At 39.4% G+C, this 144,179-nt stretch overlaps 4 protein-coding genes across 6 annotated transcripts; 1 reads left to right on the top strand and 3 right to left on the bottom strand.

The window, feature by feature from the left end:
* Positions 1-23,648: 23,648 nt before the first annotated feature.
* On the bottom strand, positions 23,649-38,193 carry prrx1b (paired related homeobox 1b). Of its 2 annotated transcripts, XM_039600651.1 has the most exons (5): positions 37,476-38,193; positions 31,906-32,081; positions 27,907-28,088; positions 25,742-25,776; positions 23,649-24,518 (listed from the first exon to the last, which is right to left on the bottom strand). In XM_039600651.1, the coding sequence occupies exons 1-5, from the start codon at positions 37,720-37,722 to the stop codon at positions 24,463-24,465; spliced, it is 696 nt and encodes a 231-aa protein (XP_039456585.1). In that variant the 5' UTR covers positions 37,723-38,193; the 3' UTR covers positions 23,649-24,462. The 2 variants fall into 2 exon arrangements, with proteins under 2 accessions (XP_039456585.1, XP_031596407.1); XM_031740547.2 differs by lacking the exon at positions 25,742-25,776 and having other exon boundaries at positions 37,476-38,190.
* Positions 38,194-46,516: 8,323 nt separating this feature from the next.
* gorab (golgin, rab6-interacting) lies at positions 46,517-53,784 on the bottom strand. Its single transcript, XM_031740579.2, has 5 exons — positions 53,590-53,784; positions 53,151-53,475; positions 51,248-51,349; positions 50,965-51,105; positions 46,517-48,438 (listed from the first exon to the last, which is right to left on the bottom strand). Exons 1-5 carry the CDS (start codon positions 53,642-53,644, stop codon positions 48,036-48,038), a joined length of 1,026 nt encoding a protein of 341 aa, XP_031596439.1. The 5' UTR covers positions 53,645-53,784; the 3' UTR covers positions 46,517-48,035.
* Positions 53,785-56,952: 3,168 nt separating this feature from the next.
* mettl11b (methyltransferase like 11B) lies at positions 56,953-115,833 on the bottom strand. Of its 2 annotated transcripts, XR_005608786.1 has the most exons (6): positions 115,463-115,833; positions 109,633-109,805; positions 104,631-104,883; positions 101,577-102,650; positions 57,874-57,957; positions 56,953-57,045 (listed from the first exon to the last, which is right to left on the bottom strand). XR_005608786.1 is itself a non-coding variant. In XM_031740562.2 (4 exons), exons 1-4 carry the CDS (start codon positions 115,656-115,658, stop codon positions 102,394-102,396), a joined length of 879 nt encoding a protein of 292 aa, XP_031596422.1. In that variant the 5' UTR covers positions 115,659-115,833; the 3' UTR covers positions 100,294-102,393. The 2 variants fall into 2 exon arrangements, 1 of the variants encoding a protein (XP_031596422.1); XM_031740562.2 differs by lacking the exons at positions 56,953-57,045; positions 57,874-57,957 and having other exon boundaries at positions 100,294-102,650.
* A 1,637-nt stretch (positions 115,834-117,470) lies between these two features.
* Positions 117,471-139,072, top strand: kifap3a (kinesin-associated protein 3a). Its single transcript, XM_039601357.1, is given in 11 exon segments — positions 117,471-117,483; positions 119,669-119,768; positions 120,677-120,798; positions 120,881-120,988; positions 126,821-127,000; positions 128,159-128,172; positions 128,493-128,659; positions 129,820-129,822; positions 132,168-132,252; positions 135,536-135,849; positions 136,475-139,072. Coding segments are annotated over 10 exon segments (948 nt in total). The 3' UTR covers positions 135,692-135,849; positions 136,475-139,072.
* Positions 139,073-144,179: the final 5,107 nt, after the last annotated feature.

The raw sequence follows: 144,179 nt of genomic DNA, 5'->3' as shown, positions 1-144,179 counted from the left end.
AGCTTTTTATTAGCTTTAACCCAGTACTACAGTAAATATACAGCTTGAGTTTATCTTCATCTCACACACAAAAGTGGTCCTTAAAGTAATGAATGTTATGCCTGAGTCACTGAATGACAATATGAGTAGATGTAAGTGTGAAGTCTGTTAATATATGTCCGGTGTAAAATAGGATGAAGTACAAGACCATTGAGTTACTTGTGTTCAGCAAATAGAGCTGAACTTGTTTTTGTATGTAAACAAACAGCACTAACCCTGGTGCTGCTTCTTTATAGCAGCTAAGTTGTATTTCAGGTACTACAGCACACCACATGTTATAGAAAGTACAGACATTTGTTTAATATGTAGGTAGTAAAAGTAAAAAGTAAAAATAAATACTAAAGTAGAGTACAGATACCTGAGACAGAGACAACTTTTTTCTAATTTTGGTTCTGTATATTACCACAATTTTAAATGAAACAACTCAGCTCAGCCTTTCAGCTTTAATTCAGTGGGTTGAACAGAAAAACTGCATAAAAATGTGGGGAATTAAAGCATTTCATCATTTTAGGGGCTGTTGCCATGATTTTGCTCAAAATAAATAAAATGTAATTAATTGAATTTTAAATGTGTTATATTTAAAGTAATGATCCTGCAAAAATCTGGTCACCTAATCCAAACCTAACTATAAGCCCTGTCTTAAGAGTAGACATGATGTCTGTCTCCAAAACCTAGACTGGGAGCTAGTTCCACAGGAGAGGGCCTGATATCTTGTTCGTGTGCCTGGAATCGTACTTTTAGAAACTCTGGCCTGCAATTGGAGAGCAAAGGATTCTATTGGGATAATATGATAGCGTTTGATCTTTAAGATATCACAGGGCCTGATCAAAAAGGACTTTGTCATGTGATTGGAAAGAATGTAGCATATTCAGCCGAACCAGAATGACCAACATTCTATTTATAATGAGATCTGCATACATGTACAATTGCAATCTAACTTTCAAACTATTGTCTAAATATTTTGATGTAAATGTAAAATATTGCATAAATTACATCAGCACTGTCAGTCAGAACAGTCATTAAAATTAATTCTCTGTCTTCTATCTAAAAACACTTGAGAAAGCCTAGAAACTTGTTCGAGAGGTAATTCATTCAAGAGAAGGAAAGATCACAAGTACCGCCCTTTAGATGGAAAGCTACAGTAGAGGAAGAGGTCTATGCTGAGACTGCTAATGAAAATCATATAGCTCAGAAATCAATAAATCACTAAGGAACAGGAAACAGTTATTGACTAATAACAGTCCCAGACCTCCTGCGGACCAATCAGATGCTTATCACCGCCTGACAGCATCAACACTGGATTTTGGTTTACAACACAACATAACATGCCTGCTGGGCGGGTAAATAACAACACATTGCGTTCTTATGCACTGCATTTCCTTTAAATTTGTTTTCAATTACACGAGAATAAGTGTCTCCATCTCTATTGCTGTTATTCAGCCAAAAAGGTTCTACATTACAGGACAAATAGAAATAGACGATGCGTGACTACCTCGTGTGTAAGTCGTATGTTGCGGTGACAGCGGCATCTCTCTTTAGCCATCTTCTTCTTCACCTCCACGAGCACATCATCACCGGTATCCGTTTATTACCCCTTCATCATCCGGTTATGGTTGCAGGAGTCACCTCAATCTGGAGTCAGAGATGCTGCTGCTCTGACGCCACCACTAATGCTCCCGTTGCAGCTCATTGGTCGGTTAAGCGACCCCCCACCCCCCGGCCCCCTCCATTATAGGGTATTCTGGATTTTCATTTTTATGCACACAGATTGTGTCCCCTCTTCCTTCAGACGTCCAAGGAAACCATGTAATTCGTCAATGCGGGGAGTTGGGGGTGAGGGGTAAAACGTGTGCTAAAAAATCAATGCTTTGCTTGGAGAGATGACACATTTTTAGACAGACTGGCAGCATGTCAAGAGGCACGCTATTACCATAAGAGACAGAGTTTGGCTGTGTGTTGGAAATTGAATAAGGATAAAAAAAAAAAAAAAAAAAATGCATATTACAACTGAATACTATTAAACCATGTGAGATATCGATAAGTGAGACAGCTGTCAAATTAAATGTTACAAAACCTCCAAAAGTCTACTAAAATGAAATTTCACCGTAAAAGGTAAAACTAAATGTATATGATTCCCTTCCTCAAGAACAGACGGAGTATGAACCGAGCTTTAGCTGAATTATAGTTAAAAGACATAGTTAATTGTTTTGAGTTAGCAAACTGAATGCTGGAGATATTACGCCGTCAGCCCTGTCCCCATTTCCACAATAACATAATAACGTCATTACATGTGTTTCCCTCTGTGTGTTTATATGAGTGATTTTCCCTTTTTTTCATTTCAAATTTCCTTTAAATCGGTCCTGGTTTTTGCTTCAAACTAGACTGTGCCAGGCATTGCTGTTATGTCACCTAGTGGCCAAATAATGCACTACATTCCACAGTTAATGTGCAGTCATGTAAAATCGTGTATTTCCGTTGTGTGGCGTTTATGTGCACATACATTCTTTCAATTACTCTTAGACACATGTGGGTTCAATGTGGTTTTATTTCATGACATGTGCTCATATGAAAAAAGGGATGTATTCCATACATTCCACATGTGCCACATGTATTCAAGCTACAGACACCATTTTTCCTTTGTATTTTTTGTTTTATTGTTAAATATGACTATATATATTATTCAGAAATTGTCACAAAAGTTATATTTTGGAATGTGAAGGGTTTTATTTATTTTTTAAATTAGGGTGTGCTCAAATATGGAGCTTTACAGGAATGCGGGAATTTTATTTTATTTTTATTTTCATATTTTAATTAGCCAATACTCAAGACCATAAAGGTTTTAAGGTATTTGATTTCACTTGAGATGAAGTGACTCACCCATTTCTCTTTATTTAATTCAATGTTATTTGTGTAACACCAAATCACAACAACAATTCAAGGTGCTTTATATTGTAATGTGAAGGTGAAGACCCCACAATATTATAAAGTGAATAGAGCAAACCACAACAATCATGACTGCCAATGAGCAAGTGCTTTTGCAAAAGTTGGAAGGAAGGAAGGAAGGAAGGAAGGAAGGAAGGAAGGAAGGAAGAATGGAAAACTCCTTTTTAACAGGAAGAAGCATCCATCAGAATAAGGCTCATGGAGAGGCGGCATCAGGTGTGACCGGTTGGATGTGAGTAGATGAAGACAGGACAAAGACATACTGTGGAAGAGAGACAAAGATTAATAACAACAAATAATTAAATACATGCATTAAATTTGTATATTAACAATAAATAAATAAATAAACATATAAAATTGAACTGAATGAAACTATAGCTAAACAAAACTATAGTTCAAAACGCGTGTGATAAAACATGAATGGACAGATGAATGAAAACAATATTAAAGCTAGACTTAAAAAAAAATACCCCAAACTGGATGCTCTTGTGAACTTATAAATCTAAAATGAAAACACAGACAAAATAACATTTGTTGTATATATTGTCTTAATAATAGCAAATAATTAAATGCAGAGAGGTGTGTAAACAAATAGTGAGTGAAAAAAGTGACAGAAGAAGAAATACTCGATGTGTCATGAGAATCCCCCAGCAGTCTACACCTATTGCAGCATAACTAAGGGAGGATTCAGGGTCACCTGGTCCAGCCCTAATTATATGCTTTATCAAAAAGGAAAGTTTTAAGCCTAATCGTAAAAGTAGAGATAGTATCTGTCTCCCGAAGAGACAAACACCCTCAAATGAAAGAAAGCAGTCTTACATACTTGTTTATTATCCACACTGAAGGACATATCGTGGTTAAAAATGACTCCAAGATTCCTCACAGTGTTACTGGAGGCCAAGAGTAAGAATCTGGTTAGAGACCATATTTCTAAGATTTTCAGGGCCGTATTACAATAACCTCCGTTTTTTTAATTTAGAAGCAGAAAGTTTGAGGCCATCCAGGTCTTTTTGTCTTTAAGGCATTCCTGCATTTTAACCTATTGGTGTATCATGGTTCATGGATAGATAAAACTGGGTGTCATCTACATAGCAATGAAAATGTATGCTATGCCTTTTAATGCTGCCAAAGGGAAGCATGTATAATGTAAACAGAATTGGTCCTAGCACAGAACCCTATGAAACTCCATAATTAACCTTAATGTGTGAAGAGGACTCGCCATTTACATGCACAAATTGGAGTCTATTAGATAGATATGACACAAACCGCTGCAGCAAAGTACCTGTAATACCTACAGCATGTTCCAATCGCTCTAATAGAATATTATGATCAACAGTATCGAACGCAGCACTGAGGTCTAGCAGGACCAGCACAGAGATGAGTCCACTGTCAGAATCCATAAGAAGATCATTTGTAACCTTCACTAAAGCTGTTTCTGTAATGAGCTCTGAAACCTGACTGCAACTCTTCAAATAAGCCATTCCTCTGCAGATGATCTGTTAGCTGTTTGACAACTACTCTTTCAAGGATTTTTGAAATGAAAGTCAGGTTGGAGATTGGCCTATAATTAGCTAAGACTGCTGGGTCAAGAGATGGTTTAAGTAATGGTTTAACTACGGCCAGCTTGAAGGCCTGTGATACATAGACGATTATTAGAGATAGGTTGATCATATTTAAGATTGAAGGATTAAGTAATGGTAGGACTTTTTTGAGCAGTCTTTAAAGAATAGGGTCTAAAACACACGTTGATTGTTTGAAGGAAGAATTAGTTTACTCAGATAGATCAACTGGAGAAAAAGACTCAATGGTACTGAAAGTAACTTTACATAATGTTATCTCTGGAAGATGGTTACAAGTATTTTTTTTTCCTCTAATGGTTAAAATTTTATTTGTGAAGAAGTTCATGAAGTCATTACTAGTTAACATTAAAGGGATGCTTGGCTAAAACAGCGCTCTGACCTTCTGTCAGCCTGGCTACAGTGCTGAAGAGAAACCTGGGGTTGTTCTTATTTTCTTCAATCATTGATAAATAATAAGATGTTCCAGATTTACAGAGGGCTTTTTGTAGAGCCGCAAACTGGCGTTTTGGGCTAAATGATCCTTTTTTAATTTAGTAAGATACTATTTACTCTCCAGCTTACCAGTTTTCCACTTTAAAGTGTGTTTGAGAGTTATACCAGGGAGTCAAGTACGTCTGGTTTAAGGCTCTATTTTTTAGAGGAACTACAGTATCTAGAGTTGTACACAGTGAAGAAGTGTGGCACAAAATAATCAACCTCTGTGGGAGTAGCGTAGCTCTGCACTGTGTTGGCACAAAGCAATGAAGAAGATAGCTGTGGATAAATTATTTCCTTAAGCTTAGTTACAGCACTTTGAGAAAGACATCTACTGTGATGAAATCTACTCCCCACTGCTGTGTAATCCAATATTGTAAATGTAAATGTTATCAGGAAATAATCAGGCCAAAGACAGTTTTAGGAAATATTGTTAAAAGTTCAGTTTCTATGCGATAATTTAGAACAAGACCCAGAGTGTGATTAAAGAGGTAGGTGGGCTCTTTTATATTTTGAAAAAAGCCAGTTGAGTCTAATAACAGATTAAATGGTGTGTTGAGGCTGTCATTTTTAGCATCTACATGGATGTTAAAATCACCCACAATCATTATTTTATCCGAGCTGAGCACTAAATCAGATTAAAAAGTCTGAGAATTAAGACAAAAACTCTTCTTCAGTTGATTTACAAGCTGAGGTGGGAGATTGCTGCCAAAAAAATTGTTGATAAGTGTTTAAAACATGTACTAACGGGGACTTGGAAGAGAGAGAACTGATCTTTAAAAATGCACATTTCACTGTTTTACTCTTTGGTGCAGATGTGGATGCTGTGTTGTTCTTTCTTTGATTTTTTCATATTGAAGTTGTTTTTTGCTGGTTTTTAGTTTGTTTGACTGTGTCTGTTTGGGGGCTGACACAGTCTAAGGGGATGGGGGTTTTAAGTGGGATAACCAGAAGAGAGAAGCTGCAGAGAGGCGTGTAAGACTGCAACTCCTGGTTTAATACATTTGTTCAGATTTCTAGAAATGAGAGCTGCTCCATCCAAAGTGGGTTGGATGCCATCTAATATTGATTTTAGTGACTCTCGACTGGAATAACCGGGTGTCATTACTGCCGACGTAAACTATAATTTTACTGAATTTACATTTACCCTGAGGCATTTTCTTCAGTGTCACCTGTTCTGGCCCCTGTTGACTACAGTTGCTGGTGTCTCTAGCTTCACATGTCTCAGAACTGAATGAGTTGGTGGTGTACTGGGCGCTTCTGTTTAGGGATACGTGTCCTCCTCACCATCATCCAGCCAGCTTAGGACTGCTTGAGACAATCTGCTGAGGGACAGCTAATGGGTTTCACTAATGAATATATTAAAATATCCTACTGCACTGCTGTGAGGCTGGACAGTCAAGTGGGGAGAATCATATCTGTGTACCAATCCCATTCAGTCAGTATCATATAAACAATTTATCATACGTTTCAAATCTTTTTTTGATCATTTTTTTTCGAGAGTAGGAAGAAGGCTGATGTTTGTTTAGTCTATGTCAGGGCAGTAGCTGTAGCTGTGCACCGACTGGCTGGAAGTTAAAGGCTCTCAGAGTGATGGTCTATAATTCTCTGTGCATAAAAAATGAATTAGCTTCCTGTGATGAACCTAAGGATTTTAAGTCTAGACTACGATGACCTGGATGACTGAGAACCTTCACAGACCTAAGGATTTTGAGGTCTTAGTGGCCATGTTGCCTCCAGGAACAAGGCAGGGGAAGGAATTACAAGTGCCATCAAAAACCAGGATCTCTGCCTTCTTCCACTGCTAGTTCTTCAAGCTCTACATCTGACACCTCAGGGGAGCTGATACAGCTCGTTTGGGCCAAGTTAAAACTAGAGAAATGGTGGAGGAGAATGAACTTTGAATGTACTGTGAACACTTGGGACATTTGGTTGCCACCTGCCCTGTGCGTCCAAAACCCAATTCCTGCCTAAGCCATGAGGATACTGGTGTGCGTGTGAGACTGTTCCTGAAGACGAACAACCCCACATGCAACTGTCAGCGACTATCTGCTACAGTCACCATAAATTCTTCTTGTAGACTTCTTCCACTGCACAAAATATTCTTGGATATCCTCGGTTTGAGACTCACATTAACTGGAAAAATAAAAACAATGAAAGCTAAAGCTCTTACTGTTCTTTCCTCTGCTTACAGTCAGCAATTCTGCCCATAGGCAAACGATCAAAAGGAACATGATCATTTGCCATCTGATTATTGTCTTGGTCCTGAGGTTTCAGCAAGGAAAAAGCTTTAGCCTTACTCAGACATTGGACATATGACTGTGCCACTGACTTCCTTCCTGGGCACTGATTCCCTCCGGTCATTTTATACAACCTCTCAGGACCTGAACATCTAACCATGTATCAAGGACTCACTTGATGCTGGAGTCATCCGACCCTCATCCTCCCCAGCAGGTTCTGTCTTTTTTATATTATGTCAATGTATAGATTTGAGGACTAAACCAGATCACAGATCGAGTATCCTTTGCCACTGATAACATCATATGAACCCGTGCATGGAGCACTCATTTTGACTTACGTAATGCTTATCTATTGGCGTGGATCACAGAGGGAGACTAGTGAAAGATGGCTTTTAATACCCCAACTAGGAAACACTTCTGCTGTCTTACAGGTCATGGTCCATGACCTTCTCAGAGATGTCCTGAATATATTTGTCTACCTGGATACTAATCTTCTTAAAAGAAGGGGAACACTATACTCACATCATAGAGGTACTTCAAAAGCTCCTGGAAAATAACATTTTTATCAAAGCAGAGAATAATGCCCTTCATGCCAAGCAGCTAACTTACTTATATTCTGGAGAGATGTCTTGTGAGGGCAGAGACAGAGACAGTTAAAGAAGTAACCAATCAATCTGTGCCTCCTCCTGTCAGTTATCAGTTGTTAGAATCTGCTTTCTGAGTCCAGCTGTTACAAAAACTATGACAGTAGCATAGCAAAAGCATGGTATGATCACAGCAGACCTGCCAGAAATAAATGGTATCATCACTGTACATTTGATCAAATTTCTATGCAGTACCCAAATTTCAGTTATATACAGTTCTGTGAATTTCATGCTTTTCTTCATTTATTATTTTTTACCACACATGTTTCAGATCATCAAACAAATTTTGATATTAGACACTGATAACTAGAGTAAACACAAAATGCAGATTTTAAATGATTTTATTTATTAAGGGAGTAAATGTATCCAAATCTAAATTATGAATTAACTGTAATTAATAAAACTTTCTGAAAAGCTGAGTTCAGTGTCACTAGCCACACCCAGGCCTGCTTGCTGCCACACCGGTCGAATCAAGAAATCATTCGAACACAACCAGGAACCTGAAGTAGACTAAAAGATCTCAAAAAGCAACACATTATCCCGCGACCTAAAGAAAATGGAGAACAGATGAGAAACAAATTCATTGACATCTGGCTAAAAAAACATTTCTTAATTCCCCCAAAAAACCACAGTGAGAGCCAGTATCCACAAATTGAGAAAACTTGTATGTAACAGGGTGAACTTTCCCACTAGTGGCCGGCCTATCAAAGTTAAAATAAGACGGCATGAACAACTCATCCAGGGGGTCACACCAAAATACCCAGAATAGCCTCAGTTAAGGTCAGTGTTCAGGTTTCAACAACAAGAAAGAGAATGGGCAAAAACAGTATCCATGGATTGCATAATTTTAAACGTTAAACCACTATCACCCAAAAAAACGAACACAGACTTGCCTCACATTTGCCAAAAGCATCTAGATCATGACAAAGACTTTTGGGAAAATATTCTGTTGACAGATGAGACAAAAGTTGAGATTTCTGGTTTGTGTCCTGTTCCACCTGGTGTGACACTAACACAGCTTTTCATGATAAGAAAATCCTGCCAACAATCAAACGTGGTGGTGGTGTGAAGTCATCCAGGACCTGGACGACTTCTAAAGAATGGATAAATTTTGCTCTCTACTAGAAAATCTTGAAGGAGAATTTCTGACCATCAGTTTGTGGTCTGATGTGCAAATGGAGATGGGTTATGTAGATGGATAACACACCAAAAAGTCTACCTCTGAATGGCTAAATATATTAATAAAATAAATGAATAAAAAAAATAAATAAATCTGGATTTAAATCAGAGTGAGATTCTTTGGCATGACCTTAAGTAGGTCATTCATGCCCAAAACCTCCAGTATGACTGAATTAAAACAATTCTGCGAGGAAGGACAGCCAAAAATTCCTCAGCAGTGATCTTAAAGACTCATTGCCAGCTATCACAAATACTTGATTGCAGTACTTGCTGCCAAGCAGCAATAACTGGAGGCACAACCAGTCATTAGGTTTAAAACTGCAGTTTTCATTCTTTTGTATCTTTGTCAAAATTTGTTTGATGATCTGAACCATGTATGTGACAAATACGCAACAAAAAAAGGAAGGGGGGCAAATACTTGGATACCTTAAACAATAAACATGACTAATCCTTGTGAAATGCCTGTTTTACATGTTCTTGGTGATTACATCCATGAGGTCAACAGACAGCTACAGGATATATGAATTGTTAAGGTTCAAAAATATAGGGAAGGAAACACAGGAGGAATGCAAGTAACCACACTGGTCCAAAGGGTAAAGACGATGATTTTAATGAAATGACACGCGTGGGAGAATGAGCGGACTCTGTAAGCAGACAGCCCCACAATCTCATCCTCCTAACATCAAAATACAGTTTTATATGCATCAGAGTATATTTAGTGACGCCCCCTCATTGCGTCATCACATACATCAGCTTCAAAACCACAAATGTTCTATTTGACAGCTTAAGGCACAATTAAAAGTACACTGGCTTCCATCTTCTCCCGGTGGTTTCCGTAAGCCAGCTCAGCTCTCGCATCGTGCATCTACTGCTTCATCAGTCAACTCTCACCTACACCCCAACAGTGTGTGTGTATGTCTCTCTGCGTGCACAGAGTGTGCATCTGCTTTCTGAACCTTAGTTGACCTCACGTAGGCAACCAGGCTAAGGCCATCCTGTGTTGTGATGATCTTAACTTCTATGTAAAATGTATAAAACAAATATTTCAATCTACTACAACTACTTAAAACTTAATCAAAGCTTAATCAGACGTATAAATGCATAAAAGATGATAATAGCATCATCAAAACTCTGGTTTTGGTTTCACTTTTGCAAAAGCACACCGTTTCCTGTCAGCCTGCAATCAGCTTCTCCCCACTGAAGACTATGTGTAAGAATATAAAACATTCAGAAACCTTTAAATTATAGATTCAACTGATTATAACTGAACCTGTAATAAAGACTAATATAATACCAATATATTTTGAACATCTGAGTGCATCTGAATGCAACATCCCTATTAACATGAAATGTTAATGATGATTATAAAATAGCAGCAACTAATAGCAGGACAATATTTCTATTCCTGACACTCCCTCTCTTGACCTCTTGACCACAAGAGGTCACCATACTGTGTGTTGGGTCACTCCTTGGCCCATTCAACTGCTTCCCTGTCCACCCCTGACGTCATGGACATTTAGGATCACTGTTCTTAGCTCTGACTCTCTCTTGGCATCCTGTGACTTAACAAATCAGACAACCTCATGTCATCTAGGTGGTCTTAGTTATAAAATGCCCGCTCCCACTTGAGAACACTTCATGCTTAAGTGGTCTCTGCTCCTCTTCTGGGTCCCACTCTCTTCTGGGCCTCCTGCAAAGGAAACAAAACACTTTCTCCCTACTATGCTCTAAGTTACTCTGTTCCTCGATTGTTCTCAAAACATGAACCTAATTTCGTATTTGGTTTTTGACTTTTATTCCTATATAATCTTAAACATCACTCATCTCAATCTACAGCTTTCTAACAGTCTTACAGCACTGCTGTCATACGTTTCCTGTTTTTCCTTATCTGATCATCAACATCCCTGTACACAAAACTGCCACTGCTGCAAGGGCCTCTCATCTAAAGTCACCTTTCACAAGCAAAATCATCATAAAATCATTATAAGGGCTTATTCTACTAAAAGGATCAAAGAAAACAACCATTTTAATCAACTAAGTTTAAGCATATAATCAATTACTCCTAAATAACTTTCATCATAGCTAAAAGCTGAACTCTAACAGTATTTTGAACTCCCATTTCCTGGGTGATAACCTGTTTGAATATATCATTTTATTTCATTTTGCTGCTTTTAATGTAATGGTACATTCTAATTATATTTTATCAGTCATTATATTTTATCAGTTTTAACCAAAATACATAAGCTTTTCCCCTTTGGACCTGGTTTAAAGCAAAAACTTGATCCCTTCAACAAGTATTTGTTATTCTGTAACTGCATTTTATATAAGAGGACTAATTTAGAACTGCATGTGTTATCTCCATATTTTACATGTCACCCAATTTAGTTACAAACGAAACTCCTATTCAGTTAAATGCTAAATGGATTTCAGGCCTTTTGCCTGGAATCAATACTGTCAGGTCTTAATGAACTCTATATGTCTGTAAGCGTGTGCAATCCTTCAATAACTCAGGTCATTCTCACAGTAGATTGGCTAATCATAACGTTAACCAAAAGTTTGTGACCCTCAAGAGACGACTCTCTGAGCCACAAAAATGCACAAAAATGCAATGTGTATGAAAAATCATTTCTACATATATAATCTCCAATATTATTCATTTGAGTCAGCGAGACTTTTAACATCCTCATAAAAAGCTCTCCTCTACCCTAAAAATAAATCTATTTACTATCTGTTCAAAAAGAAATCCCACATTTTCTACTCATAAAATCTTCACTATTTTCCCCCAAAGCATATCCTTTATTCCCACAGTTTCCCCTTTAAGTTTGGTGTACAACTTCTTATTAACCCCAGCAATTTATCTTCTAAACAGAATTCAGTTCATTTTAATCCTTTCTTTTAACAAGTCCTCAGTTTTACTATATCTAGATTATCAAACAACCCCAATCATTATAAAATCCTAGTAAAACCCCTTTCAAATTAAACAAATTAAATCTTAAATCCTCTCTTTTTTTTTGACACATCTCATGTGGCAAAAAACTCAACATGCTCCACCCAAGCTTAACAAATCAAAAGGAAAAAAGGTTAGTCATTTCATTTCTCAGAACAGCTCAGCAATTGTCCTCTCCGGTGTTTTGCTCCAGCCCTGAAAACCTGTGTTTAAGGAACAAAATCAATTTAATCATCATGTCAAATCTCCTCAAAATCGTTGCTCCATGCAAAGTCTGGATCCTTGGAATTTCCTGAAAACAAAACCTTTACTCAACTCTCCCCCTATATGATCCAATCTGTGTCATGACACAAAATAAACTTAAACAGAACAGTTATTAATCATGTGTTACCTCAGTTAATGGTAACTTAAGTTACATCAATGTTTCCCTTTTAGCATTTTATAATGTATTAATATGGTCTAACCCAAATCAACAAAGCAGAAATTCACTCAAAGGAACATCAGCATCCCCAGATTTAAGTCTTCCACTTCTCCTGTTTGTCAACCTTTTATTTATTTCCCCCCTTGGTCCAACCACTCACATTCACTCACATGCATTCACACATGATATTTTTGCTGATCTGCAGCCTCCCGCGCACGTCATCAGATGCTCCACATCAGCAAAATGAGCTCAATCATTTGCATTTGTTTCGTTTCGTTTTCCTTTTTAGGAAAATAGTTCTCTATACTTTTGACTGGATTGAATCGATACAACCCATTTTTAGACAGAGACTCGCCGCCAATCAGTCTCTGATTGTAATCAATTATAATTCCGTAATGCCCACCTGATTTTCGTACTTGGTAATTTTGTCAGCGCCGTCCATTCACTCTCTTCCAGGCCTGCTTAGAACAAAAATGAAAAAGAGAGCTGATTATTAGCTCATCAAAGTACAAAACAAAATCACCTGACAGGTTTTTTCCTGAGTGCACTACTTCAAGAAATTTTTGGGGCCCCTCTCAGACATATCCATGTCTTAATTAAACACCCTCTCTGGAAATAAAACAACGGCCTCAAAAATCTGAAACAATCTTAAATTTCACCCGTTCAACACACGAAAACCTCGTCAAAAGATCAAAGACCGTTTTCATTCAGCACAAGATAAAAACCAATTTCAACAACGTATCATCCTTAAATTATAAATTTCCTGTCCAAATCTGCCCCTCTGAACAGACCTGACCACCGTAATCAAATATCCTGATACTTTACCATTATATATTTCTCCCCATACTCTTCATCAGCCCCGATCTCTCTTGAACTGAAAGCCTCCGACACACACACACAGGAAGTGTCTTTGTCACTCACTCACTCCAGCTAATTTGCATAAACCCACAGCTCAACAGCCAACTTAACAAGAGGAATACATGTTTAAACCTTATCACATTATTGAATTATTTTCATTTTCTTTCTATACTAATCACTTACTTTGATCAATCAGTGCAAGAGCACTCCTGAGTCACTCTTATAGAGACTTTTCTTTTGTTTTTCCATCTTTTTAAATCTTTCCATCAATTGTATTAACCATTCACACCATTTTAACCCTCATGAAATTAGCAGGCTGATTTAATTACGTATGTTTGTGTTCTTAGCCAGGTTTTAAGTCATTATCTGTTCATTAATCTTCATGAGCTTGTCTCTGTAAGGTTAGTGCATTTTCTGTTTGTATGTGTGGTTTTATAAATGTTTCTTTTGCAGTGTTTCAAACTCCTTTTGACAGGGTGTATTTTCTCTCTCTGGTTCATCACTGGTCATTGTTAATGACATTTCCCTCCGCCTGTGCCCAGTGGCCTTACCTGTTAAATCCGTCTCCTCCAGTGACTCCAAGGTCACTCCGGGACTTAGGTTCGAGCAATCGTGACTGCGCCTTGCCTTAGGTTGTCCCAGGGTTTCGAGGTGGGATCTTACCCGTCATGGGCTGTCCAGCCTTCCATGCCCGCCTACTACAGGAGCCAACTGGGCAAGGGTGTTATCAGACCTAGGGGACACACTGGTTCTGGAAATTAAAGGAGTGTAAACTGCTTTCTTTATTAAACTTTCCAACAATAATTTCACATGTAACAGTTTGTGTACGTGCATTTTCAATTCCTTAATGTAATTGTTAGTTCCTGTATTTATTTCTCTCAGTCTGTCTCTTTTCTAAAACCTGTAATTAATATAATTTTATTACTTTATTACTTTTTCTTAAAACATGCATTCGCTTCATCTTCTTAGAATTTAACTCTGTCTATTTCTCTGGGTGCTCCCCTGACATCATCAGTCACACACACCTTCCTCTCACACACACTTTTAAATAGAGCTCTTCCAAACATCAGGACAACTAACACTTCTCCACGCACAGGACCATTCTTTAGGTCAGTTTTATAGCATCAGTCACCCAATAATCTCTTAACTGGGCTTCCCAAGTGTATATACTTATGTGTTTTTCAATCAGAAAAAATAAACTCAACCTGTCAAACTTTAAAACATCCTACTTTTCATCACAAAAGAAATATATTTCATACCCCTTTCTTTCATACACACTTTTAAAGGTTCTAACCTCTTTCAGACGCCATGACTCGTCTCACACACCCTGCCTTCTCTCTCTCAAACTTCCATTTTCCACTCACTCAGACAAATCATGCAGAGTCACTCAAATCAAATACTGACAGCATTCACACAGTTAAAATCACGCAAAATACGCTTTCATACGAGTATTTTGGACATGCCTTCCATGATCAGAAAGAGCAAGTCAAAAGAAAAAAGAAAAAGAAAACTGAAACCTCTCATCGTCTCACCGCTTCTCCCCACACACACATAACTGAAAATAAAACACACCAACCTTTATGGCTCACGAAATATACATCTATCAAAATTCAGTCATTTACTATACATCCACACTAATATATTCACACTGTATTTACACTCTCATAATAATCAAAACCAACCTCTTATATACAGGCATTTAGCAAAAAGCTCTCAGTCCTCTCGAAAACTGAAACCACCCTCTCTGCGCGTCACTGCTGCTCATTTGCATTTACACACACAATCAGTGCACATCCGGCTGTGCATGACTGACAGAGACTGATCCTACTCATAGATCTCATATTTTATATTACAGACGTCTTAAATTACAACTGCACAGATTTTTTTTAGGCCTTGTCGCTCCTACAAATTTCGAAAATTTACCATAACCGACTCGAACGGGCAAACCTCAGGTTTTTTGCAATCAATTCACCAGACCAGACTCGAACTGCTCTGTCCAGATTTCTAGCCCTAACTTAATTTACCGGTAGCCAAAAAAGCGCAAGAATAGGGGACTTGAACCCCTAGCTTATCTCAGGATGCCCTGTACCCCACGGTCAAGCCAAACCGAGCTAACCCTACTCGCCGGTAGGTCAACAATGCGCGTCCGCATCGAGGAGGGATCGCAACGTCCGGGCTATGCGCTTCTTAACAGACGCCGCTGTCGTCCTAGACAAATTTAGAATAATTTGAAACAACAATCTACACCCAACACAGGATTAAGATTGAGGACAACCTCAACAGTTTTAGAGATTCCCCAGTCCTCTTCGGATGTTGCCCGAAACTATCCCTAGTCATCGCTAGGTGAAGGATAGATTTCTCTATCCAGCAGGGAGCGTCACCTCCGAGAAAGTTCTTAAGGGTTGCATAACCAATGGGACTTGAACCCACACGATAACCAAATTCCCTATCATTCTAAAAGTTCACTTCGCAGTCCAACTGCTTTAATTCTCTTTTCATTCCTTTATTCTCATTACTCAGTACTGTCACTTATACTTCCTTATCATTATCATTACTTCAACCTTCAACTTTTCACCAAAATCAAAGCAGACATCTACCAGTAGTTTCAGTGAGTAGACTTTCAATTTACACAGCCCAATTTGACACACTTTGGTTCATAAGATCAACAGGTGGTGCCTACCTTTTGTTATATGCCGGCTTGTCACTCACTTTGACCACTGACCAATGCCTGAGCGCCTGACGCCTCGGACCTTTCTCCGTCCTGTCTCACTTCCCCCCTCGGACGAAGCCCCCAAATGTTAAGGTTCAAAAATATAGGGAAGGAAACACAGGAGGAATGCAAGTAACCACACTGGTCCAAAGGGTAAAGACGATGATTTTAATGAAATGACACGCGTGGGAGAATGAGCGGACTCTGTAAGCAGACAGCCCCACAATCTCATCCTCCTAACATCAAAATACAGTTTTATATGCATCAGAGTATATTTAGTGACGCCCCTCATTGCGTCATCACATACATCAGCTTCAAAACCACAAATGTTCTATTTGACAGCTTAAGGCACAATTAAAAGTACACTGGCTTCCATCTTCTCCCGGTGGTTTCCCGTAAGCCAGCTCAGCTCTCGCATCGTGCATCTACTGCTTCATCAGTCAACTCTCACCTACACCCTAACAGTGTGTGTGTATGTCTCTGCGCGTGCACAGAGTGTGCATCTGCTTTCTGAACCTTAGTTGACCTCACGTAGGCAACCAGGCTAAGGCCATCCTGTGTTGTGATGATCTTAACTTCTATGTAAAATGTATAAAACAAATATTTCAATCTACTACAACTACTTAAAACTTAATCAAAGCTTAATCAGACGTATAAATGCATAAAAGATGATAATAGCATCATCAAAACTCTGGTTTTGGTTTCACTTTTGCAAAAGCACACCGTTTCCTGTCAGCCTGCAATCAGCTTCTCCCCCACTGAAGACTATGTGTAAGAATATAAAACATTCAGAAACCTTTAAATTATAGATTCAACTGATTATAACTGAACCTGTAATAAAGACTAATATAATACCAATATATTTTGAACATCTGAGTGCATCTGAATGCAACATCCCTATTAACATGAAATGTTAATGATGATTATAAAATAGCAGCAACTAATAGCAGGACAATATTTCTATTCCTGACAGAATGTAATCTGCAAATTAGTCTTTTTTTATTTAAAGCTACTTATGAGGTTTATTTAAGGGAAAATCAAATGCTGTGTGTGGTAAATGGGTGTGTAGATGTGTTGATGAGTGACGTTACGTTTACGTCTGCTTGCTCTTTTGTAGAGAATACTTGGACCTTTCTGTAGTTTCCTGCTCTGTTTGTTTGAATTAGTCATAATTGCGTGTGACGCTCCTACTCAAGTTAGGACATTTCAGCTGACTGTTAATATTAGCTCATTCCTGCACCCAGAACTGATGGAGTGATCAAAAGCTTCATTGCTGAAGGAAATATGCTGCTTGTCCCAGCCTGGCACTGATATTCATCACCACCTCAACCCTGCCGGCCCACAGGTGGCTCCCTTATTACAAACACATGTTACATAGCTGCTCAGTCGCTCAAAAAACAGTTCAAGTAGAGATTCCATATATTTGCCTGTATTTGGTGTTTCACTGGAATGACTCCAACATTCTTCGTAAACACCATTTGAGTTACATAAACTCAAACACTATTTTCCAAACTAAAAAGAAAATCTCTACCTAATGATAAATACTTGAACTCAGTAATCAATTCAAAAGTTGCTCAAGAACAATTTCAGTCCTTTTTAAAAAATAAAAAATCTACTTGAGGAATGGAATGCCATTCTTCCATTCCCTCAATTGTTGTTCTAATGATGGTGCTGTCTAACATGTTAACCCACAGTCTCCAATTGGAGTTCATCTTGTGATTGTGTAGGTCATGGCATATGATTCACATCATTTTGATACTTTAAGCCCTTCTTGAGCCCTCTTGTGCTGTAACTGGGGGGATTGCGTAGCCTTCATAATCAAACAGGGCTTCAAAAGACGTTGCATCATGGCATTAAGGTGGTCTCTCCTAACAATTCTGGATTAAGTGGTGACAATTGGATACAAGACAGACCAGCAAAAGTCAAAGATTTGTGGTTTCAGTAGGAAAAATATCAATCAAGGACGGCACAGAGGAGTAGTGGCCATACTTTGGACCTCTCATGAATGACTGAGCCTCTCACCCTATCTTAAAGGGATAGCTTAGACATCCTACAGGGACAGCTCTTTCCTTTCGCTTGTATTGGCATTATTTTCTCATTCTTTCTGCTACTACACACCAGAAAATTGACAGCTTTACTTTTATGCTCAGCTCTCTCTTAAACACAACAGATTTGAACAGTGTCTGCATCACTGCTGAGACACACATATGTCAGAAAGAGAAAAAGTGTATACATTGTTTTGAAGAAATTCTGATTGGTGATTGCTATAAGTAAAAGAAATGAAACAGAGCAGTGTTAAAAATCTATTTCCCAATGGTGATTCACTCTTGCTAATCAGGTATTAGTTTAAACACCATTGTTAAATAAGGACAATACAAACATTTCCTCTCGGCGTGCAGCCCATCAGCCGAGTGCCACTTACACTAAATGGATAATTGAAAAAAAAATAAACTGTGGGGTCCACTTGCTGCAGGCCAACTGGATCTCCAAGTCATTGTGTGTGTGAGGGAAAAGAAAGCCTGGTCTTTGGTTTGTGAAGTCAGTGTATGTGTGTGAAAGTGGAAAAAAAGAGTCTGAGGGGCGACTGCGCACACCGCCACCACTGGGAAAATTGAAGGCAGATTTTCCATGGCAGGCGTAGGCTCCAAATTGTTCATTTTGGATGGAGAATTTGCTCTGGCATGAGATGTGACAATGATATTCATTTTGGAGCTTACTCCCATTTATATAGTGCTGATTGCACTTACACACCTACATACACACACAAGCTCCAGCTGAGCCAAACTATTACAGAAAACTAAAACTGCCTTCAAATGAGAAAAAGAAACCTTGCCTAAAGTTCAAGCACAGATCTAAAGACTTGTGCTTAAATTGCAGCCTCTCTTTATACTTTGATTTGCACACACACACACACACACACACACACACACACACACACACACACACACACACACACACACACACACACACACACACACACACACACACACACACGCACACACACATACACGCACACCTACATACACAAACACTCCAAAAACAGACATTTCTCTATCGCCTACTCCTACATCCTCATGCATGCCCGGACCCATATGATGTGCCAACATTTGGCTGATGTGATCCAGCTCCAGGATCATGTTTCTTCAAATCATCTCTAACTGGCCAGCATGAGGCCCATTAAAGAAAACTCTGCTACAGATAGCTGAGGTGGTTTACTGTTCTCTATTTCAGTCAGGAACACAGAGGAACATGGATTGGATGAGATGGGAAAAACAGAACGGGGTGCACGTCTCCTCACAGTTTTCTTAGTTTTAGCCCAGCTAAATCACCCCAAAAGACAATTGTATTGATTGCACTATACTGCACTGCTTCCAAATTTGTGCTCATTTTTCATGTTTTTTAGTTTTTGTTTTTTCACCCGAATTTTCTGATTTCTTGTGGAGATCTATGTCTGATTCAAGCTAGATTTGAATTTCTGAAGACCATTAAGAAAAATTAAATTAGCTTTACTTTAAATCAGTTTCTGCGATTAAATTTGATGGTTGAACAACTGTACATTTAAAATGTTCTAGTTTCATTATCCTTGATTTTGCGTTGCATTTTTTTTGAAAGAACCTTGTTGAGAATCCACAAAATGCACCATATTTATTTTAAGAAATTAACCTATTTTTTATTTTGAATTGTAGGTGGTTCTGATTTTAGATTTAATTTGATGTTTTGATTTGTGTGTTTATATCAGCATGAACACTTATTATTTATGGAGCAGCTGACGTTACTTTTTTTCCTGGCTGTGTCGCAGCTGTGCATTCTCTCAGTGTCCAGCAGAGGGAGTGAGACATTTGATAATCTGAGTTCCTGTATAGGTGCAACTATGGCAGCAGAAGCATTTTTTAAGTAAAAGTACTAAAACAAATCCAATCGTGAAATTGACAATATTTTTTTTATATATTAGAATTTGAAGGTTTTTTTGAGCATTGAACCACAACTTTTTTTATGCCATCATGCAAAGTGATCTGAAAATGCAATCAGTTTGGTGCATTTACACATATGGATACACATATACACACACACCCGCAGACATGCACATGTGATAGTGGGCACACAGCCCACTCCCTCTTTCTGCTTGTAATCTTACAATCTGATACAATCTGATAACGTCGTCTTTTAAAGTGCTTAGCTGCTTTACTTCTATCATGAAAGATGGTTTTAAAGGCAGCGAGAGGTAAAAACACAAATGTGTTGCAAGGCCTGTTCGATGAATAATGTAATATTCCCTGTGCTTAGTAAATGTTTGTGCTCTTGAGACTTCTGTCATATTTCCCAGGTCATACATTTGTTCAGCTGCGAGAGGCTGAACTTCCTGTAAGTAAATGACAAACTCCTTTAAATAGTTCATGTGCCATAAGGGAATATGAGCTCTGCCGATGATTATACAACGATGGCGTCTCAGAGCTCACATCATGTCACTCACCATAATTGTTGTTTTGGTTGTTTCCCTGCTGGACCTCAGAAGGGCTTAGAGAATTAAAATGCTAATTCATCCAGGACCAAAATAGTCCAAACAGCTATTTAAGTTGAGCCAGAAGCATTTATCACACCATAATTAAGTTAGATCCAGGAGGAGACAAAAACTATCTTTGTTACTATGTTAACTGCAGCATGGAAAAAAACCAGGATCTGTGCAGAAAGCCTTTCATTTGGAGTTTTGGATTTAAAGGTTAACTCTTATTTTTGGAGCATTGACCATCACCCCTGTATGTAACAATAACATTGCAATACCCAACTTCAAATCTGTGATCACTACAAGATGCAAGATGCATGAGCAAATGATTAGATAGGCCAGACACCAGAAGATAAGGACAACAATCTTAACTAAAACAAAGTAACATCCACCACCCTTTGTATCAGCTATGACTTATGCTCCTGTTTGTGCACAGTTTTCATGAGCAAACAGGAATTATTAGTAATGTTTCAGGCATGCTGACTCAGTTTGCCCTCCAGACATAAAAAGGTTTAGATGAGCTACAAAAACCTTTGACTTGTTTACTCATCATCAGATCAAACAAGCCAAAGGTTTTGCTCATGTTCTCTTTTTCTTCACCTAGAGAGTATAATATGCCACAAAAATGAGAACCACCATTAGTCCAGACAGTTTCACTTGGCTGAAATTCTTCTTGAAGTAAAAGAAACCCAAAACAAAACAGCATCCCATATTATGCTCGGTGACTTAAAAAGCTGATTGCCTGTACTCACATGAAAACTCCGAGATGGATAAGACTACAGAGAGATGCAGAAACCTATACTGAAAACTCAAAGCTCTGTTGTGTTTAAGAGAGAGCTGAGCATAAAAGCAAAGCTGTCAATTTTCCGGCATGTAGTAACAGAAAGTACAATTTGAATAAGGTACTTGAGTAAAATTTTGAAGTTACATTCCATCAACTCCATCCTGAAGTTATTGCAAATAATACAAATGATGGTCAAATGTGCAAAGGCGAGGGCTACCTCTTCGGGTTAAATGCCTTCTGGTGGAAACATGGGCTTCAGAAATAGCACATGTTAATCAGTAAAAGCAAGCATCGTTTTTATGGGAAAAAACAGACAGATTGTTAAGAAAAGGAAAACAACCACTCGTTGGCAATGCAAGAACAGTTCATATGCTCATCAATGTTAGCCTTGGGATGGCAGCTTGAAGTTAATTATGTTTCCTTTCCAATCCAACAGAGGGTGTAGTCGAGCTTGCATCTGTGTTTATGAAAAGTGTGTAATAATAGTGACTTAATCACACAAACAGTGCAACCTCTCAGTCAACTTGACTTGCGTGGAAACTCCACATCTCAGGACATTCTTTTGGTCGTTCACCCAAACCACACACTGTTAACAGCTGTGCAGTATTTCACTCAGACTGCTTGGAGATTTTCTATTTTTTGTGCTGAGCTCTTTTCCAAAACCACTCATTAATAAAGTATTTGTGATCATGTGGCACTGATGGCAGAACAAAGCTTACTCCAGGCAGAGAGTGAGGGGCAGGAAGCAAAGAAAAGAAGGTGAAATGCAAAAGTCAAGGAGAAAAAAGCAAAAGGAGAAAGGAACAAAGGAAGAAAAAAGATGGATGTTTCAAAGGAGCCGAGTTAAGTAACGCTCTCTTTCCCGCTCTCTTGCACATACACACTCTGCATGCAGACTCCTCACCCCTCCCTCGCTCTTACTGTCTCCTCTGTAATGAGCTCCAGATGTGCTGCTAAGATGGGGGGGGTGGGTGGGTGGGTGAGGGTGACGGGTGGAGGAGGAGCGGTGGTAATGGGGGAGCTGCCTTGTATGTCATGTGCTCATTCAAGTAGAGACGCTGTCTGAGGGGACGCTGTCAGCCCTGATGGAGTTGCAGTCCAGGGCCTGGAGGCGAAACTGGGGGAGGAGGATGAAGAAGGGAAGCTGAGGTGGGGGTGGGTTGGGAGGTCAAAAAGATCTCCACATCTGGAATTACTTCGGGGCAGCCAGGCCCTGGCTGTGAAAGGTGAGCCTGGGCGCCTGGCAGGGGAGAGGGTGACAGGGGTCTGACACTGGACATCCCAAAGTCAGGGATCAGTGATCAGGAAAACAACCCAGAGCGAGAAATGAAATGGGTGAAAAGGAAAAAGAAAAACCCCTCCTTAAAAGTGACATACAAGTCAGGAAAAACCCTAAAATCTCATCAGTGAACCGTTTCTCTCCTTATGACTAACATTTGCTCTGCTCTGTAACTGTTTGACAGTGCCAGCTTGCATTGAAGATACTTGAAATGTTAAAAACTACCCAAATTACTGAGTGTAAATGAAGATTTTCATTCTTATAAACAGTTTAAGGCCTACATACCACTCACCTCATTCTCTTTCGATTAAGTTATGTACAGATTTGTGCATAACAATAAGAATGAAGGAGATATTGCAAACACCGTTCGATACATATGTAATGTTACTGACGCCACTAATGTAAAGGTTTAGTCAAAGTGTAAACTTATGCAAATGACATTTTCTTGAGCCGTGTTTTCGATATTTTTTTTTTAAGTCCACCAAGTTAAAACACTTCCTCATCAGCTACGGTTTCATTCAACCTGGCTTTTACAGTCTGGGAAGACCATTCAAAGACCAGTATCAACTTATGTTTGTTGACAGTGAAGGTTATGAGGGGCAGGGAGAAGAAACACCTTGTTTAACAGTCATAGAGTTAAACAAGACCCGAGGGCCTCCATAGCAAGGACAAGATTTCCCCGCTCATAAATATCCTATTTTTAAGATGGAAATTTCAGGTTGTGGTAATCAGGAAAACACCCCTCCCCCAAGCCTATCCCCCACACAAAGCAGGAGGACCTTGGGGTTTCTCTGAAGGAGCATCTGTTCTCTGGTTGTAAATCTCTCGTTTTATGGGGTGTGCATGAGGTCCGTGATCAGTTTGCTTTCCAAATGGTCTCATCTATAAACACACTTATTCCTTATACTTCTTGAAGCATCATTCAAGGCTGACTGATCATAGGCAGTATATTTTTGTTATAATAATCTGCAAGCGTAAAGACTCAGTCAGAGACTGTTTAAAGAAAGTGTTGGAAACCTGGAAAATATTGGAAAACAACTGTTTTCGCCTTTCTGATACGTGTTGAAACTGCAATTTTATTGCTTGAAACGCATGTTTATTCATATACAAGTTTTTATTCTGTTACAAATAAAGGATATCATATGAAATTATCTACTGATTTTGGATTCAGAAATACATTAGCCTCTCCTTTATATTGGACTATTACATGAAATTCAAAATGTGTTGAAAATGTTTGTTTGTCAGTGGTATAAAATGGAAAGAAATGTGAAAAAAAATTAAATTGTATAAATGTCAGAGGAAGTCATTGTCATTTTGTTGAAGACATAAAAAGAAAGAAAGTAGATGATCCCAATTATGGTGTGTAATTTTATCCAACACCATAGAAAAAGTGGGATTCCGTGTAGTCCATATGAGTCTCCATTTAAGCAAGTTCTCTGACTGGAACTAACCCTCCATTTAAGTCACAATCACAAATGCAAAACTGTGCAGATATTTGGCTACAGCATCCACTCTAGATGTCTTTTTGTGTGAACAAGAATTCAGTGATGCTGAGGAGAAAAAGAAAACTTGGCTTGGGGAAAATCCTGCCATCACACGGTTTTGAAGTTTTGCACATTGGTACATTGATAGTATACCATCGTGGCTGCTCCAAAAAGGAGAGAATACTTCTTGATCCAGAGTATGTGGAATAATGTTCATCCCAGAGACAATGTCCTTCTCTGGGGGGTGTTGTAGGAGAGAGGGCTCCTTCCCTTCCTCTGGGATCCCCTAGCCTCTCAGTGTTTCAGTTGACTGTGGGCACCTGGTTCAAGCTGTACTCCTTGGCTTTGAGCCGCAGATTGGCAATGCTGTTGGCCATGTTCATTCCCTGGGATGTATTGGTGTTGGAGCAGGTGGGTGGGTAGGTAGCCATGGCACTGAGAGAGAGAAAGGAGGCAGAACGGGTGAAAGGTTACATCATCTATGGATTACAGTATCAGCTGCAGCTATGGAAATATGTATAGAAACAAAAAAAATCATAAACCTTTTAAACTAAATGTGACATTAACTGCTCAGAAACCTAAAATCCCTAGAGGAACATGACTAGTGTTTTTGCATGTTTGCTGTCTAGGCACCAAGCTGGTGGTTATATTGTCTGTTAACGGGGGCGATCGTGTCTCAAGAGTTGGGAGTTCGCCTTGTAATCGGAAGGTTGCCGGTTCGAGCCCCGGCTCAGACAGTCTCGGTCATTGTGTCCTTGGGCAAGACACTTCACCCGTTGCCTACTGGTGGTGGTCAGAGGGCCCGGTGGCACCAGTGTCCGGCAGCCTCGCCTCTGTCAGTGCGCCCCAGGGCAGCTGTGGCTACAATGTAGCTTGCCATCACCAGTGTGTGAATGGGTGGATGACTGGTTGTGTAAAGCGCTTTGGGGTCCTTAGGGACTAGTAAAGCGCTATACAAATACAGGCCATTTACCATTTAATAGCAGTATGTGAAACCTAAACAGCAGAAATCAGAAAGATAATCAATATGAGAGAAAGAGACTCTCTGTGGGCAATATTTTCTGTGGCACTCAAGCTGCCACCATTGGATACCAGCTTAGGGATAATGCACAGTGAACTCTTGGCACTACAAAGCATTTCTGCTACAAAGATTTCCCTGGCTGCAGCTGTAGGGTTTGACATTTTATACTCAGTTTCAGAACTGAGAATTACTGTAAATCATGACCAATGTAACCAGAGTCACAAAAATGTTGCCCAGGAGAGCGCTGTCATTCTGTGTGATGTTCATTATCTTGTGTAGTGTAGCACAGAGGGGTCACGGGGGTCAATAGTGGATTTAATATGGTTTGTTTTCACATTATCACCTCTTCAGGAGGGTCACAGGATCTATCCCCAGCCCTCAAGTGCTGACAGAGGGGTTAGATGAGAGACAGGGTGAGGAAAATGGTGTTTTGATTCAGCACAATTAGCTTAAATTCAGATGTGTGCAAGGGATTAAAGTTGCATATGAAGGGAAGAAGGCAAAGATTTAGAGAGTTTTCAAAGGCAGAATAAAAATGTAGGAATAGAGGTTGGTCTTTAACTCAGTATTACAGCATTTAAAGGTCACATTCACTCAACTTTCACTACAGTTGTTAAAATGGAAAGATTACATGTACCTATTTTAGGCATACATGCTTGCCAGTCGTTTCTCCTGAAAACAAATAGATCAAGCTGTCATTGTGAATAACATTTTTTTTATCATTTAAATATTTTCATTACATGCAAGATGTAGTACTTGACTACTTAAATATTTTTTAAGTATATATTTAACTCAAATATTTTTACTTGAGATTTCTTTATTTTCATAGTCTCTGGTTTAAGTTTTTTCTCTACAAAAGCAGTCTAGAGTCCATTACTTTAGTCAGGAACATCCAGTTTTAAACCAGTTTATACCATCACATATTAAACACTGCAGTCGAGAAATTTACATTCACCACATTCATTTCTTGCAAAATTTTCCACTTTTGAGACGTGTCAGTAAGACACCTACAAAACATTAGTCTGCACATACCTAGAACAATATATAACATTTTTGAGTATAATATGTTTTGAATATACAATTTGTTATTTGAAAAAACTTTATTATTTTTTTTAAGGTTTACACTAATGAATTTGAACATTTGGGTTTATAGTGTAATTGTTCACAGACAGTCTGCACTGCACTGTCAATACAATCTGGCTTTAGATTATTGTGAGATAATTTTTCATATTCAATACTATATAAATGAAGTGGAAAAACTTTCCACCTGATTTTTCATCTTACAGTTATGACTTTGCAGAAATGCAGCCGTGGTAATATAGAAAACTGCAAACTGTAAGATGAGCTTAAAACAAAAAAGACAAAAGTCAGTCAGTGGAAAATGATAAATAAACGGACAGGCCAGACATTTAGGGATGTATAGACTTCTAATAGTTTAAGAAGAAGAGACTTTATTTTAAGAAAATGAGTTTCAAGAAGAGCCTGTAGTTAATGTAAATTTGGAAGTAAAATGCAGGTAAATATTTATGTGTTTATGAAGATTAAATTTGGGTTGATGGTGATTTGTTTAATACATGTATATATTTTTAATCTGCTATTACTTTATTTTTTTAACAAATCCTTTAAAAAGAAGATTAAACTCATCAGTAGTTTAGTCTGTTTTTAATATTAAAGACTAAACTTTTCCTTTATCTCTTGATTGTTCCACGTTGGTTCACGTTTGCTAAGGATTTGTAACCTAAAGCTCAGTTTCAAACAAATGCACTGAGTGATTCAGTCCTTTTAATTAGAAATTAATTTTAGTGATTAATCAGCTTTTCAGACCTTGTGTATGTGTGATTTGGTCATGATAAAGTGTTCGTGTTCATTGTAATAGAGGAACATGTCACATTTGCAAAGCGGAGAGCTGTTTTCTTTGCTGTTTGTTTATCTGTCTGTTTGTTGTTTTGTCTGTCAGCAAGCTTACCCAAAAGCAATCAGACTGAATTAATTGAAACTTGGTGCAGATGTGCACCATTTTGTTTAAAGCTGCACAAGAGGACATGGGACGTTTAACTATTTTGTATTAAAGCTCTGTGGCACATAGGCATTAGATACATACGGCTTTGGATACACAGAATATGCTGCAGCAGTGAGCCTTGGTTTGTCTCCATGGGCAATTAGACAAAAAGAAAAATAACATTGTTTTACTATTCGAAATGCACAAGGCATCGCTACTGGTGTACAAATATAGTTTGTATGAGCAACGTTTGTGTAGGTGTGTGTGTGCGTGTGTGTGTGTGTGTGTGTGTGTGTGTGTGTGTGTGTGTGTGTGTGTGTGTGTGTGTGTAACCTGTCTGAGGTTTAAGTCAGTTTGAGTTCAGGATCACAGGAGATGAAAACTTTCAGCGGAACAATGAAAAGTATGTGCAGGTAGAAGAGGAGGAAATTAAACAATAACAGAGCACAGTGTGTGTGTGTGTGTGTAGGTGTGTGTGTGTAGGTGTGTGTGTGTGTGTGTGTGTGTGTGTGTGTGTGTGTGTGTGTGTGTGTGTGTGTGTGAGAGAGAGAGAGAGAGAGAGCGAGAGAACTGTTACAGTGATGTTACTGCTGGTGTTAGTGGTTATTCCTTCTGACTTTTTAGACTTTTCCCACCTTTCTTTCTTCCCTTTTTCTGGGAAAAAGTGAAAATTTCTTGGGAAATTGCTAATAAATGGAAGTCCTTCTCTAAGCTGAGAAAATGAATTCCATTTGTTTTCAAAGTAGGCTTTGTGCACAGAATGTGGCTGCAGGGTTATTATGTGATGTTCGAGGGGACTATACCTGTAGGGTGCAGCACTCCCCCAAGATAGGTAGTCATTGGGGCGGGGTGCAGGGCGAGGCACAATTGGCTGCTCCACTGCTGTCACGTCTCCTGAGTATGATTTAAGGAGCGAGGCATTTTTGCTGGCCAGCATAGCTCTCTCGTTCCTGCGGAACTTAGCTCTCCTGTTCTGAAACCACACCTGGAAAGACAAAGGACAGAACACATTGTTTGTCTTTTAGTCATTGCTTTTTAATCTTCATGACTATGAGAGCACTGCTCTTATAATCCACACATAACATGTATATATGTAAATCAAAAATGGATGTAGCCACTAGATATGAAGCCATTGCTGAAGAGTAATACAGCAGTCTCTTCCTGTTAAAGAACCAATGAGAAGAGAATTCTTCCTTTGCATTTGGTGTTATATAAATCAAATTAAACTCAACTGAATACAACTGAAAGTGCCCAGGTCCTGCCTCCAAAGAGACTCTCATTGAAAAAGCTTCGACTTCTCTCAGCAAAATTTCAACCATAGATAATAGATTTACTCAACAGGTTATTATGATTTCTTAGCTAAATTCACACCTACCAACCAGTATGCCAGTGGTCCTGCTTAAATAGTTCTAACATTGACTCAATATCAGGCTTTAAAGAAAGCCTTCCCTAATATACTTTTAGCTCCACTTTCTCATCCACATATAAAGTAAACTCTGACTCCAATAAAACAACATGGTGATGCCCAAAATGCCAATATTTCAATTTTTTCCAGACTATTATATTTATAGCTAGGGCATAGCACTGTGAAGTATGAGGAACTATGGTGAGTCTTTCCAGACTCATTGGTCATTTTTTTGTATTGACCATCATGTTGGTCAATTAAGCAAGGAAGTTTTTTTTAATACACTATAAGTTTGACCTTGAAAGCTGGTAATGTTGTGTCAGAAACCTCTATCTATATAGTCTTGCCACATTCATAGAATTTCATAAATCTCCATGTAATCGCCAACTTTGTGGCCCGCTCAACAAACCGCATTTTATCTCTAACCATGCAGTGAAATAGAAGCCCGGAATGTTTCTCCTGTTCCACTGCTCACTGTGTCCGAAGTAAGATGTTTTGTTTTTTTGTGGTATCCTACAACAGTTTGCAGTCAAATACGCTAAAATTTCTCAATTTCTCAGTCAGCACTGAATTAAGTCGTATGACATCAGTGAGAAAAAGAGGTTTTATATGGCGTTTCACACTCAGGTTACATGAGACAGTTTCACTCCTGAGGGAAAAGTTTGAGCTGTTGGTAAAGGCTCTAAAATAAAGAAAGTGAACCGTCATCCTCAGACCGTCTCATACCCAGATCAGGATATAATGGCAAATCAGTAACTATGCTTTTTGAATGGCCTAAAAAGTGCTTCATACATGCACTCCATGGACCATAATACATTTGACTATTATTTACAGGGATAATCAACTTTTTGATTTTGTCTGAAGATCTATAGAAATCCCTTGAAGCTGCGCTTGGTCAGTGTAACAGATATTTTCAGATATTTTTAAATATCGATCTATCATTATGGATTTTTATGTGTTGCGTCTCACTCTGCAACACATTTTAAACACAAGAAAGCTCCTTTTCTACATTCTGTACACAAACAGCAATTAATGTCCATTAAAAGATAAACACAGTATAACACTTCATGTCTACTAAATTGTGGTAAAAATCTTTAAAAAAGGAGCAGATCCATAAAAAACACCTAAACTCTTGTCTCCAATCCAAATATCTAGTCTAATGTGTTAAATGACCATCTCGCTCGTGTGTCCATGCTTCATCTATAGTTTACCTCTTTCCGTCCGTATCAACTCCACCCCCCGCCAGCACAACCACCTCATCACGTAGGTGATGATTGGGGTGGAGGATGCTGATGTTTTTCCTTACTCTGAAACTGAGTTCATTATTATAAGTTGTACGCACTCAGAGGGGCTTGCTGACGCACTGCCTCAGGAATTACCCAAAGTCTTTTATCAAAGCATTTCTGCATTGCTCTCTGCTACACATTAATCACAGATGTGCTGCTTGTCTCACTCCCAGATCACTATTTCCTCTTTCCCTCTCACTCTGGCCACAGAATAAATACTTTCATTGTTTTGTATAAAGATAGCACTGATTTGTTTATAGACACTGTATATATCAATACCTGCAAGAAATGCATGTGTTTAATTATTAGTCATAAGTCATGTGTTTATAGGGCATACCTGAGTGCATTTAAGAAAAAAGATGTTTTCTTGTTTATAAGTGAAGAGTGGCAGATTATCCAGTACAACCAAGAGAAAACCAACAAATACTGGTCAAAGAATGAACTGAGTGTGACTTTTGCATTTACATAAATGTCATCTCAGAGTCTGCTGTCTGAACTGGGGCTGCTGAACGTACTGCTAATTACCTTAAAGTTGATCGCCTGTGTGACAGCTATAAACTCAATGACATTTATATGTTTAGTAATAAATAAAAACATTTATAATTATGTTTTTTAATCCATCCATTTTCTTTACTACTTTTCCACCTAAGCGACATAGAGGAAGGAGACATAATGTGAGCGATAGGATACGCCTCGCCCATCTCCAGTCCATCGTAGATAGACAGTCAACCACCCGCTCTCGCTTTCACACCTATGCCCAAATGAGAACCATCTTATCATATTCAACATGCATGTTTAAGGCCTGTGGGAAGCAATCAATGCAAAACACCAGATGAAGACTCATAGTCTACACAGGAAGGCCCCAGCAGACCACAAAGTTCAAACCAAGAACCTTCTTGTTTGTGAGGTTACCTGCTAACCACTCCACCACAGTGCCATTTTTTAAATATGCGAATCATAATATCAATCAAGCCGCTGTAGGACAGAATCCATCACCAAAGGACTGATTAACAATAATTAAAATTGTAGTTCATCTTTGAACGCTTTTTCTTTTATTGCATTCATTCAAATTATTTTGTGGTGAATTATATAAAGAAAAAAATATAACGCAACATAATAAAACACATCATTTCTAATCTGGTATGTTAGACTTATATGACACGCTGGAATACAACACATGCTTCATGAACAGAAACGCAGAATATCAGCCGTTCGGTGCATGCAAGTGTGTCTGGATGAAAAATCCTTCATGAAACCAAAACTTGTACTAACAACTGGAAACATTAATTTTACGAGAGCCATTTCAGAACACTATACATCACAGTTTGTATCTGTTTTTGCGGTGTTCATATCAAAGTCACTGATTCATTCTCCCACTGACAGCATCGTACTTAGCAGCCCTTTTGTTGCAGCACTTGTGTGTTTTACACATTTTGTAAACAACTGAGGAAATTAAACATCATTACATCCACTTTTCTAATCACGGTCGGTTCACTGGGGAGTTTTTGCAAACTGCTAACAGACTCTACAATATCAGTAATTATTTAAAAGATCACTCTGGCATGATAAGAGATATTTGTCAGCTCTTATCAGTTTAGTTCAATGCAAAATCTAAAGCTTTTAATGACTTTCGCCTATTAGGAAGGATTAATAACTAAATATATTAAGTTAAAAGCTAACAGATGATTTGACGCTGTGAGGAGTCGTGCTGTTTCTGTGACCGCGTGTACTGCAGTTTCCTATTAAAACTTTTCAGATTAGTCAAATATTCAATTAATATGTTCTGTTTTAAGATTTGTATCAAATACGTTTATATCTGTATATTAAAATAAAGTTATTTATTTTATATCTGACTCATTCTGGTACAACACTAATTTCAAATCTTATAAGCGCATTTGTTGTTTCTCTCTTTATCTAAGTTAGAATCTAGCTAACAGTTCAATGCTGCTAGAGGAGAATCAAATGTCAAGGAATCAGTATTTGTCCAAATAAAAGTATCAGAACGTGAAATTATTACTCTCAGGAAAACATCGAAACTATTAGAGACAGGAATTTCTTTTTTGCCACGTAGCATTGAAGCCACCTTCCTGTGGCAATGCCTTTGTTCGTACCTGCACTCTAGCCTCGGTGAGGTTGACCCGGCGAGCCAGGTCTTCTCTGACGAAAGCATCGGGGTAGTGTGTCCTCTCAAACACTCTCTCCAGAGCTTGGAGCTGGCTGCTGTTGAAGGTGGTCCTGTTCCTGCGCTGCTTCCTCTTCTTCTTTTCCTCTGTGTTCATCTGTTCATCTGCAGAAAGAGAAAGAAGGAACTTTATGAGGCAAAGGAACAGCTTTGTTTTGCTCAAGCATTAGCAAAAAAATCAAACCACTATATAATTACAGTTATAATTGCAATTAACTATAAGTGTAATTGTAACTGTTATATAATTACAGCAGGAAGCATCGTCTGCATTGACACACAGCCGCTACTGCAGACTGTAACACAGTTTGAGTCACAAATTAAAATGAATAAAATCGATCAATAGATAGACAGATAGATACACTACCACTTAAAGACTGACGATTGAGGTCAACAAGTTGAGGTTTGTTTCTGCCCAGTAAGAGCTGAAGATCGTTTAATAAGTTTAATACGCAAAGAACGACACAACGTATCATAGCTCTACATTTTACTAGTGGAAGACTTGACTTATCAACGGTACCTTTTGTGGTTTTCTTGTAAACAAATAATATTTATTTATAAAACTATATATTTTATATGAATATTTACCCTCATAGAAAGTACGATTTCTTTTAAAAAGCCGTGAAATAATTTCTGGATCTGCAGAAACACGTCACTTGGCTCTTCACCTAACTAATTAGCACACAAGCCAAAAACAAAAGTAACAGAATCACTTTGGCAAAGGTGAATGTGTAATTCATTATGGAAGAGCTCCATGTGCTCAGTCTGATAGTTCCCGCTGGGTGAAATCAGTGTTGGTGAATTGTGGCTGCACAACAAGACCACAAAATAACACTTTCACACAGAAAAATAAGGCTGTGATCTAAAGTGTTCCTAATTACATCCACACACACACAGTCTGTAGTTATATGCACACACATGTGCAAAGGTAGGACGTTGCTCAATACACTCAAGTGTTTCATGCTACTTAGCAGTAATAAGATTTTGAGAGATTTCAATCAGTCGAGATAAAAAGAATCATTTGGGTTTTTGCTGCTACAGATTTTGTGACTCTGATTGTGATTTTGTATTCAGCACATTTGTTTTGTTGGGATAGCAGTTCTTTTTAATGTGTTATTCTTTATTTTGGGGTTACACGAAATCCATAAACTTTATCTAATGAACCAGAATGGCAAATATTGGCCGTGTTTCTAGAAACAGCTGTGTGTATTTTTTTAATGTAAAAATCATCAAGTGGAACTTTTATTGCAGTTCTTTTTACAGACCAGTTTTTCTCTGAGCTTTCAGTCACATGCTCTGGAAATTTTGTGGAATACATTCAAAATTAAAAGTTATTCACAAAATTCATCCATCGGGTAACATGTTACCTGATGGAGCTGGCTGCTGTTGAAGAAAAAACTTTACTTTTGAAAATTTCCACTTCTTTGAATCTTTATTTAAGTCTATACAAACTACTTCAACTTTCATGCTCATTTACAGTTTTATTCACTTTTTAAAAAAGATTTCTGGAGCATGTTTGTTAGTAGAAATATGAACTTTCAGCCAAACACGGGATATTGTTGTTGTATTAATTCGTTTTTCACACACACTCCTGGCAGTGTGTCAAACATTACTCGATCGTCAAGTAACCTGTTTGCTTAGCTGTCACCATTTCTTCTAAGAGTTGCTGTCAGTTAATAAGTCGATTGGCAAAAAGAAAACCAAATGTAAACTTGTTTACCTGCTGGAATCGAAAATGGAGCCCTTAAAATAAAAAGTGATATCTGTCTGTAACTCTTAAAGAATTTATTTCAGTCAAGCTGACCACAAAGTGTTTTCTTATGCTGCTCCATACAAAGGATTTTTACAGGCCTATCCATTAAAAATAGCCAGAGGAAAAAAGCAAAGACAGAAAAATAATTTGTTGTAAATAAAAAAAATGTTTTGTATTCTTGTGTGAATTTATGATTTTTTTTTATGTCCATATTTGTCACTTTATTTGCTTCAGATTTTGATCGTGTGCTGCCGTTGACCCGATTATTTGTTTTACTGATGCAACCAAATGTCTCATTTGTTTTGTTTGATTGAATCTTCACCTTTATTTCAGGATCGAGACTCAGAAGCTGAAACCATGAACAGTTATAAGTACAAATAATTATGATTTTTATGGTTGCAGTACACAGCGTTTAAACACAATTGCTACTGCAGGCTGTAAGACAGTTTGAGTCACAAATAGATGTGTGTGTGTGTGTGTGTGTGTGTGTGTGGGAGGGTGGGGTGCTGAAGGGCTGGAGTGACAATGTTCATTTTGGTTTCTTTGAACCCTTTAAATTGGTTCTACTTCACATTTGAGGTCAACCCATATACTGAGGAGGAGAGTGCAAAGATGCTTCATTAAATTGCTTAACTAAAAAAATCCATGAAGTGATATTTTATTCCTTAAGTGCTTGAAAGTAATAAAAGGCAGTAGCTACGTGTATTCATATTTTTGCCTATATTTTATGCGCTAAATACTTTAAAAAATACCTCAAACCTAAAACTACAACTACCCCCATCCTTCTCTCTTCTTCTTCATAATCCAGTTAATCAGACTGGCCTTGTGACCTTTTATGGGCATCCTGCCACCTTGGGGTTTAAACCAATAGATTTTGCTAATGACATCTTCATTTCATCTCTTTTGAAAATAAAAGATAAATCTTGGAAGGAAGGACTGAATCCGCAATGAGAGTAGTTTGTGTAAGTACAAGTAGTTTCCTGACTTCTCCAGGCCTGTGTTCTGTTTGCTTTTTTACATTTTAATCTCACAGAGAACAATGACCATGTTGCAGGACCACAGACAAAAACAAATAACCTAATTAATTTACATGAAAATGTGTGTGCATGTTTTCTTTCTTTCTGTCTTTCTTTTTTCAAAAAATATTTAACATAGCTACAGCACCAGAGTTTCTTAGAAGTGATTACAACAGCTCTGCAGACATCACCGTCCACAGTTTCGGGCTGAAACTCTGTTTATTAAATGGAAAAGAACAAATTGCAGTAAACTGGAGTTGTAAAGGCCACACATGGCAAACCAACGACCGCATACAGCTTTCTCACCAGAAACCAGCGTTTGCGCGTCTCCAGGCTGGGAGTTAAGGAGCGAATCGTGACGCCCTTCCCGCCGAACTCATGACTTTACAACCGGAGAAAAGCGCACAACAAATAAGATCCGTCAGAACCTGAAGGCGCGTCTAAACTTTCAGTTAAACATAAAGGAATAAAATGTTATTATATCTTTTGACTGCTAAATGACACTTTTAGGGCGATTTAGAAATTAAAAATAAATTCAAAAGATTTGCAGGCCTTTACAAAAAAGGTATTTATTTATAGTATTCTATCGGAATTCATTTTTAGATTTTAAATTAAAAAAATATGACAGGACAGAGGACAGTCCACACAAAACGGAATCCACGGAGGTATTTTTTAACAGTACTTGTATACAATTGTAAATAAAAAAAATTTAAAAAAAAAAAAAAAAAAAAAAAAAAAAAGGTATTTGAAAACTATGAATTCCACGCGAGTTTTCTTCATGGATTAAAATATTTGGAAACCTTCATGGGTCCAAATGCCGTCACGTAGAGGTTTATTCAGAACGCAGGCACAAATAGCTTTTTAAAAAAGTGAGCTTCCCGAAAAGACTCTTTCATTTAATAGATCGTGCAGCGCCCGGGCAGCGGTTTGGTGTCGCACAGCTTTTAATTAACCCTCCAGGGTGATGTTTAAAACAGCGAATCAAAGCCATCGCCATCATCAGTACCATCATCAGCACCATCATCATCCTTCTGGCAGCTTCAAGTGTGGTCAACACGTGGGACTATAGATTGATCTCATTAGCAGCGATCAGTGAAAGTCAATTAGTCCTGCTGCCAAGACAAATTCGTTAGAGGGGACCTGATTCCTAAATGAAAGTGTAGTTGGCAATTTTTTTATTTTATTTGGATTTTTACTAAATTTTGTGGAAGCCCAAGCAAATAATGGACATCTGTGCAAAGTTTTTTTTTAAAACGTGGACTAAAAATGTTTCAAATGTTTGAATTAGTTGTTGCCTATGATAATAATAATAATAATAATAATAATAATAATAATAATAATAATAATAAGAAGAAGAAGAAGAAGAAGAAGAAGAATAATGTACTTGCGTAATAATTCAGGTCATTATGTGAAACTTGCTCAAGTCTGATTTCTTGTTTAATACAATAAAAGCCGGAAAACTAGCTCTACAGTTTTAATTCATCAGTCTAAAACATTTGTTTTCTAAATCCGATCGATTCGTTCCTTCTGTGGTTTGTCAGAGTCACGTTTCCACAAAATAAGAGCTGATGAGATGCTGTTATTTGATTCTTTAATTGTCGGAACGAGGACACGCGCGGTAATTATGACAAATGACTAGGCTCCGATATTCTGAAAGTGTTTGACAGGCTGAAAATAACCGTAGATTAACGACGTGACCCGGCCACTTCCTCCTCCATATTTCTCACAGACGATTTTTTAGCCTTTAAAAATAACAATAACACTCATTAAAGGCTATAACGTTTGTGTCAACTTCTGAAAATGGCCCTCTGAGCAGAAAAAGAGGAGGGGGGAGGAAGAACGGAGCGTTTATTTACTCTCTCAGCGGTGAGGTGGAGAGGACGTGCAGTGGCATTTTTTATTTATTTATTTATTTGTATTTGTTTGTTTGCGCTGAATTTATCCAGGTTCTTGTCGGCTTCGTGACGTATCCCAAAAGAAAAGTTGGAAATGTTAACCTCGATTCTCACAGTGGAATTCCAACGGCAGGCCAGGGATTAGATCCCGCCTCTGTGGTGTCAAAGATATCGGCTTCATTTTTGCACACCCAGCGGGGATGAGGCCTTGTTTAAAATGTTTTCTAATAAAAATTGTGATAGGGTTATGCAAATATTCACAAAGCATAAGTCACACCTGCGCACGTCTACATGACTCAGTTTGTTTTCAAAATTCATTATTGGTGTTTTTTCTTAAATGTAGGGCAAAAAAAAAGTGCCCTGCTGAGGTCAACAGTCGTGGGGAAAAGATTTATTACTCCGAAGTTAGACTTGTAAGGTGACTTCACTGACCATGTCCACCATCAGCATCATACTTCACTGACATCAGAGTGTTAATGGTAAATTAATGGTCATTTTGAGGGGGAGACCGTCAGGGATGATGCATTGCCAAAACTCACTAGAAGATTCCTTCCATGCGCGCGGCTTTTCGCAGAGCTCCATTCGTGTGGTCTGCGCGCGGACACTCGCCAGCAAGTCGTGAAAGAAACAAGTTTAGTTTTCAGCCTGTCAGGAGAACTACTTTTGTCTGCGATTTGATTTGTTTCCTAGAAATGATGAATGATAACTTGGGATATCAACGGGGGCTAAAACAGTTCGCTGAGGATTATTTCAAATAAAAAGAAAATAACGTGTTATTTTGAGCTCCTCGGCTTCGTCCCATCCTTTTAAAACATCTTTTCATCAGCATTTCACTTACTTTCCTGCTGGGTCGTGTCGCTCCCGCTAGTCAGCCCCGGGGATTCCAGCATATTCCTCCCCGTCTCCCCGACGCTCTCGTCTGCCTGGGTACCGACCATTTCCCCGGCCTCTTCCAGATCCAACAGATGGCTGACTGAGAAGTTCTTTTTGGCTTGCAAGTTGTCCAGGTTAGACGTGATCGGGCTCTCCAGGCGGTTTGGTATCGTAGCTTGCCTGTCCATTACATGTGCATAGCTAGAAGTCATGACGCAAGTGGGAACCAGCGGAAAAAAAGAGAGCGGTAATAAGAAAGAGAAGCGCAAGTGAGCCAAGTAGATCCGTGCATGCAGAAAGCACTAGCAGCGCCTCTAGAAAAACACCGCCAGATAAAAACTCGGGACTTCCGAGCAGAGGGTGGATCTGTTCACATCCAAATCAGCAACGGAGTTCTCAAACGAACTTGTTCCTGCTTTCCCCACTAAATCTTTTTACAGCCAATACATCCAGCAGTACGAGTCAGAGAAGAAAATGACCGGCCCGTGTTCGTCCTGTCGCGTTTTTTGGTTTCAATCTTAAGAAATCATATAAGAAGAAGAAGAAGACGTTCTCTTCCTCCTCGGTTTGAGCCACATATGAGCAGGAAGAGTGGCCGCTGCTGCTGATGACGACCAGATGCGTAAAGTTCTGTGTGCGCACAAATCTGGCTCAGCTGCAGCTAGAGGCACGGAGGCAGGACGTTACCGCCTCACCTTCAGGCTAGCTTCTCTCTCTCTCTCTCTCTCTCTCTCTCTCTCTCTCTCACACACACACACACACACACACACACACACACACACACACACACACACACACACACACACAGCTGGAAAGAGAGACTTGCTGCACTACGAAAGTGGGCCGATTTTCAACCGCACTCTTAATAAGAAGTCCGTAATTGCGTGCTAACGCTTTTGCTGTGTCTGACGTTTTTCATGACCCCACCACCCTCTTCCCCCTTCAGCTGAAAACATCACATCAGCAGCATCGACAGCCCGCCTGGTGTTGGCCGTTTTTCTCTGATAAACCTCAGCTTGAGAGTCCTTACGGGGGATGCAGGAGGCAGCAGAGTGTGAAGGGAGGCACGCTGTTATCTTTGTGTGCTGATAAACCCACTCTGAATGTCCTGCGGTGTGCCACCAGTTAAATCAACCATAACCAGTGCCAGTCAGTCTATCCACAGGATTGTCCGCATGAGTGCTGGCTGAGCTGCCAGGGTAACGGAGAAACGATAGAAGCAAATTACAGGGCGACTATGGCACCAACCATCCATTCTTTTACATTTAGATTTGAAACTGAAAACCGTTCCTTAAACTACAAACTAATTACCAAGGCCCGCGAGAGGTCCCACAAACATCACTCAAAAGTGTATTTTTTATAATAGTGATAGTTGTTTGTATTTTATCGTGATTTTTAACAATGTTTTAATCTTCATTTTTTTAGATCGCGAAAAAGAAACGCACGAGTTTTACATTTCTTGACAGTGTATTTATTTGTATGTTACACGTGATGTTCCTGCCACTAAATACATTCCAAAAACAAAACAAACAAACAAACAAACAAACAAAAAACATTTTCTCACTTTGTTCACCTGTAGCATATTTCTTGAACTGGCACTGTTCAAGACACGCTTCAGTGGGCTCTGCCTTTTTTAAAAAAATTTGGGTCAACCCACACTTTGTTAGTGCATCTACAAATATGTTTAGTGGGCACCATGTCTAATCCTTGGTTATGTCTATACAGGCACTTGAATAGGCACTGAACTGTCTGGCCTTTAAAGAAATTGAAAAAAAAAAGGATTTTTTTCACATATTTTTGTTTTATTTTATAATTGCAAAATGTGCAAAAATCTACACGAGCTGCACTTAAAAGAAACGCAGATCCTATTCAATAAATTGATGAATTGTCTTACATGACATCCTGTTGACAAATATTGTCCAGGATCTAAAATATCAATTTACCAGCCAACCAGAGCCTGACAGCCATCCCCTGATAGCTTCATGATAGTTTTACTTCTGTCATCACACCATTAAAATATTACACAGGACTAGGATTTTCAGATACTTTTACAAATTCCCCTACCTGTCCATAGCTGAATGCTGAACTGATGGCCTTAAACAATTTCTGTTTCACTGGTGCCAGCAAAATCTTGATATGTAATAAAAGGCAAAAATTCTGATTATCAGCTGTAATCTTCAAATCATTATGACAATTAAAGGCAAAAATGCTGGATACAGACCAAAAGACATATCGAGGTGTGTTATATGAAAAGGTAAAGACCATACAAGTTTCAAAGCATGAGTCTAAATGATCCCCCGTGAGGAAGAACCTGGCAACGGTCAGAAGGAAAAACTCCCTTTTTTCAGGTTCAGAGAAGTGAGATGAAATAAGAGACAGAGAAAAAACAGGAGCATAGCTAGACCACAAACAAACACACAAACAAAAACGAAAGAAATACAATGTGAATTTATTGAATTTCCTCAAACTGGAGATCTGGGGGGATTTCCGTGTTTCAAATCAGCTAAGGATGAAACAGGCTGAGTATGAAAAAAATGCAGTAAGAATCATTTATCCTGGTACTAGAATCTTAGGGGATTACCAGCACATTTGCCAGTTTTTCCTTTCTTTCTTTCTTTCTTCCTTTTTTTGTTAGATAAAATGTAGTGGAGTAAAACCTAGAAAAGCTTAAAATGCTTTGATTATGTATTGACTCCTGTCTCATACACAATAGAGGTTAGCTGAGTGAGGGAGGTTGAGGGGATGAATATGAAGAAATGGAAGGAGCTGTATGATGGAGATAATGTTGTGGTAAATGGACTGGTACTTGAATTTTTCTACTAACTCAGCATTAAAAACACTTTTATATATACAAGTGCTTTTCTGTTTTTTAATCTAAGCACTTTGTCTAACATTTGCACACGCACTCACATGGATGCAACTCTTGTCCAAGGAAGCTTCAGACTGAAACAGTGGGGAATTCAACCGCTTACCTTCGGATTCGTAGATAACCTGCGCTACCTCACGAGCCACAGTCACCCAGTTATGGCAGTGGGGTCATGTATTCAGATGGCAAGAGTTGACTCTAGGCTCTGAGGTGCCATAGACGTCCTGTAGCTTCCAGCCCCTGATCTGGGAAAAGAACACTTGATGCCATCAAAGGGCCACCGATTGAATCCAGATGTGCCTCGCTCGCTCTTTCCATGTATTTAATGAAGGCACAGGGATAGAGTAGACTTTTTCATCATTAGCTTTCCCCCAGATTCGCTTTTCATGGCTACAAGTCGATTCTGGTGCCAGCTAAGGCAAAAAAAAAGAAGAAAAAAAAGAAAGAAAGAATGAAAAATGGGGGAAAAAGGCCTCCCCATGACTCAAGCTCAGTGTTCTCCTTCAGGGCCCCTATTCTTTGTTCTGAGCTCAATGTGAAAGTGACTTGTTTGCCCTGGCTGCTACAGTTTGTCTGTGGCAAATCGAAATGTGCAAACATCTCTGAGACGAATATGCCATCCTGCAGAAGTGATGTCACTTCTGTGCACGTGGCTGAAATGGTTTAAAAATCAGTATCACGGTTAACACAAAAGCACTTTGCAAATGATTTATTTGTGCACATTATTTTGCTGTTACAATATATGGGTTTAATTTATGAATGGAACATAATCTAAAAACACCAAGCCTCGAACACATTTAAAGCACTTCAGAGACAAATGATAACATGGTTCAAATCCAAAAACTTCAACTGAGTCCTGATCATCCAGTGTCCAGTCCATCTTGGATTTGCCATCCACCGTACACCACTGAAAATGCTCAAAGGTTAACCTTGATAAACATGAATAATTAAGAGCAACAGAGGAAACATTTCTCTGTTAGTATCAAGTGTTTCACAAAATCTTGTGTCCAGTTTGTCCAATAAAAAAATGAGTATTCCACTTATTTCAGCTTCATTCAATAGCTTGTACATAGTTAATGTTTCCAATAAATATCATTGTATCAGTCTGTGCATTCTGTCATAGCTGACAGACTGACAGAACAGCCCAAAACAGGAACATAGGCCATCACAGTCAGAAATATTTAGTCATAAATGAATTCCAAGATGTAGAAAAGCCCAAGTGTTGTGATCACGTCATACCAGTAACATAAGCACTGCTTTAATGAGACTGTTTAAAAAAAAAAAAAAAATGCCTAACCAAGTTTAACATTACCATATGAATACAAAAAAGTGTATGCTATCCATTTCAGTGTTGTTGTTGCAACACTTTTTTGTATTTATTCTACATTAATGTGACTTTCTTTATCCCCAAAATCACAACCAACAGTTGATTACAAGCTTCAAGTGGTTTTGTGTGTGTGTGTGTGCTTTTTTTACATGATGTGTTACATCATCTGTTTGAGTTTGACAGGCAACTTCTGGGCTCAGATTTAACTTCAATAAAGTGCATCTCACAAATCTTAGGGCTGTGCACAAGCCAAAAACAGGAATGGTCATAAATTAATGCAAAGTTTCACAAAACGGGTTTTGGTGATTTTGAGTGCAACCTGATCACAGACTCCTGAAACTTTACTCTCTATTTTATGTCAGGACTGAAAGTCTGTAGAGGGATAATTAGAGTGTGCACTGTTTTGCAGTTGGTGGAGCATGAGGGAAAGTGAAAAAGTCTTTATGAAGCATGTCTAAACATGTTATTTCCCTTGAACTGTTCTATTATATTTTTGTTTGACTTGTTAATTTTCAATCTAGCTTCAGCCTGCATCTGCACTCTATAAGGCTTTCATCCACACGCAAGAAAATACCAGACTGTAGAACAAATTTGACAGATTCTGATTGATGAACTTTTTAATATGTAATGTTAAAAACAACCACTTTCCGAATCCAAAATAAACGTCAAAAAGAAATTATACTTCTATAATAGATAGAATTGAGCCGCAAGCTGTACATTGATGGATTCCATTAAATTAATTTTCAGAATTCACAGATGACACGACCTAAATATTAGCAATTCATACGCACTGTAAATACATAGACATAGAAAAATACAGTGACTTATATGTTGATGTTAGTTTGGTTGTGTATTGGATTTATTTTTCAGGTTTTGTGATATTTTACATTTATATTTAAAGTCATATCTCCAAACTGAACTTTGCTGCTTTTGTTTATTTCATTAGATTGTTATTGAACTTGGAGAAAACAGTGCATCGTGTCACTTACAGTGTAGAATTGTTCTTAAAATAAGCAACCAAAAAAAGATCATCTGAATACTTTTGGATTACTCGAATATCAAACATGGAAAATATTGCACCTTATACAAAAACGGACAGTCTCATAAGTGTGTCATTCCACAAATGTTTTCTCTTTATTTGCACAGAAACAATTTAAATGCAAATGTAGCAGTTACAGCTAGTCAAATCAAATGACTCATGCACTGTGTGAATTCTGCAACATGTACTTAGAATGCGCAGTAATATTATTAATACTGTATTCTGTCATTGTGGGCCCATGCACTTCTTCCACTACTTGCCAATCAAAATATACACATTTAAACCAAAACCTCCCTCTTGGTCGTAATGTGTTTTCTTTGTCTGCTCATTGTGCATTAGCTCAGTCCCTCTGTGTAGCCTTGGCCCCGGGCTGAGGATGATGATGATGATGAGGGGCCCGGCCCGCCGCCGCCGCTGTCCAGTGACCCCTGGTGCTGATTGGAGTAGCGTTTTGGCCCCTGTCCTGTTTTATTTCCCTAATTGGGAGTAAATGGCCTCCTTGTTGACTCTTTACATCCTGTGCAGGGAACCATATGTTGCACACACGCTCACCCCTGCACGCCGCCTGATTGCAGCGGCTGCACCGGGATTTCTCCTCGTGTACCGACCGCTGCGGCTCTCTCACACAGATTCTAAACTTATTACAGTTTTCAGAGACAGCTATCGGGGTTCAAGTAGGAATGGCGATAGATCAATAACCAAAGGCCCCAGAACTGTGCAAAGCTTCTGACTTTGTTATCGTCTTAAGCGCACAGAAAATAAGGAAAATGTGTTATTTGCTCGAGTACTTCTGATATTGCATTCAAAACATAACATTTCCTAGGCTAACACGCATTCTATTCATTTATGCGTTTATATGTCGTAATGCTGATTTTCCTGTCACTAATGGATAATATTGCTTAAATAAGCAATGTGTTTAAATAAAAAAAAAACTATAAAAAATAAAGTGCCTAGTGAGGAACAGACTGCAAAAACCGCGAGATTTGTATAAAAATATTGAATATTCCAAACTTTGATGGCGATAAAAGACTTTCGCGCACAAACAGGCATATGCAATAACTTTATCTCCATTTGGAATGTGCAAAGTAACTCCAGCTGTCAGATAAACGCGGTGTAACAGTAATTGCGCGTAATTGCGAGTAAATGTACTTCATGTATGTGTCCCCTCTTTATATTTTATGACTGGTTTTGTTCCGCTGCTCTCTCCATTGTTGCAGGCGGCTCACATGCAGCACTGTTGTAACTGTAAACGGTCTGTGGTGTTCCGACATAAAAAAGCAAATCTGCTCCTGATTAAAACAACACGGAGAGTTTACAGAACAAGTGGCCGTGTGAGATTAATTCGGCCGCGCTGATTCTCATTATTACAAAGCCCCAGAAACCGCTCGGAACAGCCTGCAACCAGGGACTCTTTAGAACTCATCATCATAAGACATACTGTGTAAATAAATAACTACTTCTCCTCATAAAGTCTTGGGTCCGATATTTATGTGTTTAAGATTTAATTCGTCTTTGTTTAAAGTTAGGGTGACTAATTTCATTTGATATATAAATGTATATGACTATTTGTTTTAATAAATGAGTTTATTTTTATTTCTTTCTCCCCTGAAATAAATTTCTTTTCCTTTTAAAGTAAAACAGGCTTGTCGAAAGATTTCTTTGAAAGTGTAGCTGAAACAGGCACAGCATGATTTCACCTCTATAGTTCACATTTACAGAGATTGAATCTACCGGCGGGATCCTGAGCATTAATTCGGCTCAAGTAATTAAACTTCAATCAGAAACAGAAGTGACATTTGTTTCATTTTCTGGTTAGTTTCTTAATTTCCAGAGCAGACCGTTTACAGAAAAAGGAGGAGATCCCGTATAAAACACCGTTTCCGCTCAGAAACGTTGATGGCACATATGCTTATCTTGTGCCGTGGTACTGAGGTTGAGTTCAGAGTTCACTCTGCGTGGAGGTGAAGTCCGGCTCGTCCAGATGGCTGATATTTTTAAGAAAACTTGATTTTTTTCCCCCCATTTCTCTGTGGCTGCCGGACTTCTCGGGTTTCAGGGTCTTTCTCGACCTGTCGAGGGACGGCAGCGCCACATAAATCACACTTTACTTTATAAACCCTCTGCTCTCTGAAGTCCGACTCAGGACCCAACACACACACTCTCTCTCTCTCTCTCTCTCTCTCTCTCTCTCTCTCTCTCACACACACACACACACACACGCACATACATATATTTCCAATGTACAAGCGATTGCTGTAGATTGAAGCCCCGTTGGATGCCTTAATCTGCGCTGCCTGTATCTTCTCATTTTTCTTTGTCATAATTTAGAACACATTTCCTTTCACAGGGAGTCCCCTTCGGAGTTATCTGGAAGGACTGCAACAATTTTTAGACTAAAACTTCAGCAGTGATGAATCGAATGCAGAATAAACAATCAGAATGCAGAATGCAGAATAATTGTATAGTCTAACATTGTCAATAAAAATAGAAGAAACGTTAATAAAAGCAGGCGCAAAATAAAATAAAATAGCTGAAAACAGAAGTATTTTGCCGTGTTAACATACATGTTATTTTTCATTAAAAATAGTTGCTTTCTAGTGCAAAACGTATTGAATATTATTTGAAAGGTGGAAGGGCAGGAATTTAAAATAGTCATGAGATTCTCTAAGTGTTTGTGTCAGGTGTGCTCCCATATTTCTGTGTGTGACTAAACTAGGGTCATATTTGTGCTGTGATTCTTTCAGTACAGAGAACAAGTGGATATTATAAAGTCCTCTAAATCTGACTTATGCGTTGCATGTCAAATGGTTGCATTCATGCAGCTAAAGTTACTGTATATTCTGGTTATTTATGTCATTTTTACTTGGGTGAAATACCCACCCTGGAAACATCAAACCATCTGACTGAGTGACTACACAAACTACAAATCAGACCGGATGTTTTTTGCAAGCTGTTGGTATGTGACAGCGTTTCAGACTAACCAACCCTCTCATGTTGCCACAGCCACTCATATAGATGGAAGCAGCATTTAACGTTGCAGCCAGTCCAAGTGGAGCTACATTTCTAAAGTCTGTAAGAGTCAGTTCAGAATGTTTTACAGATAAAGAGCTGTGACTTAAGACATATTTGAAAATGGCATTTATTTTAGCGATTACCTTTGAAAACACGTTGGACTACTTTCTGGACTCTACTGCAGACCAAAGTGACATGACAGACATTTTTATGTGTATAGTGTGAAACAGGGTCGTCATTTATGTGGATTACAAATGACAATGTTTCCTTTTAAATACAGTATAAAGATAGGTATAGAAGTATGAAGCTGCATAACATTACAATACTCCTGAAATGCACAACTCAACATAGCCGAGTTATGTAGCCTATATGAGAGTATACAAGATTACATTTTATTTTTAAATGGATGCTCAAAAAATGACATAATAATCTGTTTTAGTTCATTTGGGTAATTGGGAACAGAATCCTAGAGGTTCTACAGGGACAGACGGACGGTGGTCACTCTCCTTCTGTGAACTTAAACCTTCCGACTAATTAAAAAGCTGCTTTTACGGTCTCCCCTTCAGACAGCCAGATGTGACCGGGGAGCTGTAAAATCTCAAAGCAGTATACAAAAACACTTACTGCACTTTGAAAAACTTCGAGAAAGCGATTGGAGACCCAAAGTGGTCACACAGTAAATTCCTTCCCACACAGCAAGCTTCAGTTCTGTAGATAACCTTCTGCCAAAAAAGGTGAATGCAAAGAAAATACAAATGGAAATTTTCAATTTAAAAAAAAGTTTATTTTAGTAAAATATTACCCTTTTGTATATCTCTAAAATATGATGTTTTAAAATAGTTTTTACCCCATTTAAATAGCCTTTCTGTATTTTTCTGAACACACAAATGAATCAGACTTTGGTCATTTTCACTTACATAGATTTACATTTACATTAGATTCTTATACATTTTCTGACACGCTGTCAAAAATGTACGCTAAGAGAAAAGATAAGCTCGGAGTATGCAGAAACACATGCAGCTGAGAGCATACATTAACAGATATCACCTTACCGTGCAAGCCCACTGCTCCTTAGCTGAACTGACAAGAGTTCTAGCTTTGTGAAATACAAGCCCAGCACCAGCAAATAGCGTCATCTACAACACATAAGTCACGACAGTTTGTATTCAGAACAGAAAGGGATTAATGATTAATGCCTCACTCCATATGCATGAAACGCTGGCTTTCTGCAAAGTAAACACAACCAGTCCTTCCACTTTTACCACAAAGACACAACAATCAAAAACACTCATCTTCTGAATTCAGCCCATGCTCAGAGATGTGATAGAAAACCATGTTTGGAGAAAGAGGACTTTGCTTTTTAAGCACACACAAACCTAAAAGTGCACACCTGAAGATAACGGCTACAAGATACCCTTCGATTTACCCAGCAACTGAACACGACTCTGGGCAGTCTATTGCTTTAAATATTTCACTCAGAGCCAGCGGGGATACAGTACTCATGTTTCTTATGCCCGACATATTAATGTTCTACAAACTCTTTATTTAACAAAAGGAGGTAAATTTCTCAATGTTTAAACAATTAAATAGAAGCAGCCTCACAAAAAAAAAAGGAAAAAAAAAAGTGTGAAACACATAACACCAGAAATCAGACCAGATGTTCTCTGCGAGCTTTCGCTACATGAGTTTTTCAGACTAACCAATCGTGTTAGTAACATACAGCTTTCTAAGAGCTGCAACTTTTAAAAGCAAAAATACAATCCAAAACATAACGATGCTTCTTCTGTATTAACCAAGGCTGTTAAGGATGCCAACATGGAAAACGTGGCAGCTGGAGAAACCTGTTGTAAGTGTTTTTCACTTTGTATTGCGTGTTTTTTTCCCCTTCCCCTTCATCTCTCTAGAAATGATGCTTTGCTACTGATCAGTCTTTGTCTTGTTAGTGTAAATTTGTAATTTAAATTTTTTTTTTTAAAGTATTGATTTTAAACAGGCATAATATGCTGTGGGGAATATTTTTCTGTCATACTTACAGTAAAGTTATTTGATGCAAATGTTTAACTAGACGATAACAACGATGTGACTCATGTGATCTGGCCTCAACAGTCATCAGATTTTAGACTAAGGTATTTGACAGTGATCGCAACAATCTCATCAGCTGTTCTGCCCACATGTGATGGTCAACACCTTGACACAGACACTTGATACAACATCTTTGTTCAATTTGTCACCCATCAGTAAATAACAGATATTTATAGAGACATAACAGATTAAGATTGCCTCACGACACAGCCACAGATTCAGTCTGAAGACAGTTTTCTAGTGTTTTACAGTCTTGCTCAGAATCTCCAGTCTCTTTCTTCACAGTCTCTTTCTCTTTAGGTCCACAATTTTTAGTTGATTCCACCTTTACCTCCTGACTCTCCACAGAGCCATTTTCCTTTTCCACGTCTTTTTGCATCTCTAAGTTTCTCCTCTCCTCTTCCTTTTGCCTCTCCAGCTCCTCTTCAGAAGCCTGAAGCTGTAGCTGCTGCATCAGTTCCTCCAGCTTGTGGGCTTTGCGCAGCTCATTTTGCTGGATGATGGCGTAGAGGTGCTCCGTCAGCTGTTCCTTCACCTCCGTTTTCTTGTGAAGGTCCAGCTTGGCTATCACGTACTCAGCTTCCGCCTTCTCATAACGCTTTCTGTGAAGAAATAAGAGAAGAAAATGACTAAGAAACATGAAGAGGATAAAAACAGCACACTCAGAAATGATATGCTGTTTTTGAGCTCAATTTCCTTGATGAATAAGTAACGGTTTTATTTTACTTAGAATATTCACTAAAAGAGATCCAAGTATGCCTGCTCGTTTATATTTCATAAGTACTATGACCAAATATGCTTGGTCATCTGATCAATGTGTTAGGAAGTGTGTTCTTTCTGCTTTTTGTCAAATTTTAACCACTTAGGAACACAAATGGAGTTTACAAAATTTTTCAAGAAAAATAATCCTGAGAATTTATATAAGAATAGAAAAAAATCCTCCAATCGGCAAGCTTAAATTAATAATAATTCAAGAACTAAATAAACACATTCTGGTTCCAGGAAGTCAAAGACTTGTATATGTATATAGTTGTAAAAGTAGTAATTTCTTAACAATTCATCTAAAACAGTTGCTATTGTTAAAAGTGACATTAAATAATGGACCAAAGTAAATAAAGTTAATGCAGTAACTAATAGCTTAAATTCCTACTGAAGTCTTCATTTAGCGAGTAAATCTCAAAAGCCTGCTTAATAAAAAGTTTCTCCATTTTGCTCCATTGTGGGAACAGAGCTTACGTTCTCTGCTCTCTGTGTCACAGCACACAGCATTAGTTATTTTCCTCTCCCACATTTCATGAAGACAGTCTTCCATTCTGCTTTACCCTAACCATCTAACTGTAGCAATACACGCTAGTCAGTCGGAGGCACAGTGAGGGCATGTCTTCACAGAATGCAATCATTGATACTGGGACTGACAAATACTGGAGACCAGAGTTCATGGACTGTGAAAAGATGGTGATTTGTTTGATGATGAAGTTTGTTAAAATTAATAATGTTTAGAAACTACACACACACACTTTACTTATTCAGCAACTAACAAAAAGGTCAATTCACCAGTGCTTGTATATACTTTTGTTTTTCTAAATTTTCTTTCATTTGGTGCTTATTATGTCTGGAACACCGTGCACTTCAATGAATACAAAACAATGACATGCAGAGTTGGTGACTGAACTAAAACCGACTGTACTGGCAGTGTCTCATAACCTGCTGAGAACAGATGCTTATTCTCTCACAATGTCTGAATGCAGAAATATTGTTTTAATTGCAAAGAACAGAAGACCACATGGTGTTTGGAAACACTGTGGTAACAAACCAGATGATGCCAAACATTTCCAAAAATCAAATTTCACCTCTAGCTATTATGTTGCATCTCAGCAACATCTCAACAACTGACTAAATCAGCATAATCATAACAGAATCCAGTGTACCGAGTGTGTGAAGGTCGGGTTTGTCTTTTCATTATACAAACACCTGTAATGATACAGGGCTAATGTCACTACATGACAGGCTGTAGCTTCATGAACTAGGTCAAATAGAGAGTTACCATATCACAGGACAGAAGACTGTTTACACTGGGAAAGTAAAACATCATAATACAAGATACAGGAAGTTAAACCTGTATTTTATGATAAATGAATCATGATTTCAGTTGTTCTGTTCTCTGTATGTTGAAGCATGGAGCATATATTGTTAAAGGTTACATGAGTACTGTAGGGGGCAGTGTTTCTATGATTTCAAAGCACATCCTGTACTAGGGACAATTTATACTTTTGAAAATAAAAGCAATATAAAGCAGCACACCCCTTAGGAGTTACTGTTCAACAAATTGAATGACAGCAGAAACAGTTTTCGGAGAGGCTCCAGGAAGAACATCAATGTGAAACTAATGGCTGTTTCACACAGCATTTTTCTCCACTCTCATCACTGTGTCATATATAGATCTGACTCGGGGCAAAGAATAAATAAAGTGTTGACATTAAAAACAACCTTTGATGGTCTACAACAATCTGAAATATAACCACAATCTATAATGGCACTGATATCCAGACTGTATCTAAAAGAAAAACAAAGTCACTGTAACATCGCCCACCGATTCAGACTCTTCATTTTGAATCATCCAACACTTGCATTATGGCTGTTGCCATGATGATTTTTCTGAAAGCCAGGACTGCCCGTATTTAGATCAGACGGTGGACTGTCAGGTGACAAAAGCACCAACAAGAGTGGAAAAGACAATTTAAGTGACCCTAGTTAGGGTCATTCAACATAAGCAGTTGAACAAAAAACAGCTCAATGGAGGAACTGCAGTTTTGGCACTTCCATGTTTATTTTCAGCCACTTGCATTGGGATCAAGGAAATTTTAGTCAATATTCATCCCTAGTGGAGAGTGACACTTCAACTGGTCAACTGACATGCATGTGTGGATGCATTCTAATGCCTAAGGTGTGACCTAACTAAGGTGACTGGATCACAGGTACCAGGTGTGAATGTGGGCTTAAGTGTACCGGTGGGCCATGAAGTCATCAAAAACCATCTGTGCTTTCAGTATTGTAACAAATTCATGTCAGCTGTGGAAAAAGGTTTACTGACACTTTTTTAAATATTTTTTTCCTGATGTTAAGTCTACCTTGCAGCTGTGTACTCCCAACTGGCTTGCTCTATCTTTCCTCTCAGGATGCCAATGTCATTAGACACCATGTCGTCGAGGGCTTGCAGCTCTTTCTGGATTCTCTTTAGCTTTACAGTCTCTTCCTGAGTCTGTTTGGATCTGTGGAAAATAATAAACCATTCATACATATTGGTTTTTTTTGTTGTTTTTACCTTGACCTTAATCTTTGCAGTTTTGAGGCCCATTTATATTCATCATGTTGACTTGGTATTCTAGGGAGCACCAAACTACATATACTTACTTCTCAGCGATAGTTTTTGCCAGCAGAGCTTTCTTGCGTTTGTTCCTCTCTTCGATGATTTTCTGCTCTTGCTGAAGTTGCTCCAGACGTGTCTTTTCCCGTCTGCCATCACACAAAATGAGAATTTAAACAAATACATTTGCAATTTCATCTCAGAAAGACCAAACAAAAAACATCAGCATTATGAAAGGAACAGTGTCTTTCAAAATAATTCAAATTTACAAACACAACAGCACCCTATGGTATGGGTTTGGCAAATTATTATTTGTAAGATTTAATCACTGTGTGTTGATATTCTGATTCCCTTTTTTCCCCCCAAGTATTTGGTGGAGATCAGAATCTGAATCAGAGAAACCTTATTCATCCCAGAGGGAAATTGAGTAAGATGTGGACAGTGCTGAGGTAGTATGCATAAATTTAACTGAAATGTGAGCCACATGTACAAGACTGACAGCACTGTCATTTATAAAGCACTCAAATCACATGGATCATATACTATGATTGCTTTGACAGCCAAAGATAACCAAAAGAATCATGCATCATTCTTGTGGATATCGCTTTGATCTACATCACCCACCAACCAACACTGCCAACCAAGGCCCACCCCCTCCGTGAGAACAACAATCCCTAGCAAAATCGTCCTGCTTCTGCAAGACAGTTCAACCCTTACAGTGTAAAGAAACTGCTCAGGAAGCGTTAAAGGAGCAGGACAAAGAACCCAGAGGTTTTTGCAGGTCTCCCAAACTACCCACATCTAAATCTGTTCCAAATCTGAAAGAAGTCTGTTCCATAGAGGCCATATTTTGGAAACCCACAGGAACCAAAGGATCCACAGCCACTGTTACAATGACAGGATACCCTGACAAGTCCTGTGTCCTGGAAATCAATAATTTCCAATGATTTGTCTATACAGAAGCAAAGGCGTTTATTTTCCACAACCATCACTTTTATGTTCCACTAGAACATTAACTAAACATTGATACAGCACTGATGAGTGCTATGCATCCAGCAGCAAAGTAGGGCAGAGAGGAGCCATCTACTGTGGTAAGTTAAAGTTTTGTTTCTCACCCAGATAGACTGCATTAACTAGACACATTAACTGATTTGATATGATCTCAAATCAATGTCACGACTGAATGTCAACATTCAAAAATGTCAACATTTCCTGGCCGGACGAGTCATGTGATAACCCATTCGGTACTACATTATAAAGGGGACATTGCATACCTCTAACAAAGTCAAGAACACTCCCGAGGAGGTGGGTATCATTAACAAACTCTAAAATCAAGAGGTACTTTTATGTGGGGAAATGCCAAGGTTTACAGCAAGTGCAAACTACTAGTTACATTCAAGAACAAGAAGACCAGAATAGACTTTACCAAAAAACCATCTGAAAGAGCCTGCCTAATGCTGAAAATTAATTCTTTGGCTAAATAAAATCAACATGAATTTGTATCAGAAAGACCAAAAGATAAAAATATGCAGGAAGACTGTTTCAAATTATAAAAAATTATCCTTATATTTAAAATTAAATTTCTCCAAATACTTTTGAGCCTTAGAATATGGGGGACTATGCATAAAAATGGGTACGGTTTCTAAACAGTTGATGATAATTAATCAAAGCTGAAGATCTGTCCTTCAATCACATCTTGGTTGTTTTAAAATCCTTTGTGGTAAAACTACAAAAAATGTGTTTTTGTCCAAGAAATGTTGGATCTATTTGTATATTTAGATTCACTCTGATACAGTCTCAAAGAAGAGCACAGAATGGCCCAGCGTGTGCATGAAAACACACAATGCATGTTTGTGCATGTTTCCTACCCTGGTATTACACCTACTATGTAAATATTGGTCAGTGTACCTGTCATCTTTACAGTGCACGTGAGAACAAAATCATACTAACAATTCAATCTCTTGCTTATCCAGCTCTTTAACCACTGGGGTTTCTTCTTCTGTAGTCGGTTGGTCGTTTTCATTGGGCTTCATTATATCGGGCTCCTGCTGCACCTCTTGTTTGACAGTGGGTGTTGTCGCCGGGGCTGTGGGTTTAGGCTCTTCCCTAGGGGACGGTTTGGTGAGTTGTTGTTCGGGTGAAAGAACAAGTGACTCGGCTCCTGTGCTTTTTTGGGCTGCTGACTGCAGGGCTCTTTCTCGCTGCAACTGCTGCCGACTCCGGTTACCTGAAGCCGGTTTTCGACCCCGGACTGGAGGTGCAGATACAGTAGAGTCTGAAAAAGGGCACGTGACCATGGTTACTACTACAGTAAAGAAGTAGGAATAAAATATCAGAGTGAAGTGCTGAGTGCTTCGTCTCTCACTAGCAGCAAGAAAGGTTAACTTACCTTTCTGCTGTATCCTGCGCAGCTCCTCGTCTGAAAAACCGGCCCAACCGCTCATTTTGCAACTCGACTAACGAGACACATGTAGGAAATACTCCAATTACTTAAGACTACAAAGTTTTTAATTCAGAGTAAAATTCAACGAAGGTGTAAACGCCACCGCCATCTTTGTTTATTAATGCCACGTCAAGGACCCCAAAAAGACCCACGAAATTGAAGTCCTGCATATCGCCTGAATTAAATCAGCGAAGAAGAACGAACTAACTTGAACTCTAATTGAGATAATCAACAATAATAATAGCAGTATATCCTCCAGATAATTATACGTTGATGAGCTTAAAATGTGCTTCTAGGTATTTTATTTATCTTCGCAACTGGTATAAAAAATATATAAAAGGCAAAGTTCTGAACACCCGATCAACAGACTGAAAATGTTCTTGTGCTCTGTGCTTGTGGCTTGATAGTCATTAAGTGTTGTTGACTAATTAATTGATTTTTACACACACACACACACACACACACACACACACACACACACACACACACACACACACACACACACACACACACACACGTCCTAGGATGCATTATTTATCACAAAACAAAACAAAAGGAAACTGAGAGCTAGTGGAAACTTTTAGGACTTTATACAACAATTTGATTAGTTCCTAAAATTAAAGAATGCACTTGCAAGTTCAATGAATGAGAATGCTATGGAAGGCAACTGAAGTGGATGATTACAGGTTCCTTTTCTCTTCTCTGGGGGAAAAAACACTCCTGAAAATATCTCACCAAATGAAGAACACTTTCATTGAAGTATCTACAGCCATGCAATGCATTTATTAATTCAGAGTTTACCTCAGTAAGATGTACAAGTCTACAGGGCTATACTCTCTTAATAACATTTTAAAATTCACTCAGCAGTGGGGAATACATTTCAGCACAGTAGGCATGTTACCCTCTTCAATACCATGTCCTGACACAGTACAGAACAACTACCCCAGAAGTCATTTATCTCATTAGTAGTGCTACATCCTCACTGCATACGACCCTTGATACTGTGGCTCCTCTGAAAAATAAAGCTTCAAATCAAAAGTACTTGACTCCCTCAAACGTGGACCTTAAAGCTGACAACCAGTAAGCTAGAGAGGAAATGGCATCTCACAAAATTAGAAGATCTTTATTTAGCCCAGAAAAAGAGTTTGTTGCTCCATAAACAAACAAACGAAAAACAACAACAACAACAAAGGCCTTCCTAAAGCTGGGATATCTTACTTGTATCACTGATTCAAGAAACGAAGAATAACCCCATGTTTCTCTTCAGAACTATAACCCGGGTGTCAAAGAGTTAGAGCTCTTTTGAACTTTCCTTTCACAGTAACTAGTTGTGACTTAATACATTTCTTCAAGAAAAACAAATTAACAATTAGAGAAAAAAACAATCATGTTCACACTCAAAGAAGTCCTACCATTAATTAACACTTTGATCTTAAATATCAGTCTTTCTATTAATGGCCTACATACCACATGTCTGTAAGGTGGCAGTAATTAAACCAGGTTCAGTCAGGACAAGCGTCAAATCTAAAAATAGTCATGAATGAAAACGTTCCGAAGTAAAGCGATCTCTCTCCTTTTATCTCAGACAGCGCTGCAATAAAGCTCATCCCCCTTCACTTAATATGTGCATCCATCGTTTACACGTCGCTGAAAGCTGTGCTTAATTCAATCTTATAGAAAAATGTAATTGTCTCTGTCACTGAGGATGTATCCAGGCACAGCTGACAATGACTGGGGGCTAGCGGAGAGGCCAGCAGCTTCTCTCTTGTAGTTTGCGCATGTGCGTTGTGGATAAACCGTAGGTCTTTGGCAGTAATCTGATGGGAAACCAGAGTGCGTGGCAAGCTGTGCAATATCCTTTTTTAGCAGAACTATATTTATGTATACTTATACTTTTATTTTTACTATCTTATTATATTTGCTATATTATTGTATTATCTAATTTCATGGATGAATGATGAGTGTAACCAAGTAAGAATGTATGTATGGTAGTCTGCTGAAACGTAAGCTGTCCTCCAATTTCACTACCCAAGTACAGCGACAATTAAGGAGTCTTTATCTTATGTTTATCTTTAGTTATAGGCCAATCTTGAACCTTCCTTTTAATCTCAAACATTCCCTAAGAGCACTTCGCTCTCACACTGTGGGCTTACTTAAAAGTAGAATGGGAGGCAGAGCCTCCAGCTTTCAGGCCCTCTTCTGTGGAACCAGATCCCAGTTTGGACTTGAGAGACAGACACGCTTTCTACTTTTTAAAATTAGGCTTAAAACTTTCCTTTGTTTCTAAAGCATATGGTTACGTCTAGATCAGTTGACCTTGAATCCCCCCTTAGTTACACTGCAATAGGTTTAGGCTGTTGCCTTGATGAGTATTTCTTCTTCACTCACCTTTTTCAGTCGCTGTGTTTTATACACCACTCTGAATTTAGTCATTAATTATTATTAATCCCTCTTCAACAGTGTGCCTCTTATTCTGTCTTTCCCCCATCGCTCCCAACCAGTCATGGCAGATGGCTGCCCCTCTCTGAGACTGGTTCAGCCAAAGGTTTCTTCTTGTTAAAAAGGAGTACGTATTTCCTTCTCACTGTCGCTAAAGTGCTTGCTCAGAGTGGGTCGTTTCTGTCTATCATTGCAGGGCCTTTGCCTTACAATTTGAAGCGCCTTGAGGCAACTGTTGTGATTTGGCACTACATAAATAAAATGAATTGAATCGAATTGAATTGAATATAATGAGTGAGTCATGGTGAAGGTGAATGCAGTGGCCTGTTGACTGCAGGCAGGGCAAGAAAAGAATTTCAGAACTGCCCTGAAAAGACCTGGATCCACATTTTTGGTTTTAATTGCTTTACTGTACTCATTATGATTTGAATTTTACATAGCACAGGGTTTTCCGTTTAGCCAGTGTAAAGGCAGTTTTTTCCTTGTCATTGGTGAGGAGAAGAATGGTGTAAAAACAATGACCCCTGCCTGGCAACTAATAAAAACTGGCATTCACATCATTTTTTTCACCTGGGGGCCAATTATGCGCAAGTTAAAAGGCGAAACACCTCAGGAGGGCATAAATCGCCGACAGAGTTAAGACAGAGCTGGGTATGGAGGCCAGATGGCAAGGAGAGAATAACTTTGGCCTCAAAGTGTGTTGGGCTGAGGATGAGACAGCCTTGGATAGCTGATTAGGAAGGAAGGACCAGATGGCTCATTACTGAGATGACCTGTAGAGGCAGTTTAAGGTTAGAGGTGGAGGAAGCATCTAAATACCTCGTATGAATGGATAGTAGTGATAAAAGAGAATGGCAATTGGAGGTTACCAGAATGACTTCACTCAGTTCAGAAGTTCACCATTTCAGTTCTGTTGTCCACGTGTGTCAAGGTTTTCCCAGAATCTGAGAAAGTTCTTCCAGTCTGACACAGCAAGAGGACATTAATCTGAAGTTAGTTTATACATGACTAATTAAAGACAATTTATTTTCTGAGTGGGAAACAAGGCAATGAATTCTGCAAAACCTTCAAACTTGGCTACTTGCTGTAGTTGTTCCTCTAATTAATCAAAACAACAACCCATGAAATACATTTTAACTTTTTTTCATTGTACATTTTTCAAAGAAAACTGCAACTCTGGCTGAAAAAAACATTTCTACAATCAAAACTTAAAAGTACATTTGTGTGTACACTGGAAGTAAAAGCCAATTTTAGTAAATTATAATTTCTTTCATGGCCAACACACAGTTATGTGTATTATGTGCAGTGCGTACATTTGGGGGAAGTGTAATTTACAGGTTACATTTAGAAGAAACCCTGAACTTATATGTAAATGAACCAGTTCTGAACAATACTCCAGCTTAGCCACCTGCTGTGTTCTTTATAATAAGTTTGGTACTGGACAATGACATTTCTTTATTATTTTATATCTCCAACACCATAACAATGGATTTTAAATCAAATAATTAATATGTGTGACTGATGTGCAAATCTACAGCTTTAATTCCCTGGGTTCAACAAAAGCTTTGATTAACTGGTTAGGAATTACAAGGAATTCTTTAATATAGTCTCCTTTTTTGAGATGTTTAAAAGTAGTTGAACAATTGAGTGACAAGCTGTTTCATGGCCAGGTGAGGCCTGTCTTCTCGTTATTTCATTACAAATTAGAGATCTGGAGTTGATTCCAGTTGCTGTCTAAATAAAAGCTTAAGGAGAGCTGGTCACTTCTTCAAGCACTCTCTGAATACTAACCTCAATCACTCACCCTTCTGCTCATCCTCTGACAGCTCCTTTCTCATTAGACACAGAGACCCGTGGACCTCCTCTCCCCCCTCTCTGGACAGGGGAGAAAATTGATGATGATTCTACAGGCCCGTGACTGGCAGGGGCCATAGAAAAAAGTAAAACAGTCAAATAGTCTTTTTTTTTTATATAAAAAGTATTGGCCTATCACCATAAAATAAAGTCTTCTTCACAAGGTACTTATGAACGCGTTTATTTCCTTGCATTAGCTTTATTTCATTCTTGGCAAAAAAAAAAAGGCAGGGGGAGGTAGGGTCAGTCTCTGATCCTGCCTCTCCCCTCTTTATTTCATAATATGGTTTGGTACAGTCTGTACCATACAGACTGAGGGGTGGCTGTGTTAAAAGTAAAGTCTATAGTTTAAAAAAAGAAGAAAAAAAAAAGAGAGACAGGTAAAACTTAAACTCAAACCAAAGTCCACATGAAAGAAACTTCTTGACTTTCCTACTATTAGTTCACTTACTTAATTTCTAACAGAAAATAATGTGTTTGTGTTACTTTAGTCATCATGTAATTGGTACAGGCAGACCCTTTGTACTTATCTATACTAAATCACTCATCTGACGACCTGGTGCCAGTCCAAACAGATCAAACCTGTCCTAGTCCCATCTTCCCACACCCACAGTGACACCATACTCCTGACAATGAACCAGCAACGCTAACATCTGATGAAGAAGATGAGTTTCTTTGTGTAAAAAAAGACATGTCTAATTGCAGGAGGCCCATTGTGAAATAGTTTTTTGTTTTTCTAGAAAATATTTTTCAATAATGCATTTTAACCCACATAAACAGAGCATAGTTTTTGGAGAAGTGTATATTGCTCTGCATATATTTTGCACATTGGCTATGACTGTTGCAGGTGGTGAGAGCTTTCTTTAAGCTAAATCAGATTAAAAACTATTTGAGTTCCACTAGATTTCAGAACAAAAACATATTTTATTTGGCTATACTTTGTTTGAAAATTGATATCCAAAGGATTATTCAAGTTATATTTGCCAATACTTAATATTATAAATAAAGATGAGACTTTAAATGTAATTCCATCCAGAAATTTAAGGTGTATTTATTTGTATTTGATGTAAGGTGATGTAACAAAAGAAAAATCTAATAATATTTTAATTAAAAATATTAAAATGCAAAAAATGTCTTGAATTCAAAAGCTCTGTGTGTAAGCAAAATATTCATCAGTGTCTCCAAAGTGTTATATTTTTAGGGTTGGCGTGTTTTGCAATATTAAGGTGGGCCCCAAAGTGATATTTTTTTCATGGGGCCCCAAATCCCTGGTGGCAGCCCTGTCTCTAGATCTCCCCCCTGGAAAATTACAAGTAAATTCTCCTGGCTAAATCGGCTCTCTCTGGACAATCTCCAAATGTTAATTGTTCAAAAGATCATCTAGGACTAACTCTTGTCTTCCCTGTAGCCCACACTTCCTCTAAAATCTGAGCGATTTCCAGCAACCCCTTCTGCTCCCTCATCATCTCATACAACCCTCTGAGCATGTAAATAAAGGACTTAAAGCAAAATCATTCTCCGTGGTCCTTGTTTGGGTTCCAGGCTTGAGTGCATTTTTTACCACTGGTTAAGCCAGTTTATGACATCTTTATGTCTGCAATTAAAGCAAACTCAAAGGGTTTACGCTCAAAAACAAGAATACCAGATTAGACTCTGTTAGAAGATAGCCTGTCCAGTTCTGGAAACAGAAAATCTTTGGATAGACAAAACCAAAATGACCTTGTACCAGAATATGTACAGGAAGAGAAAAATATGAAGACTGAGCGAAGCCGTGCGTGATCTGAAGCATACCACATAAGCTGTCAAATATGGTGATGGCTATGTTATAGAATAGTCACATACAGCTGGCAGTGGAACATGACCACTAGTGTTTATTGATGATGTGATTGCTGTTAGAAGCGGCAATATGGATTCTGAAGTCTACAGTGTTATACTCTGCTTGGATTCAACCAAATGTGAAACTGATGGGACAGAGCTTCACAGTGCAAATGAAATATGACCCGGAACATATTGAAAAAGCAAACCAAGAGTTTCTCAAGGGAAAGGAATAGGATATTTTTCAGTGGCCAAGTCAGTCACCTGATCTTACCTCAATAGAACATGCTTTTCAGTTATTGAGGAGAAAATTGAAGGCAGAGAGACCCAGAAACAAAAAACAATTGAGGACTGCTGCAATAAAGTCCTAGTAGAGCATCTCAAGTGAGGAACTGGATGATGTCCATTGATTCTAGACTTCAGGCAGTCATTGATCCCAAAGGATTTTTATCCCAGCATTAAAAACAATCCTTACATTTGAAATTAGTTTGTGCAATTGCTTTTGAGCCTTTGAATATGGAGGACTATGTATAAAAATTGGTGTAATTCCTAAACTGTTACTTTAATACTTTTGCTAAACCACTTAAATTAAAACCGAAAGTGAGAGAGCAGTTGTGTTAGAGAGTGAGCAGGCTGGTGAGTATTTCAGGTAAATCCTTCTCTTAGGTTTCAGGTATTGTCATAACTGCAGATTGAGGCAAGGCTTCTCAGAGAACCAGACAGAAACAGAGTTGGAATCGAGACTAAGGAAATCAGTAAGGCAGATGAAACAAGGCAGAAGCCCATAAGCGGAGCCACCACTCCACCTGAATTTCAACATCTCATTTGAAAAGAAAAGAAAAGGCAAAAAATAACCTGGCCTGCCCCAACCATGACATTGGGATGATTTCTTACAATGTGATATAATTCTGTTAAAAAAGACTATAATTGAAGGGGTGTCCAAATATTTTTGGCTTCACTCTATACATAGAAATGTAATTTGTTTTGATTGGAGGGCTGCCCATGGCAGATAGAGCACCACGGGACACATGCAGTAAGTAATCACCTTTGCTCTCTATGATGTCCTTAAAATCACACAAGCCACATTGCTCAGTCAACAGAACAGGAAGTGTGTGGAAAAATAAACAGCAGGTCTGAGTAGAATCAGAGCCTTGAAGAAACTGAGGATGATTAAAGTGTCAGGCTGTTACCATGGTTTTGAGCTGAAAGGTGATAGAACTTCTTCCTAATTGCTGTTTATAAAAATTACATGCAGTCCACATTGATCCCTCAGTCATCTTCGCCTTTAAAATGGCTCTTCTCTCCAGCTAGCTGCTGTTGAAAATATATTAACCTAATTTCGAATCGCTGAACTTGTGGCAACATCTGCTGCCAATTTGCTAACCAAACAGCCTGATGTCATGTAGACTGTTTCCCTTTATCACCTTTTTAGAAAGATTAAAACACAGAATCTAAAACTCACACAAAGACCATGACATCACCATCATTCCCATGTTTTCCAGACCTCACTCTCAAGCCATGTTTTACCAATGTCATGGCAAGAATCGTTGATTCAAATTGGTTTTTAAGGTTTCCATTAGATGGTAGTACCTGGTACTGGGTACTTTATTAGTATCTGTTTGGCCGCGTTGACCAACGTGAAGCCATCCGAAAATGTGACGTCAACAGATTGCAGCCAATGATTGGCCAGTCAATGGTGTCACTCAATGAGTCATGAGAATGACTCAAAATATATTAACATGAGAATGAGTCATTCACAAAAATCAAAACCGCCATTTTTGAAACCTGGCAAAGAGGTAAATGGGTGCACAAGAATCAACACCGTGGTCGATTAATGACTCTGACAAAAACCCATAGACCAAGCAGCAGGTATACCATCGCATTGATGTCCGCCATTGTTGTGTTGTTTTTGTATCGTAGAAAAATGACATCACTAGACTTTTCTATTGTGACACAGTACACATTGAAGTGGTACTCAATTGTAATGGAAAACGACCAAAACCGAATGGAGCTACGAGCCCAACACAGAACCCGACGTATTAGCCAGAGGTCCCTTTACTACAATTCAGAGCCGCGGACCTGTTTTATATACCGGCGGAATAGTTTTCTGTACGAGATCACTACAAAAATTGCAGCCTTACCTAATGTCCACCCTACTGTTACTCATTTTATATTAAGATTTAAATATCTAGTTGGTATTGGTATGGCGAGTATCCTTCAGTAATAGTACATTCATGTAACTGTAAAAAGCATGATAATATATCAAGTAATCCAAAGTATTCAGAATACGTTACTCTCATTGAGTAATGTAACTGAATACGTTACAAAATACATTTTGGGGCATGTATTCTGTAATCTGTAGTGGAATACATTTGAAAAGTAACCTTCCCAACACTGACTACCTATGCATAATGTCATTGCTGACAGTCTATAGCAGGGGTGGGCAACTCCAGGCCTCGAGGGCCAGTGTCCTGCAGGTTTTAGATGCCCTGCAGGACACCGGCCCTCTTGGCCTGGAATTGCCCATCCCTGGTCTATAGACTGCTTGTTGGGGGACTGCAGGACTGCAGACCTGTTCAGGATGCTACAAAGATGGTCCCAAAAAGGCCCATGTCTTTCTTGAGTTATGTGATTACTGAAACGTACAGGTACTCGAGACACCTGTGGACACAGGTACGTTATTGACTAAGCAGAAGTGTGTTTTGACTTTGTATTGACCCCGACTGAATCTAACTAAACAGAATCAGAAAGTTTAGGACATTTTAAACAGGCAATCAGATGTGATGACAACTGATTTATCAGACCTCAAGCTTTGCCCAGAAATCCCCATAAAAAGACCTCAATCGAAGTCTTGTAGAGACTCATTAGGAAGGAAAATGTGGTCCCGCACACCAGAGCTCAAATAAAGATACAGCTGTCTCCAGCATGGCTTAGAACAATTTGGCCGCCAATTCAGATTCTTAATCAAATTATTTTTAGCCATGGCACATTTAATCCACTGTTGTTTTATTCATTAGCCATTCCACAAATTTATTGTGGCTCTGGCGGCCTCGCTGTCTCTCATCTTAGCTATTTCCCAACACACACACATCTGGACCTAATCAAGCAAAGGGAAAAGGAGAGAATGTCTGTTAGCAGTTTCTGGCATAGGTATACTTCGTGAATAGTGGTGCCCCATCTCCACATGAGTTTCTGGTAGTCCTGCAGTGTATGTAAGCTCTTGCTCTGTTTCCATGCTCTTATTACCTGATTACATTATGATGGGAAGAAAATGAATGGGAGTCATGAGCTAGGTTTGGACTTTTCTGGCAGCGCTGGAGGTAAAGAAACCCTGGTGAGAACAGAGTATAGAGATTTATAGCACAAAAATGTCAAGGCTCGGCTGAGTTAATCACATTAAATCGAAGTATGTTTTGTGTTTGTGGATATGCAAAGCAATAATGACTCATTGTTCCAAACAAAAAAGCTGTGATAATTAGACTAATTTATGACCTCTCCTTGTTAACTCTTTTATGTTCTTCATAAACAGATTTGATTATTTCGAAAATGAAATTTTATTAGACTTACTGGTTCAGAGACATAAACAAAACAAATGTGGGTTGAAACAAGAGGTTACACGCTTTAAAATGAACACAAAAGAGATGGACTGAAAGCATTCCTGTATATAGACTTTCAGTAAAATATAAGTTCGTTTATGTTTTTGTCTCTCAGACATCTGTTATAATTTAAAATTATTTCAGCTTGTTTGGATTTTTTGTGTACTGAGAATCAACAGGCAGGCTGGAGTAAAAGATCAGGAGACAACAAGACCTAAATCCAAAGAATAAATATTTTAATGTTCATGAACTCTCAACCCCCAACACCAAACCACAACCATGTACTGTAATACACAACAATTCATTCCTAAACCCCCAATCTTAATCTAAAGCCAAGTTTAACCTTGGCTCTTTGGGCAAATGAACAATGGAAAAAAACACCTTAATTTCCTGGAAATGCCTCCATGTTGAATAACATCTAGAAACATTTGGCAATTTGGGCAATTTGGGCATCTGGCACCTGTTCAGCAGCGTGGGGTGGAGGATGGGTTGGCTGCCTGATTCTGCCAGTTCTTTCCGACTTGCCTCTGTGGCTCCCTCTCCTTTCTTTCTCTTCTCTTTTCCTTGATCTGCCCCCCCATGCATTGCGCTGGCCTGTATGGTGCGGTCCTGGGGTGCCTTGGGGGGTGGGCCGTGGGGCCTGGGTTCTGCTGACCGGTGCCCTGCTTAGGCTTCGGGTCTGTTTACTGTCCCTCAGCTTCAGCGCTGTTGTGGGCCGTTCTCTCTGGGTGCCCTTACTATGTCTGCGGGGCTTGGATGTGCTGGTTGATTTATACTAGATTTTGTGTGGACTTTCATGCATGTTTCTAACACCAGTGCTCTTGGCTTCTTGGTCTTTGCTATTGGTTGCCACTAATTCAGGCTTCTGGGCATTGTTATGATGTTTGCATTCTGTTGCTTTGGGTGAGCTTAACAGGGGTGGAGATGTTCTTACAGCACAACTTAGCACATTACCTGTTGTTATCTATGCTAGTATACTCACCTTTGCGTGAATGTTTGGTTTCAGGGTCTCATCAGGGTGCACTTTTAGAGGTGTGGTTACTATGAAGACACAACCTCACAAATGTGCAATGTAAATATAGTAATAAACATAGCTCACACACTCTAAAACCAACAGCATTTCACTTTGATTCCTTTTTTAAATTCTTCCTATATTGGTGTGACAAAAGTTAGAATAACACATTCTTTTCCATAAATATTTTTTAGTACGTTCAGTTTAGCCGTCTGTATGTTTTTTTTTCCTTTTTGGATATATTTAAATCATATTGGTATTTGTAGCTTCCATAAACATGTGTCTTCCACGAATTTGTCTATGTACAGAACAAAATCAGAGAAGGTTATCTAAGGAAATGATAAACTGAAGGCGTACATTGTAATAGAGGCACACTAATCAGGATATCCTCCCACAAACACAAAGTTAATCAGATCCAGGGCACAGAGCCATAGAGTTTTTTCCCTTCAGAAACCAACTCCATATTTTATGGGCCCCATTGTAAACATCATGATGAAGTTTGCTCATAGTGACAGTTTCCTGTGCTGCATCATCAAACCACAACAGACAAGTTGATACTGGGGAACAGGGAATGTGATGGTATTATACCATGGGAACCAATGCAGGCAAAGTACACACGCTCATTTAGAATGATGTAAACAATAAACCAAAGTTAAGCAGGTGCTTGGTTTGGTTATATTTTTATTGCTCATGTAAATATGCCCACAGAATAAAAGTCAAGTCAAATCCGGGATTTTTAATTTCTTTTTAGTGTTGCAATCATATTCAGCTACATTTTTGGTAGCTTAATAACTTTTGAATAAATAATAATAAACTGTGGAAATTAGTTTTTTAAATGTCAAAATTGTAGAATGACGGGAAAAACACATGAGGAAGGGTACAATAAGCACAAGAGTTCATCAGCCAAGAATGTAATTGCGAATCTACTTGATGTTATATTTAGAATGAATTATAGTGTGCACATTGATATGTGATTCTGGAAGATTGACTGAATCGGGTGCTTGTAGATGGGTCTGATAATGTGTAGCATGCTTGAGCTACAGCCTCAAAAAATAGTAATAGAAAAACAAATGCAATAAAGATGACAATAGCCATGATGAGACTAATTGACTGATTCACCTGTATTATGTTTTATCGTCTTATTGCCTTTTATGTAGGTCTGGGTCATGTTTGCATAAATCTAAGCAGAGATTTCCAAACCAACTCCGCTGGCCCCTTTCAGTCAGTGATGTTTACAAGTATCCCATGTGCCACTGCATATTAAATTAAAGGGCAAAATGCATAGTGTGAAGGCTGCAGATAAATTTAGGGCCTCTGTTCACTCTGGGCCTCTGGAAGACGCTGCACTGGTGCAGCCTCCTGCATCACCTAGATGCTCAGCTGAGCCGCCACAGCCTCCTGCATCAGCAGGATCTTGCTCCACCTGCATCTGAGGTTCAGCCCTTCCATCAAGACCAGTAGCCAGGCAGACAGCCCGAGAGGTCCCATAATCTTCGTTGACGTCTGTCACCTTTCAGACCACCCGATGGTCTCCGCCGCTGCCGCTGACCTCTAGTCCAGTTCCTCAAAAGCTCTGCAATAAAGCTGATTTTGAATTCAACCTCTGTGCTTTGGAGCCCTGCATTTGGGTTATAAACCTGCCTGCCACACATTCGGACTACAACACTATGATCATGAGCTTGGGGAGTGATTTAAATAACAAGATCACGGATACAAGCGGCAGCTGTTTGGTTTTTTGGTTTTTTAAATTTAGATGATCTTAACTGTACTTAGTTGTCTTTTAAGGCAACAAGTTTGCACAATTTTTTTAAGTTTTAGGAAGTAATAAGATTTTACAGTGCATATCCTGAGTCAACATAGGCAGTTTTTTTTACTTCTCCCTTCTCAATGACAAGAAAAAAACAGCACTCTAGGGAAAAAAAACATGGAATATATCAAGTCCACACATATGGGACAAGCCCAGGTTGGGATCCAGGATCCACTTGTTTAGGAACAACAGTTATAGCCAGTGAGCTACTGCCTGTGAAACAATCTCTATGCTGTTTTTTTGTTTTGCTTTTAGTTCTTATGTATGATAAGAGCTTATCTAGTTCTTATCCTGGCTGTAAATCATTTCAGAGAAAAATTCCTGCATATCCACTGCCAAGTAGAATGAAAGCCTGTTGTTTCTGTCCGTACATGTTTGAAAACAAAGCTAAAAACTGTAAATAAATAAAAAAGAAATCTGCATGCATCTCCATGTATGTTAACACAGCTTAGACCTTCTTCTCCACTACACCCCTGAATTCTCTCTCTTTTTTCTCACATCACACAGGTCCCATGGAGCCACATTAAGAAGCATCTGTTTCTAATTATCCCTGTAGCCACCAGTGACACAGAGGTGCCCTGGCACAGAATCACTGGCATCTAATACCCTACCTTAATTTCTGTGCCCCCTCCTAACCTACAGCACCCCACCATGCCAAGCCCTGAACCAAAAATAACTTAATGAGGAGCTTTTAATGCCTTTATTATGGCAGAACTTGGCACCATGTACCAAAACTAATGCCACATTGTCCTCATCCTTAACTTTCTAACAAACTGCCAGAGGTAATGCAGTATGGGCTGCATGCCCTCAAGAATGGGGAACAATTAAAGGCTGTGTTGCCATTGTGTTTTTAATATGCTAACTCATAACCACACACTCCTGCACGCACCCACTGTTGCAGGGATTTTGCTTGGACACAAAAAATGCATTCATGCACAAACACAGCTGTGCAATCAGGCATCCTCAGGGGCGGTGATTTAGTATCTGGGACTATTTTATTAATTTAATTACACATTTACAATCATTCTTCTCAGAGGAAAACAGGGAGAAAAGTGCTGCCTGTGTGTTTTTTTGCGGAGGCAGCCAATCTTGTTTTATTTTATGGCCAAGAGAGAAAGATGTTGTTTTATTTTATGAGTGGCCTCAAGGTTCCCTTAATGTGTTAGAAACACTAAGGGTGTGTCCTTTAAAGCAGAGAATTTTGTTTGTTTGGTTTCTTCTCTTTCCACTAGACCAATGGGGGAAACAATCACTCACTATAAAACAAACCGGGATTCATTCCCCCCTACCCCCACCCTACGTCTTCTTAATTTTAACTAATTTTAACTAAAACTGTAAGAAAATATTGTTGTGAAGGTCAAGAAAATAATACTTAATAATACTGGGCTGTATATTAGAGGTCTCGCTGCATGTCAAGAATAAAAATGAGTTTGGGCATAGAAGGCTGAGAGGTCAAATCTGTCAATTCCATCTGGAAAGGGGAAAAAACTGCTAAAAAGTAATACAAACAGTGATAAAATAAAGCAATCAAATGGGTTGTTTCTGAATGTAACCATGGCTAAACCAGGGGTGTCAAACTTAAGGCCCAGGGACCAGAAGCTGCCCAGCAATGACTCCAATCCAACCCACTGAACATCACTGGAAAATGTGACAGAGGGCATAAATTTTGAATTTGTAACTATATTTTCACAAATTTTACAGCTTATTCTAGTGATAAAAATCCACCAACAGCAATTCATATGACACTAAAGTAATTAAATAATAGATAAATAATTAAATGAAAAGAAAAGTTCCTGGTTTTCCACTAAGTAGTATTGAAATGTCTGTTTTTCACAATAGATCCCCAATAAAAATAAATAAATAAAATTATATATATATATAATTTTATATATATTATATATATATATATGACTAAGTTATATTGTTGAAATTGGTCTTCTTTTTTATATTGAGACATTGCAGAAATTAAATTTTAAGCTTCTTTTCACTACAGAGGATTTTCACTGGTCTTCACTGGTTTCACTTGAAAACAATATGAACTGTATGTGGCCCACAAAGTAAAATGAATTTGCTTCGCTGTTATAGAGGAAACCTTTGTAACATGAAGATTTTACAAAGTTTTTTATATGAAGCCCTGATTAATCAGCTTTTCACCAGAGAATATGCTTAAGGAAATAAAAATGCTGCAGGTACAGAAGATAATAATTTGTAGTCAGTAAAAGTCAGAGCACTTAAATTTAATTGAAAACATCTCGTGGTAAAAATTGTGTACAAGATTGTGTACGTCAAAGCCTCAAAGCCTCTCTTGTCAAATAATCAAAGAAAGAGACCAATTTTGCTTTACTTTAAAATTTCAGAAACATTGTACACCTTCAAAGCTTATAATTGCTCCCCCTAAATCCTCACTTCAAGCTACTCATATTAGCGTATACTGATATAACAACTGGATCTGACAAAAAAAATGTAATTGTTGAAGACACAAAAGTTTCCTGCATAAAAGAGTACAAGTGAACTTGTCGGGTATGCTTCTTATCGTCTATCCAGTTAGCTGAAATATTAACCAAAAGCTCAAAGTGCAAAATTTTATTACGTCACTTGGTCATTACCCTGAGCTGAGAATTTAGTGACCTCATCACCTCTCACTGCAGAACCTAGTCAGAGCACTATTTGCACGAATGGATCTGTCATTAGCATGTGGCCATCAGCTGTCAGGGAGATTCGTCAGTGGTGGAAAACATCAGTCAGCCTCAATGTCTGACAGAGCTCATTACTGACGTTATCAGCTGACGATGGCAAGGAGCCTCAAGTTTGACTCAAGGCATCCAGCACTGCTTGTTATTTGGGCCCTAATGTGAGGGCAGAACACACACACACAGGGCTAAACACAGCCAGCGTTGACACCAGGAATGTGTTTTGCCTTATTTCTGTTGATGCGTGAGAGCAGCAAAAGAGAAGCATCTGTCTTTATTTTCCTTGAAACTCTATATATGCAGAACAAGTCTTAATGCTGTCATTACACATACTGCCTTATTGCTGCAATCCATGGCCATGAAATCTGTAATAGATATGGCTGGCAATCACTGTGTATACGTCTGATGTTGAATTGATGTTTTACATCAATTCAGTACAATTTTGTTTTTTTGACATAGCTCCAATAACAGCTGCCTCAAGGTGCTTTACAGTAAGGTAAATAATATATAATGATATAACAGTAGAGAGAAAATCACCCATTGCCCTATGATGGATGGATGGATGGATGGATGGATGGATGGATGGATGGATGGATGGATGGATGATGGATGGATGGATAGATGGATGGATGGATGGATGGATGGATGGATGGATGGATGGACTCTTTTAAGCAATAATGATGTTCAGGGAGGATGTGCAAAGAGCAAGAGAGTTTGTTAATAAATGCCAGTGATAAATGGGAAGCTGCAGTTGCTCATTGCAGTGATGCTTCTTTCAGTCATTGTACAAATGTACTGTTTATAAGGTTGAGGAAACCTGCAGTCAGCTGAGACTGAAGAAGTCACTTGGATGAGTGACGAAACATTTCTCCCACTGAAAACGCTATGTCCAGATGAACAGAATCAACGTTTTGGGATTTCCATATCTAGATGATTGAGCATGCATCAAGACATTTCTGCCACAGGTAGTACAAGCCAATACATGGTCACGGAAATTTCTTTCTAGAGAAGGCCACCAAGATGAACATTTGAGCTAATTTTGAGGTGTCAAGTGAATTTTGCTGTATGGATCCAGTGAACAACCTAAGGGACCACTGAAAAAGAAACATACAGTTGGGCGGTGGTTTAATGAGCTTAGCAGATCAGATTTTTCAGTCCTCCAGGTAACAGCTCTGATGGGATGGATTTTGATTCAACTGGGTCTATGGCGAACTGACGAGATAGAGATCAAGTTTCACACCGCTAAGTAAGTAGGGGTGAAGCTAAAACATCAGCTAGAGTTGAGACTTTGGGCATTTTATATATATGACAAGTTATTATGATCATTCCACTCAATAAAGAGTAACTCAGCCACCTCCAGCCACTGTCTCCAAATATTCCAGAGCCAATTTATTGGCAAGCAGCTCTCGGTTACCTACATTGTAGTTATAACATTGTCAGTTGCTTTGATAGGTCAGGATGAACCAATACCAGTACTGAGCTGAACCTGTCCTTTAAGCTTTGGAACGATTGTTTGGACAACTGAAATCAACCAAACACCCTGGAAAAGGAGATGAGTTGGGTTAAAAGCAAAGCAGTCTGACAGTTATTTCTGATATTTTGCAATAGTAATTTACAAAACCATGAAACCATTGGAGCTGAGTCTGGGAAATGTCTTTCACAGCTTACACTTGCTCCATGTCTGTCTTCCTTTGCCCACTCTTTAGTATTTAGCCAGAAACGTCACACATTGAGCACAAAATTCATACTCTTTAGTTTTTATACACAACCTTTTGTCTAAAAGCCTGTGCAACACTTGCCCGACCTAGTCACAATGTTTGTGAAGGGTCTTGAAAAAGATCAGAATATCATCCAGGTAGACAAAAATTACAATGTTCAGGAAGTCTCATAGTACATCATTAACAAGGACCTGAAAAACTGTGGGGATGTTAGTGAAACCAAATGGCATAACAAGAGTGATATTACACAGTGACCTAGTGGAGTTTTAAAAGCAATCTTTCATTTGTCCCCTTCCTAAATCAGATAAGCATTGTGTAAATGTAGTTTAGTGAACACTGGTAGTGTACAGTGACCTTTATAGAAAGATAAGCAAAGATGAAATGTTCCCTATCAGTATTAAATGGATTACTGCAGTATATATATATATATATATATATATATATATACACATATAATGCTGAGCTCATTTTAAATACTTTTTATTCTGTTTGTTTGTAGTGGCTGACCTATGACGACCACGTATCTCTGAAAAAAGCAGTTGTTCTTGAGCTCAGGAACACAGGCCTCTTGATTTAAAAAAGAAAGTGATATTAATAAAAAATAAATCAACTGAATTAAAACACAATATCCCACAATATCGTCAGGGAACCTTTAAAAATAATTGGCAAAGAAATGGGTAAGCATATTAAATTCAGTCAGCCTCACCTATGGTCACTAGCTCTGGGTATCAACCAAAAGAAAACTATTAAGAATACAAGGGACAGAAATGAGCTCCCTCTGAGGGTTGGATGGGCACAGCTTTAGGGACAGGATGAGGAGGTCGCCCATTCAGAAGGGGCATGGAGTTGTTTTGGGGGAAACAGTGGTTCAAACAGCCACTGATGTTCTGTGTGTTGGACGTGATACTCCTCAGCCTCAACCGTTGCTGCCTGTCAGTGGATCACCTGCTTCCTGTCCTGTCAGGAAGCAGGTGATCCACTGATTGTGACAGGCACAGTGAACTGGGTGAGCTTACAATGGAGGATGTCTGGGATGACGGTCTTGAGAGCTGAGCTGAAGTCCATGAACAAGAACCTGGCATCCGTCCTTAGTTTTGGTTTGGACTTGGATGCATGTTGTGGTTCTGTCCCATATTGATTGCATCATTGGCCAACCCGTTTGCCCGGTAAGCAAACTGAAGGGGTCCAGCAAGGGCTCTGTGATGTGCTTGAGACATAAGGGCAACAGGCCTGTAGTCACATAATCCTAATTGAGACTGGGTTGATAGTGGAGCAGCTCCAGAGATCTGTTAAAGATTTGGGTGAAGATGGGGGTAAGTTAGTGAGGACAGATCTGCAGGAGGGTGACAGACGATCAGGTCTTGGAGCCATCCTGGAGCCTTCCTGGTGTTCTGTCTCTAAAAGAGCAGATACACATCCTTCTCACAGATGTTTAATGCAGGCAGTGGGTCAGAAAAGAGGGGGGTGTAGTGTTTATGTGTAGGTGTGAGTTGAGTGTGAGGAGATGGGAGGTGTAAATGGTGGTCTTTGTAATCTGCAGTAGAAGTTCTTACGGTTGTAAGCCAGTTGAGGATTCACCGCAGGATTGGAGGATTGACTCCTGTAGCTTGTGATGTGCTGTAAGCCTCTCCAAACTGGTGCAGGGTCGCTGGCTGAGAAGCTGTTTTCTAACTGCTCACTTTACCTCCTCTTAGCTACCCTGATCTCCTTTCTCAGCTTGTTTCTGGCCTGTTTGTACACGATCCAGTCCCGCTGCTCTAGGCCTCTTCCTTGGATTGGCACAGTTTACTTAGATTAGGCTTGAACCCTGGGTTGTTATTATTGTATGCACAAAAAGACATGGTCTGCAAATAAGTCCTTACAAAAACTGATGTATGATGTCACAGTGTGAGAGTTAATTTAGGCAAGTGGCTGCAGCTTCAAAAAAGCTCACATCAGTGCAGTGAAAGCAGGCTTGTAATTCCTGCTTTAACTCCGTAGAAAACAAAAGGCAATTTTTGTAACTGTGGTCTGGATAATGCCCCCTCTGATAATCACAAAAATATAAATACATAGGCACACACAAGGTTTTTTGTCACTGAAGTAATTACACCCAAGTACAAAACCTGCTAACATTCACATCGGTTAGTGTTCTTTTCCATGGCCCGAAATCTCATGAAAAGAAACCATTTCAATCCATTACCCCCTCTGCTGCTGAGGTTTGTACAAGTTGACTAACTTCTGGACTGCAGGAGGGAGATTATTACAAGAATTTACTTTAATGAAAGCAGACACATATTAAGCCATCACAGTAAGAATGACTTGCAATTGAGATTACAGCATCCTCCATGAGTCAAATGTGTGATATGCTTCGTGAGGATGAGGGAAAACAAAAACATATGGGTCCACTTTGATTTATAAATTGAGGACCTATTAGCTTAGCAGTGTTCTAGGTAATAACACATACACAAACACACACATATGCACATACTCTTGGCCTATTCATAGTTTTTTGTTTTGTCTTTTTTAATGTGCTGCAACGTCTTATCTTATTATAAGAATGGTGTGGATTACTCTGTGTGTGTGTGTGTGTGTGTGTGTGTGTGTGTGTGTGTGTGTGTGTGTGTGTGTGTGTGTGTGTGTGTGTGTGTGTGTGTGTGTGTGTGTGTGTGTGTGTGTGTGTTTTGGGAATAGAGGAGGGTTCCAAATTAGAGTGTAACTGAAAACAAATCCACAAAGCTTTTTGGAGCTGTAATGAGGTTAAGTCATTATTTGCCTCTCCACCCTGCCAGTCAGAGTGAGAAATCATGTGAGACAGAGACATGCGAGTCTTTGCCCGACATCTTGGCAGGCCCTCTGTCATGGGAGAATAAAGCTAACATCACACTTCATCCATACTTTTAACTTCTGAACAACTGCCACACATAAAAACACACACAAGCATCTACACATTTACCGACAACAGTGCACAGACCTGACCCAAGTCATAAGGAATATGTCCAACCACCCCAAAATTGCAATTGTGCAGAAACTGAAATGAAAGAGAAAATACTGTGATAGTTTTAGTCAGGTTGAAAGTTAACACAAAAACATTTAAGCAGTTAAACATATTACCCCTTATCTTGTTCATAAACACAAATAGAATATGGCATAGCACTCCTACATGTCACTATCTGAAGGAGCCTCCTGTCAAGTTTGTTACTTACAAAAATGTTATTGTTGCCCCAAAACATACTACAGCATCTATGTGCTTTCCAAAATGTAAATCGTTGGAATCTCCTAAATTTGTTGTACAAGAATTGTTACAGTGCTATAATCTCCAAATTTAATGAACAAAAATATTTTTAATTTCTTTGAGTGTCTTGGTGATCTAACAAGTTACGCTGTTCTCTTAGGACTCGTGCAACTTTTTCCGATACAGTGTTTCTGCTGTTTTATCAAAACTAACAAGCAAAGCATATGCTTCTGTTTGAAAGAATGACAAAGCCATATAATGACGCAGCATGAAGACTGTCAGACTGACAACCCGACAGCCAGAAATACAGTTTAGTTTCATTTTCAGTTGTTGTTTGCTTGGGTTCTCTCATACTTACTTAACAGTAAGGTATGTTGTAGATGCTCAAGCTTCCATATGTGACATGTTGGAGGTGTATTGTCTTAACGAGTAAACATAACTTGCAATGTATTGTGTGTGTGTGTGTGTGTGTGTGTGTGTGTGTGTGTGTGTGTGTGTGTGTGTGTGTGTGTGTGTGTGTGTGCGCGCATATGTATCCATGTGCATTGCATGTTAGCTGAAGTAAAACCACAGAAGAGTGGTGGGAGATTGTTCCTCACCAAATCTCCTTGGTGTTGGTAGATCCGCCACTCAGTGATATTAAACCCTGATGTGGTGCATCATCACGGAAAACCTAAAATGTCTGGCAACCATGCAAAGCACAGCAGTGCCTCCTTATTATAACAGAACAAAAGCTTTGCACTGTCAGAAAAGCACCCATCTGGAGCCAAAGAGAGAGGCTTCATTGTTCTGCCTCTCTCCATCTCTCCTCCAGGACCCCATCTTCCTGTTGTGCTGGCTTGGCAGCAAGAAGGGGATTTTTATTATGGTTTCTCTGCTGGAGGTCAAAGTTCCCTGGGATGTGGAATCAGAGGAGACATTGCCATGTTTCCCCTTGCTCATTCTTCAACCTTCCCAGCAGCCCCTCTGGGATCGAGAGCAACACATGTCATCTTCCATGAGAAACAGCAGCAGCCTGTGCAGATGAGGCGGCACTGATCTGTGTGATCACGCAATGTGCTAAAGTCTGTAAAAGTGCGCAGTCCGATGTATAATGTGTACATGCATGTTAGCACACATGCTCCTGCAGATGACTTTATACATACTTGGATATTCTCCAATGCTCAATATTTCTATCAATTATGGAAGCATTTACTGTATAATCATCAGCTTCAGAGTAAGGAAACAAAGGATGAACCCAGCAGATAATCCCTCACAGTGCAGGGCCCAGAATGAGTAGTAGACCCACATTGAACAGTGGGCTGTCCACCCAGGCTCTAATGTGTAGTGTCCACATGTGTCACATTTCATTCTTGTACCAGGAATGACAGTGAGTGTCACACCTGGCCCTACAGTTCTTTTTGTATTAGTATTTCTTTTTTCCTATCTGTCAAAGAAGTCAGTCTATGGCCTGACAGGGCAAATTGTGCCCTTGCCCATAGAAAACGTATGGGGCTCCAAGGGGTAAAACTGCCGTGGGCTCCATGTGGGCACACCCAGTTGGTGCCCACAGTTCACCCACAGCTACTCACTGTGGGCTTACAAATGTATGTTTGCTAGAAAGTTTACAGTCTACAGTTGCTCATGACAACTTTAATCATTTATCCAAAGCTCTTTTTTTAGGAGCATGAACATCAACAGATGCATTTCCAAACTATTCTGAACTATTGAGATGTGTAAATGAACTGATATTTATATAGCACTTTTCTACACTGTCTTGTAACAATGCAAAATTGATTTGAAATCAATCATGTGGCACATAACTGAAAATGGTGTGTTCCTGTGTCTCTGCAATTAAGCTGCCGTTATCATAGCCAATAAGAATGACTGAAACTACAGCAAACAAGTTTACAAAAACAGGTGTGTGTGTGTGTGTGTGTGTGTGTGTGTGTGTGTGTGTGTGTGTGTGTGTGTGTGTGTGAGTGAGTGAGTGAGTGAGTGAGAGAGAGATCTTTTCATTGTCTTTACCAAGCTGACTTAGAAAAGGATTTGAGACCCTTTTCACTAAATCTAATCAGAGGAACACTCATCACAGCAAAAAGCCATTTTCTGTTCTCCTTCCTTTTTTTGCTGCACTCTTTTCTTTTGACTCAGCGGAGATGTTTTGATGATAAATCTCAACGTAATACCAGGTAAGCATCTGATATGGACATGAGTGTGCTGCAGATGTGTCCACTGTTAGCAACAGTCACAGCAGAAGCCACAATGTTCCTGCATTTCTGGCTGACAGCACAGATGACTCGCCCTTGTTGTTGCACAGCAGAATGATGAGTCATTAAGTGTTTTTAGGGGCCTTTTCAAATGTCTGCTTTCCTCCCCAACCCTCGTGCCTCTCTGGTTCAGCCTGGTTGTTCATTGTGAGTTAGGGGGTTTAATATTTTCCATGCACTGTGTCCAGGACATTTACAGTTGGCGTCAGGGTACGCTGTTGGTCTGAAGGGAGGCACTTTGAAGTGTTTGCGGTTTCGCCACATCTGCAGGCAAGATGTGCGTACAGGGCTTGGGGTATGGGGAATTCAGGGGAGGAGGCGGGGAGTTTCAATCCGGGCTCCTAATGTCATGTGACAATGAACAACATCCCTTAACTCTTTCCCAGGATTGCCTGGTAGATCAGAACAGCTCTTGGTGGTGCAGTCATTAAATTCCACTTCTCATAGGGAAAAGCGTACACGTTTTTTTATCGAGTACTAAATGTGGCAGGCATTGTGTGTTTGTATACAGACACAGAGTCAATGGGAAGAGAAGGATCATGGGGTTGAACCAAAAGAGGGAATTTCCCAACATGTGCTTTTTATGCTGTCAAGGAGGCGTTTTAATGCAAATTACTGCAACATTCAAACTCCAAATAAAAAGCTGTCTAACTTGATTCAGTGCTTATTAGTACATTTTTGTAGAATGATTATTTTTAGTTTGTTTCACACATTTTAAATATAACTGAAAAGGCTGTAAAAATCATTAACATTTTGGTAGGAGTGGGGCCTGTTGGAGTGGGAGCTGTCCCATTAAACCATACCACAGTACCTGTTAAACTTCTTTTCAGACACTGGTTGTCTCATTGCACTGTTGCTCATCAAGGGTGAAACTTCATCCCAAAACCTCTGAAGTAAAGTGTGCCTAAGCAGAATTAAGTCCCTGCTGCAGGGACATCAATTTATTTGTCGGTTTATGGAGCTAGATTTCACTGAGGCTGCGGTTGCTGTGTTTTCACATTTCATTAGTTTGCAGGCTTTGCCAGGGTGGGGGCAGATCCACAAGGAGGTGGTGGTAAACTGGTGCTGATCCCAACATAAGAATTTTGACTTCTTTATTTTCCACTCTTTAAGTCCCGCCATAGTTCTCTCCCTCCCATGCTCCCAGACACCCGTGCTGCCATTTGCAACCATTATTAAAGTCATATTTCACAGCTTAGTCCATAAAAATTACCCAACTTGCTTCAAATTAGTAGGCTAGCTTTGCCGCCACCACCAAAGCCCACTCCACCCTCAGCCTCTGTTCCCCATTGGTTACCCTTACCAAACGTCAGAAAGCAATGGGCTTGCTGTGGATTTTACACAGCTAAACCATCACTGGGAATTCACACAGAAAACCCATCAAACCTTATATATTAAGCCATTAAAGTTCAGGATTACTCAGCTTAGTTTAGGTTTAACTCTTGAATCCTGAGCATATGCTGAACATGTCCCACTGTTCAGATACACGACTCAAAAAAATAAAGGAAAATTGGAAAACACATCAAATCTCAACAGGATAAAAAACCATGCTAGATATCTATATTATCATAATTGGTGGAATATTCTCATCATGGCAGGGTCCAGAGGACAGAAGCACCCACTCTCTTCTGGACTGAACTCCTCTCTTTCTGACCTGGAGTGTATTTAAGTACTGCAACACGAAGGCAGTCTGCACGCTGTTTGTCTTCCAATGACATCTTACGCAGAGCTGACCAGGTGGCCCTCCAGAAGCATCTGCAGCAGTTGAGATAGTGCTGGATTGACAGTTCAATTCTGTCTCTTGAGGTGGGAAGAGGGGGAAAGACTAACCCGTGCAGAACTCCGTCCACACTTTGGATGTGAACCAAGATGTCGTCAAGATAGACGAAGACAAAGATGTTCTTGAAATCCTGGAGGACGTCATAAGCCAATGTCTGGAAGACCGCCAGGAAGTTAGTGAGGCCAAAAGGCATTACGAGATCCTCAAAGTGGCCCACTTTTGCCCTTCTGAATTCTGAATCAATGGCAAGCATTCTTGTGAACTAGTTTTTAGAAGATGGTGGCTCTCTGCAATAACTCAAAGACAAATGACAACAATAGCAGCAGGTATTTGTTCTCAATAGTAATCTGATAGAGCCCCCTATGATCAATGCAGGGCCGTAATGACTTGTCTTCTTTCTCAATGCAGGAACTCCAGCAACACTTAAAGGGAAGAGGAACAACTTTATTGACTGACCAACGCGTTTCGGCTTGTGGCCTTCATTGGACCCTGATGAAGGCCACAAGCATTGGCATCTGACACTGACAAAAAGACATAAGACCGAGCTAGAGCTGGCAGTGCTGAAAATAAGATTTTCATTGGAAGTGACCAGGATGGACAGGATTAGAAATTGGTAAACCATGTGAGTAATTTGGAGGCATTAATAGGCAAGGCTGAGATGGTTTGGATATGTGCAGAGGAGAGATGGATATAATGGACAAAGGGACGTGGAGCTTTTAGGCAGGAAGAAAAAAGGGTGTCCTCCTATTAGGTTTATGGATGCAGTGATGGAGAACATGCTGAGGGTTGGTGTGACAAAAGAAGATGGTAGGGTTAGGATGAGATCAGGATGATGCACTGTTGCAATGCCTAAAGGCAGCACCTGAAAGAAGAAGATGATTACAGCATCTTTTTTCTTGATAATTAGCTTTACACTTAGTGTCACTTATTATGTTAGCTATACTAAAAATTTCTTGTAACGTTTCCTCCACCTTGGAATGGTTTCCAAATGCGGTTCAATATACATTTAGGTTTGATTAAATATATCACTCATGTGATATATTCACCCTCACATCTCAACCACTTGAGTGTTGTGGTGAAGATATTGTATTGTCTTCATGGGAAGACCAAGCCAGAGAGAAAGACGGGCTATCAGTCTTTAAGACAAAAGACTGTCAACAGGAAGGTCCTGCAAGATGCAGGGGAAAAACTATAATGGAGCGTCTGCTGTGTTCAGCATTTAAAATACCAGGCCAACCATGGAGACTATGCCCTTTTCAGTTGGCTACCACTGAGATGCTCTCCAAAAGAGGAGCTGACTACCACATTAAGATAGTATAATCTAATGAGGGTGACTTGCATGACCACATTGCAGCTCCACACGTGCCATTGGGACAGTCTGGGCTTTTACAAGGGTCTGCCCACAACCCCATGGTTAAAGCAGACAAAAAACTGGTGTGTTTTCCTAATGGTCTGGGTGCGCCTGATATAATCTGTCAAGAAATTACTGCAAATAGTATATATGATTAAATTACATTCATCATAGAAACATAAAATCATTTTGTTCAAATTACAAGTTAGACTCTTGTAAACGTAACTAATTCAATTCAGTTTTATTTACACAGCACTAAATCACGACAACAGTCATGGCACTTTATATTACAAGGTAGACCCTACAATAACACATAAACATGTATGTTATACATATATTTATGTGTTATTGCAAGCCAATTTCATTTTTTTTGAGTGCAATTGTTAAGAAATAAATCACCTGTAATTAACATAAAGTAGAAAAAACTACAGAACAGCTGGAGTGAGAGCTGAAAACTCCTCCTGTTTTGTCAAAAGAATGCAAAGTAGTGGTGCAAAAATCTCGAGGAGGGAGCCCAGGGGAAAGTGCTGCAGGCCTGCTAACCAAAGTGATCCAGTGTAAGCTCAGGTTATATGTAAGTGTTTCTCTCTGAAAACCGTGAGGCAATTTAGATAAAAGAGAGGAGGATGAACGAAAATCAATATTCTTTTGATATAAGAAACAACTCTTCTGATAGAAAGCGCAGAGGACTGTGCACTGGGTTCTGAGGATTAGGATTCAGGTGCAGCTCAAGATTTATCCAGAGGAGAGCTGCATAATTACAGACTTCTCAACCACATAAACCTGACATCTGTGTGGAACAGCTGACCTATACAATCTGCAGAAGAACACACAACTTTATGTACCATCAGATCATGAGCTATCCCACTTACTATGTTACTGCGTCACATACATGTATGTACGCATCGCTTTTTACTTTTAATAGCCCATTGCAACAGTCAGGCATTAATCTAAGAAAGTGGCACTTTTACTTTTTACAGACTGAGAAGAGAGAAGTCACTCACTGTGTGCACAAAGCTGAGCAAAGTAAGCTAATTTCAGTTAATTTCTGCTTTATTTCATTAAAACAGTCATAGAGTCAGGGAAAAAATTATTTAAACCCTTGCTGATTTTGTAAGTTTGCCCACTAAAAAATAAATGATCAGTCTATAATTTTAATTGTAGGTTATTTGAACAGTGAGAGACAGAACAACAACAACAAAAAATCCAGAAAAATGCATTTCGAAAAGTAAAAGGTGGGGCTTCTTTTTAAACACTCAACATGAGGATTGAGTGAAGTTTTAGAATAGATACAGTTTTGGCACTGCAGTAACCACTTTGAGCCATTACTAGTGCCAGTAAAAAAAAAAAAAAAACCCTCAAGTGCTGCATAGTCACGCTATATACATTCATCAACCACTTTATTATGTATGCCTGTTCCACACTGCTCGATACAGTAATCCACTCATTCTTATACAGCAGGTTTCTACTCTACATGAACACAACAAGTGCTGATACAACGTAATTTGTCTCGTTCACACAAAAACTTGAAACACATGAAAGTGCTTTTCTATCTAACAGTCACACACATTCATACTCTATGGATTCATCAGGGACCATCTTGGGGTTAGTACCTTGCCCATTTAGCATACACCAACATCCACACCAACCTCCCGATTATTAGATGACCTCCTCTACAGCCAGCCCAAATATCTAATCAGCCTTTCACATCAACAGCAGCTCAAAACATCCATCCATCTGCTTGTCCTTTTCAGGGTCGCGGGGGGACTGGAGCCTATCCCAGCTATCTATCGAGAGTACACCCTGGATAGGTCAACAATCTGTCACGGGGCTAACATATAGACACAGACAACCAAGGGCAATTTAGAGTTTCCACTTAACCTTGATGTACTGGGATTTTTCCACCCAACCAGAAACTATCCAGTGAGCAGCAGTTTCTGGATGAAAATACCTTAATGTCAGAGAAGACAACACTTACTGTCCTGTTTATTGTAGATTACTTTAAGCTGCACCACTAACTCAAATAACCACTCATTACAAACAAGCAAGATAGACCTAAAAGCTAAACACATCTGACTTTGAAGCAGATGGGCTACAACAACACAACACCACACTGGGGGCCACACTTGTCACCTAAAAAGAAGAAACTGGGGGACGCACTCACCAAAATTAGACAACCAAAGACTGAAAAAAGCTGTACTCCACAGTCACCAGATCTCAGTCCAGTAGAGCATCCCTGGCATGTGTTTGAACAAGAAAATTGGATGTGCAGCTGTGACACAAGACTGAAAGCATCTATTTGTTATTTGTTAAAAGTAAACCTCTGACAGTGTGCTGTTGTGTTTGCTCCTTCATCCACTTTAGAAAAAAATTAATTTGACTAAAAACACTGATGCAATGTTGGACAGGAAAGTGAGCGAGCTCGAGTTGTGATTGACAAACTGTTTTTGATGAGTTATCAGATTCAAGTGAGAAGTGCACAGTAACAAATGTTTTTAGTAGTGAAGTATGTGCAGAAACAATAGCAGTTTAAAAACAATGAGAATATCTAATGTGAGTGAGGGAATGCATCACTCATTTGTGGAGCGTAGCTCATGAAGTAGAATAGGCCATCTGCTAATTTGAAGGTTGGCGGTTCCATCCCTGGCTGCCCCAGTCTCCATGCCAAATTTCTTTGTCAGGAGACTCACCCAAGTTGCTCTCTGATGCATCCATTAGAGCAGTGGTGGGAGAACTCCAGGCCTCAAGGGCCGGTGTCCTGCAGGTCTTAGATGTGTCCTTGATCCAACACAGCTGATTCAAATGGCTGAATTAACTCCTCAACATGTCTTGAAGTTCTCCAGAGGCCTGGTAATGAACTAATCATTTGATTCAGGTGTGATGACCCAGGGTGATATCTAAAACCTGCAGGACACCGGCCCTTGAGGCCTGGAGTTCCCCACCCCTGCTTTAGAGTTTGCATATTATGATTGATTTTTACAAATATAAACCTGGCGCTCCAGTTTCACACAGAGAGAGTGTCTTTTAACCTTTCTTCCTACTGCCCAGTGTTGTGTTTTATCTTGCTTTGGTTGAAGAGTTGAATTCTACTGTTTACCTTTTGTTTTCAACTTTGACAAAACTTTATGGTTGTTTTTAAAAAAAATTTCTCTGAGCCTCAGGAGTCCTACATTTGCATCCTCTTTCCACTACATTAGTTACAGATCTCTTAATGCTGTCTAGCACTGCAGTCTTTTCAATCAAATGGTAGAAGTGAAACTGCCCTTCAACTAAAAGCAAAGAGAAACTTACGTTCTCAGAAGAGGCTTAGTTGAAACAAATAGGAACACACAATCTCAGTCTTGTATCACAGGTGCATGTCACGGCACTGTTAACTACACACAAGTATACGTGATACATGTAATGTATGCAGTATGACTTCACGGTAGTACACAGTTCTTGGTCTTAAAGATTGTATTTTTTATTTGTGCCATTGCAGATGCACATAGTTTCTCCTGTATCATTTTAGTTTTCTTTATTTTCTGTTTCATTATTTCATTTTTGTCTGAAAGCTTTTCACTCTGCATTAGGGCTACATTTCTGAGGTACTCTTTTCAAAGTCAGAGCTTCTTGTAACTATAAGAGGCAAAACCACTGTTTCGGCTAAGTGATAAAACAGTGGTGAATTGAATGGATTTGACATGTGAAGAAGGTTTTAGCTGTTTTAATGTATTTTACAAAGACAAGTAAGCCTCAGCTGTTTTGAGAACTACATTGAGATATGAGAATTGCATCAAAGCAATCAAGAAAACAGTAACTGTGTCGCATTTTGTGTCATTGATCCAGGGGGAAAAAAACCCCCATTAACTTTTGAAAGGATGAGAGTTGTGTTTAAACATACAGTAAGTTATTTGCATTGCATGTTGTATGTTTGCTAAAAGTGAGTGGTTTTTGGCACTGAAATACTTCTTAAGCACATTATGTATCCATGTACACGTGTGTGTTTGGCCTTGTTCTGGTTGAGTTGTGATAATTCATGAGAATGAGGGCAGAGAAACAGGCCCCACTGCTGGAGCCATTAGTTGCTCCAGTAAATCTGCTGGGACCTGAAAGTCAGTCCTTCAGCAGGTATTTCCTGCCTCTTGATCTAGGAAGGCAGTGCTCATTTTTGCTGGTGGGGGTTCAGCTTTCATAATAAGTTGTGGTTTGATGCCAACAGTTTATTATTCGGTTTCATTTTGAGGACAATTACGTGTGTGTGTGTGTGTGTGTGTGTGTGTGTGTGTGTGTGTGTGTGTGTGTGTGTGTGTGTGTGTGTGTGTGTGTGTGTGTGTGTGTGTGTGTGAGAGAGAGAGAGAGAGACAGCATGAGTATCCCTTCTAGTAAGAGTCCAGCCAATTTGCCAACTCTAGTATCTTGATGATTTCCTAAAACTCAACATTATAGTTTTAAGCAATATCTTTCATCATTTCCTGCAATTGTATTTAAAAACAAATGTCATCCAGTAATACTGTAAGGAAAAGTCATTCTCATTATTCTAAAGCAGTTCTCAAATCAGTAGTGCATTCTCGTGGTTTTTATACACACTGCTATTGTTTCTACATACACTTCACTACTAAAGTCATTTGTTAGGGTGTTGATGACTTCTCACTTGAAACTGACAACTTATCAGAACAGTTTGTACTTTTGTCAGTCCCAGGTTTAGATTGCTCACTTTCCTAAATATTGTCCAGCATTGCATCAGTTTTTTCAATCAAATTACTTCAGACTTTTTTCAAATATGTATGAAAGAGCAAATACAGTAACACACTGTTACAGGCTGACTTGCAACAAATAGAAATACATACTTTCAGTTTTGTGTCAGAGCTGCTCATCCAGATTTCCCTTTCAATCATCTTTCTCCCTTATTCTGAGGTGTGAACTTCAGCGGGCACTCTTGGCCATGTCTACATGCCTAAATGCTTTGAGTTGCGATGTGAAAGGATGATTCAATATTAGAATTACTGCAATGAGCATTGGCTCAGGCATACCTAATAAAGTGGCTGCTGAATGTATGTAGTGTGACTTTACTGGATTAAAACTGTTAGTTGGTGCAATTTTCTCACATCGTATCAATATATTTTTGGTTTGTTTTCTGATGCATATAGTTTTACAAATATTATTTTTGCTTTTATCCATTTCATCACAGCCAAACTCACCACATTAAATGCAGATCTCAAAACAGTTTTAAAAACACAGAGTCACCTTTGCAGAAGGCACTAAAACAATCAAAACCTCTCTCATATTTGTCAAAACATAAATAGTCTGTCCATCACCGCTCCCTGATGTTTATTTCTCAAAACCTTACCAACTCTTGAAAGACTTTTGTAGGCCTAATGCGGATGAAAAAAATACATAAATAAATTCAAAAACAAAAATAATATGAGAGGGATTTTTTTTAAAAACTTTACAAAATGGCAAAAATGGAGAAAAGCAGCAAAAATAATTCAATTCAATTCAATACTTTATTGTCCCACAAGGGGAAATTAGTTTAGCAGCAAGAGGAACAATAAAAATAAATAAAACAATGATAAAAAGCCCCAAGAGAGTTATTCATCATTAAGAAGACAGGTTACAGTAGGAATAAAAGAAAGTCTGTTGGTCTTCCTCACAGGTACTCTAAAACGACAGCCCAGAGGGCAACAAGTCAAACTCACTGTGAAGTGGATGGTTAAAAGACTTAACAATAAAATGAGCCTTCCTCAGCACATGCTTGTTATAAATGGCTAAAAGTCCGTCTTACCAACTCCCTGAGATTTTGATGGCAGTTTTTACCAAAAGTCCCAACTGATTCTTGTTCTTCAGAGTTATGTTACCAAACCGATACAGCGATGCAGAAAGAAATAACAAATTCAATAAAACTTCTGTAAAACAAGGACAACATTTCAGATGAGACATTAAAAGATTTCATTTTCCTTCAAAAGAACAGTCTTTGCTGAATCTTTTGGGTAGTGGCATCAGCATGAGGCTCAAAACACAGTTTGTGGTTAAGAACAACCCTTAAATACTTGCATCAGAAAGAAGAAAATGATAATATATACCATAGGTGTCAAACTCTGGCCCGCGGGCCAAATTTGGCCCGCAGCCTAATTGCATTTGGCCCGCGAGGCCATACCAAATTACTATTAGAGCTGGCCTACTGGTATTATACAGCTAATATATGTATTGTTTAGTATTAAGCTTTGCTTGTTCCATATTCAATTTTTCAGCAAAACTTGTTTGAGTCCATAAGAAAAGATTCATTCTTATATCTGGAGGAAGATTTTTTTTTTCAATAAATATTAACGTTAGCCCGCGACTTTGTTCCAGTTTTGAATTTTGGCCCACTGTGTATTTGAGTTTGACACCCCTGATATATAACGATTGGAGAACAATGCAGCAACCACTGTATAGTCCAGTAAATTAACGCTATATACATTCATTTAGGGATCAGACAATGTCTCTAAGGATATGGGGCTTTGAGGGAATAACAGGAGGAGATAAGGTGCAGAGAGGCGTTTAAGACTCCCACTCTGGTCCTCATTATGGTCACGTTTTGGGTGGCTTAATAAATTTGGCCAGATTTCTAGAAACGAGAGCTGCTCCATCCAAAATGAGATGGATGTTGTCGCTCCTAATAAGGCTAGGTTTTCTCACGAAGGTTTCCCATTTATTTATAAAGCCCACAGCATTTTTTGGACATCACTCAGACAACCAGCAGTTCAAGAACAACACGCCGTTAAACATGTCACTCCTGGTCCGATTTGGGAATCCGACATTGTTTTGGCAAAGTCACACTTAATATTAATTTTAGTGATGGGTGTCATTACAGTGAATTATAATTTTTCAGAATTTATGTTTACCCTTAGCCAGCATATATATCACCTGCTCTGGCGCCTGGAAGATAACACACTATAGTTGCTGGTGTCTCTAGCTTCATGTCTTAAAACACAATGGCCAATAGCCAGAGCTTGCTCCTCAATGGGTGTGTCGCCAAGTGAGGAAAAACAATTAGAGACATGGACGGGTTGGTGGTGTACTGCCACCTTCATTTTAGCACTACGCTTCCTCCTCACTGTCACCCATCTCTGAAAACGCAACACATCTCACCTTGAAGCACATGAACTCCAGCAGCAAAAGACCAAGCTGGGAAACTGTGGGAAACTAAGGTTACATTTGCAAGAAGTCACCAGCTTTCATGGCAAAAGAGCATCTTTGAGATGTGCTTAAAAGGGAAATTTGGATGAGCAGCTGTGACCTAAAACCAAAACTACGTTATTCTAATTATTGTAAGTTAACCTCTGATAGTGTGTTGCTATATTTGCTTTGTCATATATTTGAAAAAAGTTTAAAGTAAGTGTGAGTGTGGCGAGGCGTGGTCTGCGGTGCCGCTGCAGGGGAGATGGACTCACCTGCACGGCATCTGCAATCGCTCCTCGCCGGCATAAAAACACTATGCTTTTTGTCTGTTGTTGTTGTTGGAGTGTTCGGCTGAGCTGGAAAGCTGCAGTCGTGTGTGTTTGTGAACAGCAACCAAGTGTGTAAATAAAGTTAATGCTGAAAAGCAGAACGACGTGGTCAGGTCTGCCGTGGATCATTTACAATGAGCTGTCAGGTTCAAGTGACAAGTGCATCAACACAGTAATCACAGTATTCAAATCTCTTAGTAGATGATAAGTAGATGAGGAAATGCAGTAATGTTTGAGAACTGCATTAAGAGTAGAGAGAATATCTTTTTGCTCTGAGAACTGTGCCAGGTCGATTGAGAAAAACTGTAATACTATAGTTAGACTCTACCACTCTCATTGCAGACATCTGAGGAATTGTCCCAGAATGGTGATGCTATTTTCTCGACAATTGAGTGATCAGTAGTGATTTTAAATCTGTTGATTGCTAAGAGAACACATGTTGCAGTTACTATGGCAATTTACCCTGGTAGGAAATCTTCATATACCCAGGGTTAACCTTGAAGTTACATGGATAAGCCAAAATCTTTCTTCATAATAGAAGCCACAAAGTCATTGCAAATGACCTGTCAGAGATTCTCATTGGGAATGAACAGAATTAAAAATAAGAGGGACAGCTCAGGTTGAGCACTTTGTAGACAAAGTTAGAGAGGCAAGTTTAACAGGGAGAAGAGATAGTGGATACATTGGACAAAAGATTCTGAATATGGAGCTGCCAGGCAGAAGGAAAAGAGGAAGACTTCTAAACAAAGAAGCTGAAAGATGAAATCTGAGCACAGCCATACCAGTAGTATTGATTTAAATGTCAAGTGTAAAAACACTTGATTTGGAAAAAATCAAAAGCAAAGAAGAAAGAACAGACATACACACGTCTTCATGCGCACATAAAGACGGTAAAAATAATTATTTGATCCGCCGCTAAATTTGTTATTTTGCACTAAAAAATTTTTTTTATCAAAGATCCAATTTGATCATTTTTTACCCACCAAAGATCCAGAAAAAAAGCATGACAAAAAGAGTTATAAATTGATTTGCATATTATTGAATGAAATAAGTAGTGATCCCAGGCAGAATGCTGGCACCCACAGACTAGCTGTGTCCCCACGTGGCACACACTTTACAGTCAATCATCTGAACTTACTGTGTATGCAAAGCATACCTGATCATAGAATCAGTTTCTTTCATTTCAACCTCTCCACCCCCGTAGCCAAGATCAAAGAGCTGTGAAAGGATTCCAGGGACAAGACTGTAGACCTGCACAAGACTGCAGTGGGCTGCAAGACCATCAGCAAAAAGCTTGGTGAGAAGGTGACAATAAATATAAAATGACCATCAATTACACTCGGTCTGAAGCTCCTTCAAGATCTTGGCTCATATAGGTAGGACAATTATGAGAAAGGTAGTGAATTAGCCCAAAACTACACAGGAGTAGCTTGTTAATAATCTAAATGCAGTTGCAATTGCAGTTCACAAAAATGCCACTGGTAACACACTGTGCTGTAATGGACTGAAATCTTGCCATACCTGCAAGGTCCCCTGATCAAGAAGCCACATTTGCAGGCCCATCTTAATTTTGCCAGTGAACATCTAAATCAGGGGTCCCCAATCCCAGTCCACGAGGGCCGGTGTCCCTGCAGGTTTTACATCTCACCCTGGGTCAACACACCTGAATCACATGATTAGTTCATTACCGGGCCTCTGGAGAACTTAGACATGTTGAGGAGCTAATTTAGCTATTTAAATCAGCTGTGATGGATCAAGGACACATCTAAAACCTGCAGGGACACCGGCCCTTGTGGACTGGGATTGGGGACCCCTGATCTAAATGATTGAGAGAAGGTTTAGGAAAAAGTGATGTGATCAGATGAACCAAAACCGAGCTCTGTGGCATCAACCTAACTCGCCATGTTTGGAGAAAGGGAAAGAGTATGACCCAAAGAACACCATCCCCACAGTTGATCATAGAGGAACATGATGCTTTTGGGCTGTACCCCATCTCACTGAGATATGACGTGGCAAACGGAAGCAGAATGCCCACAGCTCTCTGTCCTATGAGTGGATGCTCCACTACAAGTCAGAATTCATTCACTTTGCTAGCTCCCAACTCACTGGCTTCGGCAAAGTTGCTCAGATTCTCAAAGGAATTAACATTTTCTTCATCAAGTTGCCTGCTGTACATCTCAAGTTTTCGAGTGAATGCATTAATTTTGTCTGCCAGTTGAGGAAGATGTTTGTCTCTACTTGGGACATACTTGCAAAACAGCAAATCCTCACACAGAGAGACTGACACGACAAAGCGTAAATAAGCAATTAACAAACAGTCTTTATTTCTGTCTGTAGCCTCGTCCACTTGTAAGGCGAAACGTTTGTCCTTCAGCGCGTCAATTACTTGTTCTTTGATGTCACTTCAAATATCACATATGCAACTTGCAACTGTGTCATCAGAGAGAGGTACTGTCTTTAATTTTGCTGCATTTATCTCATCGAGCATAGTTGACACCATATCTAAAGCTGCGGGGAGTATGAGCTCCTCAGCTATCATGTGTGGTTTCTTGATCTGAGCAATTCTGCATGCGACTTTGCATGATGCCATTAATGCTTTGCTGTTTACTGATGCAGATTTTACAAAGCGTTTTTCATGCTGACGCTATTCTCCAAGTTTTCTTTGAAAGAATTCAAGTGGCTTATAGATGTCACTGGGGTGTAATGTCTCTAAGTGTCTTCTTAGAGAAAGTCCTGACACCCTTCCCCCACCTATCACTTTCATGCACAACCAGGTTCAGAGGCAAAAGAGGAGACTCCACTCAGGCAAGTCTGCTGGACCAGATGGGGTGAGTCCCCGTGTCCTCAAGGCCTGTGCCCCACAGCATTGTGGAGCCTTTCATAAACTGTTCATGTTGAGTCTGAGTCTGCAGAGGGCCCCAGTGCTGAAGAAGACATCATGTCTCATCCCTGTACCAAAGACGCCACGTCCCAGTGGCCCCCAGGATTACAGGCTTGTGGCACTGATTTCCCATATCATGAAGACCCTGGAAAGACTCATCCTGGACCAGCTCCGACCCATAGTCAGACCACATCAGGATCCTCTTCAGTTTGCTTACCAGCCACGCCTCAAAGCTGAGGACATCATCATCTACCTGCTCAATCGTGTCTACACCCATCTGGACCAGCCGGTGAGCATTCTGACGGTCATGTTTTTTTACTTTTTCCAGTGCTTTCAACACCATCAGGCCGACCCTCCTGGGTGATAACCTAACAGCGACGTAGGTGGATGCTTCTCTAGTGTCCTGGATTGTTGATTACCTGACAGGAAGACCACAATATGTGTGTCGTCCACATTGTGTGTCTGACAAGGTGATCAGCAAAAAAGGGACACCACAAGGGACTGTCCTCTCCCCCTTCCTCTTCACCCTCTACACCACAGACTTCAGCCACTGCACAGAGACCTGCCATCTTCAGAAGTTTTATGATGACTCTGCAGTGGTTGGATGCATCAGCAAGGGTGATGAGTCAGAGTACCGGGCTGTGGTTGACTCCTTTGTCACGTGGTGCGAGCAGAATCATCTGCAGCTCAACATGGCAAAGACCAAGGAACTGATGGTGGATTTTAGGAAGACCAGGAAACCCTTGAACCCTGTTTCAATCCAGGGGGTCAATGTGGACATTATGGAGGACTATAAATACCTTGGAGTACACATAGACAATAAACTGGACTGGGTTAAAAACACTACTGCACTTTACAGGAAGGGCCAGAGTCGTCTCTATTTTCTGAGGTGGCTGAGGTCCTTCAACATCTGCTGGACAATGCTCAGGATTTTCTATGAGTCTGTTGTGGCCAGTGCGATCATCTATGCTGTTCATGCTGGGGCAGCAGGTTGAGGGTTGCAGATGCCAACAGACTAAATAAATCTGCAAGGCCAGTAATGTTGTGGGTATGGAGCTGGACTCCATTAGGGTGATGTCGGAGAGGCGAATGTTGTCCAAGATAAAGACAATGCTGCATAATACCTTCCACCCACTCCATGACATGCTGGCTAGCCACAGGAGCACGTTCAGTGAGATTATCAAAAAGCACCACTGAACCACACAGGAAATCATTCCTTCCTGTGGCCATCTCCCTATACAACTCATCCATCTCCAACTTAACACTGTTAACACTGAAGTAGTTACACCCTTTTGCACACACTCTTTTCTACTCTGTAATATTCCTGTCAGTATTCTTGATATTTATGTATAATCACCTCTGTTAATCCTTGTATATATTAGTGCTATTTTTTTAACTTGTAAATCTGTAACATATTGTATCGTTTAATTAGTTTAGTCTGTTACTGTTACTGTTACTGTATTGGAGCAACTGTAACCCACACAATTTCCTTAGGGATTAATATAGTATGTTGATTCTGATTCTGATTAATCTGTTGACCCTCATACTGTCAGCTGCGAGTTTTCAAACATAAACTGCACACCAGTCTCTCCTCATCTCCTACCACATTCACCGTGAAATCAAGAGCAAGATACGCTTCATCATATTTCCTTTTTGGCTTATTATCGGCACTTGCCTCGTTTTTCTCAGATGCAACGTATGGTTTTCTTCTGCTAACTGTCACATGTCTCTCCTTTTTGATGACCATCCAAACCTGGGGCAGCAGCGGATGTGTATATTATTAACGTAACTGCCGCGAATTACTTTGTTCCGACGTAAAAATGATTCCGATGTTAAACATTAGTTCTGCATGATTTTTCCGCCAGGTAACTTGCGTCCCACCTGTCAGAACTCTGCACACCACCCGTGAGGCGTGCCACACACTTTGAGAACCACTGGTCTAATGGATGGGGCCATACAATGTTGGATGAGAACCTCCTTCCCTCAACCAGAAACAGTGTTATGGTTGAGGGAAGGAGGTTTTGAGGCATTGACATTTTGAAAGTGTTTCAAAACATACCACATAGGCAACAACTTTGTGAGCTAAAGAAGAAGTACAATATGGTCGTGGAGAAGCCTAGCCAGTCTTCAGCTCTCAGTCCAATAGAAAATCTGTGGAGGGAACTCAAACATCAAGTTCCCAAGCAGCAACCAAGAAATCTAAAGAATGTGTTTCTGTAAAGTGGAACAGAATTCCTCCTGAGATGTGTTCAACCCTTTTTCACTACAATAAACTACAAGAAATGTCTTACAATGTTTGCCATAATTATTGATACAATTATTTACCCCACTGTATGTGATTCCCTCCAAACACATATGATACGTACACACACATACACACACTTGACTCCCTGAAGACACCAAACATGCTCCAAACTTCTGCCTCGCCTGGCTCTCTGCTCTGACTCACATAGGAAAAAAAGGTTTAATCATGGGAGTAAATTGGCTCGTTGGAAAAATGATTCGTCGGGGCATAATGTGCATGTGTGAGCCATTTTGAGTCATTATGCTGTGATCTGAAAGGTTATAGAATTGAAACCAGCATGAGGCTGGAGCTTCCAAGGGCACCTAGAGCACTAGGCCTCGAGAGCGGCTCCACATGTTGCCAGACAGCACAATACCACAGCAATGCGGAGGAGGGGGACAGCTGCATGTACTGTGGGAAAACCTAATTGGGTGACGCTGCTTTCAAACCTCACTCAGAGCAATAAAATGAGGTGTTTGTTGTACCACATCACTCTGAATTAATGTATACACTTGTACTTTACAAACACACGCAGTCATGATTCCATCACTGCAGAGCACAGCACTGTAGCTAACTTTCAGTTCCTTATCTTCCCCTAACCCTTACCGCCACCTGCCCAACCCTAACCTAAATCTAACCATACCCAGTCTAGCTTTAGACTGGGAGTGAGAACCAGATAAATAATATTGTAAAACTTATATTAATCTCCAAAAATAATAATAAACACATTAATGAATCACATCATTGCATTCATCCTTTTCTTCTTGAAAAGGATGAACACTATTTTATTCGGACACAGCAAATTAATCATCGATTCACAGATTAGCACAGATCGATGTCAGTCCCTTTGTTACTGTGAGACAGAGGTCATTGAACATGCTCAGACAGACATAGTTCTGTTGACATTACTTAACTTCTTTGGTGTACTTTTAGAAATGTACATATGGGACTGAGTTCACCACAATCAGGTATTTTCTAGCAATAACATATGCTGAAAAAAGAGACACTTAAAGTTCTCCAAAAAATCTTTTGCATGAACTTTGTGTGTGAACATCCACAGTGATCTCTGTCTATTGGTAGAGGAAAAGTACTAATACCATACTGTATATGTTGCTTATTAAATCATGACATTATTATTCGTCTTATATGATAATGTAAAAGCAGGATTTTACTGCTTTACATTAACATATAAAAGCATGCTAATGTTTATTGCTTTATTTCAACTGCAGGCTGAAATGAAATGAACTGCTGTGTCGCTCCACCCAGGTCCACCCCTGAACTTGTCCCTGCACCCATCCCTGTTCCCAGGATGAGGGCATCTAGGGTCCATCCTGTCCCGTCATGCATTCTTGTTGTGATGGTCTACAGTTTCAACCTCTGCTCGTTGCCTTTGTCAGAGAAAACCAGAGCATCCAGGCAGCAAATTGTTGCTGTGAGATGACAGGGTTACCCACTGAATTGCCTTAGACCTAAGGAAATAGATAACCTACAGAAGGAGCTGAAATTGTCAGAACTGATTACAATGGGAGAACGGACATCCGATGAGGTAAGTTTGATAGCTGCGTCTTAAAAGAGCACTAGGAATTGTGATGAAATTTTCTTTGGATATAGAAGTATTTTATTGAGAGTTAGATAAAGAGATTAATGTTGCTCACAGTCATATGAGCTCAGCAAGCAGGTGGACAGTGGTTGCCTACGAACTCTTACTGGTTTTGTGGGGGCCTTATTCAAGGTTTTCACTAGGAGGGAGACACCAAAGTGGATTTTTCCCGAAAGCACACATGCAACCCTGATTGATACCTACCTCAGTTAGTGGACTTAAATGGTTGGATAACAGCTGAACAGGTGAAATAGTATGAAGTCATGACATTTCCCTTGTCTTTTAATCTTTTATTATAGTTCTTTTTGAGTAATTCTTTATGCATTAATATGCTAATTGTGAACAGTTGTTTAATATGTGACCACCTGAGGTTTCTGTTTGTTTTTAAACAGGTGTTCGGCAGTGGGAAGGCCAGTGGTTTAGTGGGGGTGCTGACTGTCACTGATGAAGCTGTGCCCATCTCTCTAAATCCTCTGCACCTTACAGATTTTACTGGAGGACTTCTGGGGAGGATGTACACCGGTGGTCGGTGTCCTGCATCACTGGAACTGTCTTTGCAGCACAAAATCCTCCAGACCGATGGGCTTGTGGAGCTCCTGAATAACACTTTGAAGGATGCAGGGTAGGTTATCACAGGAAAATTTGCTTCAGGTTCAGGAACGCCAGCAGTGCCTGTACAACAGGAGATCAAATACTTGTACTGCTTCTTTCATCCAGCTGTATTACTCACCAAGTGGTAAGGACCCTTTGTGGTCACACGACAAATGCGGACTTTGATTATGAAGTGGTGTGGTAGGACCGAGGAAAAGCCATACAGATTTACCACCTCAACCTCTTGCATGGAAAGAGGCCGAATCAAGATGAGTTGGCACCTGTAATGCCAATTTCCACCATTCCCGCCTCACCCCATTACTGTAACCATCTCACACCACCCCAGAGAACAGATCTTGCTGCATTGCAACAGTATTTTGCAGATGCGTTCTTCCCTCCGCCCTGTCACACCATACTCATAAAGCCCAATTTTAAAAACTGCCTCAGCAAAACGATGCATTCACAGACCTATAGGTTACCTGAACATAAAAGGCAAATAGTTTGGAAGGAATTGGCTGCTATGTTGGAGATGGGAGTGTTTGAAATGTTGTACAGTACTTGGTGTGGCTCCATAGTTCTTGTGTTAAAGAAAGATGGGTCTATAGGTTTCTGTGTGGACCACAAGGTAAACGAAGTGTCACAGTTTGATGTTTGTCCCATGCATGCACTGCTCATTTTTTCACACTGGATTTGACCAAGGGCTACTGGCAGATTCCCTTGTCTTCAAAGTCTAAAGAAAAGATGGCTTTCTCTACTCCATACACTGCATATGATACAACCTACCGGGATAATGTCATCATCCACAGTGACATCTGGCAGCAAGTTACTGAAGTGCTAGAGTCCTTGAGCCAGGCGGGGTTCATAACCAACCCGAAGAAGATTGCGGTTGGATGGAGGGAGGTACAGTATCTCGGGTACCACTTGAATGGTGAGCAGCTGCACTCTCAGATGGAGAAAGCAGCAGCTAGTGCATCCTGCCCATGTTCCAAGACAACAAAAGAGGTGAGATGGTTTTGGGGGCGGGCTGGATACTAACACAAGTAAGCATGTTGGGCCGGACTGCGGGGCGTGGTTTGTAGCTCAGCTGCAGGGGATGGGTGGCACAGAGGGTTCAGGGGGCGGTGCCAGGGGAAGCTGGCTAACACTGCTGGCAGACATCAGCCAATTCTGCCTCTACCATTTTACACAGTAGTATGCTGGGACTGATATGTGTTGCAGCAGATGACAGTGAGGAGCTGGGGAGGCAATGGCACAAACATTGCATAAAGTGAATAATAAAGAGTTATCATGAGCTGGGAATGCCGCATCCCATGTGTGGATTAAGGGACCAGATCAAGACAAATGTCGCAGAGACCTGGACTGGAAATAAGTGAAAATGCAGCCAATGGCCAAAGAAACACTAGACATTTAAGGAAGGAGTCCTTCAGAAGCCATCTAACACACTTAAAAAAATAGAAGAAAGTCAAGGGCTTGTGCATAACATATATGCCGTTATTTTAACTGTTATACTCATTTTGTTATACTAAAATACATTTGAAAGTAGTGCACACATGCTGTTTAGGTTGCTGAAATCTAAATCTCAGTGTCTCGTTTATGGCCAAGAACATGACCCTGCATCGCTCCATTATAATCACAGTGAATCAAACACACATATTCCATGCCGTTCATGCCAGTTCCAGATGGGAAGAAATTCCTCCTTATTTTGTTGCTATGAGTAATGTTTTCCATCAGGCTCAGCAGGAAGGTCTTTTTTTGGGAAGAGAAATTATTCTTTTTCAGTCAACACAGTTGCAGTAATCATTGGGTGTATTATGCAGAAGTTAGGACATTTTGTATGTGTTTAAGAACAGGCAGGATATTGTAATTTTTCATTCTTTGTTCAGTTTGGAGCAGGGGTCTGCAACCTTTAACACCCAAAGAGCCATTTGGACCCGGTTTCCACGCAAAAGAAAACACTGGGAGCCTCAAATACTTTTTGACATCTAAAATGAAGATAAAACTATATATATTGTTTTTTACTTTTATGTTTTGTGTGAACAACTAAGGTGTGTTGCTTATGAAATCCATGAAGTGCTACAGAGAAAATTACATTTTATTTATGTAATTAACACATTTTGAACTCTTAAAGAAATATAACAAAAGGAAAGACACCCAGCTGAACTAAAATGATCCATGTAGCAAACAAAAACTGTTGTGAGCCGCCTCCCTTATATCGCCTTTGGGCTTTTGGAGCCTTGACCTGACTTTTAAAAAATAATTGGAAAAAAGCTCTGTGCTGCTGAAAAAAGAAAAATAGATATTTGCAAAATTCTGCCTAAATATGTATTTTACCTGGTTAATGTGTGTGGCGGGGCGTGGTCTGCAGCGCCGCTGCAGGGGAGGCGGACACACCTGAGCGGCACCCGCAATCACGCCTCGCCGCCGTAACGTCTGCGCTATCTATGCTGTTGTGTTCGTATGTGTCGGGCTGTGAGCTGAAAAGCTACAGCCGGCTGTATGCGTACAGCAACCGTGTGTGAAAAGTGGTCAATAAAGAGATGCTGAAAAGCATGCTCATGGAAACATCGTCGGGTCTGCCGTGGTAATGTTTACAATGAGACTTCTGCTCCCGAACCTCTGTGCACAGCGTCCGCAAATCGGGGCTATACGAAATCAGTTTCATCTTTACGCAGGACTGTAAGCTGTCATCTGTGAGGCGTGAGTGGTGTTTGTTTTTAACATAGTTCATGGTGGAGAATAGCAGCTGACATAATGTGGATCCGAAGATCCATAATTGGCCTACCTGGGGTTAAAAGTCTTGATAAATGCACGGCGTTTCGGCAGGCATACCGGCATTTTGAGCGATGAAAAAATAATAAAATATAATTTTATTTTTATATTTCAACATCACAATAGTCTTCCAATTTAGAACTACAAGTTAAAAAATAACTAACATAAATAAAATACACTTCAACTAAATACTTCTAATGTATTTTCCCAAACCATGCAGAGCCGCACTATAAGGACTAAAGAGCCGCATGTGGCTCCGGAGCCGTGGGTTGCCGACCCCTGGTTTGGAGAATTAACTATTACGATCAGCAGCATCTGATCTAAGCTCCAAACCTACATTGCTTGATGAGATATTACACACTTAGGACTGCGCAGATACAGTCTGCATAGCTAATCCCTGTCCTGTGTAGTAGTAAAAGCCAAGTGAAAATATTAAAGAAAATGGCCCAAAGAGAGGATTCTTATTGTCAGTGAAAGTGTACCAACACAGGCTTGGCACCTGTTGGCTAGGCTTCCTCTGCTCATTTAAGTCACTGAAATGGATAGCTCCAATCTTTGTGCCTTCAGCAACTTTTAAAGCATTTTAAGTAAATGATATGATACATTTTAGGGCTTCTGTGTCGACATGTTTGTGCTTCAGTTTTGGTGAGTGAGATTCTAGTATCTTATTAATCTTTTACTTAACACTATATGTGTGACCATATACATTTCTTTTGCTCGCATTAGCTAATAACTAATTAAAAAGAAAAGAAAAACAGTAGGGCAGCAGCCAAAACTTTAACATAAAGGCTTTATAAAATCCTTATTCAATGTTTCTCACAGTGATTGATGAAAATGAAGTTTTTGAAATTGTCAAACAAAGTAAACATCAGAAATCACTGGATTGTAATGGTATTGATATGATAGTGGGGGGAAAAAGCTATTGAGGCTATTTTAAAACCATTTACATACATCTGTAATTTATCATTTCAGTGAAAATACATTTCGTGGTGTAATAATAGATGAAAAACTTAACTGGAGAGCTCACATAAGATATATTCATTCCAAAGTATGAAGAAGCATTGCAATCCTAAACGAGGCAAAACCGGTATTAGACTGGACATCACTTCATATTCCCTACTGTTCACTGGTTTCACCTTACTTAAGCTATTGTGCAGAGGTCTGGGGCAATAACTATAAAAGTACATTACGTTCACGTTTTACTCTTGAAAAAAAGTGGTTCGACTCATCCACAATGCAGGTTATAGGGATGATACAAACTCACTGTTCTTGCAGTCTGAGATATTGAAATTTGCTGATGTGAAACTCCAAACAGCACAAATTCTGTTCAAACCAAAAGATAATGAACGACCAGGTAATATTCAGAGTATGGGTTTTTTTAGGGGTTTTTTGAGAGAAGGAAGTTATAATTTAAGGGATGGAATGTACGTACTGCCAGAAAAAGCTTTTGTGTTTCTGTACGTGGAGTGAAGCTGCGAAACAGTTTGAGTATGGAGTTGAAGCAATGTCCAAACATAAAACTGTTTAAAAGAGTTATAAAAAAAAAAGGGAAAATGTTGAAATTCAGTGAATACCTCTGTTTAAATGGCCTGGTAAATGGCCTGTATTTATATAGCGCTTTTTTAGGAAATTTTATGATGGTGTATATATTATATCAGACATATGTTATTATTATTATTCCAGATTATGTCAGTAAGGAAGTTGATTAAATATTGTCCGATAATTTATTGCAAAGGGGTGGGATTAAATAAATGTGCACTTCTTCCCACTCCTTTTCGATATGTAACTGAATCAGAACAGCTGAAGCAATGCTGAAATGTATTAGCTTTATTTTGTATAGCATTTTTTTTCTCTTCTTTTCTTTGCTAGATGAACTTTGTATAGTTTTTACATAATCGAAATAAATTAGAAACAAACTAAGCTCTTATGTTAGGGTTTGTGGGTGGTTGTAGTTCGGGAGATAAAGTGGATCATCTACTAATCAGAAGGTTAGTGGCTGCTCCAGTCTGCATGTCAAAGTATCCTTGAGCAAGACACAAGTTGCTCTATGATGCATACACTGGAGTGTAAATGTTAGGTAGCAAGCACTTAAGTGGAAAAAAGTTCATGGGCATGTTGTATAAAGTGCTTTGAGTGCTCAAGTGGAGTAGAAAAGCACTATATAAGAATCAGTCTATTTAAAAATCAAAGGGTCCAATAAAAGAGTCCAAAACCATTTGTCTTCTTTTATATAAAGTCTATTTGCTGGTGGGGCGGGGCAAGGACTGTTTCCTCACAGCAAGACAGTTGTGGATTAAATCTTCTGAGCGTGCATGTTTTGTTTGTGCCTGTTTTGGTTTCCTCCAGAAAGAAAAAAAAGATGCTAGCTAGGTTAATTAGTTATTCTAAATGTTCTAGATTAGATGTGCGATAGATGAACTCACGTTTTTGAGCTGTCAGTAACACTAGTCTAGACTAGACTGAGAAGAACTCAACCAAGGTGGTTATGTATTTGTGTTGCTTTAAATAACAACATAGCTGTAGTCCTTTTAAATTAACAAGACTGGACAATCTTTTGTCTGTGCATCACTGGACAGTCACGAGAGCCCAGGTATATTGTTACTACAAATTGCGTTACAATAATTTCATATTTTCTTTGGGCAGTGCAGCATTGAATCATTCCCATCAAGTTAGCTTATGTTTCCCTGAATGCAGTTATTGCATCCAACTGAGCTCTCTGTCTTCCTAACATGCTCTCAGCCTGCATTCAAGCCCAAAGCTCTGCACTGTTGATGTGACTGGACAAATTAGTGTTACTCCAGCTAATGTATTCAAACTGCTGCCGAGTGGCTGTAGAGGACATTGAGCAGTATTAGAAATGATCGCTTTGACTGTGAGCGACGCTAACCACTCGTGAAAAGGTGACAGCACATTTGGCTGCTATTTGCTAGGGGAAAGAAAAAAATACCTCCAAGTTTAACTTTGTGGTATTTTAGATATTTAATTCATACAGGATGTGGAAAATGTGTTTGGTCTATTCACATCTTAAAAGAGTCATTCTGACGAGAGAAACATGCTACAGAGTTCATCTCATGCCATTGCCCCTTCAACACTTTAATGATTTTGTACTTTCTCAGTGCCAGCCTACTCACTGACAAACTATTCTTTCATAAAAAGCTCTGGATGGCGCAGCTCTGTACCACTCCTGTTGAGCGCTTGCACACACAAATATTAAATATTTGTGGTGACTCCTGGATGTGTCTTAAGCAGACAACATCTGACAGGCCTGAAATGAAGCCAGGGCAGATACGAAAACAGGCACTGTCTGTCAAAATCAGGAAATAACCCCCACATTCACCTCAAGGGCCCAGCTGAAAATCATTAGTTTAAAACAATGTGCTGCTTCTACTGTTAGTCTGTTGGCTAAGCTACTGTTAGCTTTCAATTTGACATTTTCTTTTACAAAAATGGTCCAGCTAAAACTAGTTCTCATATCAAAACAAATATGCAGTATGATTCACTAAAAGCATGGAAAACATGACACATCTATTAATCTGCAATATTACATGATAATTTATTTAAAAAAAATACACAAAAGCAAAAATATTTACAACTGACTACACTGAACAGAAGAAAAATGGTTTTAGTGGTTGTGTTTGATCAATTTTGTACTTCCTAGAGAACTCTAGTGTGTCTGCTCAGATTTGGTTATAAAAATGAATTCAGTTTATTATTTTTAATAAGGATTTTAACAAAGAGAGGAGGTCTAAAAATAAATTTAAGGACTGTAAATGTCTTGCAGTTTGCACTCAGATTACAGTCAGTCCAGCCAGACAATATCTGTGGTGATATTCAGAAATAAATAACTATGATCGAGATTTGGAGAGCTTATCTGATTCTGCCTCCTTCCACTGAAACTGTTTGTCAAGAAACTACACAGATGAGCCCTTCCTACACAGAAAAAAACAACTAGCATCTATACAATAGGATTACTTGAGGGAACTCTCGAAAGTCTGCAACAATACAATACAACAGAAAAAATTGGTATATTACACTAGATTTCCATGTTAACAATGCTGACATCAGCACAAATGATCTATGAAACCAATGCAGATGTCATTATTGGGGACCAATGCTAACATCAGCATGAAATATCAGAGTTTTAGTATTACCCTTGCCCTTCGGGGGGAGTTGCAATCCTTGAGTGTGCTTGGTTTTTTCTTTTTTTAAAATTAATATCTATTGTTGCTTTCCCCCCCCAAACGACTAAACTGTCTCCACATCAGCTCTATAAACATGCCAACATGTGCTGTAAGAGTCTATGTAATTTCAGACGGAGATCTGTCATCCCTGTTTTACACGCAGATCACAATGACTAATTAAACTGAGAAATGAAAATACTCCCAGTTGGGATGTGATTCATTTGTAAATTTCCACTTTGTTATAACAATGTAGCATTCTAGTTTGATGCTGTTTTGAATGGCATACTGCTCTGCATTTATCATATTACTTTATGCAAACAGTTAACTTTGACTGGACTGAAGCTATGATAAGGTTAGCTTGGCTAAAAAGTTAAAAATTGTTCTGAGGAATAGGCTTGCCCAAGCTAGGTGCCTGACCTCTACAGCATTTTCTGGTTCTTTATGGTGCCCCCTAGAGACAAAGCAAGTACAAATTCCAAAACACAATGGAAGAGTTCCAGCACAATAGGGGCAGTGTTGAGCTTCTCTCTAAACAAAGCACACTGACTGTTAGCTAACGTCAGATTTGACTCCACCATAAACCAAGCGTTCATAGTAATTAAAAACAAATCAGACAAACAACAGTTTGCACATTACCTTTCTTAGAAAGCGTGGTTGTTCTATCATTGCAGCTGTTTCCCGCCGGTATCCAACTCCATGTGTTTGCAAGAAACTTGCCATTTATTTTGCAAATCAAGCTAAACACTGCCCCTAGTGTCATGGAGCACTTCCGTTGTGCTTTGGAGTTTGTACGAGCTTCGGAGGTCGTACGTGTTTTGGAGTTTGTACGTGCTTTGTCTCTAGGGGCCACCGTACCACTGCATGCAATCCAGGTTTACACATAACTTCCATATTGAGTTCCAATCTAGATTGGTGTGGAATAATTATTTAAAAAAGAAAAAACAATATGCCATTTTCCAGACAATGTATCGATATACATATTACAAGTTTGTGCAACGTTTTTAAATCTTAAATGATCCATATTTGGTGTTGATGTTTGATTTAGTTAAAAACTTAAACTAAACTCCAGTAGTAAATAAGGATGCATGTTATTCCATTGTTTTAGTCTGAACCATAAGGTCAAGATCATTGATGTCATAAAGATATAAAGAGATCAAAGTATGAATCTGCTGACATACGGGATGCTTCTGTCTTGGGTATACTGTGGCCTTAAGAAAAAAATGTCCCAGTCTCCATAAAATCCCCTTTGTTGCCATCATGCTGTCCACATTGCTTTTTCAACATTAATAGATGGATTACACTGCTAAGATTTCTAGCTATGTTGTTCTGCTTTTCAGCAAAACAGCAGAAAAAAATCCTGAAATATCAAGTGAATTCAGCTATGAGCTGAATTTTCCTTTGTGTTTTTAAAGCAAACCACAAGCTTAAGCTGTTTGCACTAAAATTGTCTCTTCTATTTCATAGCAATCATCCAGACAGGCATAATGATCTCAGGGAAGCCTCCCTGTCTCTCAACAGCCAGGACCTCCAGTCCAGCCTTGGCAATGATGGTCTTCATGATGTCCAGGTGGCGGCTAATGCTGCTATCGATGGGGTCCAGCTTGCAGCCTTGCCTAGCCATATTATCCTTGATTATGATAACACCATTTGGACGCAGACTCTTTTTGCAGCGAAACAAGAAGTTCATCAGGTCCTTGTCTGTTAGGTGGCCTAAAATGAAAGACAGGGGAAAAAAAAGTCACTCCGAACTGATTTATTAGTCACTGCAGAAATCATTTTCATGTGACTGTTAAAGTCCCCCAATAGAACTATGGAAGACCAGTGACTGTGATCTCACCCAAATGCAGACGCCTTGAGTCAGAATAATCTTAACAAAAGTCAAGTCGTTTATTAAGAAGCTAATCCATTAACAAAAAGCTAGACATGAAATACAAAAGGAACTGAAAACTTCAAAGTACAAAAAATAAACTGGGAAAGATACTATGAGGTACGAGGAGCTCGGAGACATTAGGCAACATGAGCTGACGCTCAAGGACAAAGGGAGGATGACACAATATATTCATACAGGAGGGTGATTAGGGGAGCAGAGACGCTGGGATACACAGCGGTAACAAATTAGACATAACAAGACAGGGGAAGCAAAACTGAACATAAAGCACACGAGACAGGGGACTATCAAAAAAAATCAGGACGCACAAACACTGAGAGACTAAGACAATGTGAGCTTGACGCAGACGAAAAGTAAACAAACATGTAGACATGGCAAACTTAACATGAATGACACTAAACGACAAAATACAGATATGAGACTAAGATGGCAGAAGGGGAATGCCAAAGGGAACTAATAAACCTAAAGTTATCTAAAATAAACTAGAGATGCATAATATACAAGGAAAACAATATGAGATCGGAATAATTCATAAGCGCAGGGAATCAAAATATAAAAATAGAACCTAGGAACATTTTTTAAAGAATTTTAGGATCTTCTGTTTGAAAGAGTGCAAAATGCATCAACACAGTATGGAGGACATGCAAGAGTAAAGGACACTGGATTCTAGTAAAAAATAATAATAATAATAATAACACAGCTAAAATAATTGCCAAAAAATGTACGAAACTGTTCCCATTTTCTGGTTTACTTCTTTATTTTCATAGTCTCTTCTCTCATGTCCATTATATTTAGTTTTGCTGTGCTTGTCTTGTTTTCCCTGACTAGTTTCAGTTGTGTACTACAGTTGTGTATGGTGTTTCCCATATCCCTGAAAATCTTGTGTCTATTTAAAGCATTTTAAATACATGTTTACCATGTTCTTCTTGTTGTACTGCTGCCTACTGTTACTCCCCCTGTGTATTCATGGCTTAGATTATGTTTTTCTCCTTTGGACTTTCCACCTGTACAGTATTTCGTTTGTTTCCTGAGTCTGCATTTGGGTTCTCACTTCGCATAACATAAAAGAATGACATGACAAGACCAGATAATGAACCCAGCAGACTATAAGTTGCTTGAAAAGTGGCAGGTGGCTTTTCCCTTTTTGGGAAGGACTTTTGAATTCATTTTTAGGGGGACTTGTCTGGCCACAAGGGTAATACACGGAGTTCAGAAATAAGAATCTTTGCTTGCTCTTTAGCACCAAAATCCAAAACAAAGCTTCAATAAAGAGCATGAATGAAAATGACAAACTAAATGCAAGTATAGATTCAATTCACAGTGCTAGTTATAAGCCTCACCAGGACTAACAAATCGTGATTTGAGGCTAGCTGACAGCAAAAGCTGCTGCAGTGATAACATTTATAGTACTATGGACGTCGGCTGACCTGCCAAATTTAGGCTGACAAAATCACTCTTAGTCTGCAGAAGTTTGCAGAATTACAACAGCATGCAATATATTTGGAAAAGTTTCATTTTGTATCTGTATTTTATATCAGCCAAAGATAAGGTAGATAAAGTGCAAGGGTATAAGTGCTTTCTGTCAAGGGTACATGGGCAGTAACTTAGAGGACAGCAGTTAAGTGACAAGCCATTGTACCTCTAAAAGTATAAGTATAATGAGGTACTTTAGGTACTTATGAAGATACCATATCTTCATAAGTATACAATTTGAAGCATCATTGTACAATAGATGACAATTCAAATCTATCAATACACCTGATCTTTCATGAGCAGAGTGTATAGATAACCTTCATACTTACATGCCACCCATTGCATCCATATGACATCATACTTGTTTTGTGGAGGTGTGAATTCTTGCAGATTGTAGCAGTAGTAGGTCTCAATACGGTCAGCATCGTCACCCAGGTACTCCTCATGTGCATGGAGCAGGAAGTGCTCCATCATGTCTGCCATCTCCAGTTTCTCAAACACAGGAAGGAGCACACCTTTGGCTACCCGCCCGATCCCAGAGCCACAATCCAGAGCACAGTGGGTGCCCGCCTTACCGGGCCCCTGTTGTTAAAAAAAGAAAGAAAAAGAGAGGATAGACTCATATAACTTTAATCAAATTAATTTTGAAGGATACTTAGAGTGTAAAGGTGGGAAAATGCAGACTGTCTATAAAGCAAATGTAGTTATGAAATGAGATTTTCAATTTTACAGAAAACAAAAAGATGCTTAAATCTTTCTTGTTCTTCTAGTAGTGCATTATTATCATGTCTAAATCATAAAAAGTTACATACTTTATTTTTTATGTTACCACGTGTCAAGCTTTAATGCTCAAAAGTACCAAACAAATCAACCTCAGTTCCTTAGGGTAACAAAGCAATGAATTTTACCACAAGGGAATAGAAAGTCACCTCACTTGACTTATGCTGGTTCTCTTCATTTGGTATTCTGACCTCACTACAACCCCTCCACATCAGGGACCCCAGTTTATGATTGTAGGAAAGTATGGGGGCCCACAGGAGCTCTGTTACAGGAAGCTTCTTGGTTTCAGTGAATTACTGCCATATTGCTGTGTGCTTATGTAGCTCTCTTTAATCTGGATGTGTTCTAAATCTTTTCCTGCCACACTCCTTTTTAATGGAAATGTCAGGTGTAAACAGAAGCTGTTCACAGCCAGGGAAGAGACTTTGGAAGAGAATAATATGTAGCCAGACACACACATAGATTTTTGACTCATCATTCACCATCTTTACATTCAACTGATGAGAGTGCCATGATAAAGAAACCACCGCACAGCAGTTGTAGGTTGAGTGCTTTTATTTTCAGAATGTCCTTGCAGCAACTTTCCAGCTGCCCTCCTCCTGCTTTATGCCGCGCACAGTTCTCTCTTCTGGTCCCAGTAACATTCTCAAATGGGGAGGCATAATCAGATGTCTCCCCACATACCCTGCCGCATACCCCCATTACCTGACTTAGACTGGAGAGCCATCCAGGCCTAGCCTAGCTGAGCAGGAGAGGAAATCAGTCACAACCATCTCCATCCCTGGCCTTTGGACCCCCTGGCTGGGGAGCCAGATGCCACCAGGTGATCCGGACGTTGGCATCCTTCATGCGATGGAGACACTGCAGTTCCATCACCCATCCGAACAGAGGGTGAAAGGGCAGCCCAGGAGGTAATAATGAAGGAGCATTGTTGATTGCCCACCGGAAGGCCAGGCACTCTTTCTCTACTGTGTTGTGCCTAGTCTCCCACTCTGACAGTTTGCTGCTAATATAAATGATCGGGTGGTCAACTCCCCCTTACCTGCTGGCACAAAATGGCCCCTAGCCCTCTGTTCGATGTGTTTGAAGAATAAAAGGGAGGGAGAAGTTAGGCGTGTAGATCAGGGGTACAACACAGAGAGTCTTCACCTGCATGAACGCTGCCTGGCACTGCTCGGTCCTCTGGATCACATATGGGGCAACCTTTCCAGTGAGATCAGTCATGGGGCTGGTCAGGTCCTCAAAACCAGGCACAAGCTGCCAGTAGTAACCAGCCAGCCCCAAAAACCACCACTTTTTTGGTTTTGGGATGTGGGCAGGATGCAATAGCTGCTGATTTAGCCAGCAGCTACCTGTGGATGCACCTGCCCAGCTCCCAAGTGTTGCCCTAGATACTGTACCTCCCTTCATCCAACAGCACACTTTTTCGGGTTGGCCGTGAGTCCTGCCTCAGGGACTCCAGAACCATGGCTACCCGCTGCACATGCTCCACCCAGGTGTTACTGTGGATGATGATATCATCCAAGTAGACGGCAGAATATGCAGCATGTGGATGCAGCACCTGCTCCATGAAGCACTGGAAGATGGCTGGGCCCCTGAACAAGCAAATGGTACAAACTGTATAGAGTGTTGAAGGTTGTTTTTTCCTAGGACTCAGCTGACAAGGGAATCTGCAGTAGCCCTTGGTTAAATCCAGTGTCTTGAAAAAGCGAGCCATGGCACTCATCAACCCAGGGCATGGGGTAGGCATCAAACTGTGACACCTCATTCAGCCTCATCAGTCAACACAGAACCATATAGAACCATCTTTCTTCACCACAAGAACTATGGGGCTACACCATAGGCTGCGTGACTCTCCTTTTACCCCAATTTTTAGCATTTCAGCCAATTCTCCTAGAACAATTTGTCTCTTATGCTCAGGTAACCTATAGGGCTGTGAATGCACCATAATGCCAGGCACGTTACAAAATGGTTTCAGCCTCTCTCCATGCTTTTAGGAGGCTGAGGTGATATACCTGTGTTGCCCATCCCCTGTCTGACCATATCACTTTATAATCACCCCCACTCACCATATGACCACAAAGAGTCCTTGCCACTTGGCAAGCAACTTTAAGCTAGAAGAAGGGAGTAATACAACCCTTTATCTCCCAGTGAAAATTGCCTGAGTCTATCTCCTCTGTTGTACAGATGTAACTAACATTCCTGGGCCTCGAATAAATTTTACCGTGATAACCTCACAAATGTGTGCATCTTTGCTCTCAAGTCCAGATTGTACTGAATTTCATTTTTAGCTGTGCTTGGACCTTTCTTCCCGGACCTTTTTCTTTAATTAGATACAGCACCCCACACGACTTTCTGCGAAAAAGTAACTGAAAGGGAGAAAATCCTGTGGAGGCCTGGGGCAGCTCCCACACTGCAAACAACAGATGGTCTAACCAACGATCCCAATTGCATTCATCCTCATGAATGAACTTACGAACCATGGACTTTAAAGTCTTATTCAGCCGCTCCACCAGCACATCAGTCTGAGGGTGATAGATGCTTATCTGAAGAGATTTGAACAGTAATCAGTAATTTGTGGAGCTCTTTTAGTGTGCAAAACATGAATGATGTGCCCTGGTCAGTCAGTATCTCTTTTGGGATGCCGACTCAGGAGATGACCTGAAACAGTGCTGTGCCACAGTCTTTGCAGAAATCGTGTGCAACAGCACTGCTTAGAGAAATAACATTGTATAATCCACCAGAACTAATACAACTCCGGTGAAACGGCCCAATGAGGTCCATGCCAATGAGTTTACTGGAGCCAGTGGGACCTTATGAGAAGGCCCAGCCATCTCATCCTCTCCAAAGTCAGCATTGGACAACCCCGCATCACCAGTGAATGCAGCACAGACACTACATGCCGAGTGCAGCTTGTGAACACTTCCCCACACACTGCCCCAACAGGTTATTAAACCCCATCCAATCTGTCCCCAGAATTAAGGTATGCGTCAGCCGTGAGATAATTGCAGCCTTCACACAGCCTTCCTGTGGCTGTCCCCATGCACACATCTAACCTCCACCCACTCTGCCTTCAGCAATGCCCCAGGCCAAACCAGGGTTTGGTGGGACAGGGTCTGCATAAAACCCGAGTCCACCATAACCTGGTGGACGCATTCAGACTCCACAGCATTCCTTCTGACATGATCTCTGACTAGGGGCTCCAGTTGAGCTCTCGTGTATGGGAGTTTTGCACTGAGGTCACTCTTCAGTGCAATGTCTCCTCCAACCTGTCAATATGGCACTCCAAGCTGGTGTGGGTAGAATACGCCCACAGCTCCATGACCTCTGCTGCTATGGGCCTATTACCCTTTGAAGCATCGTTTGGCTAGTAGCCACCTCATTCCCAGCCATCGAAGGTGAGCTCACTGTACCCTCAGATGTCCCCGCCTATGAACATTGCTCTCTGTATGGAGTCCAAGAAATTGGCTCCCAGTTTCATTGGCCTGTTTGAAATACACTAAATCATTAACCCTGTCTCTGCCTAGTTGAAATTGACACAGAATATGAAAATTCACAATGTTTTCAATATCTTCAGTCCACTGTATACATTAATTTTTAAATTGCTGCCCCGATTTCCCATTTTCTTTATGCTTTTTGAGCATTGTAATTTTATATAGTTATATTACTGCTAGAAAAAAGGAAGGCCTCCAAGTGTCTGTAGTTCCTTTTAAGCAGTCTTAGGAGTTTGTAAACAAAGGGCATGTAGCCTGACTCCCTGTCTACAGCAGCAACACACACACAGACAAACCCAGAACATCAAAGAAATCCTTTCCTTGTCCACTGTGCAGAAGTTAGTGCTGTTTAAAAAAAAAAAAAAAAAAAAATACCATAGTACAAAGTGATTACCAGCTGTTGGCTCAGCTCACTCTATGAGGCTGCCATCACGACTCCAGTACAATTAGAATTTGCACTGAGGCGCCACCATCATGAAACAATAATTTGTTTTGTACAGTCAGGATGACAAATTTCTCACCAAAAATAGATTCTGGCATGTACACTAAGAGATACCTACATATTCAAATTGATATACTACAGGACAATAAGCAGAAACTACGGCAAAGTACATCCAAAGCATATACTTTAAAGCTTCTCAGATTTTAACCCTGTCATGCATGAATTATGACAACCTCAATCAGGATTTTTTTCTCAAGTATTTTTATTCATCTTTAGGCATGAAAAGATGAATAAAAATACTTGAGAAAAAATTCCTGATAGAGGTTGTCATGATTCATGCATGACAGGGTTAAATAACAATAATTACAATGAAACAAGTCATAGTAACATTAAACGATCAGTGGGTGGCAGGGTATGGAGTGACACATCAGTGTCCAATGCGGTGGTTTATGTGCAAGAATACCATCAACACCCACACAAATACAAGAAAACAGCCTTTGAATAGCTGTCCACTGTAGTGACCACTATGCATGAGAGAGTTAATGTGGAAATGTCCTAGATTTGTTTTTGCTTCAGTTCTGTTAACTGAATGTGAGGTACTAACTTTGGACTTACCACGAACCTCTTCAAAAACTGAAGGGAACCTTCCAGATCAACATTGGATATTTCTACGAAATCTCCCATCATGCCCTCCTCTGAGGCAGGAACATCCTCGTAGAACTTCTGAGCTCTGTAGTAGAACTGTTTCTCTCCTTTGATGTACTCGCAGGTGACCGGGAACAGCTTCACTGTTAGAACACATGGACAAACATAAAGGATACCGGGTGACCTATCATAAAACCCAGAACGTTATTTGAACACAATTGTCTGGTTCTCTTCTGTCGCTTGTAGCCTGCAACATAAAATCTGTGATGACCATCTACACAGACTGTTTATTACTATTCAATGACAGTTACAAGACTCATCCTTTAATGTGTCTTGTATTCTGTACAAGACACAGAATCCCAATAGTCCAATATTTCCCAATATTTCTGAGCTTCAATAATACTCGTGTCCTCATCAAACTATGACGAAACGTTTGAAGTATAAGATACAAATATTATTGAGGACCAGAATTATGTGAGACTAAACATTGAAACATTTGGGATAAGGGTGCAGTAAGGAGCTGCAGGACAGAGAAAAAGTTCTGGAATTACACTCACAGCTTTCCCCATTTTTAGCAGCAACTGTCACAACCACATCAGGCACAAAATAGGCATGGTATTTCGCTCTAAATATAGTTCAGTGGCGCTATAGTTAACACCAACACCTCACAACAAGAGCTGATGCCAGTAAATTATAAACATTGCCAGTATTTATTCCTAGTTTCTGTTTTGTAATGCTTCTTGTGTTCTGCAAAAATCTATTATATCCATTCAGTTCTTTCAGATTACCTAATCTTTTCATGTAACCTGTGGTCACCCTCTGAGGTGTTTGTGCCCTTGGTTGAGGGTGAGTGAGAATGCCATTGCCAACACTCCAGACTTCAAACTTATGTTAGTTTTTAGACTTCACCATCTCGCAAAATTATGCTATAGCGATAACCCATGTGTTACAATAAGACAACACGTTACATCAACACATGTAATGAGCTATAGTGGGAAAGTGTTAAGAAGTTTACCAGATATTAATTTATAAGAACGATGTCTGTTTTAAATAATGATCAATTAGTTCGATATGATTATTTTGATTGGTTTGAGTTTTTCCAAAGCATTACAAAGATGACACCAGACTGCTCTGTATGAAGATGATTTCAGTCTCAAAGGAAATGTAGAATGATAATTTGATCACTACTATAAATAGGGATGTGGTGTACTATTCCTACACTCAGCTCAGCTGTTATATGGTACATGATAACCCTGTGGTTGAGTCAAGTTACTGTTGTGAATTTACAAATGTTTAAAACTAATAAGTTTTATTACTGGGAGGCTGATAATAGAAATGTATACAGTGTTGAAATTGCGATATATCCTTCAAGAAACTTTATAATTCGCTTTTTAAACTATCCCAGACTTCCACTACTTCAGCTCTACTGAGCTGAAATAAATTCTGAAATAACTAAACATATTTCCTGTAACTAACTTAGTAACAAGTTGTTTCGGGGAGGAGGCTGAGGGAAATGTGTCAGTCTGATAACTAATAGTACGATTCATGACATGGTGGCTTAATGATGCTGCACCTGGCCAGGCTAACTAAAATAAGATGTAAAAGCAGACAAATGTGGTTATGACCTAACATTTTTCTCACAGTACCAGCTTTGATTAAAGCACCTACAACTGGTGTTTACTTGTCATGTTATCCCCCAGGAAAGCTTTCAGAGGAAGTGTAAGTATAGAAACATCGAGAAAAACGAAGAAGAACTGAAGACAGCTTGATAACACACTTGTCTGCCAATCAAACTGTACATCTATCTCACACCTTGAAAGTGCACCAGCTCATTAGAAGCTGATCTTGGACTTTCTGTGTAACAGAATACTTGTTTAAATGATACAAGGTATGAGGATTAATCTGTCACGCTGTTAGTAAATGACCTGACTGCAGCCGTCTGATGGTAGATCAGACGGCATAGCGCTGTCTGACATGAGTAAGTGCTCCCATGCTTGATATGCCATTCCATTAATGGTCCTTGTATCAAATGAATGGTAAGAAAATAAGACACCTTTGAGCCAGAATGACCAACAGCTCAAGATCTCCTGTTGCTGCTGTTCAACCCCTAATCTCGTGATAGACATAAGTGCACTCTGGAGATGATTAGCTATTATTTAAACTGTTAATGCACTACAGTGCTTTGAATGACACTTTTTTTTAATGGATGTACTATTTTCTGTAGCTGCTTGGGGAACTAACACAATGATAAGAAGGCATTTTATGTAAATTCTCCAACAAAATTCTTTCTGCTCTTTCTGTTGTTTGCAACATCCCCAATGAGTTCCTGATGAAGACTTTTAGGGTCCTGTTGATCTCATATGGTTCTAGGCATTTCAAGATCCACTGAGTCATAGGCTTTCTTGTAGTCAATGAGTATTTTTTTTTTTTATCTCAAGTAATATTAACAGGAATTTCTGTTTGCAAATAGTAAAAGTCTTTGGGATAGACTGGAAGCAGAAATATGCAAATACAACAGCTTATTGCACAGTGGTGTTGTTTGTTGTTGTTTAACAGGGAGTCACATGCTTTTTATCTTTTAGTGATAGGTGCATTGCAATATACTGGAGGTGTATGCATCAGCTCTAGTGTGACCATTACATGAAAATATCCACATCAACCTTCTCTCTAAGGAAAGATTTGTACTATTACTGTCCACTTTATTAGGTTATCTTGCTTGTACCAGGTTGCCCCCTTATGCCTTTACTTTAATAAGAAGATTTTACATAATGTTGAAAATACCAGAGCTTTTGATTCATTTTGGCATGATAGCATCACGCACTGCATGTCCTGCAAACTATACATCTGCACTGATCAGTCATAGGGGAAATTTATCTTTAAGGGGTTGCTGCTATAAAGCCTGAAGCCTATAAAGCAGGGGTCTCAAACTTAAATGAGCTGTGGGCCACTGGCAGTGTCATCTCTGCTACATTGGTGTAGCAGAGAGGGCTACATTGGTGTTCAAGTAGTACAAACAAACAAACAACGCAAAAATATTTCCAAAAATGTAGTGTTTTTCCTTGTTTTTTAAAATTTTTAAAATGTTGTATAACAAGGCAAAACTGCAAACATGAGCACAAATATTTTTTTCTCACTCTTTAACTGAAGCCTTTCATTGAACTACCAAATAAACAAACTGGTACTCTCTTTCTGGCCAGACACGGTGCAACACTTCTGCTATAATTTTGTTCGTATTAATAAAATAAAAATGGAGACATAAGTGTACACATTAGTTTTTGACTGCTAGTGAAAATTGTTTTCTTTACAAACAACTCTCTTACTGAACTAACACAGCCAATCTCTCAACATGTTTGTACTCTCTGCTCATATTGCTTTCATAATAAATCATTTTTTGCTTTTTAAGAACTTATTTTAACATTGCACTCAACAACAAACAAATCCTCCCTATCAAAAAAAGGAACTTCAAGGGCCAAATTGTATTATATTTCTTCACGTCACTATACGGACCACAAGTAGGGGTGACGTGGGCAGCAAGGTGCCCCCGGGCCGCGAGTTTGAGACTCCTGCTATAAAGCATCTCTGACCATAAAGGTGATTGTCAGAGTTGCAAAAACATGTACTGCAATGGTTAAGTAGGGAGAAGACCTATATGTAGGATACCAAACAGTCAGTCAGTCGAAAATAAGAGATTTATGAAGTCAGACACGTGCTTTCAGTTACTAAGTCAACAAAACAGTTAGCAGAAACAAAAACAAAAAGGTGAACTAGTCCAAAACACATAAGGAAGAAGCCTATGAAGGTGAATGCCAAAGCAATAATCTCAGATAATCTGAAAACATCTTGAGAATAGCTAGAACACTTGACTGCAGTAAGTCATGAAGAAATTAAACCATAGATGTCCATAAATTACAATGTGTGTAACAATGAAAAATCGCATAGGGAAAAAATATTGAATATTGAAAAATATTGACCCTTATTTTAATTTATTTAATACCTTGTACAAAAGCCTTTTTTGGTGATGACAACTTCAAAACACCTCCCGTATGGAGAAACTACTTGCTCAGGTGTGATTTTGGCCCATTTTTCCTCGGTCTTCAAAACCTTTAGGTTCAGTGGGCACCTTCTGTGAACTCTGTTCAAGTTCCTTCCAAGACTTTCAATTGTACTCCGGGCAGGCTGAACTATTCTAGCAGCTTTATTTTCTTTCTCTGAAGCTAATAGAGAGTTTACTTGCCTCTGTGTTTGAGATCATTATCTTGCTGAAACATCTACCCATATTTCATTTTCATCATCTTGTTAGATGGCAGCAAATTTTTATCAATAATGTCTCGGTACATTTTTCCTTTAATCTTTCCTTCAGTAAAATGAGGCATGCCAGTGCCATATGCTGAAAAACCTTAAATGCGCTTCAACATGCTTTTTCTTCAGCAATGGAGTTTGGTGAGCGTGAATACAGGCCATGGTGGTAGAGTTCATTACTTATTGTTTTCTTGTACCTGCTGATTCCAGGTCATTTTGTAAGGTCCTTGGGTCTGGGACAACTATTCTAATAATTCTTTTCATTCCTCTCTCTGAAATCTTGTGGGGAGCACCTGGTCATGCCCGGTTTATGGTGAAATTATGTTCTTTCTACTTCCGGGTTATGGCCACAGCAGTGCTGACTGGAACCTTTGGTAGTTCAGAAATTCTTCTTTAACTAATGCCAGTATGTTTTGCAAGTTGCAAAGGTCTTCAGAGAGCTCATTAGTTTTACCCATCATGAGATGTTTCTTGTGGGAAACCTTGGTAATGAGACACTATTTGATAGGCCAGCTATTGGGACAAAACCAGCTGATATTAATCTGCACTAAGCGACAGGATTTCTTTCCAATTACTGATAGATTTCAGCTGGTGTCCTGACTTTCAGTGTCTTTTGTGTTCAGTGTTCATATTTTTATTCACATTCACATTATTAAACATAACTTGATTTATGGACATTTTTTGGAGTTCTTTACATGCATGGACTGATTGTGCTGTCTGTGAAGGTTCTCAGTCATCAAGGTCATCGTAGACTAAGGAGCTTGGAAAGAAAAGCGTCTGGACTTCTTGAGTTGCTTGAAGACGTTTCACCTCTCATCCGAGAAGCTTCTTCAGTTCTAAGGGTCAGTGGTGGAGAGTCCCAGATCTCTCCACCACTATATATGTATATATATGTGTGTGTGTGTGTGTGTATATACACACACACACACACATATATATATATATATATATATAGGTGGAGAGTCCCAGATCTCTCCACCACTATATATATATATATATATATATATATATATATATATATATATATATATATATATATATATATATGTGTGTGTGTGTGTGTGTGTGTGTGTGTGTGTGTGTGTGTTGTTTGTTTTTGTGTATGGACATACTGCAAATCAATTTCCCATTGGGGACAATAAAGTTACCATTGAACCATTGGAAAGAGGTAAGTTAACTAAATCTGAGAACAAGCCATAGTTAGAGGTGAATCCTGGCATTCTAGGTAACTGTAGTGGTGGTGATGCAGGACTGAAAGTCATACAAATCAATATTTACGAGTAACAGTCTAGATACCCTCTAAGAATTAGGATCAGCATTATCCGAAGGAGTTTGTAATGTGCCGTGAGGTGCAGTAAGAACAACCTTTTGTTATTTTAGCTATTTCAGCAACCTGACTTTGGCAAAACATGGGTATGAAAAGAAGAAAAGAACACATCACACCTGTCATGAAATCAACATTCAAGAAAAGATTTTAGGACATTTCTATGACCCATCTTACCCAGCGGAGTCTTCTCTAGCAGGTACAGGTAGCTGGCAAAGAACTCACTCCTCAGTGTGTGGTGTAGGTGAAAGGACATGCTGTGGCGACACATGGTGTCATCTGTCCCTTTCCAGCGGTCCCTGAATGCCTGGTGAGCACCCTTGTACTCAAAGTTTGAGGAGCTGTTATTGTCATTTTCAAGTGTAATCTCCATTTTGTCCTGTTGGTCTTTTTATCCAGAAAGATCTTGAAGAGCAATGGTACAGCAGAGAAGTCTAAAAGACTGAATACTATGGTGCCCGTTTAGGATACTGTTTCTCCAGCTGCTGCTATATCTGTCTAGCTGAGTGTTCAACAAGTCTCTGCCAGTGTTCAAATAACCGGCAGAGATCTTTTTCACAGGCAGCACCCAGGAGGTCCCACCGGATTTACAGATCACCTGCTAGAGACACAGACTGTAAAGAAGTGAGAAGGGGGCAGGGCATAAATGAAAGGACTTATTTCTACAGGAACTCATGACCAATAAGCCCACAGAAGGTGACTAAACTGCAGGGTTTAAATTCCAACAAGTCCTTACACCCATATTTATGACTTGGTCCTAAAAACAGCTTTGTCTTTTCAAGTTTGTACACTTAAGATTTAAAATACCACAGTTTAGACAACATGTATGTCCTTAAATGTTAATGGCATTAGTAATCCAGTTAAAAGAGCCAAGATTATGACTAAACTCAAAAAGGAGAAGACACAGTTTCCTACAAGAAACTCATTTATCAAAAATAGAACACGAAAAATTAAGGAAATTTAGGTTCGAAAACACCTTCTATAGCTCTCATACAAATTCTAGGAAAAGAGGGGTTGCAGTTCTGATAACTAATTCCCTTAAGTTTGAGTCTCGCAAAGAAATAAAGGATAAGAAGGTAGATATGTTATAGGCTATGTCCACACGTACACGGGTATTTTTTGAAAACTGAGATTTTCCGTTTTCATTTTTTTTTTAAATCTCGTCCACACGTGCAGTTTTGAAAAATATCTCCGTCCACATGTAAACACCCAAAACACAGTCAAACATTGTGAAGAACCAAATCCTAGCCGTGTAGAAATGTTGGCCAATTAGAACTCATGAAGCGGAGGGAAAGAGTAAACAGGATTTTATGCAGTACTTCTGAGATGTTTTTGTGTTTTTTGGAAAGGCAGGCAATTTTGTGTTACTTTTCAAGTGCCTTCATCATTTCAAATGTTAATAACCAAAAACAGTATTTTCCCTGGTGTAGACTTCCAACTTAGGAATGAACAAAATGCATACAACATGCATAAATTTAATTTTAAAAAATTAAGTTTATTCAAAATCGATGACGACTTCGGCTTCAGGATTTAGGTTGTGAGAGCATCTGTGTTGAATGAAGTTCACTCTGACGCCTCTGGCTTTCTAAATGGAGAGACAGTAACTGTGTGTATATGTAAGCATGTAAAAACTGTATATAGTATGTAACAATAACGTGGCACACACCTTTGACGTTGCGTGACTAAATCTCCGTTTTCCTCATCCACACGTAAATGCAAAGACGGAGTTTTCTAAAATCTCCACCCTGGCAGGAGTTTTTAAAAATCTCAGTTTTCAGTGATCAAAAATGCCTTTAAGTGTGGATGAAAGTTGCAAACGCATGGAAACATCTGCATTTTCAAAATTACCCGTGCACGTGTGGACTTAGCCATAGTGAAAGGAGTAATTAATCAAACAATGGTCACATTAATGAATGTGTATGCCCCCCCCCCGAAAGTAATAAGGAATTTTTCAAATAAATTTTTGATAATCTTGTGCTAGAAGCAGATGGTATATGCAGCATATGTGGAGGTGATTTCATTAGATAGTGATTTGGACACAACCAGCCAGAAGAGAAATAAAAATTCCAAAATTGGGAAGATATACATAGGAAGATATTAACTTTTTTCATGTCTGGAGAGCTTTGCATTGTGCAGATTGTTGGATTGGAGTGGTAGATGTGTCAGATGTGCTATCTACTTAAAAATGTATTTGGAAGGTAAACCAAAAAAACAATATGGAGACTAAATGTGGGGCTATTAAACAATAAATCTGTGGTAGAACAAATAAAAAAAGATGTCAAAATATATTTAGAAGAAAACAGTGAAACCGATCCAGTTATTCTATGGGATTGTTTGAAGGCAGTTATACATAGGAAACTAATTGCAATATCAAGCAACCTTAAAAGAGAAAGGATGAAGCAATGTAACAAATATGTAGCTGAATTGTCACAATTAGAGAATAAACACAAACGCAAGGTAGATGTCAAGACACAACAACAAATGAAAGATATTGAGAAGAAAATTAATAATCTACTCTTATATGAAACAGAAGTAAAAGCAAGGTATGTAAAACAGAGCTACTATGAATCAGGCCCTAAAGCCGCACAGCTATTGGCAAGACGTTTGCGAAAACAACAGGCAGAAACAACAGTCATTAAACTGCATAATGCCAAGACAGAACAAATGGCACATAACCTAGAAGAGATAGAAAGTATTTTTACAGATTATTAGAAGGACCTGTATACACAAAATCCAGTCATTTATGCCAGACCTGATAGATGAGGACCAAGCAGGTTTTGTCAAAAATAGACAGGCACAGGATAATATCAGAAGGACCCTACACATTATACACCAAATACATAAAGACAAGATACTGGCTGCATTGGCTGGCTCTTGTATGCTTTTCATACAAGTTTCACACAAGACAGATACGAACTTTATAAGATTTATATATATCTTTTCCATATGGGAAGTGGAGACAATTCATTTGGAAAAATCAAATTCGCTATTTTATTTTTAATTTCAGATTAAAAATAAACAAACCAATACACAACAACAGTGTGGATGGAATGAACCAGATCATACACACATTTTCGGGAAATGCAGAATAATTCATACTTTCTGGGTCAAAATTCACTCAGCTCTCCTGATATATTAGGTTATGTGATTCCCAGAACTTGCCTTGTTTTGTATCTCGGATACTTGGAAGGTGCTGTACATGTAATGGACCATTACTTGGCTAAATTCTTCTTTCTGCAGCAAAGAAGGCCATCACCAAAAACTGGCTTAAGACAGAGGCACCAGGAAAGAAGCAGTGGGTAGCAATTGTGGAGGACATGGAGAACTTTACATATAAACTGAAATTAAAGGAAGAATGCTTTTTGAAGGACTGGGGAAAATGGTTAACGTACAACAAAAAAGAAAGAGCTGAATGAAGACGGACATACAAAAAAGAGAAATTGAAATGGTTTGACACCTCAGGCATGTTCCTTTTATTTTATTTCATTTTTCTAATTATTATTATATTTTTTTATATATTGTTTGTTCTTTTTTCCCTCTAGTTCCTATGTTTGTTCCTTAAATCTGTGACTCTCTTCTATTTCGCTGAAGAAACTGTATTTGTACTAGATAGGAGAGTTGGTTAAATAAATAAAATAAAAAGTTAAAAAAAAAAGAAAAAGCCACAGTCTGAATGAGGTGGTCATATACTGAGATCAGAGTTTGTTCAAAATTATTCTTCCTGGATCATTCTCTGACTTGATCTTACTCGGATCTATAAAAAGTCTTTATTCTCAAAATTGGAATTAAACTCACATGACTTTTGGAAGACAACCCACGAATTACTGCAAAACTTTACTTAATGACTGTATTTAGATAAAAATTGCTAGAACTCACTAAGATCTCAGTGTTATAGCTCCTTCACTCTGCTACTCTTTGACTTGGGAAGAAAACAGAGCTCAGCTCCTGCTCGTCTCCCTTTCGTGACCAAAAGCCCTTTTTTTCTGTAACAGCATGGAGCCATCATTGCCTGCATCCTTTGTGAGATGGCACGTCTTCATTTGTTTCTGTCATAAAGCGTTGTCTGCTCACTCCATCTGCCGCGCCACATCAGGCAGTCCAGTACTGATAAGAGCCAAGTTTTCATGTGAACTGAGAAGCCTGGGGTCAGGGTGGAAAGAAGAGATGAACACTGAGACATATGTTGGATGTGAAGCACCCACAGGTCACAATCCCCAGTAGCAGTCAGCATGATCACATTACCCAACACTCTTTTAAATTAACCTCCAGTTGCACTTTCACAAACTCTGTTTTTCCTTTCTTTTCCTTCCTCATTCCTTTATTTTGTCTTCTGCATATGCATTACACAAGTATATTGACTCTTGTTTAACCGTGTGTTCCCAGAGGCTGTCCTTAGAGCCCTGGCCAGAGTCCTAAGAGAAGACTGGAAGTGGAGTATGGACTTGGCAACAACCATCATCTCTGTCTTCTTCTGTTTCTCCAGGTAAAAAATCAAGTATATTGTTTCAAGAGTAGTAATATAGCAGGGCTTAGAATCGGAGATGGCATTCAAGCCACTCTAGAATAAGCTTGGTGTATCTACAATAGAGGCAGGGAGACCAGTGATGTGGTTTGCTCCTTAACTGCATACTGCTCCAGGTCCCAGCACGCTGCTGAAATGGGAAGCAACAGAGGGATTAGCTCATGTACAAGGGATGTGCCAGTCACCTCACCTGTTGATGGCCCTGAGCCATCCAGTTCCACCTCCCCCATTTGGAGCTGACCCAAGACCCCACCTCAACACCATAGTTAGATACATCTTTTTATTAAATCAATTTGTATGGATACCCCTAGCAATATACTCACGACATGGCCAAAGGTATCTGGACATCCAAACATACCAGCCATATGCATCTTGTTAATATATTGTTAGATTATTTATATTATTATATTTCACTTGTCTTGTTCCAGGGTCATGTTCATGTTTATCTACTCTCTCTATCTCTCTCAAAGTAATCATCCATCTTTGGCAGCAAAGTTTTACTCTTTAGCTGTGTGTTTTGAAAGGCTAAAATAAGCCCTCACTAAAATAATACATAAACGTCTGTCAGGGCGAATTTAGGCTTCAAGATGTATGTCTGAAAACTGATCGTCGTTCTTGGCTTGTCTCCCTGTCCATGTTACACTAATTGGCTTGTGAAATGGCTCAGGTTGGGCTGATTATGCGTCAGACAAGGACATACTGTTTGACTGGATGTGTTTTGACTTTGTCAGTTTGCTTTGTGACCGATTGGGTAATTTTAATGACAGCTTCCAGCTGGAATCCCAAATTGGATTTTTTTTTAATTTTTTTTTAATTATTTTTAGTTTTGAAAATTCACTTTTTGGATAAATAGTAGCCTTTTACTCCAGTTTCTCCCAGTTCCATGGAATGATCACACATGTCAAGATTGGGTCCTTGTGTATGAAGATCATTGAATATGAGCTGAAGAGGTATGACCTCTGGCAAGATGAGCTTTAGAAGAAGGAGGCTTATATCCTTTTATAAAGAGTCAAAAACACTCGATTATGTGTTTTTGTGGTTTGTATTTATTTGAGTTCCTTGACTGTTGCTACATGAAGCACTTTCTGAGAACGAAAATCTAAAGAAAGAAGAGGAAGAAGACAAGAAGTCTTTCAAAAAGTATCAGAGCCTTCAGATCAAGCAGGAGCAGTTTCTCAGAGGTACTGTGCCCTTGAGGTTTTTTTAATCTATGTAGACTTCATTTTAGTGGGTGATTAGTTCAGCTGTCCTGTGGCTTTTTCTCCGTATGTAGCTATAATTGTTGATAAATTGGGTGTGATTCACACTGTTTTGGTTCTTTGAGCCGTTGTTACTCCAGAAAATGAAATCAGCTAAGTTTATTTAATTTCACAGACATTAAATGATAACTTAAACTGTGTCATGTGGCCATAGCTGCAGCACTTTTGTGAGTTAAAAAGTGGCCACAATAATTATTTTATCTGAGTTGAGCAATAAAGTCAGATTAAAAGTCAGATCGATAGAAATTGGGTAGAAAGTCTGAGTAAGGCTCAGGTAGATGATGGATAACAACTAAAAAATAAAACAGTTTTGTGAGGTTTTCAGCTAAGGTGGACAAGGCTAAGCGTCAGGCTTTCAAATTAAATAAAACTCTGTCTGGGTCTTTGGTTGATTAATAAGCTGGAGTGGAAGATTCCTGCCACACTCCCTCCTCGGCCTGTGCTTTGAGGACTCTGGCAATGGGTGTAGATTTAAACTAACATAATCATCCTGCTGTTACCAGGTTTCTCTAAGGTAGAGTGTTCTTCACTTTGATTTTCCTCTATGTAATAGATCTTTGGTTTTATTTGTTGTTCCTAATTATGCTTAGTGTGCTGTAAAAATTGTTTCAGTAACAGGATTTTATGTCCTTTGTGGGCCTATTTTGCCTTCTTTCTTAATTTTTTGTCTGTGATTTTACTTTTAATATGAATCATTTCTATAAATGATACAATAATTCTATGTGATGTTTTTCAAACTAAATGAAAAGTTCAGCTTTTCACAAGGAAAGATGTGGTCTTTTTCTTGGTCATAGATAGTGAGGTGGATACTTTGGGTGCTGTACTGCTGATCGGACAAAAAAAATACCTGGGGTTGCTTATCTTCACTGTTTTAAGGTTTACATGAAATTAAATGCAAGATTAATCAATAATTAACCTAATCACTGGTTACACTTAAGAAGCATATGCAGTTAATCTGCTTGAGGATTGCTACAAAACAAAAGAAAGATGTCAGCAGTATTCTTAGACCCAGTAACCAGTGTTGGGAAGGTTACTTTTAAAATGTATTCCACTACAGATTACTGAATACATGCCCCAAATGTATTTTGTAACGTATTCCGTTACCATACTCAATGAGAGTAACATATTCTGAATGCTTTACTTAATATATTATCAAGCTTTTTACAACTACATGAATGTACTATTGCTGTGTGATTTATTACTATTACTGAAGGTTATTCGCCATACCAATACCAACTAGATTTTTAAATCTTAATATAAAATGAGAAACAGTAGGGTGGACATTAGGTAAGGCTGCACTTTCTGCAGCGATCTCGTATAGAAACTATTCCACGCGTATATAAAACAGGTCCGTGGCTCCAAACCGTGGTAAAGGGACCTCTGGCTAATACGTCGGGTTGCGTGTCGGGCTCGTAGCTGAAAACTAGCTTTACTTTGTTGTCTGGGTCAACTTTGCTAGCGAGAGACAGAGAGAGGCGTTGAAAGGCTGCTCCAACGGATTATTGTTTTGGAGAAAAACACGATCACAGTGTACAGTCGAGTCTTAATAGCTTACTTACAACTGGGCTACACTGCCCATGAGGCCACATTCTTGTAACACTCTGCCTATTGCTTTAATATTTTTAAAAATAATTTTTTGAAAAATAATTTTTAAAAATATTTAGTCACATCATTTTGCAGGCCGCAAGTAGAGGTGACATGGGCCGCGAGATTAAGACACAGGTATTAGAGCCTCTAAATGCGTGTTTTGTTTGGGTTTCCACTGGCGTGGAATTACCAAAAATAGAGAGGGGACAGCCTAACATATGAAACAGGAAAAGACCACCATGTAATCCATTTATTTCAACAACGTAACTGTATTCTGAATACCACCTTTTAAACGGTAACTGTAACGGCATACAGTTACTCATATTTTGTATTTTAAATATGTAACGCAGGTACATGTATTCCGTTACTCCCCAACACTGCCAGTAACCTGTACAGAGCACTGGTTTGCTCACGTATTCAGTTGCTATATTCAGTTTGTAGAACTCACACTGGCTGTTTTGACTCCTAACTTGATTGAACTTGGCATGTGATCAGACTGCTGTTAAATATGGCAGTATGAGCAAATGCCAGTAATATCGTGGGGATTCCAGTCCATTTGTTTAACCTCTGCAGTGCAATCAAACAAACTTATTTAAAAATGAAAAATTCTAGTGGAGATGCCAAAATTTCCAAAGATACCAGATAACTGAAATCAATATTTGCGCATTCTGCGTGTGTGTGTGTTTAATTCTCTTCTGTTACAACAAGTAAAACTAGAATAGAATAGAATAGAATAGAATAGAATAGAATAGAATAGAATAGAATAATCCTTTAATTGTCCCACAAGGGGAAATTTGGGTGTGACAGCAGCAAGAAAGACACATATACCAACAAACAGTACACAAGACACAGAACAGAAACATACACAATTTTTACATATTTACATCAAGGACAATGGTTACCAAAAACAAAGTACTTTACCGTTATTAAATTAAATAAAATTAAATGAAGTTAAGAGGCAAACCCTGGTTATAGTGTGAATCGGCTGATAAAATAGTGCAAGTTACAGCGCTGATGTAAACCTCTGTTTGTTGGGAGCAGTTTTGATTGTACAGTCTGACAGCTGCAGGGAGGAAGGACCTGCGGAAACGCTCCTTCATGCATCTAGGATGCAGCAGTCTGTCACTGAAGGAGCTCTGCAGTTCAGCAACATTTACATGCATGGGGTGGGAGACTCTGTCCATCAGAGATGTTATTTTGGCCAGAGTCCTTCTGTCTCCCACCACCTGCACTGGGTTCAGGGTGCATCCCAGAACAGAGCTGGCCTTCCTGATGAGTTTATCCAATCTCTTCCTCCTGTATACTAGTGCATGCTGGAAAATCAGAATATTGTGTAAAAGTTTTTTTTTAATTTAATTATTTTATGTTCCATATTCATTACATGCAAAGTGAAATACTTTGAGTCTTTTTTAAAACAATAATGACTATGGTTTCTAGCTTATAAACATAAATCCGGTATTTCATATTATTCGAATATTTCATGAGCTTAATTTTTAAAAAAAGAATTTCTAAGATATAGATGTCCAAATTCTGAAAAATATCTTCTTTTATGCTCATTTATGCTCCTTTACCAAGAATTACTCTGTCAGCGTGGCATAACTTGGAGGTGATCCACGTGTGCCAGTGCTGAGGTGTTATTGAAGCCCAGATTGCTTTGAAAGCAGCCTTCAGCTCATGTATATTTTGGGGTTTTACACTTTCTGTCATCTAGGTAACAGATAAATACTTTCTGCTGTTCTTTTATAAATGAAAATTGACTGGCATTTATATACCACATTGTGAGTCTTACTGACTGCTTAAACAACTTAAGTCTACAATCAACAGTTTAACCACCCATTTATACAGTGTTTTATTCTATGCACTTAATCCTGTTTTCAGAGTGTGGAAAGGAGCTGATGTACTTGGAGAGACACATGGAGAACATACAGACTCCACACACAAGCCTCCAGCCAGGTTTTGAACTAGGAACCTTCTTGCTGTGAGGGGACAGTGCTATCCACTCTATCATCATGCCACCAACCTCATAGTACCTGGTATTCCCGTCAAAGCACTAAGCTGTCTTTGTCAGACTTGAACTTGAGAAAACACAGTGGATCAACTACCACCACCTGTGTTCCAGCTATGATTGTGTGAGAGTTGTAGCAGCTGTCACAAGTTCTTATTTAATAATTCTTTAAGGCTGGTTTCATCTCCATTGCTTATACATCTTTTGCTATCACACATTTCCCTTCTTGTCAACTTTCCATTAGTGATGTGTTGGTCGCGAATGAAACGGCTGGAGCCGGCTCTTTGAAGTGAACGATGGAAGCCGGCTCCCGTGTTTTGTTTTTTTTCTTTCTCTCACCCTCTCTCTCGCACTTTTTTTCGCTTCACTCCGTACGTGAGCCTTGTGCTTGCACTGAGCAGAGGGAGGAGGGGCGGTAGTTACACTTGCAGTAGCACAGGAACAGGGCGGGAGGGAGAGAGAGAGAAAGAGAGCCAGGGGCAACAACGTCACATTAGAAAGGTATAGTGATCATCCACAACTATTTTCAGTTATGGATGATAAAGGATTCAGAAAGTTTATTCATGCAGTGAATCCTATGTATGCAATTCCAAGCAGGAAAACACTCTCCCAAAAAATCCTCCCAGGCCTATATGACAGAGAATGTGCATCTTCTTTGTTTTGCATGTTTTCATTTATATTTGATTGTGTTGTGGTTTGCGGTGTTTTGTGTTGTTTCACTTTAAATTTGTTTAAAAGGAAAAAGCTGAAAATTTAAATAGTTAAAAGTTGAAATGTAAATAGTTGGTTTTTGTATTTTATAATTTATTTATTACATTTTATGTGGAGTGAATAATAAAAGTATATTTACGGTGGCCCCTAGAGACAAAGCACATACAAACTCTGAAACACGTACAAACTATGAAGCACGTACAAATTCCAAAACACAACAGAAGTGCTCCAGGACGCTAAGGGCAGTGTTGAGCTTTTGTTACCTAGTGGCTACACAAGCCAGAAAGTACCAACAACCGGATTTCGGTGTGTGGTAGTAACAGGTAAATGAACATTTTTTTAACTATTTGAATATATATGAGTGTTTGTGTATAAATACACAAACAATACACATATGCTTTCAATTGTGTAATTTAAGTGATCTAGGTAGCTCTGTTTTGAAGTTCAGTTAACGCTAGAAATGTGTTATGGAGTTTGTACGTGCTTTGTCTCTAGGGGCCACCGTATATATTTATATATAAACATATGTAAATAAAAAACATGTTTGTTTTACATTAGTAATTGCTTTTGTGCATAATTTTATATTGTTGTTGATAACAAATTAATTAAAGCAACAAAACAACCTGAGGAGCCGGTTGGGAGCCGAAAGAGTCGGCTCTTTTTAGTGAGCTGAGCCGAAAGAGACGGTTCTCTAAAAAGAGCCGGAATTCCCATCACTACTTTCCATTCATATCCTTTGATACTCAGTTTTTTTCAGATGTGACCTTAATTACCCTTCTTGTGGAGGGTGTCCATCATCTGGAAAAAAATATTAAGTCATCAGTTTTCCCCATGTTTGTGACTGAGTGTACTGAAGCAGACCAAGACATATATTATACTTTTTAAATATTAATTTACTTACTTGAGACGTAATATACTATTATTTTCTCATATTAGATTTCTGAATTATATGAGCTATAAGCCATAATCATCAAATTTAACCAAAAAGATCTTGAAAACAATTCACATGTAATGAAAATAGTTTACTAAAGTTTACCTTTTTTTTAAATTCAGCTGCAAATAAAGAACAACAACAACCAACCTTTATTTGTCACATACACAATCATAAAGAGTACAACATGTAGTGAAATGCTTGTGTCCGAGCTGCGGACAGGCTGCAGACGTAACCGCGGCATTCCAGGGCTTGGTTTTAGCATGAGGGGTCTAGCCAGGACCCTTACTGGATACCGGGTGGGAATTTAACTTTTTTACAGTATTCTATTTTTCAAGCTACACTTGTATAAGTCATATTTTTTTTGTTAGTTTAGTATGTTTTTGTATTTGTGTCTTTTTATAGTTAAGTAAAAGGTTTATTTATCTCTAAACAGCAGTTCTAAAAAGTCTTTAAAAGCAAGGCACAAGAACCACAGCTAAAATGACTGTTACCTGCACTGTTATCTTTGACCCTGCAGTTGCTCTGTCTCTGCTGCTCAACCTGGCTGAAGACACACACACAGAGCTGAATATGAGGAACAAAAACATTGTTCACATGCTTGTGAAGATTGTGGATCGTGAAGATAATGAGCTACTGCTGGTTGTTATCACCTTCCTCAAGAAGCACTCTATCTTCCTGGAGTGCAAGAATGACAATGGTAAGCAAGAGATCTTAGATTATAAAAGAAGGTGTTATTAAACATTGTAAAACTGCATTCAGAATATTTGTATAGTATTTCAAAATTCAGAAGGAAAACATCAGGGCATTTGCGCTGAATCTCATGCAGCACAATAGCTACCTCCAGCACAACGTAAGTATTTATAGGATGATTAAAGAAGAATAAAGATGTTTTCTAGTAGCCAAGTCAAAGTCATGACCTTAATCCAACAAAAATATTATGGAAGGACCTGAAGTTAGCATTGCAGAATCTGGTTTTCTCTGGGTTTAATAATTTGAGGGAAGATTGTGGGAGAATGTCCCAAGTCAGCAAAAATGTTACATGTTGAATGTTAAACCAGCCTAATTAATACAGAGTTCTTGCTCACATTCTTCTAATTAAGTATAAAAACATTATTATTATAAAATTGTCTTTTTCATACGACACACAGTCTATATAACCTACAGACACCGTGGAGCACAGAGTCGAACCAAAATAGGTAAAATCTTAACAAAATGACCATTGTTAGAAAAGCTTGGACTAACTGTTTGAAACTCGATTTTTAAATTCTATTTTCTACCTTTATCTTCACCTCGTCTAATCAATGGTGTGTTTAAATGCATTGTTTTGTTACATTACATAAATTACTCATAAAGGACTGAGGATTTATTTTACTGTATACAAAAATGTAAAGGATAATATTTTCACAAATGTCTGTAACCTTCTGCAGTGCCAGTTAAAACCATGCTTAGATTCGATTTTCATTTTAAAAACATTAGAGTCCACTTTTGTGGGCCATAGAGCTCAAACAGGAACCTTGCCTTGACAACTGTCCCTAATCCAGTCCCATCTGGTTCCAGTCTAGTTCAAGTTTGTGGGTCTTTATCAAACCCAGACCCTGTTAGAAACTTGTTTTATCTCCTTGTTTACCATTGATTACACCTTTAATTCACATTAGAAAACCTTTCATACCCACACAAGCTTGTGTCCAGCATGGAAATGGTGGTTTCAACACTTTGACACAGTGAAGTATTTAAGGGCATGGGTGTTTAATGAATCAAAAAGTGATGATCCCATCAGGTTATATTTACTCAGCAAACTGAATCTGATAAGAGTTCAGTACTGCCTAATACATTTTTATTCTCCCTATGTCACCAGTGGAAATGTCAGTGGTAGTTGACACAGGCTGAAGTTGATAATGCAGCTCAGTGTCTGGTTTGGGATGGAGTGACTGGAGCTAGTTTTGCACACAGAAGCAGTGAGTGTGTTTTAACTGGTAGCAGATTGTATCACCCTGGTTTCTGGCTATGGGCAAATCACAGGAGATGGAAACAGACACTTTAGAATGCAGAACTGGACTGAGTGGCACTGCTGTGCTGATAGTCACAATCATAGAAGGTAGATGAAGTTGAACCCTGTGCTATATCTGTGTCAATCTGACTTCAGTTCACAACAACTCATTTCAAGGTGCTTTATACTGTGCTATACAAAGTGACTAGTAGAGAAGCTGGCCCGTTTACTTCCCAGTGACCACAAGGAGCTCCTGGACGCCACCCTGCGCCTCCTATTCAACCTGTCTTTTGACACTTCTCTCCGCAACCAGATGGTCCAGGCTGGATTCATTCCCAAACTTTCCTCTCTGCTTGGTAATCAGTCTCAGTAAAGATTAAGTGTTTATTTTTCCCTGTGTTTGTCCCTGTAGATTTTTTTAATTGTGGGTTCATGTGTCAGAACCAGCATTTAAGGTGTTTTCTAAAACAGAAAGACACGGAACATCAGAAAGACGAACTGATCTCTGCTATTAATTTGCAATCATTAAGGCATATGTGTAGGTGGAGCTTTTATGCCCAGCCCTTGAAGTTCCTCTTGGGACCATTTTGCAAAGCTGCACAGAATGTGTCTTTGCAGAGTTGTGTGACATCGTCATCTCTGTTGGGGCTTTTGAAGCCTCTCAGGAGAGGCTCAGGTAACAGTACATAATTAATAGAGTGTATTTGTTCGAATAACATGCCAGATTCTGGTCAGATGATTTTTTTAATAGGGTCAGGGTTGAGAGGTGGATATATATTTCTTTGGAGATTTAGGTAGAGCTTTTGTGGAGAGCTGGGGGCATGCATGCACAAGTAATAACACGTAACAGTGAACAATCACGCCTGCTCATAGTCTTGACATTGGGTGTGTTTGTTCTGTGCCCTGTGTGTGAACCAGGAGACCATTAATCATCTGCTCCCTCTGCCAACTGTCCACTTGTCAGCTGACACACTAAATGAAAACTCTGCAATTATCTCTAAGGACAGACAACACAGCAATGGTCTCCTCTGCCTTCATGCCTTTTGGATCTCTATTCAGGCCAGACCTGAGGTCCTGACCTCTATTGATAAGATGAAAGTGAAGAGGGAGACTCTACTTGACATCATCACCTCTTTCCTGTTTCATCAGACAATCAGGCTTGAACACATCATTTCTCTTCATCTCTGCTTTGCAGCTCATGCGTAAACATTTGGTCAAAAAAAATTCACAAACAGTTTAATGTTCATTAAATTACATTTTTCATCTATTAAAGTGGATCAGTGGGGTCGGGAGTGCAGAAAACACTTGGGACCTCAGGACCTGGTGGCAAAAACAAATTTATAAACCAAAAATAAGTTTTCTCTGAATTTAAGACAAAACCAAAACAAATAAATAAATAAGTAAATAAAACTGATTTTAAGATATTGCCTTAATTTCCAAGAAGTCACAAAGCATGTTATTGTTATATTTTCAACTACTTTATTTAAAATGCTGATTTAAAATGACACTCTATCACATGAATCTGAAAGTAAGTAAATTAGTTACATGACTCATCATAAATGCATACAGACTCCACTGGAAATTAGTTACATTAGTGCATTAGTACTATGAGCAGGCGTGATTGTTCACTGTTACATGTTATTACGTGTTATTACTTGCGCATGCATGCCCCCACCCCTAAATTAGTTACATAACTCATCATAAATGCATACAGACTCCACTGGAAAAAGAGCTAGATATTGTCCGAATTTGGGCTCTTCACAAACACACAAGCCAAAATGTGAGGAGCTACAGTGCAAGTGGTTAGAATGTTTGTAAAGCTTTACTCACGTGTTGTAAACAGCACAGTTAGAGTAATTGCATTCACCAAAAATTTATTGAAAAGATGCTGAAGACAGCTTTTCCACAAATCTAAATAATACTGAGATTTGGAATGTAAATCTATCTTATGAGGTCATTTGGAAAATGATAGGAGGTAAAATAAGTATTGAACACATCACTAATTTTCTAAGTACATATTTTCTAAGTATATATTTTAAGGCCCTGTTGACATGGAATTCTCACCAAATGTCAGTAACAACCAATCGAATCCACACATGCGAAGAAATCAAACCGCTGATGTGCATAAATTAAGGTATGTGTAATAATGAGAAATGGTAGAGGGAAAAAGCACACGAACACACTTACTGAAATGTATTTATTACTGATAAATAAATTTCTACCACTGCTAGCGCTTTAAATCATAAGCTACAGTTCAGCATGTTGATTGTTATTACAAGACAAATTAGAGGATTCGAGTGGGGGCAGGGATCTTTGTGAAGCATTCTCATAACATCTCGTTATGTGGTATGTGACGTCTTCAAATACCCAACCCTTCATACTTATTTACCCAGAAAATTCAATAACAATGGAGAGGTGCAGCCCACAGACGTTTCTTAATGTTTGTGGGTGTAATTTTACAAAGGCTAGGCAGTTTTAAATTAGCCTGGGGTGTAACTGAAGTTTAGCTCTCCCACTAACTGCCCTTGAACATAGTCTAGTTAATTCTTAACAGCTCCCCTTCACCTTTTTTTTCCTTCTCTGCTGCCCCAACCCTACTTGTGTTTTGAACATTTAATGGGGTCTTTCTTTTCGCTCATAAAGAATGCTCGACTCTATGTTCATTCTAGAAAAGTAGGGAATTTTCTTGGCCTGGACAAGCTTATTGCCTCTCTGTGTGTGCTGTTGGTAGTTGTGCACTTCAAGGTGCTGGTTTAGGTAAAGGCTCTCTAATGAGCAGCACATGTTCCGGTCAATTGGTGGGCACACGGGAAGGGCCAAAGCAGCGAGCAGCGTGGCTTTAACTTATTAAAGGCAGTAAAATTGATGCTTCCTCCTGTTTTCCCAATTAAAGCTAGAAGCTCCCTCTCCTTAGCATTCACTCCCTTCTGTGATTCCAGAGGTTCACTGAGTACATCTGGATCTAATTTTTCTGAGATAAGGCTTCCTAAACAGCCAGTGACTGAACACAGCTGAGATCAGTTTTAATTGGAACAGGGTGGGGCTTTGGAGGCTGGAGGACATTACAGGGTGTCTCTCAGTGGCTGTCCTCCAGTGAGAAGCCTCTCTCTTAACACTTCCCTTAATGAAAACTCCCGAGGTGAAACTCTGGTTTCAACTTCATTAATTCTCTGTAGCTGGTTCCTCCTTCAGACCCCCAGCTGTGGTCACAGGTCAAACTCATAAAGTTCCTGGGCTCACAGACAGCCTAAGCCTAGATTATACCCCACTGTGGATGTGGACAAGGACAGCAGGGGACCAATGGCTGAGCAGTCATTCCTGTTATAGTTCTTTGAACTGTGCTCATGGTGGCGCATGCAAAGTTGACACTTTAAAATGTAAATTCTCTGTGAATGAGTCTGCACAGGTGAGGGTTTTTTTTCTGATGCATCTGAGAACGACTTTGGGTTAATATCTTGCCCAAGGATATTTGGCATGCAGACTGCAGCAGCCAGGCCTCTGAGCACCAAACTTCCAATAAGCAGATGACCTGCTCTACCTCCTGAGCGACAGCTACAGGCTTGGTGATGTTTGGTGAACTGTGCCTTTAGAGCCTTCATGATGTTTTTGTCTACTAACTGCTTAAGAGACGCAACAAACTGAGAAATTGCAGTTGACTGTTGCTGATTCTGCACTGAATGTCAATTGACCTCCAATTAAAGAGGCCTTTCAGCCCATTAATATTTTTAGAAAAACACACAACCCTCCTAGATGTGGTCATTGGCATCCTGTGGAACATTACAGCACAACCAGTCATTCATCCATTAACTTCCCTCCCCCTCCTCCATTGACTTACCTCCTTCTCTTGTGTTTATGTTGTAGCTGATGAGGGCCAGAGACAGCTCAGCATGTCCATTCTGTATAACATCAGCATGGACCACAAATTTAGGTCCATGTTTGCCGACACAAACTGCATACCGCAGGTAAGACTGGCTAATGTACACTGCCAGCAGAGCAAGACACACACATTAGCATCAGCAACTAATGACATACAAGAATTAATGCATGAGAAACAGAGCGAAAGTGAGAGACACGCCACATCTGGAACCAAAACCCACCAGAGGATTGCTGCTCATTCTTCTGTCAAACTGTGTGCACATTGCTTTGTTTCCTCCTTCATTTCTTTTTCCAGTGAGTCCTGAAAGCAACCTGGCACCATTTCACATTTTTCTGTAGCTTTTTCCATATTAGCGTTTTTAAGTTCCATCACTAAAAGGGGACATAAACACAGAAATACAGCTGCTGATGAAAATTAAGGTAAAACCTCAAACAAATTTCTTTCAACTTTTAATTTTAACATCTTTTGAGTTTGCTAAGTTTGCTAAGATTGAGCTGACCGGGTCAGTCATTCCTTTCATCACGGCCATCATGTCCCTGTTAGCAGCTAATGTTAACATCAGGGTTCTCCCATGGTAAAAGAAGTACCAGTTTGCAGTGTGACCAGGATGTGAGCTCCAACCTTGCCCTTAAATTTCAACAAAAGTGCTCCAAAGGAACAGGCACAGTGGAGAGTTGAGTTCAGGGAGTTAAATTAAGCTCAGGAGATGGCTAAAAAACACATCCAATGTATGAGTTATAAAAATCCACAAATGTCATGACGAGTATCCATAGAGACCACAAGCGTTTGCTTGTTTTTGTTAAACCAGTCTGTAAAAGTATTTTTATGGCTGAAAGGTTGAACATTTTAAGATTTAATGCTATTTGATGCATTCTTTCAGAAAACTTCAAGGAGCTACTTTGGTTTACATGAAAGGTGGTTTTAGATCAAACTACCATAACTGGCTGGTTCAAGCCATCGATGGCCATTAAAATGTCTGTTTTCTGTAGAGCTCCATCACACTCACTTTCTCCTTATGTCAGCCAATCTTTGTGGACATGCTGTGACACCGTACCTGGATTACCGTAATGACCCTAATATCATTGAAAAGCACCTGTCTGATGCCAGCGACAGGTTAGGCTTTAGAGGCTTAGGGAACTACAGTTTTGGGCACTTTAACGTTTTAATATTTTTAGCCCTAACTGGAAACTGGCACATGTGGCAAAATGATGATATCTCTAAATAAAATTGGTGAAGTTCTTTCTGGATACTGCTCATGAAACTATTATGAAGCTTTTTTGATCAGCACATTTTTGTAGAGTTTCACAAAGTAAAGTAGTTATAAGCCATTTATTTTGTTTAAACAGAATGAAAACAAAAGTGACTTGAAAACATTAGAGTCCTTGTATTATTCCCAATGATTCACTTCCAATTTTGTCTGTCTACTTCCTCCTCCTTGTTTATCTTCCCACACAAAACACAATTTCAGTTCAATGCAGGGAATACATGTTCTTCCATTTGTAAAAAATGGATCCCTGACAAACTGTTTTGCTCCATTTTCCACCTTTTTATCCTCTCACCTTTCTTGTATTTATAAGACCCCTCTCTTTTATCACTTTCTTAGCGTGCTCACTGACCTGCCCTTTTCCCCTTCTTCTGTTTTAATGGGGTCACCATTTGGTACGATGTGAGCTTTACAGAGCGGGGAAGCCAGAAGTAAAGGAGAGGTGCTTACAGAGATGTAGGAGGGAATGGAGGTAGCTGCGTTGGTCAGATTGTGGCATGGTGCTGTGGCCCTGACGAAGCCTCCGGTGGCTCTCTGTGGTAAATAAGCAGATGCAGGTGCCAGAGAGTCTAGACAGGGCTGATTTGGAGTCTGGGGCCCCTGGTATGTGATACCTAACCCTGGCCCGCCCTAGTCTTTCTCTCCCTCTCTCTTGATTCCTAACGCCTCACTTCCCCATGAGGCGTTAGGAATCTGCTCCCTGCCCACTGCCACCCCTCAGCTCAGAGCCTTTCCTGTTTAATGTTAAATCAGTGCAGGAGAGACGTACAGACAGACTAGTTAGCAGAAGGAGGGTAGCTTAGGAAATGATGCTTCTTCTCTCTTTCTTTTTAAAATTATTTTGGGACATTTATTGCCTTTATTTTTATAGTCAGTCAGCTGGAAGAGACATGAAATGTTGATAATGAAAGCTGGGAATTGACACAGCAAATAGTCCAACGAGTCGGAGAGTAAGAGCAAGAATTTGCATTTGCGCATTTCTTTCTTTTTAAATTATTTTCTTGTCACTCTATTTTGTCCTCACCGTCTTTCACTCTCACACTTAATGTCTACAAATCTGAATATGAAAATAATTTAAATATATAAAAGTGTATAGAGTTTTCATCTAATGGGGTTTTTAGTATGATTTTGACATTCCTCATACTAAAACCAGCTCATCTGGCACCAACAACCACGTCACAGGCAAAGTCACCTAAATTGCAGTTCTTCCCCATTCTGGTGCGCGGTTTAAACTTCACCAGCTTGTCTTGAGCACTTGTACATTTCTAAATGCACTGTGTCACTCCCATGTGATTGGCTAATAATTATGTGTGTTACTGTACAGCTGATGTACAGCACTGGTGCACTAACGAATCGGCCAGTGAGTAAATCTGTACCTAACTTGTTTCATAGACCTGAATATGATAGTTCAGTAGTTTTGTATGATCGATCATCTGTGGGATGTGCTAGACAAACAAGTCTGATCCATGGAAGCCTGACTTCACAACTTACAGGATTTAAAGGATCTGTTGCTAAAATCTTGGTGCCAGATACCAAAGCACATGTTCAGGGCTCTCTCTAGTGGAGTCCATGTCTCAATGGGTGAGGGCTCTTTTGGCCAACACAATATTAGGCAGGTGGTCATAATGTTATGTCTGATCAGTGTATAGTACAGTTCAAACATGATGCATTCTGGATTAATTTTGTTTGATTTCTTTTCTAATCGAACTGGTGGACTGATTTTTGGATCATGTGATTGACGGCTGATGAAGAATGATGTATGACTGTGGGGTAGAGAAGATGGACATTCTGTCATGGTCCCCGTGCCTCGCTGGCTGACTCTGTGTTAGGCAACACGTTTTGTTTGTTTTTTGCTCTCTCTCTCTTTCTCCTCCGCCGGGGCGGTGCTCATTACGGGCTCCCGCCCCTGGCCCACGCACCTGTGCTCTCCGTCACACCTGCAGCTGATCCTAGCCGATTGAAGCACTATTTATGATGGCGGACCTGTGTTATTCTTCGCTGGATCGTTGAGCCATAAGATTAATCCCCTTTTCCCCTGCCGCACTGTGTATATATTGTCACCTGGTGTTTCACTGTAAATAAACACACTGTCTCCTTTGCCAAGGATTTCTGGTCTGCGCCTGAGTCCGTTTCAAACTCCGTGACAAAACGATCCAACCATCATGGACTCATCAGGTCAGGATCCCGTGGCTTAGGCGCTGGCTGCCCAGGAAGCTGCGTTAGCTCGCCACGAACAAATGCTGATGCAACTGAGGAATGAGATCGCTGCGTTAACTCAGGCTGTCGCCCGATTAACACCTCTGGAAGGCAATGCGCAGCCAGGGAACACAGCTCCTCAGGCAGCTCCGGCGGCTAGCCCACCTACAGTAGCCACACCATCTCCAGGGGGACCGCTGCCCACTCCAGAGCCATTCTCAGGTGAGTCAGACAAATGTGCCGGTTTTCTAGCTATCTATCTGTCTTTTGAGAGCAGTAACGTTGTCATAATAACGACGGAGCAAAAATTACCTTTTTGTACAACTGCTGAGGGATCGTGCACTGAAATGGGCCCAGGTTGTGTTCAACTCTGACCCTGGGATTTCCTATACAGCCTTTCTGTCTAAATTTAAGACTGTGTTTACCAAAGGTTCCAGTGCCGAAACGGCTGCACTCTACCTATTAAACTTCAAACAAGGTAAGCGGAGCATGTCTGATTATGCAATTGACTTTTGGATTTTGGCTGAAGACACGGGCTGGGGTCAGGAAGTGCTGAGAAGCGCGCTTCTGAATAACATTTGTGAGGATTTGAAGGTTGAACTAATCATGCATGACCTGCCAACTTAATTCAATGAACTAATGTCTCTATGCATCAAGGTGGATGAGCGGCTGCGGGTCGCAATGACACTACAACTCCCATTAGGTACTGGGGCAATGCCCAGTAATGCCCAGCTTATCTGCGAAGATATGAACTTCAAAGAATTGGGGGGGGGTACAATATCCAGACATGAGCCTGTATCACTCTCTTTTTACATTTTTTTTCTTTCTTACTTTGTGTTGCCCTAAGGTAATGGCCTGAAGATGCTGATGAAGCAGGCGTTAAAGCTGAAGGATGCACTGGTGATGAAGATGATCAGGAATCTGTCTCAGCATGATGGAGCCACGAAACATTTGTTCTTGGTGCATACATTTAAAATGAATCCTACTGAGTGTCCTGAGGATTAATTGGAGACCTTGCCGCTCTGATCAGTGAGAACAAAGCTGAGAAGTTTGTGGTCGAGTGTCTTGGGACACTGGCCAACCTGACCATCCCTAATGTGGACTGGGCTCTGGTGTTCAAGGAGTACTACCTGGTCCCTTATTTGAACGACACACTCAAACCAGGTGGGTGTATATGGTTTCTTACACCATTTAACTGCCTGCAAGAAAAACCAAGAAGTTTTTAAAGAACGTGTTTGTCTCAGCCAAACAGAAGGATGGTTTTCCATGAAGCTACGAGATGTGATTATCAAAGACACCCGTATCCTTTTTTTACTGTGAAAGTCTCTGCATTATCTTTTTGCTGGTCTGAGAGACACAATACTGTCACACTGTTCGTTTAAACAGTACATATTGTAACTCTAAGCATCTTTATTCCATTTTTAGTGGCTAAAACTGTAATGTCAAAATATGAGACTTTATTCGTGCTCTTTCCTTGAGTCCTAATCACAAGAGGTCCTAGCTTACCTCATCAACCTATTGCACACTAACAATCAGTAGAGTCTGTCACGACACCCCTGAGATCAGTCGTCACGGTCAGTCAGTATGCTTTACTGACAAGTTTGGTCAGATAGAACACTTATGCATAGGAGAAAGTGCTTTTTTCTACGGAAGTGCTTTCTGTAATTTCACTTGACAGGGGCATGCACAAAAATATGATTCCTGCTATGGATCTCTGAGAAATGACATGGGTTTCCTTGAAACTGTGCTGAGCATGAACATCTAAGACAGAATACTAGAGTTTCAGACAAAACAATAAATATAATACAATAGTAAAACCAACAAATTACGTAAAAATAAAAAGGGTTCTATGGATCTGTGGATCATTTCAGTGTCAAAAAGATCTTATACTGCTAAAATCAGAAGACTAAAGGTTTGAATTAATTGAATCTTCCAGGTAAGAACTGTTATAATGTGATGTATATTACAGAATTCCGTATTTTCGTTGTATTTATTAAATTGAATCAGAGCCCACATTACAAAAGAAATGTTTTATTATTCTACAAAAACATTTTTTAATAATTTAAATTCAAAATCCAGTTCACTGAACTTCATTCTATGCGCTAGCATTTCTGCACTCTGTGTGGAGCATTCTTACAACAGATGCTCTGAGTGCTCAGAGTAGAAAAGTACTACATATACATTTACCATTTATAATTTCTATTCAAAAGTGATTTTTCTCTGTTGATCCTCTCTAAGTCAGACCTTCTCTCAAATTTCACATCAGTGATTAACTAACTGATGAATTTCTTGTGACTGACACGTGTGGTCAGCTCCCAGTCAGTGTGTGATCACTACCAGACCTCAGATCAACATAATTAGCTGTAGATTAGAGACAGGCAGTGCAACAGGGCAAAGGAAGTGTTTCATTGAAATTATCAGTGAGACCTATTAAGTTGTGAACCACATGAAAGGTAGCCATTGGGGCTCTGGAGTGTGTCAGCAGCTGGACAGCAGAGGTGAGAGAGAAAGCAGAACTGTGGACACAAACACACACATCATTATTGCCTGGCAATGTGGGATCCTTTTGGCAGCACACGCCATAACTGCACAGTCCTGAAATGCTTGCCTTTGATCATTGCAGCTCTGCTCATGTACAAATACACATTAACATAGTGATGGTTTCATGTGAAACTTTGTAGATGCTCCAAGTGGGACACAGGCCCAATTCACAATGATATTCTTAGCCTGGGTGTATTTCCTTAGGAATACGTTCAAAAGCTCCCAAAACCTGTTATGTGCTTCCTTAGCCCTGCTGTCATGAGCTCAGCTTATTTATATGAAATTAGTCACGTAAGACATGCTGAAGGACCCTAAGTGCTCAATCAAATTCTGTGTCGTGATGTTGTGTCAGCCTCTTATGAATCGGTCTGGTGACAAAACATGTCAACACTACTGCAGGGTGGAGGGGGGTCTGAGTAACAGTTAATAGTCCAGGGATTTGGGTGGTTGCATAATCTTCTTTCTTACACCTCCTATCTCGTCTTTTTCCGTCCTCCGAAGCATGATGAGGAGTGGGGGCGGGGGGAGATCCAGACAGAAAAATTCTGCTTGCACAACAGTAAGTGGTTAGAAATGGTGGGGAACCACCGGGTGGATGAACCAACCAGACATGAGCACTCACACTAACTGTAACGGTCCTGTGTCGGTGACCCAGTGTGTTCCGTTTTATATTATTAATCTTTGATTTCTTGATGTCTTGTTAGTTCTTAGGGTTTGGTTCTGTGTTCCCACTGTTCTGTGTCAGTATCAAGTCCTGTGTGTGTTTTCTTAGATTTTGCCCAGTTTAGGTTTTGTATGGTTTTTCTGTTCAGCAATAAAGCTGCTTTTTGACTTTCACTCCCGCCTCAGTTGAGTCTGCATTTGGGTTCTTCTCCTGCCTGCACACAGCTGTAACATGACACTAACTGTTGGACCTATATTTTTTTTTTTCTTTTTTATGACATTCAACTGTAAGTCACTACAAAATAAAATGACTGTTTGTGATCAAAACAGCAGACCATCTATGCTAACTACCTGTCTAGTGATGTCCTGTGTTACTCATCCTCTGTATTGGGTCAGTGTCCAATCCCTTTGTCTTCCAGTTGCTATGCAGATTGCTCTGTTAAATAGCAATGGCCCTTTTTATTTTTAATCAGCCTTACTTACAGCCTTGGAGAGGAGAAAGAATCCGTTATTGGGATATTCTTAAGAGACCAGACTTGTCCTACATGTCAGGTACTAAAGGCATGACGTGATATCTTCTACACATCTGCTCAATTTCCATTTAGCAGCAATCTTACCCAGAGCTAGTGAATGTTTTGCATTTATTTGAGCGTGAATCCTTGCTCAACTAAATTCTGATATAGCATCACGAGTCATGTGTTCTACACCAACTTTCGGAATGGGGAAGGAAATACATAAGGTACTGAGGTCCTTCTTCCATACATGCCAACCCTCCCTGATGTTTCCGGGAGAATCCCGAATTTCGGTGCCCCTCCCAAAAGTCACCCGGAGCCACCATCCCCCCCAATGTTTTAATTTTAGTGGGGGGGGTTTTAGTAAAGGGTTTTTAAGTAATACTAAGAGTCAAAGGTCAAATGTGAGTTAATGTTAGAATCAATTTGAATTTAGGTGATATTCCAATTTAGGCCGGATTCGGGGTTTGGTTAAGAATAGGGTATGGCCTCTGGTTCGGGTTTTAAGGTCCTTACCAAACCTAATGAAGGTTAGGGCCTGGGGGGTCCTGTTTGGGTGGTTTGGGGTGTTGAATGGTTGTGGTTAGGGCCAATTCTCAAGGTTGGGGATAGGATTCAGGGGGTATTTCTGTAGGTGGTTAGGGGTGATGGATGATTGTGGTTAGGGCCAGTTTCCCGGATTGGGGCTAGAATCGGACGCGATTTGGATTTTAGATTGGATGTGTGTGCCAAATCAAATTCCAAAGGGGGTTTTAAGACTCCTATAGGATTCACAATATGAGTAATATCCAATTTAGATCTATTTTGTCATCGCCAATTATTTGTCATTTCTATGAGCGAGACTCCATATGGTGTCTTAGCCCCGTCTAATAGTCAGACCTCCAGGAACCAAGGTGTTAAGTAATCAGATCCACTTCTTTTCACTTCTCCTTCTTTCACCATCCGTCCAGAAGAAGTTTCCTTCAATACCCGCAATTTTAAGTGACTGTAAACCGTGATGAATAAAATGTCTGACCAGAGGAGTATGGCCTTCTTTGTTATGTGTAATGTTATATTTATGTTGCCACATGCGAGTGGAAATTGAGTTTTTAGTTTCCGCAATGTACTGGATGTGGCATCTTGTACAGAAAATCATGTAAACGCAATTGGAGGTCCTAGGACTAAAATTTTGTGAGAGTTTGTACAACCTGTTTGTTGTCCTGTTCTTAACGTATGCTAATTTGACAAATGGTATAGATAAATTTCTGGTTTTCTTTGGTTGTGCCGGCCTGAGTCTCGCCCTCATTAAGTAATCCCTGAGGTTTTTGTTACGTCTATATGCCAAAATCACCTTGTGGTTTCCAATTATCCCGTGTTGCCAAATTAGGGTTAGGTTTAGTCACAAGTCACTGTCAAATTATAATATGGGCAGGACGACTTGTCAAAGTAGGACAGACAGTTTCTCAGAACACCGGTGAGAACAGCAAAACCCCGCGGTCTTTCGCTACTCAGGGTAAACATGATATATAAGTCACTTAGATAACTTAAAAATGTTATTGTTTGGCTTTTTTCAGTGTTTTATTTGTTCGTGAGTAAATCGGTTTGGCTGAGAATAAAGTGATTAGTTTAGATTAAATAAAACTTTATTAATCCCTCGGGAGGGTTCCTCCGGGGTTTTCAGACAGCTGAGTAAACGTCAAACAGAAAACTGATTAAACAGAAGTGTGAGATGGTTGAGAATTTACGCCAGTGTCCGGTTATTTTTTAGATAGCAAGGAGCAGACGGCAGAGTTTAACTACACCGAGGGAGCTCGTGACGTAAATCTGAAGGCTAGACCGTCCAGTTTCACAGTCGCTCACTTCCGGCCTACCCGGCTTTCGGAGGACCTGGCTCACTTAGGGGGTTTCCAAATTCATGGGCTGCATCCTCCTGAGGCCGCATTTGTAGTCTGATTACGTCACAGCAACGCGACGAAGACTATCCAAATTTGTAGACTCCTCCAAATGCAGCCGACAAATGGGTCCTTTCTCTATTCTCAAGTACGCGAGTCCATACTCGTGATTTGTACAATTGTAACACCAGCATACTTGATGATGTCACATGTTCGGAGTTTTTTTTACTGCCGTCCCCTCTTAATTTAACTGTGATTAATATGTTGTCAAGTTTAACCTTAATCTCAGCCAAACCGATTTACTCAGGAACAAATAAAACACTGAAAAAACCAAACATGATTTAGAAGTTAAGTCATGTTTAACCTCAGTAGTGAAATCTCTCTATTAATAAAAATAGTGTACATGTGTGCCTTAATAAAAAACAAACAGGTGAGATGTTAGAACGCTTTTATTTTTATTTAGTAGACACTCAAAAATTACAGACAGCTGCTGGGGTTTGGAAGAGAACTGAACAAATATTTAAAATATAATCTGACCATTTTTGAAGCAGCCTTCAGAATCTCCACGTATTAACATGCTGTTTTTGTTCCCGGTGAAAATGTTTCCTCCTGACTTAAAATATTTTTAATGTTTGGTTTAATACCAGGTGTAACAATTAAGTTTAACATCCAGGCATCCATGAAAACAGAATTTATGAAATTTAACGGAGTTAGAAGTTAGCAGGGAGTTAGCTCGCTAGCTTCCATCTAAATAAATGCTGTAAATGCTGTAAACGGACCAAACTTCAGTCAGGAGAACAACCGAGATAATCCATCTACAATACGAGGTTAGTCATTAATATACTGCTGCATGGGCTGGGCTGTCGTTACACCGTAAGACTTTAAAAACTGAGCTTTAAAATGATTAGCGGTAATAAAAACCGAGAGAAGCCGAGAGTGATCACTGACTGTTTTTAGGGGCTTGTTGAGGTTAAATAGAACAAGATACAAAGCATTCAAACATGTTAAAAACACAACAGCCTTATTAAATGCAGAGTACTTTGGGCCCGGAAGGAGGATTCATCATATCATCACTTAAAGACCGGATTGAGACAGGCCATGCGTCCTCCTTTTCCCCAAATTTGAAGGATGGGTCGAGTGTATCCATCGTGGCCCACCATATCCCAGAATTCATAGCGAGGCCCAGCCAATTCCCGTTTCCAACAATGGCGACCGCTATTAAGTTTTAATATTACTCTTATTACTCTTTCTGGGTCACAAAATAAACTTTTAAGATATTTTCAGGCGATAATGTAGCTGTGCAAACTTCAAATATCTGCTCGGTTTATCAAGATATCACATATTTGCAAAAGTGCTCCAACGTTTTCGGAGACGTCTGTTACCCACCAGCTCAATAGCTAGCCGGGAGGTCGAGGGTCACTAGAGCCGGTGAGAACTGTCGTGCCAAAGTAGGTATCCCCGACAGAATTTGTTTCCCCTGCGTTGGGAGCAAGGAAGTACTGATGTTTTAGTTTAGTGAAAAATTAGTACCATTACCATTCAGTTTGAGGGTTACAACAGAAAATTATATATTTATTGTTCTCATGTGGTATCGGATGGGATTATTTTAACAAAGCAAGAACATTTTGCCTGATAATTATTTTTATCCTCCTGTAACATTACTATATAAAGAGCTAAATCCTCCAAAGTTTCAGGAGTAATACGTCATAATAAGAAGTGTTTCTGAACTACAAATCAAGAATGTGGGATACTGTTTGTCCGTGATTTACACAGGGGGAACAAATTGTGTCAGGATCATCCTGATATTATTTGTATCCCACTATAACTTCCCTGTATAAAGAGCTAACATCTCAACAATTTCAGGAGTAGTTGGTCATTATAAGAAGTGTTTGTATGTATCTGTATATCATCAACCCCCCCCAACAGCCCTTTTGAATGTCTCTCTAATTCTGAGGTCTCAAGGTTGGCAAGTATACCTTCTTCTTCTAGTCCTGCACCACAGATGAGTACTATTAGTAGCTCAAGTTAGAAACAACAAAAATTCAGGCACTTTTCCCAGCCTTCAGAAGATATAAAACTTTGCGATTATGTTTCCTTTACTGACAAATCAAAATTATCTTGAGAGGGATGTTACTAATGATCACAACACTAATATTTTAATTACATTGATATTAGCTGATTATTGTTGAGATTTTTGTATGGTTTGTTTGGATGTGAAATCATAATAGTCTTAAAAATGTTATTTAAAAATGTAACTTCTTTAACCCTTATTTGCCCTTGTTTCCATGCCAACAGTACCAAAAAAATCATCTTTATAACAGTTTTCCTAAAGAGACCCAACTTTCTCTCTAAAACACACAGCAGTTTCAGCGTATGTATGCAGCATTATTGTGAATGCGAGTGTATGACAACAGCTGTAAGCAGGGCAGGTTGCCTTGTCCATAAACACTGGCTGTGTGAAAGCACTGAATTGCAGGTGTTTACCTTCAGCTCTCAGTGACTCCGTCAGCTCGTCCAGCAGCAGTACTTTCATACTGTTATTTCGAATCACCATTCACTGATCTGTGTTATTGAACCAGCCCGGGCCTAAATCAACAGCCCCCCTCGCCAATCCCAGAAGACATCACTCAATAGCATTGCTCCAGCTTTGAGAACAAACATTCTCTGGCTGTCTCTGTGTCACCATGTTCTTGTAGTACTCTCCAGGTTTCTCTCATTCCTCTGTGAAACTATGAAACTAGAGCCAGGGAATCCTGTTATCAGTAAATTCAACTCTGAGTTTCCTCTGTCCTTTTGTAGTCCCAGTATTAAGCACCAGTTAATTCGATATGCTGCTGAGATGATGAATAGTCAGGGAAACAGAGAGTTTATTCACAGTAATTTGTCTTATTTAGCAAACCAGTCCTTGCACGCAATATACTTCTTGCCATTTATTTTATTTATGTATTTATTTATTTATTTTTGC

Source organism: Oreochromis aureus, linkage group 17 (genome assembly GCF_013358895.1).
Source record: "Oreochromis aureus strain Israel breed Guangdong linkage group 17, ZZ_aureus, whole genome shotgun sequence".
Taxonomy (NCBI): Eukaryota; Metazoa; Chordata; class Actinopteri; order Cichliformes; family Cichlidae; genus Oreochromis; species Oreochromis aureus.
The sequence above is the reverse complement of the archived record's forward strand: the minus strand, read 5'-3'. Positions and strand labels throughout refer to the sequence as shown.

What these genes read in the sequence shown, in the direction of transcription:
- mettl11b (XM_031740562.2), bottom strand. Translation starts at nt 115,658, where the DNA reads ATGGAGATTACACTTGAAAATGACAATAACAGCTCCTCAAACTTTGAG. An exon ending in GCTAGAGAAGACTCCGCTGG is followed by an intron (nt 109,806 to 115,462) that starts GTAAGATGGGTC and finishes GTGTTCTAACAG; the next exon opens with TGAAGCTGTTCCCGGTCACC. An exon ending in AGTTTTTGAAGAGGTTCGTG is followed by an intron (nt 104,884 to 109,632) that starts GTAAGTCCAAAG and finishes TTTTAACAACAG; the next exon opens with GGGCCCGGTAAGGCGGGCAC.
- gorab (XM_031740579.2), bottom strand. Translation starts at nt 53,644, where the DNA reads ATGAGCGGTTGGGCCGGTTTTTCAGACGAGGAGCTGCGCAGGATACAG. An exon ending in GATAAGCAAGAGATTGAATT is followed by an intron (nt 51,350 to 53,150) that starts GTTAGTATGATT and finishes GTGTGATGGCAG; the next exon opens with ACGGGAAAAGACACGTCTGG. An exon ending in TGGGAGTACACAGCTGCAAG is followed by an intron (nt 48,439 to 50,964) that starts GTAGACTTAACA and finishes ATTTCTTCACAG; the next exon opens with AAAGCGTTATGAGAAGGCGG.
- prrx1b (XM_031740547.2), bottom strand. Translation starts at nt 37,722, where the DNA reads ATGACTTCTAGCTATGCACATGTAATGGACAGGCAAGCTACGATACCA. An exon ending in CGACACGACCCAGCAGGAAA is followed by an intron (nt 32,082 to 37,475) that starts GTAAGTGAAATG and finishes CTCTTTCTGCAG; the next exon opens with ATGAACAGATGAACACAGAG. An exon ending in TCACCGAGGCTAGAGTGCAG is followed by an intron (nt 28,089 to 31,905) that starts GTACGAACAAAG and finishes TTGTCTTTCCAG; the next exon opens with GTGTGGTTTCAGAACAGGAG.